At 32.7% G+C, this 144,179-nt stretch overlaps 1 protein-coding gene across 1 annotated transcript; it reads left to right on the plus strand.

Annotated features, from left to right (window-relative positions):
• Window positions 1-24,204: 24,204 nt before the first annotated feature.
• LOC145311907 (solute carrier family 23 member 2) lies at window positions 24,205-113,948 on the plus strand. Its single transcript, XM_080150946.1, has 25 exons — window positions 24,205-24,276; window positions 42,371-42,407; window positions 49,377-49,440; window positions 50,126-50,221; window positions 50,666-50,771; window positions 58,518-58,595; window positions 58,902-58,945; window positions 59,596-59,632; window positions 81,420-81,490; window positions 84,025-84,083; window positions 84,985-85,030; window positions 87,193-87,265; window positions 87,818-87,926; window positions 88,824-88,901; window positions 97,593-97,740; window positions 97,993-98,045; window positions 103,332-103,384; window positions 104,034-104,103; window positions 104,256-104,373; window positions 104,680-104,719; window positions 108,165-108,242; window positions 112,004-112,070; window positions 112,357-112,438; window positions 112,986-113,067; window positions 113,468-113,948. The coding sequence occupies exons 1-25, from the start codon at window positions 24,244-24,246 to the stop codon at window positions 113,528-113,530; spliced, it is 1,785 nt and encodes a 594-aa protein (XP_080007072.1). The 5' UTR covers window positions 24,205-24,243; the 3' UTR covers window positions 113,531-113,948.
• The last annotated feature ends 30,231 nt before the right edge of the window (window positions 113,949-144,179 follow it).

Raw genomic sequence — 144,179 nt, forward strand, 5'->3', positions numbered from 1 at the left:
TTCTGATGCTATTTAATATGTTTCGTGCCAATTTAAAGTTTTTTTAGAAATTTTATATTTTTAATTAAATTGAAATCACGCAACCTCGATATACAAAAATAATAAACCATTAATATTATGTTATTAATTTTTATATTTTTGTCTTAGATGCACCGTTTTCATGGTAATAAATACACATTTGTAAACATTCACATGTTGGTCATTCGGAGGGCTTGGAGATTAAGATTTCGTGTACGGCAAGGCATGCGTACCGAAACAATGAAAACGAGACAGAACAGATGCGGCTAAGAAAATATCTGTGAAGTTTTGTGAATGTGTTGGTTGTGATACCTTACCACACACTATTATAATCGTAATCAGTACAGTTAATTATTGTGACAATCATGGGTCCTAAAAAGAATAAAGGCGCTCAACTGGGGCTACGGCTGCGCCCAGCCGTCGAGGCCCTAACCAGTGAACTAAATAAAGTGATGAAGTTGGTCAGTGAATCTTCAGAGCTTGATGTTAGACATTTCACTAAGGAGTCAATCCTTGTCCATGACAAGTTCGAGACATTCGATAGCATTATGGTCGGTTTTAGCAAGCTTGGAGTGAGAATCCAAGAGCTTGAGGAGTTTAGTGACATTTATTCTAATATAATTACTGTGCAAAAAGATTATAACGCTCTAAAAGATGCTCTAGATGCTATGGAGGAGCTCAGTGACATTCAAAGTGTTGTTGATTTAGTTGGTGATAATTTGCCTGACCATAAGGCTGAACTATATGATCGTTGCATAAAGATTGTGAAAGTTATTAAAGGGTCATATTTTCCCTTACCAGAACCAATTATAAACACTTTGTCTGCTTTGATGAAACGGCTGGCCGAGGTTAAGCTTGAACCTGTGAAGCCGCCTACAACGACGGCGGGTGCTTCGACAGCATCGCCATTTGTGTCGCCGTTTGGCACACCACAGTTCGGCACCGGTTCTATATTCACGCCAGGATATATGAATCGTGTCGACGAACGTCTTCTTCCAAGCTTTGACGGCTCAGAGTCAGCCTACGTAAGTTTCAAGGACAATTTTAAAAAGCTTACCGTAGGACAGGACCCGTCATATTTGCAGTTATTGTTGAGCAGTGAAAAGGTCTGCAGAAATAAAGAGTTGAGACTTCAGTTAATTCAGATTCAATCACATGAATCTCAATGGGCTTATCTCGACGCACGTTTTAAGTCCAAAACACGTCAGATGCTCTGCCTTTTCAACCAATGGGAGAAGAAGCCTAAACCGTCGGACTCCAACCAGATTGTCACAGTCTTAGCAGAGTTTGGTGGTGCAGTTAGCCAGCTCGAGCAGCTGACTAAAGATGATGATGATGAGGAAGTCACCACAAGCCAGTGGTTGACCATTATTCTTTTGGAAATGTTATCCAAAAAGTTGCCACGTGATTTCCAGGACAAGCTCAACCTGGCGTTGGGCTCAATGGATACCCCAAATATTCCTAAGCTGTTGAAGATTATAGAGGAACAGCGTGGCGCCATTTTGATGAGGTGTTCATTCGATGTAGACACCCCCTCCAAGAAGAAAGGTAATCCTGCGGCCGCAGCTACAGCCGTTGGTAAACCTGGGTCTCCAGCTAAGACCAAGAAGAAACAGCCTTGCCCGTCGGAAGGTTGTAACTCTGATCACCTGTTGTTCAAGTGCTCCAAGTTTAGGGATATGTCTGTTCCTGAACGCAAGGTCTTCATCAAGAAGATAGGCGCCTGTTTGCTCTGCTTACAAAAAGGGCATCGGGTGGCCGATTGTCCCAGAGCCGATAAGCTTGGCAGCTGCACCATTGACAGTTGCAACCAGCCTCATAATTCATTATTACATGAATCGGTTGCTAGTGGACAAGTTGCGGCAGTGTATGAGTCACAATTGTTTAGCAAGAACAATTTTATGCTGATGTTGCAGCAGGTCCCGGCGTTGGCGGCTGACAAACGTCAAGTCACCGTCAATGCCATGTGGGACAGTGGAGCAAATTTGACGTTGATTTCTAGAAGTATTGCCAAGAAGTTAGAGTTGCCATCTACTGGTCGCACAGCTACTATTTCTCTGGCAGATGGAAAGAGCCAAGCGTGTCCTACAGTCAAGATTTGTTTGGTTGACCGCAACCGGAATTCACATATTCTGGAGGCGGCGGTAGTGCCCAGCATTGGTACTGAAGAAGGATTGCGTTCTATTGATCCTACAGCCGCCGCCGATATTTTCAACATGAAGCCTGATAATTTTTCTATGGTCGACGGCAAGATTGATGTTTTAATCGGCCATTTAACACCAGCTATGTTTCCGTGTGCAGATAAAATGGTTGGTGATTCTAGACTGTACAGAAGCTTATTTGGTACAGGCTATTTAGTTGTGTCTGCAGATGGCAGGACTGTTGCTAATCCTGTCGCCTGTAAAGCTGTGAAGTTGGAGGTCAGCAAGATGGAGTTCCTGAGTACTGAGAGTTTGGGAATACAGCCGCCATCAATGTGCAGCGGTTGTAAGAACTGCCGTCATTGCGCCGCCATAGCCGCCGGGCAGTCCGCCTTGGACGTGCGTAAGCGGCAGCTGATTGAAGAAGGTCTGACATTAGATCTTGAGAACCATATTTGGACGGCCTCATATCCCTACAAGCAGCCGCCAAGTGTGTTATTTGATAATTCAGAGCAGGCCTATAAGATCTGCTTACGTGACCGGCAGAGAATGATTAAAAAAGGTGAATACAGCACCTTCTGCCAAGTGTTTCAAGAAGCTGTATCTCGTGGAGTGTATCAGAAAGCTTCGCCAGAAGACCTAGCTTATACTAAGCCCGTGTATTACTCGAGCCTAGTCTGCGCATATAAAGAGTCTATTTCCACACCGTTGAGGATATGCGCTAATTCTAGCCTCTGCTGCAAGGGGCTAAGCCTCAATAGTATTATGATGGACGGCCCAGTTCCATTATATACTCTGATGCACAATCTTATCCGGTTCAGAAGTTTTAAGTGTGCATTCGTGGCTGATATTCAGAAGTTCTATAATTCATTATTAGCTACCTATGAAGATTCTCAGCTGAAACGTGTTTTTTTCGCTGATACAGTTGATGGAGAGCCAGAGGTCTACCTTACCAAAACCATCAACTTTGGTGAGGCCTTGGCTGGAGATATGGCCGTGACCGCCCTCAGACTCACTGGTCGTATTTTTGGTGGACGTTCCCAGCAGGATGTTCAAGATGTTTATGGATCTGAGAAGATTAGAGGTTGTGACGTTGTAGCCCAGCAGGATGTGTGGAGAGATGTTCAGCAACCACTCAGTTCTGAATTTGTTTTGTATCAAGATCCTCCATCGGTCAAATTGGAGACTTGTACTTACGTGGATGACTGTTTGAGCGGTCATAACAGTAAACCTGAAGCTGTCCAGCTGGTCCAAGAGCTGGAGGATATGATTGCACCTGGCAATTTCAAGTTTAAATCTGTTGTTTATTCTGGAGATGATGTTGACAGTGTAAAAGTTCTGGGCCTCGTTTGGGACCCTAAACAGGATAAGTTGTTCCTACCTGTCAGAGCCAACCACGGCGAGAAGATTAAGGGTAGAAAGTTACTAGAGGATCTGGACCTGGAGGATCTCTGGAGAAGTCTACCTGAGTTGATAACTAAACGTGAAGTTTGGAGAATTGTGCAACAACTTTATGACCCAATGGGTCTAGCAGCGCCATTGCTGCTTAAGTCCAAGCTTTGTCTGCGCTCAGTTTGCATACATGGATGTAACTGGGATGATGTTATACCTGGAGAGTTGAGGTCGGAGCTCGTGTCCAGCCTCCAGGACCGTTCGGCACTTGGAAATGTGTCGTTCAGACGTTCGATGGTCCCTGATAAGCCGTTGGGGCTTCCAATGCTTGTTGGTTTCTGCGATGCATCTAACCAGGCCTATGCAGCCATCACCTACCTGAGATGGCCAGTTCCTGGAGGATATGATGTAGTTTTGTGTTGCGCCAAGTCACGTGTCGCACCAGTGAAGATTGAGTCTATACCAAGGTTAGAAATGCTTAGTTGTCTAATTTTGGCCAGGCTTGTGGATACTGTAGCCAGAGCTCTACCTTTCAACATTTCTGGCAAAGTATTTTTTAGTGATAGCAGCTGTGCCCTAGCTCAGCTATCCAGTGACAGTGTTATGTTAAATGTTTTTAACAGTCATCGTGTTTCTGAGATACAACAGTTGACGAGCCCTGAAGATTGGAAATGGGTTCCAACCCAGCACAACATTGCCGATCTGGCAACGCGTGGTTTGTGTACGATTGAGGATGTACAACCTGGATCTACATACCAAGAAGGTCCAAGCTGGTTGCGCCTGGAACAGGACCAGTGGCCCGTTAAGACGGCGGGTGAGGTAAATGCATCCATTCCCGAGAGCGAGCTAAATCCCAAGATGGCGAAGCTCAAGGTAATGTTCACACAGGTAGTGGACAATGATTTCTGGAGGTCCCTGGCAAGAAGGACCTACAGGCAGGCAAGGAGGACTGTTGCCGCAGTTCTTAAGGCTGCCAACTGCTTTAAAACGCTGCTTGTCAAGAAACGTGGCGTTGCAACAATTGAGGATGGTGTTAGCAGCAATGATAGTTCTAAGCATTATGAGAACTATACTTTCACAAATACATACATGGATTCTGTTTGTGACCTGTTTTTGACTTCCTTCAACCAAGAGAAGGAGATGACCATGGACGCCGAGGGGAAATTTGACTCCCTTCAACCTTATCATCACAAGGTCCAGGTTTGTTGGCCCATTGTGGGTCATGATGGATGTTATCCTCTTAGGACATTTACAATATTGAAAATGTCCGGGAGAGGAGATGAGGCTCTTGAGGCCGCTGCTGGAGGCTCCAGGAAGATTATGAAGGACAGCCCAGGTGTTGTCTTGCTCAGCCGCCACAACAGGCTGGCGCGGCTCATCCTTCAACAGTCCCACGATGAATTGGGGCATGGAGGCCATCGTAAGACGTTGGCGCAAAGCCGCAGGTATGCATGGATCACACATGGCCGCATGGAGGCTATGAAAGTGGTCAAGAGTTGTGCTGCATGTTCCATTGAATATGCCAAGCGTTCGAGTCCCGCAATTGCTAATATTCTGCCAGATCGTGTCGAGCCCTCTATGCCCTTCAAGGAGGTGCATATGGACCTTGCGGGGCCGATCGAAGTTACGAAGCCTGGCGTTGGTACCAGGAGTTCCAAGACCAAGTACAAAGTTTGGTTGTTGATTGTGGCCTGTAGATTTACACAGGCTGTGTTTGTTGATGTGTTGACTGATTATTCAACTGAAGCCGTGCTGGTCGGCTTGAGAAAACTTCAGGCGTTTTACAATATGCCTAGAAGGGTTACCACAGACAGAGGCACCAATATGGCCGGTGCCAAGCGAATTATGGATGAACTTTTGAAGGATACCCGAATGCATTTTGAATGGCATCTGGTGCCCACAGCAGCACACTCGTTCGTGGGTACTGTGGAGAGGCAGGTTGGGCTGGTCAAGCGTGTGTTGAACAAGAAGTTGGCTGGTGCTACTGTAACCTTCAATGATTTATTGGTGTTGTGTGCTGAGACTGCAAGAGTCCTGAATTCTAAGCCATTGACCTATGCCACCCAAGGAGATGACGTCAATTGCTGGAGAATAATTTCACCTGCTGATCTGTTAGGCGGCAGGACCAACGATGCAATCTGCACCTTTGAAACAGGTTGTAAAGAGCCCATCACCAGGAGGCTGGAGAACTTGGAGGAGTTGACCCGTCAGTTCCATCAGGTGTACAAGGAGCAGCTCATGCCTGAGCTACTCAAATCCGTCAAGTGGCGCAGCAACAAGGTGCTGCTTGAGCCGGGAGACGTGGTGCTGATCGACGATAGCACAAATTTGATGAAGAAGTTCAGATTGGGGCGTGTGGAAGAAGTGCGCCCAGGTGGGAGGACCGTGGTTTGCAAGTTCAAATTATCAGATGACGCAGCCGCCACGAGTAACGAGACTTCCGCAAGACGTCTGCTCAAGATCAATCTACCCAAAGTTTAGTATAAGTATCGTTCTTGTTTAACTTTGAATTTTATTTTACGGTAGATTTATCAGATTTTTTTCGAAAGACAAAAAACGCAAATTTTAACTCAATTTCGTTTAAACTTTCAAATCGACGCAAGATTTTTTTCATTTGAAATGCAAACTTAAGTTATTTATACGTTTACGCAAGTTTTTTCAATGATTTAAGTCTTTCCGGGACCAGGGATTTTTTTCGTGGAAATTTTCCTAGGTACCTACGCAAATACGAACATTTTATACTTGTTTGATTGAAATTCGATATGATAAAAAAGTAACACAATGAGATTTTTTTACATCATATAAATATTTCTTAAGATTTATTATAAGCACATAGATAATTTAATATTACATATATATTAAAATTATTTCTATTTACCTTTTAACCGATGTACCTAAAGAAAAATGCAGATTTTTTCGTCTTGAATTAAGTAGATTCTTTGAGTTCGAAGATTTAAGCTTAATAAGACCGCTCTGTAGTGTATCTTAGCTCTGTTACCTCGGCCAGACATACTACAGAACGGCAAAACTAAAGCATAAGATAATTTTATTTTGATTGCTTTGATTGATGATTCTAAAGTTTCTTGAATTATTCATGATTCTTTTAATTTTTGATTTGATTTAAACATCACTAATTATGTTTATTTTCAGTTGATGGAGCCCTGCGCCAGAAATCCTGTCGGAAATTATGCAGTATCAAAAAAATTGTGATGGAAAGACATAACGTCCGTCAGGATAGCTGGAACATGGCATTATTAATATTTGAAAGATTGGTTAGTTTGTATCTTGAGGGGTACATTCTAACTGAGGCCCCAAATTGCCTTAATTTTGACTGTATGAATATGTACAAGTTGCTTTCTTCTTAAAACAGAGAAAAATTGCAAACTCAGCATTTAGAGAAGTTCTTTTCTTATAATTGAGCTTTTGTTTTATTTTGGTAATTTAATTTGCATATTTCAATTGCAATTTTATTTTACGCAATTTTAATTCACGAAGATTTAAAATTATGAAATTTTAATTTTCCGATGTTTGATGATTTTTACAGTCATATTTTGTTTAGATTTAAGTATCTATTTTATTAAACATGTTAGATTTAAGGATTTACCTATCTTATCTAAGAATGTCTAGATGTAAGCCCGAGTATTTTTCCGCTGGAGAAAATGCTTAATTTTGAGAAGTTTTTTTATGAAAATTCTATTTTTCTTTTCTAGCAAAAAGATTTAGTAGAAAAAATGTCATTATTTAATCTTTCTTTCTTTTGATTAAAAGTTTGAGTTGATTATTTAATTATTGATGCGATTTTTAATATAAAAATCATTTGCCTATTATTATGTAGGTACCTAATCAAAGTTTAGGTACTATTGATTATTAATTCATGTATTCGCAATTACATGGTCTGTAATTCTAACTTTAATTGAGATTATGAGGCCATGATTAATGAGATGTGTGAGTGGTAGATGTGCATTTCATGAATGTTGAATGCTTTTCCCATTCCTTATTCCTATCCTTATGTGGTAGTGGAGTCGGTTTGAGTTATTGTGGTGTTCGTAAGTTACCATAATTAATTTTAGGCCTGATGGCCATGCCATTTTAAACTCTTGTAATTTATGCGTTATGAGATTGTGATTTTGTGGACACTGTCTGCACGCATGATGCTAAGATGAGTTATTGTGTTCGATTCCCAGTGACTAGACGGGTGTGTGTTGGAATGATTTTTCTTGTATTCCCTGGCAAGTTCGAACCCATTAATTCCCTTTTCCTTACACCAGAGAATGAGTGTGTTACGCGGCATTCCTAACTATCTCCGCGCTTCGCTTGTAAACAAACAAAGGCGCGCACATTTTTTCCTTGTTGATTCCCATGTGAAGAGCTACGTGAATAAAAATAATGTATTGGATGGATATACATGCGCTCTAATCCGTGGAAGATCTCAAATAAGCCTTCCTGCTTAGTTTGACGTATAATGTGGTAAGAATTTATCTTTAATTCTTAATAATAAGTGTAGTATGGTATATTTTTACAAAGAAATTTAAAACATTAATTTTTCAACAAATAGACCATTTAACTGCTAACTTTTGACATACGAATATTTTCCTTAATTTTATTGATCATTTGAATCTAAAATTATCAATTTCTGATGCTATTTAATATGTTTCGTGCCAATTTAAAGTTTTTTAGAAATTTTATATTTTTAATTAAATTGAAATCACGCAACCTCGATATACAAAAATAATAAACCATTAATATTATGTTATTAATTTTTATATTTTTGTCTTAGATGCACCGTTTTCATGGTAATAAATACACATTTGTAAACATTCACATGTTGGTCATTCGGAGGGCTTGGAGATTAAGATTTCGTGTACGGCAAGGCATGCGTACCGAAACATCTATATTATTTCTATGTGTCTGTATAGTTTTTTATCTATTTCTATCTATCTATCTATCTATCTTACTATCTATCTATCTATCTATCTATCTATCTATCTTACTATCTATCTATCTATGTATCTTTCTATCTATCTATCTATCTATCTATCTATCTATCTATCTATCTATCTATCTATCTATCTATCTATGTATCTATCTATCTATCTATCTATCTATCTATCTATCTATCTATCTATCTATCTATCTATCTATCTATCTATCTATCTATATATCTATCTATCTATCTATCTATCTATCTATCTATCTATCTATCTATCTATCTATCTATCTATCTATCTATCTATCTATCTATCTATCTATCTATCTATCTATCTATCTATCTATCTATCTATCTATCTATCTATCTATCTATCTATCTATCTATCTATCTATCTATCTATCTATCTATCGATCTATCTATCTATCTATCTAACCTTGATAGTTGCATAAATAAATAATGTAGAAAACTTTCTGAATATGTTTTTTCTGGATATTAAATTCATGAATGTTCTGGCATCTATATATCTGTTTATCTATATATCTGTTGATCTATCTATCTGTCTATCTATGTATTTTTATAGTTTTGTTTTTCCTAGAGTACAAGTTACCAAATAAAGAAGTTTGTATTTAAAACCTAAATGAAGCTTCTCTAAACGTTTTTTTATAATATCTGTTGACATTATACTCTATTTGTTTAAATTAAACGAGCTTCGCTTTTTACTTGAATTGCTTATGGACGACAAACAAACTCTTTTTTGGTTACATTAGCTTCTTTAGGGACAATCCCAGGCAAGAATGGCTTATATCATCGCTTACTCAAATTTCGTGGGAATTTACCCCTGATTAATAAAACTGTTAAGATTGATATACATTGCTACTTTTTGTGATAGACTTCTGAAATGTGTTTGTGAAGATTCTCATGTCGTTTTATAAATTTCATTTATTTGCTTCGCTACTTCTTGATGTTTTGTTCTATTTTAATGAATACAATTCTAATAGTTTTTAGTAGCGATGCTACTCTATAATTCACTTTGTCTGTCCGTCAGTCAGTCAGTCCGTCAGTAAGTCCGTAACGCTATAGGGGAAACGTGATTTTCTCGGCTCCTATTAAAGATAGACAGCTGAAAATTTATTCCCATTATTAAGGAGCACAATTAACTATAAAGCATCAATGGCGGTCGGACCGCTTTTTAGCAGGTTTTAGGCTATTTTTGTAATTTTCACTTTTTTCTTCAAATCTTAGGTGTTTATGGTCCAATTTCCAAATTTTTTTCAGTTATAGATATCAAAATTAAATTTCCTGTCGTTTAAAGAAAACAACCATGACAGTCAGGCTGCCTTTAAGCAGATTTTAGGCTATTTTTTTGTATTTTTTACATTATTCTCCATATCTTTGGTGTTTATGGTCCGATTTCTAAAAATTTTTTCAGATATAAGTATCAAAATTAAATTTCCTGTCGTTTAAAAAATTAACTATGACGGTCAGACTGCCTTTAAGCAGGTTTCAGGCTATTTTGTACTTTTCACATTTTTCTCTATATCTTTAGTGTTAATGGTCCGATTTCCAAATTTTTTCGGTTATATATATCAAAATTTAATTTCCTGTAGTTTTAAGAAAACAACCATGGCGGTCAGACTGCCTTTTAGCAGGTTTTTGGCTATTTTTATATGTTTTACATATTTTTCCCCATATCTTTGGTGTTTTTGGTCAAATTTTAAAACTTTCAGTATCAAAATAAATTTGTTTTTGTTATGAGCATCTTTTATGTAATTTACTTTGACCGTCCTCATTATACAAAATAAAACAAGGTTTCGTGTTTATTATTCCTCAAATAAATCTATTGTTGATTTTAATAAATATACTTTAAATCTACTTGTATGTATTCCCATCCATGATTTTTGTGCTTCGCTACTTATGGATGTTGTCATCCTTGTTGGTATTAAGAATATCTAAAATGTTTATTTAGCATGGCTTCGAAACCGATTATTATCCGCTTGATTATAACCGATTCTCAGCCACACCGAAAAGCCAGGTATAGCATCGTGTTACGGACAATTTTCTCAATTATCAAAATCAAAAAAAATTTTAATAACCGCGGAAAACTAGCTATAATACGATAAGATAATTAACAAATATTATCAAGAAGTATTCTTATTAAATTTTTGATAAATATTTTCTAATAAAAAATGAAGGAAAGGAAACGTAATAATAAAAGAAAAATATTTCTGTCTAATTAAAGAGCTATTCAGACTGCGTAGACATAATTTTAACGAATGCACTACATATGTACAGAAAAATAGCCATCCTTCAATTTTGTAATTCCCGAGTGCAATTATATGTCATTTAGCAAAAAATTCGGTGTGTGGTATGCTACCTAATCGTCCAAGGAATCATGCTTTCAAAAATTACGTTAGAAAAATCATATATAGTAACAGGACTTATGTCTTTCTGTACCGAAGGATCTCGCTTACCGCTGACCCGATATGGTTCTCCTTTACCATGTAGCTTCTCATAGGTCCTGGGCAGGTTTGTTTAGGAAATGGAAATCTAGCCCTCGAAAAATTGGAGTTAGATTTCTTTACCTTTTCTTTTTCAAACTAAAATAAAAAATGGAGGGGAGGGCGAATTCAACCCACTCTAGGGGCGTAACTGAAAGTATAGATGATTAGAATATAAGATCGCTATAGTTAACGTTATACGAAAAACATTGTATTTGTGTAAATCTATTTTTTGACCGTTGTAAGATTATCTAAATTACAGACTAATATTTTGATTTCATGACTTTTAAAAGTCGTTAAAATTTGGTTGGAAGGTTTGGAAATAGTTTAACAGATCTTCTGTGTAAAAATAAAAAAAGAGCGAATTGAATAAAATATTAAAACTTGTATTAATATTTATTGTTAAATTTAATTTAACAGGGACATGGTTCACAATAAGTAAATTTATCCCTTTTAAAATTGAAATTTTATGTTCAACAGTAGCGAAGCTGTTTGAACTTGGAATTATATACTTAAAAAATGAAACTAAAGCAATGCAATGACATTCAAGACAAGAGTTACATGTTTTTGCAAATGTATTTGGCTCGTTATATCCAATTTAACACACATTCGACAAGAATTCTTTTAGCATTCTAGTTTGTGTATACACCGCTTAACATATTTTTGTTGACGGGTTAGTAACAAGAAAAAACTACAGACACTTAAATTTAAAGAGAATTTTTGCTTCTAGATATCTTTCATAGGTAAATACAACAAATGTGTTACGTACTATAAGTGTTTTAAGGATGTAGTAATACTTTTAAAGTAAATATTTGATATGTTTATTGTTTTATCTCTTGACTCCTTATGTGGGAGTCACAAGGATTACAACATACATAAGAGCGAAGATCAAGAAACAAGGGTGTATTAACGATATGCATCTGAAAGAATAAGACAATGAACAATAAATTGAAATAAACCCCTATCAATGCTGACTAAAACAATACGTTGAAAAGTTTGAACACTACTCTTATGAAACCAAACATACAAAATTCAACAAAGTACCCAAAGTCATTCAGCCAAACTTGAAGTAAAATTTTTCTCACTCGTCTCATAAACGTACAATCAAAATAAAATTGTCCTAAAATACATTATATGTTGGATACCTAATTTGTGTATATGTACATAATTTTAAAACGAAATTATAAAGATGTTAAGCTTTTAGAAAGTGCAATGCCTTAAATGATGTACTTAGATTTTTTTATTAAAAAATACAGAGCTTATGTAAGTGTATTCTAAAAGATGTTTGCTTTGATTTGCAAGACTTTTTAGATTCTATTCCATTGAATGCTTTGTCCGTTGGTCTTTAGACATATGGTTTGAATATACCTCTGACCACTGACCATCTCCTCTATAACTTGATTTGTCTGACCGTCGGTCCTTAGTATATGAAACAATGATTAAATAGGATTACCATGAAATTATTATTAAATCAATTTTTAATTGAGTTCTTTAGAAGCACTTGAAGAGGAGAGGGATAATTCAACTTTCCACTTTTGATTTGGGGTTTAAAGAAAAAAGTTCTAGGGTCGATTTCCCGAAAAATAGTTATAAACCTTCCATGGACTTACAAGAAGCTTCAACATATCTTGTCTGCGGTTAGCGAGATCCTTCGCTAAACATAGAGAAACATACATATATCCTGTTACTTTTATAAGTGGAATGATATACTTTTTTTATGGATGTTCTCATCCTTGGTATTTCTTTATAAGAATGTATTATTTATGATTGAAAAGACACTAAATGCAAGTAATGGTAAATTAAGGAGTGGAAAAATAACTTTTAGATAGCGCGACTACTCTATAATCTGCTATTAATCTTAAATGCAGTGCGTGCTTCGTTGACAAAATATAATTAATATTGATTTCAAAGCGTTTAATATTAATGGTTTTTATGGCAGACCAATGACATCATTGTAAAAAATAAAGCTTTTTTTAAAAATTTGTATTGTTATTAAATTGGTACCTGCTAAGCTGTATTATGATTTTAAATATGGCAGGAAGAGAGAGAACATTTGACTGCAAATTATACTTACTTGATTAGTTGGCTTAAACTGATAGTGACAATATCTTTCAACCAACATTTTAGACAACTTTGTTTATCGTAATTGGTAGTGTAAATCAAATTATCAACCATTTTCTTATCCCTTAGGATCCCTGAAGAATATTTTTTTTTCTTTTAGTATATTTTTCAATGGTGCCTTTCCTATGAAAAATATTTATCCTTGTTGAAAAATACATAAATGTTTTCCTTGTTGTGTTTGACCAAATATTAAAATGTTGTACTTTTTAGTGTTGACAACGTCTTTGCCCATAGCTACTCGGGAAAAAAGGAGGGGGGGGGGTTACAGGGATGATTAACCACCAATAACAATACTATTGGAGGTATATTAGATTTTACCCCCAGTAACAATTGAAGAAAAATTCTGATTGAATCAATCCCCTGTCCTTTGAGATTTTATACTCCCTTGATTCCCTCCTCAAAATAAAGAGCTTGGACGTCCTTGCTAACTGTTCAAAGAGTAGCTAAAAAAACCTCAAAGAATATCCTTTGAAAAACACATCTCCATAAGCCCACCCGTGATATAATGTTACTAACAGTTGCTAACATTAATGAGGTTCTCAGCAGTATTGAACTGGGCTTCCTGCCAACCTTTCTTCGCCAAATAAGTAGTTGATCTACTAATCATGACTATATACGACGACTTATTACTCTTTTTTCATAAATAAAATCTTCATTATAGCATTTTATAGATAAGTTTTGTTAAATAATGTACAGCATATTTAGATCAAAATTCACATTAATTTAAAAAAAAAGAGAAACCTAATCTAAAATATTGTTATGTCAAATTTTAATTTTATACAATTCTATTTAACAGGTATAACTAAGTGTTGATTTAAACGAGTAAAATAAACAAATTTCAAACTTGTAAATTTTAATGCTAGGGACAATTATATCAATAATTAGTAAAGAAAAGGCAACATTACTTATCTGGTAAGCCGAGCGTACTCGGCCCACGGGGTAACGAGTTCGGATTCAACGAGCCCTAGCCTTTAAGTATTCTACCAAACAAACAAGCAGGATTCAATCATACAGAAATTATATATTTAAACTGAATAATATTTACAAGTTATGTTTACTATATATATACAACAAAATATAACAATGGTTAGGTTTGAAGGGGGTGTGGGGCGCTAGGGCTTAGCGCCCGACGGTAGACAGGCTGTGGGGGCAACGGTGGTAAAAGGGGAGGCAGTGCCTCCCGATTATATAAGCGCATGAGGGACTCGTGATAGTTGCATGTTCAAGTCCCCTCCCCACATTTAGGCAGGCTAGTTTGACCGCTGGGTGCGGGGTTAACAGCGGTCATGAGATGGATAGTGATATAATAGGATTAGTGCGGGGGGTTTGTTATCATAAGTCACAGCGAAGCAACTCTGTAAACGGCCTGTCCGTATGGGTGTCGTATTACCACAACCTCCCCTTCAAGGGTTGCGTGGCTCCTGAGCCACCAGGCCTTGAACCTGGGGATACGACAGCCGGCTCATGCGCCGGACAGGCAGCTCTTGGGGCACAGCTCGATGGAGGACAGCTCGGGCTACACAGGCTCCCTGGGACACTCGTTGCTCGGTCTGACTGTGGTTGGTGATCAGCATTGTCAGCTCCTGGTTGGCTTCTAGGCATGGGTTGGCAACGGCCAGGCCTCGCCGCTGGAAATTTTGCCTCGTCTGCAGGATCAGTTCTGTCGCGGCTGGTAGCTGGACACGGAGGCCTAGGCAGGCTCTGATGGTTCCTAAGGGTGGAATGGTGATGGCAAAGGGCGCATAGAATTCCATGGGGGCGCCTGCTTGATTCAGGTTGCTTGGCCTCCTAGCTCCTACCCGGATGGGGATGGCTGTCATCAGCAGGGGGCACATGGCTTCTTCTTCTTCTGGGGCGGCTTCTTCCATCGCAGTGGCTGGCTCTTCTCCTACAGGCTCGCTGCTGGCTGGCAGGTTCTCCATGTCTGCGTCAGGGTTCCAGATGGCATCTCTGAGTGGCTCTGAAGCGGGCGGCGGCGGCGGTGGTTCGTTGGGCTGCTCCTGCAGGTTTTCCTCCACTGGGTCACGATCTTGGCCGCTAGGCTGTGGGGCGGCTGCGGCTGGCTGGTGCACTGGGAACTCTCCTGGGTTGCTAGCTGCGGGCGCCGTCGCTCCAACTGGCAGCTCGGTGGCATCCTCGTCGCCGTCCACGTCAACTTGGATGTCTTCTGGGATCTGGTGGGCAGTCACATCTCCAGTGTATTTGCGCAGTCGGCCTACATGCGCGGTAACTTCTGAGATCCTGGCTACTGGAGAGGCAGGTTTAATGACATAATGGACTTCTGTAGCTTTCCTCACTACTTTCCAGGGGCCAGTCCATCTCTTGGTAATCTTGGCTGCCTTCCCTGGCACCAGGCGGGGGGCCAGGTACCAGACCAAGTCTCCAACCTCATACTTGGCCGTGCCTTCGTAAGCTGCCGCGCTCCTCCTGATGGCTCCCTCCTCCTTCTGCTGGATGGCATCATAAACTGCATAGTAGCGCTGCAACAGAGCTTGGACGTTGGCTGGAACTGAAGCATATTCAGTCTCTGGCAGCCGTAGCACCATGTCCACCGGAAGTTTGGCCTCTCTCCCAAAGAAGGCCAGGAACGGGGTCACACCAGTGGATCTGCAGGCCTTGGTGTTGTAGGCAAAGGCGATGGCAGGCAGGTGTGGCTCCCAGTTGTTATCGTCTCTGTCTAGGAACAGGCGCATGCCTGTGTTGAGCGTCCTATGAAACCTCTCCACTCGGTTGGACTGCGGGTTGTAGGGTGGTGGATGTGTCAGGCCAATCTCGAGCCGGGAGGCCAGTTCCTGGAATACCTGGCCGGTAAATTCCATTCCATTGTCGGAATGGATCTTCAGGGGGCATCCGAACGTGGCCAGGTGGCGGTGCAACAGGGCTTCAGCCACCGTGAGGGTGCGCTTGTTGGGGATGGCGTAGAGGCTGACAAATCGGCTGAATCCATCTTGGCAGGTGAGGATGTAGCGGTTTCCAGCTGGGGTCTCTGGCAGTGGCCCCACCAGGTCGATGAATAGGACTTGCTGTGGGTACCCCTGGCGGGAGGGCACGTGGATCCCCTGCTTCAGCCTCTCCTTGGTAACTTTCTGGACACACTCAGGGCAGGTTTGTACCATCAGGCGGACGTCACGGGCCAGGTTGGGCCACCAGAAGTGCATGGCAACGCGGGCGATAGTTGCGTCCATCCCAAAGTGCCCAGCCATGGGGGTCCCATGGGCTAGAAAGAACGCGTCCTGCTGGAGGGCCGAAGGCAGCAGGTATCTTGTCCTCTCTCCTGTCAGAGTCTGGTCAGTGGTGGTGAGGCAGCCGTGCTCGTCAAGCCCCAGGGCTGGGAAGCGGCTGGCGTACTGCTGCTCGTCTCATTCATTGCCACGCAGCTCAGCCTTGGTTGGGGCCTTGCCATCAGCCACCCATTGGCGGACACGGAGCAGGAGGGGGTCCTGTGTCTGGGCTTCCAATACTCTAGTTGAATCCAGTCGGGCGGCAGGAGGTCGGCTAGCTGCGGCCTCCCCTAGCTGGCCAAGGTTGTGGATATACTCAGCCTGCTCTGCTAATTCTTCGGCGCTAGCCGTTGGCATGTTGGCATCTTCCCGGCGGCTGAGGGCGTCGGCGTTGGTATTCTGGGTGCCAGGCCTGTGGCAGACGGTAAAGTCTAGGGCCGCTAGCTCCTCCTGCCAGCGGGCCACCATCCCTGTGGATGTGTTCAGTGATTTCATCTGTAGCAGGGCAGAGGAATCAGTGTTGATCTGGAAGCTGCGGTAGGACAAGATGCCGTGGAATTTTCGGATCCCATAGATAATGGCGGCCATCTCTCCCTTCCAGGACGGGTAGCGCGTCTCAGGGTCGGTTGTCTTGCGCCCCACGGCGGCAATCAGCCTCTCCTTGCCCTCCTGGCATTGACTCAGTATGGCAGAGATGGCGCGGCTGCTGAAATCTGTGGTGAGCTGGAACACTGCTGGTAAATCAAACCTGGGCGGCGCTCGGATGGGGGCCTGGCGGAACTTGTCCTTGAGTTGCAGCAGCTGGGCTTCCATCTCAGGCGTCCAGGTTAGGGCCTTGGCCGTCTTCTGCCGATTCATCTCGTAGGTGAGGTCTGCATACTCTGGGATGAACAGGCGGTAGTACCCAAAGAAGCCCAGCAACGCCAGCAAATCCTTGGGGGTGCTAGGGGCTGGCCAGTCCAAGATGCGGTCAATATAGTCCTCTTGCATGGCTATCCCCTCACGGCTGAGGGTGGTACCCAGATAATCCACCTTGGACCGGAACAACTTGGTCTTGGCTGGCTTGAGGCGGATCCCTCCCCTGCGGTGGGCTTCCAAGACCTCTCGGAGCCTGGCCAGGTGGGCCCAGGTATCCTGATGGAAGGTCAGGACGTCGTCAAGGTATGACTGGAGGTTGGCTGTGCCTAGTGGGTTTAGGACCCCTGCAATAAACCTGGAATAGACAGACGGTGCCGTAGCCAGGCCAAAGGGCATCCTTTTCCATTGATACAAGCCCCTGGGGGTGGTGAAGGCGGTGCAGGGCCGGCTATCCTCAGACACACGGATGGTGTAGTATGCGGCCACCGCGTCTAAAGCACTGTAGACACGGTGCCCGCCAGCTCGTTCCACCAATTGCTGGATCCTAGGCAGGGGGTAGCTGTCCAGCTCCAGACACTTGTTGAGGGCTCTGTAGTCGACGGCCCAGCGGGTGCTCCCGTCCTTCTTCTTGATGGGCACCAGGGGGCTGCTCCAGGCGGAGTCCGACGGCTCTATGACTCCTTCCTGTAGCCAGGTGTCCAGTTGTTTCTCCAGTTCAGCCTCTTGCCGCGGGTTCAGATCCCTAAATCTCTGGCGGATCGGCTGGGTCCCTGGCTTGAGGCGCAGCTGCAACTCAACCACATCTGTGCAGCCGGGGGTAGAATTGGAGAAGACGTCCCTGTACTCTGACAACGTAGTCCAGACCTCCTTCTTGAGCAAGGGGTCCTTGCGTAGGAACTCATTGTCTTCCATCTCCAGGGCCTCCCACAACTCTTGCATGTCTATAGGCTCAGCAGGTTCTTGGAACGAGTGGAGACGCGGGGGAGGCGTATCAGAGACCTCTAAAATGTCAGGTTTGACCAGCTCCCCTGCCACTGGGAGGCCAGCATCCAGCAAGAGGGGCACCTCCCCCTCATTGACCACCAGTACTCTAAACACAGTGGCAGAGCCAGGCCTGTGGGCATACAGGCCCTCTGGAATAACAAGGTCCTCCCCAAACCTCTGTTCTGGGGCAGCTAGTTGAATGGCATCCTTGGTGCGATGGCCTACTAGCTCAACAGGGACCGCCATAACCCCGCGGCCAGGCAGGACCACCCGCTTGGCTGTGCGGAGCTGGGGTGGTTGACCGTCAGTTGGAGTGACAGCGCTTAGCCTATACGTGGCTGGTGAGGGGTCAGCCTTGGCTCCGGGACCCACCGGCCGCGACTTGACGGGCTCGGCTTCTGGAGGGGCTGACGTGTCGGAGCCAGGCGTGGCTCCGGGGGCGTCCGGCCACGATTTGACGGGCTCGGCGCTGGGAGAGGCCAAAGTGCTGGGTCCAGCTTTGGCTCCGTGGGCGTCCGGCCGCGACTTGACGGGCACGGCGCCGGGAGAGGCTGGGGCCTGAGAGTTGAGTGTGGCTCCGGGTACATCAGACCGCGACTTGACGGGTCTGGACTCGGGCTTGGCTGGTGGACTGGCTGGAGGTCCCAGGTAGAGGGGGCCAGGTGGACACGGCTGGCCGTTGATAAAAATGTCGGCGGAGAAGATTGGTTCTGGAGGGCTGGCAATCTCAGGAAACGTTGTTGGCAGGCTCTCCCTTGGCACCTTGGGCACTGGGGGCAACCCCATGGCTAGCAGGTTAGCTCCCTTGTGTGCGTTGAGCTCAGCGTCCACCCAGTGTGTGCCTTTCTCAACCACACGCGGCTGCTCAGGCAGGGGGCCTGGCAGAGGCCCCTCATAGCTTAGCTCTCTCTCGGCTGTCTCCCGGTCAATGGGGACGCCACGGAGTGGGATAAACTCCCCACGCACCCACAAGCAAGGTGGTTGCATGTCGAAACAGAGCCTAGTTCCGAACTCCTTGAGAAAATACCCTCCTAGGTTCAGAGGGTGTGAGAGATTCCGGACCACAGTCACGTGGTATAGATGGAGTATAAGAGTGTGTGAAACTGCCATATATAACTCTTTTAATTTTCCGATTACCTGGAGGGGCTGGCCTTCCTCATTAGCAGTCAGGATCTGGGTGTTGTCCGGAATCAACATGCGTTGCACGCCCATCGCGTGCATGAGGTGCTCAGAAATTACAGCAGACCCTGGTACACGGTTGCCAGAATCAATCATGGCATCAACCTGTACATGCTGGGCAGGGTCAGGAGTAGGAAACCTCACCCTGACATGGCAGGGGAAGTGGAGGTCCTGCCCTTGAGACAAGGGGGCCTCTCGTTCGGCTGGGGTTGGCAGAAACTTTGGTGGTGGCCGCACCGCAGCTATGGTGGTATCGCTTACCATGGTGGCTTAGACTGTAGCTTCGAATCACTAGAGCTTATTAATTATCACTTGGTCAACAATTTTATATTTATTTTTATCACTTGGTTGACATTTATACACAATGATGTGTTGTTATCACTAGGAGCTCTAGGTGTGATTCTGGAAGCACTGGCAGCAGGGAATGTCCGTCCTGCAAGGTTCAGAGGGGTGACGGCGGTAGGGAATGACCCGTCCTACAGCGCCGCTGGTTCGAATCCCGAAAAATGGCGGCAGGGAATGGCCCGTCCTGCAGCGCCTCGGGTTCGAATCCTGGGAGGCAGCGGCAGGGAATGTCCCGTCCTGCCGTGCCTGTGGCTCAAAATCTGCTATCCGTCGCAGTGGTAGGGCTTACTTGTGTGCTGAAGCTTCGCAGCCACACATTGCCTTCTTAGGGAGACCAGCACACAGCTGTCTGTCTCGTAGGTTTGGCCTGGGTGTCCTGGGGCTTGTCCCAGCTACACTTGCCAATTTAGACTCAGTTTTGTAGCCGTCTGAGCTAAATTATCCGATTGCCGTGGCTGCGCACCTAGCGCTACTCCTACACGACACGGAAAAAGCGTCTTAACTGGCGCTTTTAGCAGGCTAAATCTGCTTGCCGTAGGCCAGAGGCCCACATATTGCGTTCAAAATGATGGAAATTCGACCTAAAAAGGCCGTCTCACGGGTCAGTTGGCGGCTGATTGTCCCCTTACTTGCCAAAGGGTCCAATCAGAGGTAGAATAGGCTAGTTTCTGTAAGGCTCGATTGAAACACGCTGACACCAAGTTCTGGTAAGCCCACGGGGTAACGAGTTCGGATTCAACGAGCCCTAGCCTTTAAGTATTCTACCAAACAAACAAGCAGGATTCAATCATACAGAAATTATATATTTAAACTGAATAATATTTACAAGTTATGTTTACTATATATATACAACAAAATATAACAATGGTTAGGTTTGAAGGGGGTGTGGGGCGCTAGGGCTTAGCGCCCGACGGTAGACAGGCTGTGGGGGCAACGGTGGTAAAAGGGGAGGCAGTGCCTCCCGATTATATAAGCGCATGAGGGACTCGTGATAGTTGCATGTTCAAGTCCCCTCCCCACATTTAGGCAGGCTAGTTTGACCGCTGGGTGCGGGGTTAACAGCGGTCATGAGATGGATAGTGATATAATAGGATTAGTGCGGGGGGTTTGTTATCATAAGTCACAGCGAAGCAACTCTGTAAACGGCCTGTCCGTATGGGTGTCGTATTACCACACTTAGTCATCCCACAAAACAGTAGAAAATATAATGCAGTAACAATTTTGTTGTTTGTTTTTGTAAACTAAACTTGATTATATACCAAGCTAAACACTTGTTTTCCGTGCAATTTTTTATGATAACCCTTCAATGTGAGCTAGAGGATCAATCAATCCTTATACTAAAGTAACTGGATGTTTGTGTATCTGTGTCTGTACCAAAGGATCTCGCTAACCGCTGAACCGATCGGGTTCTCCTTAACAGGGTAGCTTCTCATAGGTCCCGGGAAGGTTTATAACTATTTTCTTGGGGGGTGGGACACCCCCAACCCCCCCAAAAAGGAAAAATAACCCCCCCCAAAAAAAAAAATATTTGAATTTTTAACTAAAATTAAAAGTGATGGGGGGGGGGGGGGGCAGCCCCCTCCAAAAAAAATAAAATTTCCACCCTCCAAAATATTTTTTTTACTTTTCCTTTTAAAATCTAAAATAAGAAATTGGGTTATCAAATCTACTCCCCCCTCCTCAAGTGCCCCTAGAGGCCTCAAGGGGCGTAGCCGCTAGTTCAGTAATATAAAGTAATGATTATTATTTAGCAAAGTACAAACTTGATCCAGGGGGGTGAATGAACTTAAATAATTATTTTTTATTTTGAGTGAGTTAAAATGAGGAATTTCAAAATTTTCGGGGAAGGGGGGGTGATCATCCCTTTACCCCCACACTTGGACGTCTATGACCTTGCCACTCCAAAAAAAAACCCATTAAGTAGATTCAAAATTACAATCAATATTGAAAATTTAAGTCAAGAAATATGTAATTATTCATAATTTTTTTCCTTCTGTGTCTGGTACGAACTCGTAGACCGTTAACCATTATATCCAAAACATTTTTTAGGTGAACGCAATTTATCCTGGTTAGGTTTTATGCTATTGATAATTTATTTTATATCTGCTAATGCGGGTGATAACCATGAAGTGAGGTAGCCTAAAGGCATTAATTCAATGTCCGTCGCGTTTATACCCATAGCGTAGTTACTAATTTTTTGTCTAAATTTATTGCTTGACCAGAAGCTAGCTCCGATTAAAGATTGAATTATTTACATCAAAAAGCAAACTGTTTAATGATAATTTTACCATTAATATAGTATTTTTACAAAAATGGTATTCTTTTTTTTACGATTATAAAAGCTAGCTTTATTTAATCTTATTCAATAAAAGGCAAAAAATCCACCTGTTTTCTATAAATACATTAGAATTTAATAAACAGAGTGCTTAAATTAGTTAACTTTAATGTCAATGTTTGTCTATATTTTCAAATGATTTGGAGTAACAATAACCAGAAAAACTTTAACTTAAGTGTTCTAAGAATCAAATTTTTAAATGTTGATTTAATGTACACAGGTTTTTATCCCTTTTTATCTACCCTTGCCCTTGATAGAAATTCTACTTTTTTTTCAATTTGAAACGAAACATTGTTGTTAGGTAGATAGATACTAGTAGTAGTGTTAAACCAGTGGTGTAATAGTTAACTTGTTTCGAATATCGTGCTGGAATTTATTAATCTAAAATTAATCTACAACCATTTCTTCCCCCAAATATTTATCAACTACTTAATGGTAGCTTTTAAATCTGGGGGTAAGATAAGTTTTTGTTGATAATTAGATAGATCAGTTGTAAACCAGTGCAGCCTCTAGAGTAAACTTGTTTTTGTATTTAGTGAACTTACCAATACAAATTATGTAATATAGTGAAGTTAATATAGACACGTATATAAGTGATATTATCATATATTTTATCTATAAAATCAAAGCATGAAAAACTAAAAATAGGTTAGAATGACAAATAACAATATATTTTTTTTTATTAAACAAAATGATGGTCGACCCTACCCGCGTTTTCTTTTATTTCAAAAAAGGAAAAACTATTTTTTTGGGAATTAATATTTTAGGGGACCCTGGTCGAACCCTCCCCCCAAATATAAAGCAACTTTTAAAAAAATAAGAAAATTTAAGGGGGTGGTTTAACCATCCCCAATACCACCCCGTCTCAATAAACAAGTTAATCGTTTCTAGATAAATAATATTCGTTTTTTTTCAGTCGTTTTCCCACCAATTAAATTGATTAAAGAAATTTATGGAAAATATTAGTAGCAAAGCTATTCTTTAGTTCACAATGACCATCTGTTTGTCCGCCTTTACGTCTATCTATCCATCTATCTGTAATGCAATGGAGAAAACGTAATTTTCTGAGCTTCTATAAAAGAGAAAGAGCTGAATTTTTGCCGTAAACTTTGGAATTTATAGTGAAGATTCCTGTGACTAATGAGCTTTTAATCCAAACAAAGTGCTGTTGTATCTGCATCTGCTAATTACAGAAAACTAATCTTCTGCAAGAAGGGTCTGTCAGCAAATATAGTAATATTGTCACGAATTTTCATTTTCTATACAGGGTATTAAATTTACCTATATTTCAATCAAAATTTAAAACAAGCAATATTTATCATTGCATGTAAATCATTTTCTAACACATATTTTCAATTTCAAAATTATATGGCATGGTTGTTAAATGTGATATGTAAATATTCGTGTCTTTTTATGTATGTGATTAGAAAACTCTACACTAACTGTGCAGCCTAGACTCTATAGCAACTACATAGTCTAGACTACACAGTATATACACAGCCTAGACTATGATGTATATTAACAATATAGACTTTTCAGTATTTACACAGTCTAGATTCTACAGCAACTACACAGTCTAGACTCTACAGTATATACACAGCCTAATCTATGATGTATATCAACAATTTAGACTTTTCAGTATGTACACAGTCTAGACTCTACAGTAACCACACAGTCTAGACTCGACAGTATCTACAAAGTCTAGACTATACAGTATCTACATAATCTATGCTCTACATTATCTACAATCTACATAATTTATACTCTACAGTAACTACATAGTCTATACTATACGGTATCTACATAGTCTAGACTCTACAGTGTCTACATAGTCTAGACTCTACAGTATCTACACAGTCTAGACTTTATAGCAACTACACATTATCTCTCTAGCAATTCTACATTATCTACACAGTCTAGACTCTACATTATCTACACAGTCTAGACTATACAGTATCTACACAGTACATACTCTACAGTATCTACACAGTCTAGACTCAATAGTATCTATACATTCTAGACTCAATAGTATCTATACATTCTAGACTCTACATTATCTACACAGTCTAGACTCTACATTATCTACACAGTCTAGACTATACAGTATCTACAGAGTCTAGACTCTACAGTATCTACAGAGTCTAGACTCTTCTTGTTGTTACGACACCTATTTATTGCAAAATTACAATTTAAAAAAAAATATTCCTAAAGATTCATAAAAATGCCAGCAAACGAGGGATATGATTTGGATCAGGTATGATTTACTTCTTTTTGTACAGCAAAGATTTTCTGCATTAATATATCTCATTGTTAGAAGAATCCTCATGCAAAGTATTGATATTAAAATGTCTAAATTTGCGCAAGACGTATGCACAATCAAAAGTTTTAAGCAATCTAACGTTAGAAGTGTTTATTTAGAAGTTTAATTTACATTCCAATGACCCCTCCCTTCCTGATAATACAAATAATATCAGGATATCATAATCGAATATTATTAAAATTTTAATAAATAATTCTTGTACTATTTATGCTTATTGCGGCTGAGCCCCTATTATCTAGTTATAACTTTTAAAAGTAAAATATTGTTCAGCATCAATATACTAGCTATGTTTTGAGAAAAAAAGAAATATGATTTATTGTATGTTAGAGAATTTCTTAGGTTAGCATAAGGGTTAGGATTCGGGAATTGGATTTGGCCTGATATAAAAAAAATCCTCCCTTTTCCCTGGGTATATGTAATAATGATGGTAAACTATCAATTCCGTTCGTTGTATTATTCATAGATTTTACTTCATCGGCGAGAACGAGGTAATAACAAGGGGCTCTCATGAGACAGCCGGTCAAGCAATTATTTACTTGATAGTGGAGCTTGAGCTGGCCCTGATGGCTATACAAAAGTGTCTAGTCATACTCCAGGAGACTTAGGTCCAAACTCTAAGAATCTATAGCTAATCAATCAATAAATCAAATTCATCTCAAAAAGACACATACGAATGCTAGAATCGTCAATGATAAAAGTTTGCATGTGTTGTTATAACATTTGATATATTTTTGTGGGAGTGATAGGACACCAATAATGAATTAATGACTCCCAGATGATGATACGAACATGCATCTATTATTATGATTAGAGAAGCTTCTCTTTAAATCATTTTCAGAAATGTTTCATATGTGCCCTAGCAAGGTTTAGGGAATGGTAACTTCACTTTAAATAAATAAGCAAGCACCCCTGGAAACATGTTAAACCTCCAACAAAATCTATTGTTTAAAAGGCTTCATTATAATAGGAGGGGAAAATTCCTCCTCCTTTAAGAAGCCCTTCTAGGGTCGCAACCGCAAGTATGTATAATAAAAGTCCATACCAACCCCGAATTGATTAATGCCTGTACTTTATAAATGTTTTTTGATTGTAGTTTAAAAATTCTGAAGGCAACCTCCCATAAAAAAGTATTTGATTGTACTCCATATATTTGTACTTTGATTTGTACTTTTTTAATTTTGAAAAATATGTTAATTGTTATGAATTCTTAGGAGGAAATAATATAAGAAATGTCAAGATCTAAGTTTAGTCATTGAAAATGCAAATGGAGACATATAAAGTGAGTTTCTGTTAGAATTAACGGTGTCACATATGAATGGACTATTTAGTATTGGATTTTTTGTATCTATAATGTGTAATAAAAAGTAAAACGATGTCCGTCTTTCCATCTGAAGCTTAAAATCTCGGTAACCGTTGAACTGATTGAGTTCTACTCTTTAGAGAATATAGTGACTGGTTCTGCGGTGGTTTTAAGCTATATTCTTTTTAGAAAGGGGGACACCTCCATCTCTTAAAAAAATCAGGCAACAAAATTTTAATTTCATTGTTTGGAGGATTTACGTACCTTGATTTTGGATGGCACCTTTCGCCGCCAGCCTTACATATGGGATACATTTTAATTTATTAGAGTATTTCCATTTAGAAAAAAAATTATATTAGTATTTTTTTATGTTAATTATAAAATATCTCTACTAATCCAAAGTACTTTATTTGTGTATTTAACTAAATTAAGTGAAATGTTTCAAGTGACAAGAAACATTTTATTTTATTGTTTTAAATCAAATGGCATTTCTAAAAGCGAATCTTTTCTATTTTTAGGATATTTATGTCCGTACGCCCATAAACGTCAACTTATATTTTTAATATTAAAGCTAACTTTTACCCTGCGGAACTACCCTTTACCTGATATAACCTAACCTAACATGATCTAAGGTAACATCACCCTCCCCTTATTTAAATTTATTTGTTAATAAGAGGTGAGGGGGGGGGGGGACTTTATATTGTATTCATTTGATATTTTAATATTTGAACTGCGCTAATATGTGTGAAACAGTCGTGCTTGTATGCAAAGTACAAAAAATGCCATTTGATTTAAAACAATAAAATAAAATGTTTCTTGTCACTTGAAACATTTCACTTAATTTAGTTAAATACACAAATAAAGTACTTTGGATTAGTAGAGATATTTTATAATTAACATAAAAAAACAAGGATGACAACATCCATAAGTAGCGAAGCACAAAAAATCGTAGATGGGAATACGTACAGGTAGATTTAAAAGGTTTTTACTAAAATCAAGAATAGATTTATTGGATACAATAAATATGAAACCTTGTTTTATTTTGTATGATGACGATGGTCAAAGTAAATTATATTAAAGATGCTCATAACAATGGGAAAAATTATTTTGATACTGATATCCCATAAAAGTTTGAAAATTAGATCAAATAAAACAAAGATCTTGGGAAATATGTAAAACATATAAAAATAGCCAAAAACCTGATAAAAGGCAGTCTGGCCGCCATGGTTGTTTTCTTAAAACGACAAAAAATTTAATTTTTAAATCCTTAAAAACTTGGAAAATCGGACCATATACACTGAAGATATGGAAAAAAGTGTTAAATATATTTATAAATAGCCTAAAACCTGCCAAAAAGGCAGTCTGGCCGTCATGGTTATTTCCTTTAAAGGCGGGAAATTTAATTTTGATATCTACAACTGAAAAAATTTTGAAAATCGGACTATAAACACTGAAGATATGGAGAAAAATGTTAAAAATATAAAAAAAAACAGCCTAAAACCTGCTGAAAAGGCAGTCTGGCCGTCATGGTTGTCTTCTTTAAAAGACGGGAAATTTAATTTTGATATCTATAACTAAAAAAATTTTGAAAATCGGACCATACACTGAAGATATGGAGAAAAATGTGAAAAATATAAAAATAGCCTAAAACCTGCTAAAAAGGCAGTCTGGCCTTCATGATTGTTTCTTTAAACGACAGGAAATTTAATTTTGATATCTGTAACTGAAAAAATTTTGAAAATCGGACCATAAACACTGAAGATATGGAGAAAAATGTGAAAAATATAAAAATAGCCTAAAACCTGCTAAAAATCGGTCCGACCGCAAATGATGTTTTATAGTCAATTGTGCTCCTTAATAATGGGAATGTTGATAAAAAATTTCAGCATTCTATCTTATATAGGAGCTGAGTAAATCCCATTTCCCCCATAGCGTTACGGACTGACGGACTGACTGACTGACGGACTGACTGACGGACGGACAAAGTGAATTATAGAGTAGCTTCGCTACTAAAAATAAGAATTAAATATTAAGAAAAATTTCAATTGTTTCTTATCATAATCTTAAATCAGTTGCATAATCATAATGTTTTCTATTTAATTATTTGCATAACTTTAAAGAGTGTTTTAATATTTTTAATAAACAACGAGGAAAACATATTTATAGAGTAGCTTTCAAACTAATATTGTCCTTTTTAGAATCGGAGCTACCCTATTATTTTTTTTGTCCGTATGCTAGTTAGTTATCATCTCGGCTGCCATTATAAATAGACTCTTATAAGCACACAGTTAAAATTTGCTAAATTAAGTACACATTTAAATCTGTCTGGAGGGGATATATGTATATAGGTAAGATTAATGAAAATAGGATAGGATATCCATTTTTAATTGGTATTTTCTTGGTTGCTTTACAAGATAGACGGTTTATATATGTAAACATTAAATGAAGACATTAAGCATTAAATTTTATCTGTGATTGCTTGTACATTTTGGGGAGAAGAATGGGATTTAGATTAAATTATCCATAAAATAACCGTACAAAAGCCTAAAACCTAATACGCTACATTTAATTTTGTAGTTCTTTTGTCAAGCTGTTCCAGTAGTCTTACTGCACAATATTGTGTAGTATTTTTAAGACATAAAAATTCAAGATACTTTCAAGTATTCGTAGTGAATTGCAATATTTTGGTGCGTTCCCTAAAAGTATCTGTAGAGCACTGAATTCCCTCCTTTATTTTTGAGAAAAAACTAGAATATTTGATGGAGCGAAAGGTAATTTTTCCAGTGCCTAACCCATTAACACCCAATATAAAATTACCCAACCTGACCTAAAGTAATAAAAAAATAAATGAAGAATTGCATATTCTACCTTATAATAAATTTATTTTAAGAATAAGTGTGAGGAGGGTTTTCTGCTCGACAAATTACTCTGAGGGAAAACTCAAATTTTTAAAATTGCAACTTCTTAATAATACTGGTACATCTGTATGTCTCTAAGAACATTAGATATGTTCTGCCGCCATTCAAGAAAGGCTGCAAATAATCTATATATCCCACATTGTTTGTCAGTAAAAAAATAAAATTATGTGAAGTAGGGCGGGGACATAAACCCTTAAACTTATGCAATAATAAGTACGGTATTTACACACATATACATAAAATAAACTTCTTTATAAAAATGATTTAGACAAAGATTTTTGTAACGAATATCAAGAAAAAAATTCAATAGAATATTAAAGAAGTTGTATCAACTTTTTTGCTTTTTATTTAAGATAGCTAGCCGGTTCTTTCAGTAAGTAGTAGATGTAAAATTTTTCATAGAATTCAGATATGCAATTTGTTTTTTTTGTAGACCTCTTATTTTTTAAGTAATTTAAGTTTTTTTAAAAAATAATCAAGTCGGTTTTAAGGTACTAAAACGCAACAAAATAAAAGAAGAAAATGGCCAGTATGAACAAAAATAGTAAGATCTTTAATTTGACACCTTACTTTTAAAATTCTGTTGAGTAATTATTGAAAAAATCTATTTTTTTAACCTCGGTTTAATAAAAACTTTAGACCTAAATATTTTCTCAAACAGACATAAAAAACATGGGTTCATATATACCTTTATAATCAGAAAAATATTACGAATCTATTCTAAGCAAAATTGAAAAAGTTTTATAAAACTATAATAAAAAAAATAAGTTTATTTTAAGAATCATAATTTTCGGCTTTAAAGGGTTAGCTTGAACCAAACCTGAACAAAACCTAAACAAAAGACAATACAATGTAGCAGATATTTTTTAAACACAAGAAACAATAATGTATTTTTAACTGCATTGTTTTGAAGTTTATAAACAGACTGATGCATATTTGTTCATAATTTTTCATTCTTTACATGTTCTTTAATATCACTATATTTATTGTAGTATCTATTGTATATATTGTATGAACGTTCTCCTTTTTTTCTGGCAATTCTATAGGTTAATTTTATAGGTTAAGCTTCCCGATTTGTCAATTTTTGCGATTTGTGATTGGCTAGTTTAGTAGTTACAATTCTTAAAATAAACTTTTTATTTTTTCTATTTTTTATTACAATTTTTAAAAACTTTTTCAATTTTGCTTAGAATGGATTCATATTATTTTTCTCATTCTAATGGTATATATGAACCCATATTTTTATGTCTGTATGAGAAAATATTTAGGTTTAATGTTTTGATTAAACGGAGGTTAAAAAAATAGATTTTTTCAACAATTACTCAACAGAATTTTAAAAGTAAGGTGTCAAATTAAAGATCTTACTATTTTTGTTCATACTGGCTATTTTCTTCTTTTATTTTGTTGCGTTTTAGTACCTTAAAACCGACTTAATTATTTTTTTTAAAAACTTAAATTACTTAAAAAATAAGAGGTCTACAAAAAAAACGATTGCATATCTGAATTCTATGAAAAATTTTACATCTACTACTTACTGAAAGAACCGGCTAGCTATCTTAAATAAAAAGCAAAAAAGTTGATACACCTTCTTTCGAGTTTACATTAAATTCAAATATTAATGTGTACATAATATTATGATGTAAAATTTTAAATAATTTAAAATTACTCAATATTGTAAAGAGTATGATTTCAGGATTTCTTGTAAGATAAATTTGTTAAATTTCAAATCTTTATTATTATTATTTTTTAGTTATATTACTATGTAAACTATAAACACTGCATCCCTCTTCCAAATCAATACCCCGACCAATACTTTGTTTTAGCCATGTACACAATCATAGTAGGCATATATGTATAATACATACCGACAGACACACACCTTTTTAAAAAAATACATAAATAGTATTGTCTAATTACTAACCTCAAGTATAAACTTTGAATGAATATAGAATGTGCGTGGTTATTTTGAAAAAAAATTGTCTTCACTATACTATATGTTTCAATATGAACATCACTTATTGGTCAGTTCATTTATCCAGTAGAAGGGGAGGGGATGGGATAAAGAGCGGGTGGTGTGGGGAGGGATCGTTATTTTAGCCAGCTAGAAGTTTCCCTTTATGTACATGATAATCTACTGTAAGATCTAAGCAATGATAAATCCATTAAACTTTGTATAATTCATCCTTGTTTTAAGGTTGATAAAATTCTATTGAAAAATATTGAATAAAATTTTGATATCTTCCTGTCTTTACAAAAAAGAAATTTGAATAAAACTGTTGTGAGGAGTTCTTACAGAAAAAAACAAATAATTATAAAAAATCTGTGTTTTTGTTAAAAATATGATAGCAAAGCATTTTATAATAAACTTTATGTGATTTTGAGTCCGGAATCAATTGGGAATAGATTTTTTTAAAAATTCATTTGCCTTATCGCTTATATTTAACTTTACCTTTAATTTTTTTTATAAATGCTTTCTTCTTATCCTATCTTTATTTTAAATTATTAATTTGGCGGTTCAACCCCTTTTTTCTGATAATTGGTTCTTTTCTAATGTTTATTTAGTGTTAACTTATATACAATTAAAATACTTTGAATTGAATTTCACACACCTTTGCTAATTTCGGTTTGCAATGTTTAGCTGAATCAAATACACATATCCATTTTCTGTCTCCCTCAAAGTAATATATTAATTTTCCCTATTTCTTTTTCCTGCACAATGGAAAATATTAAGATATTACATTTACATTTTCTAAAAAAGCTATGATTTTTTTAATGTTGTAACAAGAACTAAATACTAACGGACTAAATACGTTGTATACTGTTGTTCGTTAGACGGACTAACAAAGTAAATTATAGATTTGCATTTCTGCTAAATATATTAAATTATTAAAATAAATATTCTATGGTGTGCTACGTGTTAGAAATTCAAAAAAAAAGTTCACTGTACTGCTCTGTTATTCAAATCTCTTCTACTTTCATAAGAAAAACAGACACATATTCAACAATTTTAATCAATTTGAATAATTTAATTTGTGTTTGAACAAACTTTACCATCATATAGTCATAGAAGAGGAAGGGTTTGAAATAAAATAACCTCCTCAAATGATTACCTAAGCGCTTTTCCTTAGTTCAAAACCTCTTTTTAAGTTAAATTTCAAAAACAAAAATTTAAGTTTAATCACATTTCTCCCCCAAAACAAATTTACAAATTTAAGTTTACTACCAGTGAGTGTAAATATATTCATGGTAAGCTTTGGACTCCTTCATCCCCCCCCCCCCCCACCACCAAAAATAAAAAGTTTTGAAGTCATTGTATCAAAATAAAAAATTGCTGAAAAAACTGTCCCACTCTTCTGTTTGTGTGTGAGTGTTAAAATCCTTCTTATTCAACTAAGATTAACTAAAATGTTTGTCATTCTCGGTGTGTATATTCACTTCCGCGCATCGCATTATCAATTCATAAAAACCACATTGTATAACAACAGCAAACTTTTTAAAAGCGAAGCTTTTCTTTAATTAGGTACGGTCCGTTCGCCCGTACATCTGTCCGTAACTAATAGCTTTTTTCGTTAATTTAGGCATGTTAGAATTGTCCTATCGATTTCAAAATTTGCATGGTGATTCCTTTAATAGTTAGGTACGATTTAGAAAGCGTAGCAACTCTATAATCATCACCTAAATGTCCGTACGTCCATTTTAAACATGTTGATTTTTACTTTATTAACAACAAATTTTTATGTGATCTAATCATCCGCTTGATCTGGTTTTAGGTATAATGATTCTTTGGACAACAATGTAATAAGCGAAGCAACTCTATAATCAAGTCCTAAAAATGTAAGTATGTCCATAAACATTATTCTGAATCAAGCAGTTTTTAACAAATCGACTTACAATTTTGCTTTGACTCTTATACATTTATGATTATTTAGTTCTGACACCATACAAGTGTTAATGTCCATTTGTCCTACCGTTACAACTTACAGTGCTTCGCTTTTATGGATGTTGTTCTCCTTGTTTTCTTTGTAAATACGTATATCGAGGAAGAAAGGGAAAATTAAATTGTCATTGAAATCTTTATTGGTTAGTTTGAACTAGCAGCAGAGCCCAAACTTTTGAAACAATAATGTTAATCTAAAAAAGAGATATTTTTGTTTATCATGCTTTGATAAGGGATCTACATCACTTTGTCGTCCATTGTCATATCCCTTAAATTATTTAGCATGGTTTATTAAAAAGTGATTTCTATCTGTAAATCCAATGGAAAGGATAACCTTTATCTTATTTTATCTTTAATTAATATTAAAACAACTTACATTTAATGATATAAAGATTTATAAAATTAGATAGACTTTAAAAAGTTTTGCGTGTATGATTTATATTTTGTTTTTCCTATCAATTGAAGTTCTTTCAAGCATATTATGGTTTATTGAAAACTTAACCGAACTTTTTTATTGACAATTGTGTAGAAAAAAGGTTTGAAGCTTCTTTACATTTACGTTTGTTTCACTTGTCAACTCATTCAATTTTCAACAATATTATATATGTTTGGTCAATCCATACTGAAGGGGGATGTACTGAATTTTAGTTTCCGAAAGTGTACCTAGCATCCGCGTCATTTCTCAATATTTACTACTAGCTAACAAAATTTTGAAAAATTAAAATTTTGAATGTATAATGTATAAATCCATTTGACCTGAGTAGCTGAAAATAGCGTTTGCAATAATTGGGTTATCTGCTGTACACATTTGGAAATTATTGAAGAAATAGGCAATCCATTTTCAACCCATCTGAAGGGGGTTCTACCTATTTTGTTTTAAATCTTATGAGAATTGACAAATGGCCTAGTTTAGACTTCAAACTTTTGAAAAAGAGTTTCTTCAAAAACATTCAATATTTCAACAATCTACTTTTAAGGGTAAGACAATGGACGATAAATTAACTCAACTATTGAATATATTTAAAAGTTTGGACACTACACGTCAGGAACCAACCAATCACAATTTTATAGTACTCATAGTTTTTGAGCCATAGAATGTAACTTGGTTATAAAACTTTGGGTACCAGTGTAATTTACAGTACGTATAATACTATCTCCCTTCCTCGGTTTTATGATATTGGCTGTATACACATCAGTCATGCAAAACTTAAAATTATGAACTGTATTTTATCAATGCAGATTTAATAATGGTTTTAATTTGATATGGCTACGCTGTTTTATTTTACTTATTTTAGTAGTTTTATCTAACACCTATGAAGAGTTAAAAAGTATAAGACAAAGATACAAAACTAAGCTCTACCCTAGTTCTTCAGTTTCAGCTCATTCATTAATCCATTTTTCATTCATTTTAAAAGAAATGTATTCTATTTAAATACTGTACAGACAAATGTTTTGATTCATAGTGATCTTAAAGTAGATTTAATATTTCTTTAAAAACAAACACTTTTAGTTATTATCTCATATCCTGATATATTAAGTAGTAAGATATTTTGTTTGAAGCTTATGATTTCAATAACTACTGCACTGATTAAGTTATCCTTTGTAGGGAAGCTTCACATAGGTCCCGAGCTGGCTTTTGCCTTGTTTTTAGATTTAAGTATTGGAATGGTTTAAGGCTATTTTATACTCATATTCTTACCTTTTTGAATACAGAGCCCCTAGATGCTAGGGGTGCAGCCGCTCGTATAAATACAAATAAAATAATTGTAATTGTAGGTTATTATAGAGTTATTATACATGGCTAGCCAGATAACTAGATAGGTAGATAGATATATAGGTATCAAAGATAGAAACTGTAAAATAATTTATAATATGTATGTCACTAGGGTGACTTTTATTTCAACATTCCACACCTCTGCATTAAATCAATACTCTCAAACTTAAAAATATCAAAACGTACAAAAACAATGATCAACACATCAATAAAGCCAAACCATTTAATTTACATCCCCTTAATTTTGAAATACACTAGGAAAAAAATGGGGGGGGGGGGTTAGTTTACAAGGCTTAAAGGCGCATGTTGTTTTTAATATGAGTAAAACTACCTTTGTTTTAATATATACAATTCTCCAGTTTACTAAAGTTTCACATAGGTTCTGGAATGGTTTTAACCTTCTAACTCAGAGCTCCTAGATGCCAGGGGTTCAGCCACTAGTTTCATATACAGAATTTTGTGTGTGTGTGTGTCGTAAGGTTTCAATAACTGCTAAACCGATGGGGTTCTTCACTTTGGGAATTTTCATATCCTAAGTCCTGGAATGATTTTATTTTATTTTCAAATTAAATATTTGGGCGTTATGATGATATTTTTCTAATTACCTTTACCTTTTATGTGCAAAGCTCCCAGATGCAAGTATCCGCTAGTATGTTATAATTTATGATTTTAAAATAAAGGACTATCTCTTTATACCCCTAACTAAACCCCATGGCTAATAACAATTACTATAACATAAGCCATTTGTAAAAGTATGTAATACTTTCCAGCAAGGCTTGGCAGTCGCCTGTCAGTCAACTGTGATCCGATAGAAAAACTTAAGCTTAAACCTGTTTTCAGCATGGCGCTATGAATCTGATATTTTTCCGCTGAATGAAAACTGGTTCAGGGTTATTCTACAAAATCATGTTCTTTATATTTTCTACGAAAAATAAAATAAAATTTACAGGATAAATCCCTTTAATGTTGGCCAGGGCATTCAGCTCCTCGGCGCCATTATATCAGGAATTAATTTTCTCGTATTCATTCGAATCCGGTGGATAGGAACCGGTTCTCATCCATACGAAAAAACTATGTCTAGCATCGTATTATATCCAGCTTTCTACGAATATAAAAATGTACAATCATAAGATTAAAACCAGTTTTTTTTGCCCGTGCCTTCTATATGCGCGGAAAGCCGTTTATAATACTATCAATTTTCAATTGGCACATAGCTATTCTACAATTTTAGGCACGGCAAAAATTTCTCATTTGGTATTAAATGTATCATTACTTTAGCTATATTGTTTAATGAAAATCAAACTGTATAAAGAAAAAAAAGTTAGTTAGTGTATTAAAAAATATGTACATTATTATGAACAGTTTGATCAACATTATACAGTTGTTATCAACTTTTAAAGTGGCAATGGGCTATTTGCTGAAATATGTATGCAGTCACCCTTGTATGAAAGACTTTCATACAATAATATATTCTATTTAAAGTATCATAGAATTAAATTTGAATTAAAGATTAATTCTAAATATCCTCTTTACTGCTTTGTCTGGTTCGAGATGTCTAAAGTATTTCCCTTTATTTAAGTATGTAGAGCTGCATGCAATAAAAACACATAAGATAAAAAACGAATAGTAGATAAATTACAAAAATATTTTTTAAAATTAGATTTCATATTTAAAAATATTGGTCTCTAAGTAAGAAAGATATAGTGGACTTTCTTAACTCACTCTGACAAAGGTATATTTATCAAATTTTAATACGTCAGGATTTCACTTTGAGCTCAATGCATCTGTAATTAATTGACAGTGTCTTACAGTTCCTAATTACAGCTAAAATTATAGAGTAGCTGCGGTACTAACTTAGTGACCTGACCTGAAAAAAAAACTATCCAATTTTTATAAGTTAAAATTTCACATTTTGCTTAATGCATTTTTCCATAATATAAGAAAACATAATACTTTCTGGTAAGGAGCCATAACGATTACTTAATGTACAGATATTAATGGAGCGTAATTCATAATTTGTGAATGAACACACTTTAATAAAAACTTTATCTCATTCGCTGGCTAACAAACCATAAGGCCCTATGTTAAATTTGGTTGGTTGGTATACAATATCAAAAATGATATATATATTTAGGTGCATCAAGGCAGAACCTTTGGCACTTTTATCTCAACCAACCATTGTGTCCCGAGTCTTTTTTTCAGAAATTTGTTTCTGAGTCAGGCATGTTTTACAAAAAAAAAATTAATAATCCTGCATTGACATGATAGCCAAAAATATTTCTAGGTATAGATGTAAAATGTAAAAAGAATCTTACCTTAATACACAAGTATGTATTTAAAATGATGGTTTATTACTCCCGCAATAATTAGAAAATCTAAATTGTCAAAACATTTATTTTGATTTTTAAATACGTTTGCAATATTAAATCACAAGATTATGATAATATTAATTTAAAATATTGCTATTCTTGGCCTATTTAGTTTGTGCAGAAGTGATTATTCTCCATGTGAAATGTAACATATCAGCAATTTCACTCAAGAGTTCTATTCATGATCTATTCATAGTCAAATTTTATGCCATTTAACATCATTTTCTCTCTTTCTCTAGATTATCTCTCTCTCCCTCTCTCCTTTAATCGTTGTATAACTTTCTGTCTATCTGTAATGGTCACTGGTAACTAGTCACTAGTTATAATTCAGCTAATTCCAACAATGAAATTAATTTGGGAAAAATCCTGAAACCTATACGTGGTTTTCAGCTGTCGTTGGGGGGGCAATACATCGTAAAATGACGACCTCTACATTTGCCCCCCAAATATTATTTTATATTTATTTTGCTTGTTGGTTATACCTTATACCTGGCTTTAATTATCTCCCCTCTTCACTCTTTCTTTTCCCTTTCTCTATCAGTCCAATTTTCTGTCTATCTTTAAAAAGTACATATAGTAGAATTTAATGCCACTTTACAAAATTATATACTTTTCTGTCTCCTTCTCTTGTACTTTTTTACAATCCTTTCTCTTTGTCCCTAAGAGGAATATTTTACTAACATTTTGTCTACTTTTAAAAATCTTATTAACTTTTGTATGTGTAAGATTCTCTCATTTTTGTGCTGAATTAAAGAGAATTAAAGTATATCACTTAACATAATTTTAATGCTCATTGCTAGAACTTATTTTTTACTCCATTAAATTATATTTTAAATATATATCTAATAATTAAGTTTTTGTGAAGATTTTTTTTGAACAATGATATCATCTTAACTTATCGTCCATTATCATTATCATTATCATTATCAAAAGAGGGGAAAATGGAAATATAATCATAGATTATATTTCTAAATCTATATAAATGGATTCAACTTCCTTACTGTACACACATTCTAAACCCAATTATTGGTCATTAATATTTTTGCATTTGTTTAGAACCCTTGAAAAACTAATATTACAACACGTTCCAGCATACATTATACTTTATGTACGTAAAACAAGTATTTTAATGTTCCTAATTAGTGCAACAAGAAAGGTTTGAGCGTTTACTTTTTTTTATATTTTTTTAAAAGTGCCTTATACTTTTATTAGAGAAATTATAGAGCTTACAAGATTGTCCTGATTGCTTCAGGAATTACATCTTCAAAAAATGAAATCATCATTTTTTTTGTGTTTTGCAGTAACAAAAATTTTTAAAGATTAGCTACTTATTTTCTTTTTAATTTTAAGGAGTTGCTATGCTTCTAAAATTGTTGCATATTAATATTTGAATCTCTATGCTAAACTTTTATTTTAAGGGGAGTTTGTAAACTTAGAGGTTCTAACAACATGTGACGTCAGATATAATTTTGATCACAAAATACAGATATTTTGTGGTAGGCGGCATACGGACAAGCCTTTTCCAGAGTATGCGGTGCTCCGTGTTTACCAAATAACACCCAGACGCTAATCCCAGCTTATCACAATTCTACCCAGCCCCTTTCTGGCCATTGTCTACACATCAGAGACGGCGGTCAACTTGTACACCGCTGATAATGGGAGGGGCGCTGCCCCTCTCCACTTCATGCCCCCAGCAACCTACCCTTTTCCGGGAGACGTCTACCTTACCCCCTACGGGAGCCTACCACTCTACTGCTCACCTGGATGGGGCTTCCCCCCATCTCCCCCAAACCCTTCTCTACCTAACCCATTTATAATCTATTTTGTATATAAACTAGTAACTTTGTTGTATGTGCATTCAGTTCAAATATATCTCTTAAACAGTAACTACTTGTAGTTCCTTATTGATAGAATCCTTCAAGGCTAGGGGCTCTTTTGAATCGAACTCGCGTTGTAGGGTTGAAACGCTTCACCCTACCACAATTTCACAAGTAATTTCATAATTATATTTTCTCATGGCTTTTAAAGGCAGGTATCTGACATGGCTGAGAATCGGTTATAATCCTGCGGATATTATTCGATTCCAAAGCTATACTGGAATTTTTCTGTGTTTAACAAAAGTTTTAATATTTTTCTTTTGGTTTCTAATGAAAATACTGTTTTATCAAAATAAAAAGTTATACATTCTTTATTAGAATAAAGGTAGATCCTATTAACGGCTGAATATAGGGCTCTAAACTGTCCCTAAACATGCAACTACGACAAACCCTTTAGATTTATTACCCTATGAAAAAAAATACACCATACAATAGATAAATATAGCTATAATATTTTGCTGATATTTTTTAATTGGGGTTTTTAGATTTTTTAAGAGCTATCCCTTGCATACCTAGCTACTAAGAATGTACATATCCTAATTTAGAAAATCTTCACTTTTACTTTTTGCAACTTCTTTAGCTATATAAGTAGTTTATGATTCCTTGTCTAATAACTCTACAGTTCTAAATAGATTTGAAATGTTATATAAAGTTATCATTTTCCTTCTTTTGAATCTTTTTCAATTCATTATTTTACTTATTTCTTTTCTGATATTAATAAAGATGCACATATTAAGAATTTAAAAAAATTAAACTTCCATTGTTCTTTCCCTTGCTGAAAATGCAGTCATCTAAAGAGATAATACAATTGACGGTAAATTGATATACGCACCCAATTATGATAAACAAAATTAACCTTTTTGTGCATTGAATTTACAAGTGTATACGTTTGGACACTGCTAAGTAGTTTATAGAACTCAATTAATAAAGTCTCCAAAGTATTTATAAATTTTGGGTACCAATTTAAATTCTATTTCTATGTCCCCTTCCCCTACGCTGTATAAATATGTCACTTATCTAATTGTAATTCTGGAGGTGGCACTTTCAATTTTAACATCGTCTATCATCATACCCTCTTAAATAGCGCATCTACTCTATATGGATTCTGTTAAACGTCTGTTGGTCTGCCATTTGCTTTCCCTTAGTGCCTTAGTCATGCCTTAATAAGTTAATACCCTTAACCCCATATTACATAACCTAACCTGACCTAAGTAACCCCCCCCGCTTGTTTATTTCAAAATTTCAGTACTTGTTAGATAAGAAGCTTCACGGTAAAAGAAGAACCATATCAGTGAGCGAAATCTTTCGCTACACACATAGAATACATTCTATTACTTTTAGATAAATAATGTTAGTGTTAATTAGGTTCGATGGATATAAATTTATATAGTTATTAATTAATTTACCTCTAGTCTCTAGAGAAGGGCTGCGGAGGCTAGGAAAATTGCTTACACTTATAAATGTTATCCGAAAAGTACAACCTATTAAACCAGCAATTTCCGAGATCCTTAGCTTTAAACAAAAAGTACCATACCTTTTTATAATATGGAATATGAATAGATCAATTTAAATAGACAATTTTACAAATTTGAAATAGGTCATAGGTAAAATTTGTAAAATTTGAATATATTTGAAATTAACCTGGAAATATGACTATTTCAAAATATCCTAAATCCATAAACACACTGTCCATGTGGTGTTCTTACAGTTCCGCATAAAAAAATCACAAAAACTGAATGGCATAATTGGAAGTGCCTTATTCAAAATACCTCAGGGTGTAAAACCTTTAGAAAAGGAAAAAAAGAGAGATGGTGGGTTGGGGTTGGAACGTCTAATTTCAATTTTAATTTATATAAGAAAAAGTGAAATAGATTTTAAGGGAGGGCTGCATAAATTTTTTTAGGGGTATTTCTTTTTGGAAGGGTTGGGGCACCCTCAATAGAACTAATTATAAAATTTTTCTACATAATACAAACAAACTGACAGAATGTCACATATACAGACAGATAGACATCCTGTTGATTTATATATATAAGCTTGAGTGGCTTTTAATGATAAGAATTTTGCTTTTTTAATGTAAGCTGAAATGGGCCTATAAAACAAATTACTCTTTGTGTGAAAATATAAATGGTGCTGCTTATACATAGGCAGAATTGAAGGTACACTCCACTAGATATCCTAGATAGATAATTCTAGATATCCTTTTCCAATGGTTATTGCTATCCAATCTAGTCTAATTCATTGAGTGTCTATACATTGATATTGATATTTTAAATAGTGTGACTCCATTAATAGGAATCCGTCCGTACGCCTGTCCTTTCATACTCCTCGTGTACTGTCCTATATATAGCTATATGCTTATTATCGGATTTCAAATCTAGAACTTAAATGTTCAATTTTAAATATCTTATTAATAATAACAGGTTCATTTTTACTGCACTGTTTATGGATATACAGTGTGTTTTTTTATGAGAACTTTTTTGAAAGCAATTTTACCCCACTTATAGTTATCAGAATTTAATGATTAATGGCTTATTTTCTTTTTTTTAATGCAATTAATAGAACATTAAAAAAAATATTTTTGTTTTAAAAGTACAGTAAAATGTAAAATTAAAAACTAAGGTGTCAACATCTAAAAATGGTTTTAGCGCATTTTTCTTATGTTCAAATTTTCTACCTTTTGCAAGAATGTCTGCAAAACGCTTCAAAGTTGAGATCTAGAGCTAAAAATTAATACAGATACTATTGGGGACATGTACTAGAATATATCAAAGTTTGCAGGTCATATCTCAATCAGAGAGGGAGTACTGGCCCCCCAAAGTCGACTACAGAAAATCCAATTTTTTTCTTGCAAAGGGTAGAAGATTTAGGCATAAGAAAAATGCGCTAAAACCATTTTGATGTTGTCACCTAAGTTTTGAATTTTAGATTTTACTGTACTTTATGATTAAAAAGCTGAAATATTTTTTTAATGTTCTATTAATTGCATTAAACAACGAAGAAAATAAGCCATTAATCAATAAATTCTGATAACTTTAAGTGGGGTAAAATTGCTTTCAAAAAAGTTCTCATAAAAAAAACACACTGTAATTGTCTTGGTAATTATTGGGTCGAATCCTATAAAATTTCCGAGGCTAGGCTAGGAGTTTATTTTACCTTACAAAGAAATATAGAAATGTGTAAGACATAGGAAACCTCAACTCCTATAGACCTGCCTAATAAATTTTAAATGGTTTTGTCCATTTCATTTATCCAAATGTATGAAATATTTATTTTATTTGTTAGTATAATGATAGGTCAGGATAGTACAATAGACGATAAATTAGGCTTTCCCACAAATTCTTTACAACGTTAGGAGGAAGAAAAATTTGTAGAATTATTCAACAGCCACTGTCATTTCCATGATTCCATGGCAAATATAGTTTTACCAATTTAGGTTGACAACCTGAAAATGTTCATCGACTATACCAGGGCGGAAGGGGACATTGGGATGTAAATTATTTTCAATTCTGGTCTGGTACCTGAAGTTATCTTATTCGTTGGCTAAAAACTTTGGGAACTTTTATTTTTCATAATTGAGAATTGACATCAAATTGTCGTTTAGTGTATTATATTTAAGATCCCTTTATGCAGTGTGTTTTTTATTAAAATAAAAGTGTTGGCTTTTTTAACTCACTTAGCTCTGTCAAAAATAATCATTAATATAGTTTTTTTTTTCCATTAACGTGGAAAGTTTTATATCAGAAAAAAAGTTTTTAACAAAATATGCCTTGAAAACTAAGTTTTCTAAAGTTTTTTTATTTATTTTATCCCTTTAGTGTCTTGACGTCCCTAAATATTGTTTTATTTTTAGGATGTTGAAATTGAGAAAGAATATAGAAAAGAAGAAGGTATTATATTATAGTTATGGTAGTGTAGCTACACTATGGTTGCTATTATTTGTTTCTCTTAAAATCAGTGACGGTTCCATTGGAATTCAGCCCACACGGGATTCAACCCACGGAATTCAGTCCAGCGGGATTCAACCCAAAGGAATTCAGTCCACACGGGATTCAACCCACGGTATTCAGCCCAGCGGGATTCAACCCAAAGACATTCAGTCCACACGGGATTCAACCCACGGAATTCAGCCCACACGGGATTCAACCCAATATATATACAAATTTGTCAATTTTTTTCTGAGATTTTTTCTCTAATTTAAAAAAAATGCTATAGTTATAAAGAAATATTTTAATTAAAATAATATTTAGAAAAAAATTAGATATATATTGGGTTGAATCTCGTGTGGACTAAATACCGTTGGTTGAGTCCCGTGTGGTCTGTATATCGTGGGTTAAATTCCCGTGTGGGCTGAATTCCGTGGGTTGAATCTCATATGGACTGAATACCATGGGTTGAATCCCATGTGGGCTGAATACCGTGGGTTGAATTCCGTGTGTGCTGAATCCTGTGTAGGCTGAATTCCGTTGGGTTGAATCCCGCTGGGCTGAATTCCGTAAGTTGAATCCCGTGTGGGCTGAATTCCAATGGAACCATCAGTGACAGGTCAGGTATAGTGACAGTTATCCAGCTGTCCTAGAATTTACGTAAATTCGAACCAAACGAGGATAAATATCTTTATAAATACTTGAAATTTCCATTAGGGGCATTAAAATTATCCCCTTTTTTTAAATTTTAGTAATTATACCTCATTTCCTGATTTTCATATAAACAGAGAGGACACTGCATTGTAAATTATACTGGCACCCAAAGCTTTAAAACGCGATTTCTCATTTGGATGGCTTAAATAATTGGGGTAATTTTATTGAAATTTGATTGGTTCCAAACTAGTAAAGTACAAATCTTAAAACAAACATTTGTATCTAGAGGGGTAATTTTGTTATTATCATTAGGGACGTATATCAATTCAACTTCCATTGCCTTATTTCTTACGATCCCTAGAAAATCTTATTAATATTTCACATAAAGCAAAGATTGAGCGACCATGACTTTTAATCTTGCATTATTATTAAAAGCGAAGCTTTTCTTTACTAAGGGTAGATCTATCCGTACCTAACAAGTAGCTATTTTCTTTAATTTAGATGTATCAAAACTGTTTTATCGATTTAAAACTTTGCATGCTGTAACAGTTGGGTAAAATTTTAAATATAATTGTTACCATAAAGTCAATTCAAAACATCCTGGTTTTTGTAGAATAAAATTATCCTCTTCATTAAGTTTCTGGAATAAGGACTCCTTGGACAACAAAGTATAGTATTATGAGAAAAGCATCTACACTCTGCAAGTGTCAATGATATTTTGTCTAATGATTTTGAGCTTAGCTTTTATAGATATTTTCATTCTTGTTCCAATACATTGAAAAGAAAGTTGTTTAAATACAAAATATGTTTAATTATATAGAAAAGGAATGTGATGTATTTAATTCTGTAAGGACTTTCATTTAAATCCCCGAAAAGCTGGGGACAAATCTCAAAAGTAAAATAATTAATCCTGATTTAGAAAGGAGTAGAATACACAAGGTCAAATTTAGGATTTGATATTCAGGAAAGCTTAATATTTGTTATCATTTTTAATGTTTTTTTCTTTGGAAAAGGTGATTTAAAAATTTACAGAAATTTTACCCATTTTGCTACAATTTTTAGTAGCGCAGCTACTCTATAATTAAGACATATATGTACGTTTGACTGACAACATTTGCTAAATTGACTGTGGGAACCTTAGATAAGTGATTTCTATAGATAAAGCGATTGTCGATAAAATGATTAAAAACAAAATGACTATTTCTTCTGTAAATTTAAATAATCAAGCTTTGACATTGTCCCCAAAGTTTTTGAGCTAATTAATGAGTAAATGCGTTTATGAAACATTGAGGACTAATGCAATTTACAGTTTTTTCGTAGATATATTAATTAATTACTCCTCTAATTAGGAAATGAATTATCTTTTTTAATGACGAAGCTACTCTATAATTCCCTCTGTCAGTTATACGATGGGAAAAACACAAATTTATCGACTGCTTTACAAAATATACGTCCTTTTGTTAGCCTGAGATACCCCTAACGAATGCGCATTCAATATACAACTTACTCTGTCCGTTAGTTTGTTAATACAAAGTAGAATGATGTCTGTACGTCTGTCCGTCTGTCCGTCCGTCTGAAGCTTAAGATCTCGGTAACCACTGAACCGATTGGATTCTACTCTTCATGGTATAATATATCTACTGGTCCTGTGGTGGTTGTGTGCTATTTTCTTGGGGGGTGGGACACCCCCAACCCCCCCAAAAACAAAAAAAAATCCCCCAATTTTTTTTTGCAGAAGATTTCCTTGGTCCTTTTACAAATTTCACCTTAATTTTTTTTTATCACCTCTTGGGGCAAAGCCCCTAGAGGCTAGGGGCGAAGCCGCTAGTTATATATAAATAAGTAAAGTTTTCGTGATTATTTTAGTATCTTTCTCTCTTTTTTTCCCTCTGCATTACCTCTTTATGGCCACTAAACATTTCGTATATAACTCACTTTGTCCCCTCCATGATTTTGTACTTTACTAATGATGGATGTTGTCATCCTTGTTATATTGTATTGAATGATTTTACAAGAGTATGTTGAATAATATATTATATAGAGTGCACATCTATTTTTATCTAAAAATGATGACGGTAGGTATAAAAGGGTATAAAACGCATTTGTTTTAAATTTAAAATTTTGAATAGCCTGAAACTATTCCGGGACCTATGTGAAGTTTCTATAGCATGTTGAGATTAAAAAGCTCAGTAGTTTTTAAAATCTTAAGCTACAGTTATAAATCCCTACTACAAATCACTATTACGTTAGGATGTAAAATAATCATTGCATTCCATACAATATATATATATATACTAGTCTTACAATGTTGAATTTGTAAGTAGCTGCATTACTTACATAATTATGTTTATTTTACATTATTGTTATATACATTAGAAAATTCTACATAAGTCATGTTCTAATGCAGAAACTAAACTGCAAACATAAAATAATTTTCTAGAAATAAAGTAGTATGCCTTCATCAAAGATTTTTAAGCTAAAAATCAACTCTAGTATTTTCAGAGATAGAGGGAACACTGAACTGTAAATTACACTGATACCCAAAATTATCATATTTGATAGTTCAATAACATTGGTTACCCTTATTAAATTTTAATTGTTTGGTTTAACCTAGGCTTTGGTCGGATATTGAAGTAGCAAAAAAAAATTCTTCATAAAAATAGGCTGCCGTTTAGCTGCCGACTGCCGGCTGGCAGCTTGCAAGTACAGCTGCCCCCTCTAAAAATCATGTTTTGAGATTTCTAATATAAAATTTTCAAGAAAATTTTATATTTAAAAAGTAGGGATTTTCGTAGTATGATTTAAAAGATCATATTGCCGGATATCCCGCCGGATAGTTTCAATATCCGGTATCCGGCCCAACCCTAGTTCAAATTATAAGTTTCCAAACTTTAAAAATGTTCATAGGGAATAAGGAGGATTTTTAGAATACAATTTTTTTATTACAGTTAATAGACGCAAATAAATTGAAATGTTAGTGATAGCTTGAAAATAAGCCAACATAAAACATGAAATAATGATTTGCTATCCAAGTATTTATAAAACAAAGATGACAACATCCATCAGAAGTTAAGCACTAAACTGTATATTTTCCACATAGTTCAATGAAAGAACGTAAGATTTAGATTAATGTAAATAAAAAGTGCGTATGGACAGACGATCAAAGTGTGTTTTACAGTAAATACTTTTTGGACAGGTAAATCTTCACGAAAAAAAGTTAGCTGATAAAATCTCATTTCCTTTTTGATTGATGGATAGACAGAAAGGAAAATTAAGATATTGAGTTGCTTTGATACTAAAAAGGTAGCTAGATATAAATTGAAAGGTTAGTGATAGGTTGACAGAGGTCTACAGAATAAAAACAAAATTTGAACAAAAAACATAAAAATATTTTCTGCCTTGAAACATGAAATATATTAGAAAGGTATAAGATCTAAGGGTATGTTTTGTTATTTCATTTTCTTAAATCAGGACATATACAACCAGAATAGTTTTAAATCACTGCATATGATATTTTTTGTGAACCTAATAATTTTTAACCTTACTTGATACGAGGGTGGTGGTAAATAAACTGTCATTCAACGCTATGATTTTCGGCGATTTTTCGCTTAATTTCAAAAAGTTGGGTGTTGGATTGTAGTCAAATGCTCTTATTAAGTCAAACTGTTCTTAATCATTGACCATTTCATTTATACTTATTTGGTTATAATTAAGAACAATTTGATTTAATATTGACTACAACCCAACACCTAACTTTGGGTCATCTCAAAAATTTAAAAAAAATGGATAGCAATGCATATTTGTTTCCTCTATTAATAGTATCTCTGTTAGGTAAATAAATAGGTTTGAAACTATGGATTTAAATTTCATAAATATTTCTTCCTTATATTAACAAGAACGTAGTATAGCAAAGTTTTAGCAGATGTCGGCAGCTGCGCTTCTTGCGGCTGCTGATTTGCTTCTACTTACTATTGCTTGATTCTGACTGATGCTTACGGAGTGCTGTTGCTACGGGTTTAAAAAATATTCCAACTACTGAAAAATCATATGTGCATCACTTATCATATATGGTGGTTGCAATGGTACAAAACAGATTCATCTCTTAATCATGCAAACTTAGGGCTTGGAGATAAAGATCTTTCAATCAAGTGATACGAATTCATCTGGATGTTTTGTCGCGTATAAATTACTCACTTGCTCATTTGTAAGACTTTATTGTATCCCTCTTCAATAACGATATGAGTGATTATTTTGAAACATGTCATGTAGCAAATGTACTCTATAATTGTAAACAACATTTATACCAAAAGTTCTAAAACACGTTCTCTGATTCATTTTGGGTATTTAGATAAATCTTAACTGGTTGATTTTAAGTAATATAAATAAATTTTGTCAACCCAATAATTTTAATGTCAAGGATATATAATCAATGATGACTTAATCAATTTACCGTTCAAATACATATCCTTTAGGATTTCTTATTTTCTGTGTTACCAATAATGAGTTACCAATGAATTAACTAAAACACCAACTATGAACATAGAAATCTATGTTATAGAGTAACTACTCTACTAAAACTATACCTGTTATACCTGTTAAAAACAGACATCTTTTGTTTCAAAATATTTCAAAATTGTTTATTCAGAATAACATAAATAATATGTTCAGTATAACAAGGAAAAATATATATAAAAATAGCCTAAAACCAATCCGGGAAGTAAAAGAGACTTATCATTCAATCACCAAATCGGTTATTTGGTTAATAAGATATCAATAGCGTACACAAAGCCTTACTACTTTGATTTGAAACTTTTACAGAAGGACATACGGCCAATGCATACTTATATATTTACTATGCAACTACAAAATTTTAAAATCACAAGATATTTTTTTTGCAGTATTGCAAAAACAGTTTTGAATATTTTTGTGGTTCGAAGAGAAAATATATTTCTAAATTTGCATTTTACCTCTTTTCATAGCAAATTCGATTCTTTGCAGTGTGACTTGGCTTCCGCAAAAGTGGTATAACAACAAAGTGATTCATATTTGCTAAATGACACAGTTGCAACCGAATTGGGGAGGCGATAATTTATAAATCGATAGGGCCAGTTTGAGACATAATTTTATGAACTAATTTATGATTTATGGAAATTAAAGACAAAAAATGAGGCGGTTTTTATATTTCACTATTCCTTTCATATACAAAATACTACCTTAAATGGTGTCATAACAAAGATACACATGAATTCAAATTTTTTCGGTAAGAGCGCAGCTACTATATATAAATATTAATACATGGCAGTATGTCCGTATGATGTTCTGACTTTTATTCATTCACCATTCTTTAAGGATTTTAACTTTTAAGAGTTAGGATATTCATAGATTAATTATTGTACCAACCAATCATATTCTCTGATATCACTGCTTTAATCAGTTCTGAAGATTTCCTTAAAAGCATAGCAATAAATATATTTTATGCTGCTTTACATATAGTCCATGCAAAAAAAAAAGAAACCAGGTTAAAGATTGCGATACAACAGGAAAAGAGGGAACATTTAATTGGAAATAAAAATTATAAACACATTCTGTCATTCAAAGAATTCAAAACTGTTAGTGCCTTGGTTAATTCATAATAATAAAAATAGTGTCCAATCTTTTCTACTAATAATTTAAATAGAAGATAATTTAGAATAAGATAATACATGAATTTATCACTCATTGACCCATCCCTTAAGATCCCTGAGAGACAGATTTACTTTTAAGTTTTTATATGCTGTACCGAGAACATTTTAATCAAAGGCGTGGAAAGGGGAGGTGTATCCACCCCCCCCCCCCGTAAAATTTAACGGATGTGGATATAACCATCTAGGTGTCCGACACCTAAACCACTCTACACTCCCTTTATAAGGATATAGTCTGTCGGAAATGCTCCAAAATATAAAATACATGTGAAAATTTTTGTAATTCTTTTACAGAAAATTATTCCTAATTTAAACATCTGCTCTTTATTTCAACATGTCCGTATTCATATCCAAGATTTTTTTGGTGGCTTTGCTATTTTTGGATGTTGTATCATTGTTTGTTTTTAAGTTAAGAAAGCTAATTGCCAATATTCCAACAAAATAAGTTTTAGAGTAACTGTATGAATTTTTAAGCATAAATCAAATAGGATTACTTGTGGAATTATAAATTGGCTTCGCTACTTAAACATGTATTAATGAAAAAATACATTGAAGATTGCCTTTTAATAATTTATTAATTTCATTTATTTTCTTGTAGAATGTAAAGAGACTAAAGAGAAGCCAAGCGACATGATGTATACTATTGAAGAAGTACCACCATGGTAAGGGAAGTTTCCCTGAAAATCAGTTCGAACTTCGATCCTTATAATTAAGCAACAGGATCTATGTCTGTGTCTTGATAACCGCTGCACCAATATGATTCTCATTCTACAATGTAGCATTTAAGTCCTGAGAAGGTTTATAATTAATTTTTTTGGGGGGGAGGGTACCCCAACCATCCCAAGATAAATCGCCAACAAATACCAAAAAACTATTTTAAAATTCCGCTAGACGGCGCTAATGTATGACCTATATTGGTTTTCCCTTCATTCAAGGGTTTCTAAAATTTTCCTTTATAAAATTACAATTCCTCCCCCCTCCCCATAAGTGTCCCTTAAGGGGCGTAGCCGGTAGTATTATACTTACTAATATAAAAAAACAGTCCATTGAATAGTAAAAATAATTTTACAAGTAATTCTTTTTAGGATTTTTAATGTTTAATAAACCACTAAACATGTAATCTTTTTACGATTTATGTTTTGAAATCCGTCTATAAACAACAAGAATAAAGCACTTCATTTTAATAAAAAAAATGGGGTTATTTTTCACAGACTTATTATCTTTTTGATGGACTAAAATGAAGCTTTCTTAAGAACTATAGACCCATTGAAGTAGATTAATTATATAACACTGTCAGACAAACATATACGAACTTTTCATTATTTTAAGTTAAACATGTTATTTTAGGTATTTGAGTTGTTTTTTGGGGTTACAGCATTACTTAACCATGTTTGGGGCTACTGTGGCAATTCCATTTCTTATAGCACCTAAAATGTGCATTGGGTAAGTATAGATAGATAGACGGATACATAGATAGATAGATCGATAAATATTAATAGATAGATTGGTAACTATGTTTTAAGATACTTTGGAACTTTTTTTTCTCTTTGAGCATAAACATGATAAAATATAAGTATATATAATTAAACAGGAAGATACAAAGCGACAAAGTTAGGCTAAACAGCCACGACAAAGCCTCAAATTTAAACCGTTGTTAGGCTTGAATTTTTTAGTTATAAAAGGGATTGTTATATTTGGATCAGGTTTAGACTTCCAGCTGATTTTTAAAATTGTAAAAAAGTTGTTTTCCCCTGAGGCTTACAGGCCGGCCCCAATAAAAAGGCAAAGAGATAAATATTAACAGATATATAGACAGACAGATATACATAACATAGAAAGTAGATAGAAGTTGACGCAGTTCTAATAATGACTCATTATTCATTTTAGTGAAGATGACCCTGCCCGAGGCTATATTATATCAACTATTTTCTTTGTTTCTGGGATAGTAACATTGATTCAATCCACCTTTGGCTGTAGACTTCCTATTGTACAGGTGCGTTATAGTTGCAAGGGATAAGATAATGGACGATAATTTGATGTACACCACCATTTACGATAAAAATAGGTACGACCAATTAAGATTTGATAAAAGTTTCCCAAAGTCCTAGTAGTGAGAGAATGTGTTTATCAAACTTTTGGTACAATTTGATATACAGTCCCCGATAGACTTTAAGATATGTCTGTCCTTATAATAGTCTAGGATAGTAACTTTGATTCAATCCAAATATGGTTGTAGACTTCCAATTTTCCAGCTAGGTTTTTTAAAGTGAAACTTTTCTATATTAAAAGTTGGTCCGATCCGGTTCATTACGATCTCTATAGTACAGCGATTTTGAAACAAAACGTTTCTATCAGAAATTGCTACGCAGAAATATTTTCATTAATGTTTTTTTAGTATATTGTAGCATGTATAATTAGCCAGAATTATCGGAATAATCTAAGTTTTCCACAGCGAAAAACAATAACACAGCCCTCTCATGTCATTTTACATAAGTTTATTTCTTATTGTTCAGTTATCAAACTAGAGATTAAAACTAAAATTCAGGAGTACATATAGAAATGGATCTATAATTCATTATGTTGGTTGTCTTAAACGTTGGATGCTAGAATAAACCAAACCATTCTTGATGTGGAATTTTTAATAAATAAACTTTTCTTGGTTTGACCATTTTTAAAGACTCAGGTTACTAGCCCAAAATGCCGTTAAAAATCAGACTTCCAGCAAATGATGATGACTAAAATAATCCATTTAAACTCGTGTCATTATTGTTCTACTAATAATGCTTTACAAAAGTAAGGTTTATGTAGGGGTTGAGAAATGAAAAACTTGTGAAATAAATGATTTTACCTAATTATCTATTATTTAATTAGGTTAATATACAGACATTACAACATTACATTATATAAGCTAAGAATCATATATTCAGACATACTTACAGGAAGGTTAGATCAAATTTATGTAATTAGTCATGTATATTTATAACCTTTTTAAAACCCTTTCAAACATCTAAAAGGATGAACAATTGCCGGTAAATTGATGTTCATCCCCAATGATGATACACAAATACACCCCTTCTGTAGATTAAAATCAGTGGTTGAAACATTTTGACACTCAACTAAATGAACCAACGAATCAAATTCAATAAAATTCCCAAAGGTTGTTAAGTCAACGAATAAGAAAACGTAATTGTAAGACTTTGGTTACTTGTGAAATAAACAGCCCAATATCCCCTCCCTTCCTACCTTCCAATGCTACAAGTTCAAGATTGTAATGGTATAACACAAAATAGTAAAAATTTGCGTCTTAACATTAAGCAGTCGCAAGCGATTAAATATATTGATTTGTCCATCACAGAGAATTTTTATAAAGCCCTGGGTGGGTTTTTATTTATTCACATTTTTCTTTAAAATGCATAATTTATGGGTGTATACTTTGCATTTTTAAGGAACCCAAAAACATATTTTCTTTATTTAGATTTTATAAAAATGTATTATATAGAAAAACATATGAATGGGTTACTTACACAACCAAATATACCCTTCCCCCCCCCCTCCAAAAAAAAAGTTTTAGAATCTAGAATTTTAAGAGAGCGGCTGTAAGATATTTTCATTACAAATCTTTATAAATTATTTTTTTAATATAGATCAAACTCTTGATACATTGTGATTTATTGAAAATACATTCTTTGATCTTAATCATTGTTATAATATGTCTTTTGTAGCCAAGAACAATGAAAATATTGCGATTTAAGGAATCTAACCAAAAAGTTTAAGTAAACACTTTAAAACATTTTTTCCCTTGTACACTTGGGTAAAACATTTAATATAACTGGGCAGATAAAAAAAGCATTAGCAACATAGATGTCAAACTGCTTATGTTGTTTTTTTCTTTCATGCAGAAAACTGTAGGGATAAGACACTGGAGGTTAAATTGATAAACAGGCTCAATAATGATAAAAAACCTCTTTAGAATAAATTTCTAATTGTTTAGAACCAAACATTAATCGAAGTCCATTATTATGGCAAACTAAAAAATAACGTTGTTATAAAACTTTGGGTGCCAGTGTAATTTACCAATTTAGATGAATAGTTTAAGAGGGAAGGGGATGAGAATAACATATCGTTCATCGTCAGTCATAATATCCGTGAATCTAATAGTAAAGAAAGTTGTCCATCTACCCAACTTTAGTGCGTTATATACTTCATGAATTTGTGTTTACTTTACTTTACAAAACAAAAACATTTTTTACATCTTTTCTATATTTACAATATGTATAAATGTAAACTTTGGAGGTAAAACGTGTGAAAAGTGGCCTTGACAGATCAATATAATGCAATTTTGGACAATTTGTCGGGGGTGTAACTGATTTAGGGATGAAAGGGGACTGGAAAAAATATTTCAGTTAAAATTATTTGCTTGCCCCTACTTATAAATAAATATGTCATACTGCTCTAAATAAAACAATAACGTGTAGATTCACTGCATCAACCAATATTTATGTTAGAATGCTTTCTTTTTGTCTTATAAAAGGAATTGACTAAACAAACATACTCTTGTTATAGAGTAGCTATGCTACCAAAATTACTTTTACATAAAGTTCTTATTTCAACCAAAAGGCAGGAAAATGTAAATTTATGTTTCAAAATAAACATAAATGTATAAATTGACCCAAGGAAATTAGTCATATTGGAATACAAAAACCAATCCTTACAAGTTGTGCCAATTTTGAAAGGAATTTAGAAAAGGCATAGTGCAGATGAAAAGGTACCTGGTTAGGTTTTTTAAATAGGGGCCCTTGCCTTAAAGTTTTTGGAAAGATTAAATAAATTTACTTTAAAAACTAGAATATGTATTATTTTAGTATTGTGATTTGTATCAATGCTCTATATTTAGCTTTATGCTTCCACTTTCTGAACTTAAATATAACAAAATTCGTGGTGTATCTAATTTATATGAATTTGCATGGTTTGTAGTAAAGCAGGGATCTTAGGGGATAAGACAACGTAGAGTAATTGATTTACATCATCAATCATGATAAACATGATTTTTATTAATAATGGAACGGCTCCATCCCGCAGTGGCTAACCAACCAACCAACCAAATAAACAAAATTACCCATTGTTTAGATTGAAATTATTGGTTGAAAAGTTTGAACGCTGCTAGTTTGGAACTAACTGATGACAATTAAATAAAAGTACCTAATAGTTTTAAGCCTGAAAATAACATGACGTGGTTATAAAGCTCAATTGGATACCACTGTGTCCCTTCCCTCCCTAAGCATAAGGTATAAATCTCTGTTTCTTCATTTATTTGAGTTTGTAATTATAATTTTAGTTTTGTTTATGCATGTCTGAACAGTCTAGCTCACATTTAGAAGAAACAAAAAGATGTTCATTCATTGTTAACGAATATTAGGGAATTTAAAAGATAATACAATTATTAATAAATTGATGCCCAACCCACCCCCACCCCTCTCAATTAAAATACAAAATAACCTTTTCTTTGACAGTTAAAGTTTGGACAAACAAATTGAGATTTAATAAAAATAACCAAATTAACGAGAGAACATTTTCTATAAAACTTTCGAGTGCTTATTTTTAAAGTAGAATGATAATATGTGTTTTTACCATGTTTGTAAAAACATCTACGATTATGTCTAAATGTAAGGAAATAAACTAAATAAAGCTTATATGTATAATTTCAACATAGATAACTTTCAACAAATCTTAACTTAAATGAAACATGATTCTTATCACAATTTTCCTCTTTTAAAATTCTATACTAGATATTATATTAAGAAGTAAGCTTTTTTGGCCTGAAGTGAAGGATTTCCCTAACTGCTGAACCAATTTGGTTCTCCTTTTTAAGTCCAGGGAAGGTTTTTAACTGTTTTTAGGGAGGGTATCTTCACCTTCCCAACAAAAGATGACCTATTGGTTCTAGGGGCGTAACCGCTAGTATACATAAATTATAGTTGGTCTGTTTGTGGGATATAGTAGAAAAAAAGCCAAAAACCATCCTAGGACTGAAACTAAATCATCCCCGGGTCTGAACTGATTCGCTTTTGTGATCTTAACAAACAGAAGTACCTCATTATAATAAAATGATAATTTAAAAAAAGTATTCCAATTATAAATAAGTCAAGTAGTTTGTAATTGAGAACGGATAGTTTTAGTTGGATAGTAGCGCTCTATTGAAAATAAGGAAAAAAAGAAGCTATAATACTTTACGACCTTTTAAGTAAATTTCATTTACAGAAAAAAAGTACATTAAGCAAAAGTTTGACATGAGTGGATAGATTTGTTGGGTGTATAGTATGTTTAAACCTATCTAACTTTACATCACTTCTTATACAGAGCACGCCATGCTAGTGGTCAAAATAAGTTAATACATGGATAGCTAGTTAGAATTATGGCATCTCAAAACCTATCTATCTTTACATTACTTCTTACACAGTGCACGATATGCCAGTAGACAAAATAAGTTAATGAATGGATATATAGCTGGGAGTATGTTTAAACCATGTTTAAACACGCCATGCTAGTGCTCAAAATAAGTCAATGGATGGATATGTACCTGGAAGTATGGTATGTTTAAACCTATCTAACTTTACATCACTTCTTACGCAGTTCACGCTATGCCAGTAGACAAAATAAGTTAATAATTGGATAGATAACTGTAAGTATGTTATTATTAAACCTATCTAACTTATATATCTTCTTACACAGTGCACGCTATGCCCGTGGACAAATAAGTTGATGAATGGATAGATAGTTGAGTGTATGGTATATTTAAACCTAATCTTAACATCACTTCTTATATAGTGAACGCTATACTAGTGGAAAAAGTTTGTTAATGAAATGATAGAAAGCTGTAAGTATGGTATGTTTAAACCTATCTAACCTATCACTTCTTATACAGTGCATGCTATGTTTCTGAGAAAAAAAATTAATTGACAGATAGCTAGGTGTAAAATGTGCTTTTTTTACAAACAAATTTAAATATAAAACTTTCAGAAACGGACTTAATAAAAGTTCCTTAAGCTTAAAATGGATTGAATTATGATTCTAAAATAAAAATTACTTTTGTATTTATTTTGTTTAGAATTCACCTCCAACTTTCTGGCTTATGAACACAGTGTGTGTATAATTACATTTTCCTAATATTAAGGTGAGAGTAAAGAGAGAGGATCATGAGAAAAAAAGGGAAAGAGAAAAAAAAGGCATGTGGTGGTTAATCTCAGTTTTTGTAATGAGTTTGATATGTTGCAATGTCTATACAGCAATTTTTGAGATCTACACATAGTTCAAAATTAGATAAAAAGTTATTACCTTAATCTTATTGCTGTAATTTCACTATGTCTTTATTTTAAATGAGCATTTTTCTAGACACTTTCCTCTGATTTTGTTGAAGTTTTTGCAGTAAAATAATAAAAAAATATGAGAATTTATTGCCATATTGTTGATGTTATTTCGCTTATGTCCCTATCTAAAAAAACATTTCTTGAGATAACTCATATATATTGTTTAGGGTTGTAGTTTAGATAGTCTAAAATATAAATAGATATTTTTTTAGAAATCCATACTATAAAAATAGATATAAAGAAATTGATATTTTGAAGTAGCATATTTTGAGATACTTTTCATAATTCGAGTAAGCATTTACAGAAAGTCTAAATAATCAATTGACATTTTTTAAGATGATTCAAATGAAATATATTTTTATTATGTTTTGCCATGTCTTTATGTCAGTCAGAGAGCATTTTTTGAGATATGTACCTACCATATATTGTGTGGGCTGTATGTAGTTTAGAAAGTCTCAATAAGTAATTGACATTTTTTGAGATGCACCGTATGAAAACAGATGAGAAGTAATTGTCTCTTATTTGTTGATGTTTTGCCATGTCTTTATGTCAAAGAAGCATTTTTTCTGAAATTTTCTGGGCTGTATATATTCAGAAAGTCTCAAAAAGTAAGGGACATTTTTTGAGATGCACCGTATGAAAACAGATGAGAAGTAATTGCCTTAATGTCTGGAAAAAAGGTTAATTGAGTTTCTACAAATGACTCTCTCATGATTCTACTTTTTCTGTATGGTAGCACAGCTACTTTACATTTGGTTTTCTTTTCTTTTGTCTGTACGTCATTTTATGTAGAGTAATTGTAATTGAATATGTTTACAATGCATTAAATAAACAGCAACTTTTGAAATAAGATAAAAATCAACTGTAAAATTGTTAAATAAAAAGTACTATACTCTGTTATTAGATAAAAAAAAGAATATTAAATCCTATGACATATTTTGTAAATAGAATAACCAATTGTTATCATTTCTTTAGCTACTGTAAGCGTGTATGTGTGTGGTTTAGTGGTCTGTATATTCATTACTGTTATTCTAAGCTCTTATGCATATTTTCATACTTGCTGGACTTGTTTTATTGAAATAATCAAATGACCCGTCTTAGGTTTTGTGACAAAGCTAATTTAGAATAACTTGCATTTTAAAATTTGTAGTGCAGCTACTCTATAATTTAATAGGATATGTCTGTTCATTAAGTTGTACAACAATAGGCAAACTAGCAGTGTCCAATCTTTTCCATCAATAATCCTAATCTGTATAAGGGATAATTATATAATTATTTTTATTTTTAAAGAAATAATTTTCATAATTTTTTTATATTTTACTCCAAATTATTTGTGTATTTTTTTATGTGTGTTTTTCTAAAGAAATCATATTTACTTTTACATGCACTAATACATGAGTTAATGTACATGAATATATATCCACGGATTTTTAAGCATGAGATTCTCAAATCAGAACAAAAAATAGTCGGAAACTATCAAAACTTAAGTTTGGAAATGAAATAGCTGAAACCACAACGGAACAGTTATGTAGTAATCTATCGTATAAGTGGTTAGAGTGATCTTAATGAATAGACAAGAATAGATTTTAAGAATAAACCAACAAAAGATTTAAAATAAAAAAATTATCACGTTTTCTCATTTATTGGCTTAAAAACGTTGGGTAAGTTTCGATTAGATTGTTTATTAACGTTTCAGCCACTATTTTTTGCCATTCAAAAAGTGTAATTTGTTAATCATCATTAGGTATGTAAATCAATTTATCGTCCATTATCCTATTCCTTAGGATTACAGATAAAATTGTAATTTTAGGGCCAAAACCAAACTCCGTAGGTCCTCTTTCTGGATATTTATGTATTATGTACATGCACCATAAATATATTATGAGCTTTTACATACAGATTTTTTATATACAGATTAGTTATTCACAATAGTCAGGAGCCTTAAGGGATAAGACAATGGGTGAAATAATGTGTTATAAAATAAATTTAATCATAGTCCCATAACGTTTTCAGCAAATGAATCAAAGTCCTACAAATTTTGGATGCCAGTATATATAATTAAAAGTCCAGTGTCCACTTCCTCCCTCTTATAAGTGCATAAATAAACAAATATGTTTTATGTGTTTTTTTACCTTGATAAAAAATAATAGGTAAATTATAATCGAAAATATTATTATTACTATTAACATTTCCAAATAAAATCTAAAAAGTAGTAAGGCTGTCACATTTGATAGAGTTCTACAGTTAAAGGAAGCTTCAAAGAGGTCCCAGAATGGTTTTAGGCTATATGCCAGGAGCGCAGCAGTATTATATAAGTATTTATATTCAATAACTGCTAGAGAATAAAATTTTATTTTTAATTTTTCTACTTCAAGGGCGGAACCTTTTCCTTCTTGGTGCCTACCTTTGCCATCCTGGCACTTCCAGAGTGGTCTTGTCCCTCAGATTTCCAGGTAAAACATTTCTATTAATTCTCAAATCCTTATATAAAAGCAACAGAAACTGTGTCTGGTTGTCTGTACCAAAGGATCTAAATAACCGCTGAATTTATAAGGTTCTCCTTTACAATATAGCTTCTTATAGGTCCTTGAAAGGTTTTTAACTATTTTGGGTGAGGTTACCACCACCCTCCCATTACATTTATTAAAAATAACACTTTTTTCATATTTCTGTTCTTAAATGGATATTCTTAAATACAGATTAACATTAAACGATTCACATATTTATTCTTAAAATTCAAAGACATAATATTTTTAAAGAATGGAGTTTGGTCAAATACAACAACTTTTACTGAGGATGAAAAGTAAGTTTTTTTTATTGTTTGACAGCTCTTCTACTCTATGACTAGGTAATGTCTGACCACATGTTTGTAAATGATAGCAATGATAATAAATTATAGAAAGTTAGAAACGTTGTATGGAAATTCTTTTTTGTTATATCGAAGTTATAAACAGTATTTATCTTTAAATGTGTATTATAAATTAAATCTTTGGAACTCTTAAGATATAATTTTTCTCCGACCTACCATGTATTTCTTGCGGGGGCCATTATAATGCTGGGTCCAATCACGACGGGACACTACCACTTTGGGACTCTTTTGACCCCTAATTGACCTAACCTAGCATTCTATAAAATTTAATATTAAATTTCAAAACTTTTGTTTATCTAACCGCTTTTATTTTTTTTTTACTACAAAAACACAAAAATTATTTTTAGTTTAGATATTGTTATCCTTTTGTTATGTAACCAAATCTATGTTTATTTATTCATTGGGATTCTATAAGGTTTAGGAAAATACTAAATATTCAATAGTGAAAGACAAAAATAACCAAGAAAGAATTGTAGACAAAACTTTTTTGTGTAATTTTCCATGATTTTCTAAACTTAAAAGTCTGCTAGTTTATCAAATGTGTTGTTATAGTCCAACTAACATTAAATATGTCTTTTTTACAGAGCTGAGATTTGGATGTCTAGAATGAGAGAAATTCAGGTTAGGTTTAGTAGAAGCATAGTTACTCTAAAGCTCTTTAAACACGTTACATATCGTTCGTTATTTCTTCCTTGTTTAGTAGCGGATTTTGTAAATTTTTAAATATATTTATCTTGAGATATATCATTTATAGATTTTTATCCTTTATATTTAAAGTGTTTTTTTTTTATTTATAGGAATTTCATAAAATACTATATATAAAAGAAAATAAGAACAATAAAACGCAATACAGTATTTATTTACAGCTTTTACGATACCCTAGTAGTTTTTACCCCTTTTCGGTCAGATTAGAAATCAACAGTCACTAGATTTCAGATTTAAATCTGTCTCAATATGACTCTTTGTTACCAAAGTTCAGATATGACAAAATTTGACCAAAGTTCAGATTTCAATCTGAAATTTAGTGACATTATGTCAGGTTATTTTCTCATTTTTGGCAATGCAAACAAATCTGACACAATATCACCAAAAGTCATATATGACATTTAGAGACATAGAGTCAGAGTTGGGGAAATTACCTAATCTGACATATTATTGCCAAAAGTCATATATGACATTTAGTGAAATAGAGTCAGAGTTGAGAAAATTACCTAATCTGACACAATATCACTAAAAGTCATATATGACATTTAGTGACATAGAGTCAGAGTTGGGGAAATTACCTAATCTGACACAATATCACTAAAAGTCATATATGACATTTAGTGGCATAGAGTCAGAGTTGGGGAAATTACCTAATCTGACACATTATTGCCAAAAGTCATATATGACATTTAGTGAAATAGAGTCAGAGTTGAGAAAATTACCTAATCTGACACAATATCACTAAAAGTCATATATAACATTTAGTGACATAGAGTCAGAGTTGGGGAAATTACCTAATCTGACACAATATCACTAAAAGTCATATATGACATTTAGTGACATAGAGTCAGAGTTTGGGAAATTACCTAATCTGACACATTGTTATTAGAATTCATATCACAGTGAGATCTTTTGAAAAAAATCGGGACATCCAAAAAATCTAAAATCGACTTTTGTCTATCCTAGGACCTAATAATGACTGTAAGTAGACAGCTAGAAAAGAAATTTTTAAAAAATATTAATTTTTGGCGGGTTTATGCCATTTTCAAAAAAGGTAGTGAAAAATTTCTTTTCAGTTTTGATGATTTTCCAGATTTTTTTACACAATTTTTTCAAAGCAACAAAATACATTATGTTCATGTTATGAAAAAAAAAATTTATTGAGGTACTTTTCAGATACCTGTACCAATGTCTTATTAAAGAAAAAATTTAAAAAAATATTTTTTTGGTGGTGTAAATTGACATTTTGTGAGAAAATTTCACCAAAAATATTAAGATTTTTAACCCCAAAAACGGACAGAAGGCCCCGGGTTTTGCAATAATAATTTCAATATACAACATGTATTGTGTATCAAACAGTTTTCACAACCTGGGGCCTCTTGTCCGTTTTTGAGTAATTGAGCATTTTACATTGCATGGTTTGAACAATTTTGTTCTTGTTAATTTCAAATTTTCCTTCGATAGAGGGGGAAGGAGTCATTTTAGAGCCCAAAGTCATCTTTGCAATATTTTCAAACTTTTTAAGGCGGATCTTTCTTGACTTATGCATCATTTGCCTCTGGCGAACCGTTTCGCCGTTATTTGCCGACGTTGGCGTGATTTTTAACGATTTTGCCGTTCTCGCGGTTTTAATGGACATTTAAGGGATAAAGGAGTCGTTCAATAAAGATTACTTATAAATACTTTTATTTTAGCAATTAAATTTGCTAAATTTCATGTGTTCTAAAAAAATTTGTAGTTCTAACTGGTTTTGGTCCAGCAGAAATTCAAATCTGGGGATTAATTATAATATTGCAAAAACATTATATACGCATCAGAGAGAGAGAGAGAAATATACGTTTGAGAGAGAATATAATTTAAGTAATTATGTTAATATTCTTATACAAACTTTAAATGAAGATAGCTAGACTTAGAATAAAGGTATTAACACAAAATCAAAAGTGTTTTGAAAATTATGTTATTGTTGTTTATATCTGTAAAAAAAAATTTGAAAACATGCCTTATAAGTGTCCTATTTTACTTATACTGGACCTACCTAAAAATGCCAGGACTCAAAATGGGTGCACCTGACGCTATATTCTTGTTTACAAACATTGTTTGCATTGAAGAAACATTTACATAGACGTTGATTTTGTTAAAATATTCCTATCCTAACTAAAGTTATGAAGGTTTATAGATTTTTTAAAAATAGAGTAGCTTCGCTCCTCCAAAACCGCCAGACGTACTTACCAAATGCACATTAGAAGTTAACAGGAGCAAAATTTATGTTATTTTTGAGTTAAAGCAAAAGAAATTACATCATTTCGTCAAATACAAGCTTTTTTATTGATGTTTACTTTTGTCTACCCTTAATGTCCCGTTTTTTGGCAAAAGATCCCACTGTGCATATATGACATTTAGTGACATAGAGTTAGAGTTGGTGAAATTACAATCCTACCCCATACTACTAGTGACATTATGTCAGGTTATTTTCTCATTTTTGGCAATGCAAACAAATCTGACACAATATCACCAAAAGTCATATATGACATTTAGAGACATAGAGTCAGAGTTGGGGAAATTACCTTATCTGACACATTATTGCCAAAAGTCATATATGACATTTAGTGAAATAGAGTCAGAGTTGAGAAAATTACCTAATCTGACACAATATCACTAAAAGTCATATATGACATTTAGTGACATAGAGTCAGAGTTGGGGAAATTACCTAATCTGACACAATATCACTAAAAGTCATATATGACATTTAGTGATATAAAGTCAGAGTTGGGGAAATTACCTAATCTGACCCATTGTTGCCAAAAGTCATATATGACATTTAGTGAAATAGAGTCAGAGTTGAGAAAATTACCTAATCCGACACAATATCATTAAAAGTCATGTATGATATTTAGTGACATAGAGTCAGAGTTGGGGAAATTACCTAATCTGACACATTGTTGCCAAAAGTCAGATATGATATTTAGGGACAGAGAGTCAGAGTTGAGGAAATCGCCTAATCTGACACATTGTTGCCAAAAGTCAGATATGACATTTAGTGATAGAGAGTCAGAGTTGAGGAAATCGCCTAATCTGACACATTTTTACCAGAATTCATATATGACATTTAGTGACATAGAGTCAGAGTTGGGGAAATTACCTAATCTGACACAATATCACTAAAAGTCATATATGACATTTAGTGACATAGAGTCAGAGTTGGGGAAATTACCAAATCTGACACAATATCACCAAAAGTCATATATGATATTTAGTGACATAGAGTCAGAGTTGAGGAAATCGCCTAATCTGACACATTGTTACCAGAATTCATATATGACATTTAGTGACATAGAGTCAGAGTTGGGGCAATTACCATATCTGACACATTGTTACCAAAAGTCATATATGACATTTAGTGAAATAGAGTCAGAGTTGAGCAAATTACCTAATCTGACACAATATCACCAAAAGTCATATATGACATTTAGAGACATAGAGTCAGAGTTGGGGAAATTACCTAATCTGACACAATATCACCAAAAGTCATATATGACATTTAGTGAAATAGAGTCAGAGTTGAGCAAATTACCTAATCTGACACAATATCACCAAAAGTCATGTATGATATTTAGTGACATAGAGTCAGAGTTGGGGCAATTACCATATCTGACACATTGTTACCAAAAGTCATATATGACATTTAGTGAGATAGAGTCAGAGTTGGGGAAATTACCTAATCTGACACATTGGTACCAGAATTCATATATGACATTTAGTGACATAGAGTCAGAGTTGGGGCAATTACCTATTCTGACACATTGTTACCAGAATTCATACTAAAGATGTAAAATTAGTACCTACTGCTGCTCTTTCAGGCGTTAGAGATTGGAGTAAGAGTAGGGGGGAAGCCTTAGCCCTAAATCAGGTATGCATGGGAGGTCCTTGGCATGGTGCACTAGTGATCGAAAAACGCTGTAAGGTCATAGGTTGATTAAAAAGTCATTCTGGACTAGCATTGTGTAGAAGCTCAATAGTGTATTAGTGGCGTTTGTTAGTTCAATGACTAGGAGTCATGTTAGATCCTAGGTTGCATTGAAAAGTCCCTAGGATTTGATGTGGCTTCAGTCATTGCTGATACAGCGTCATGTTCATGCTTTGGTTGCATTAAATGTTGCAATAACACCATGACCAAAAAATCACAAAACCTTAACTCTCCACCTTTAAGTTTGATGTGTAAATGACCCACAGGTTCTAATTAAAGTGTCAAGGAAACTGTTGGGAAGGATGCAACTCGAATCCACGTCATACCAAAGACGGTAGTAATGGTACCTACCTGCATTGTTTGTCACAGGACATAAAAAAAATGCAGAGTAGGGGGAATGCCTTGGCCCAAAACAGGCGCAATTCATTGCCATGCACAGTTAGGATCTCCAGACAAAGATCGTGCAATCAAAGGGTTGGTTGTCTGTAATGTACTATACTACAGGTATGAGGTGAAGGACCAAGAGTCTGGCCTTGAGTTGACAAGTTGACTGTTCAGTCCAGGTGCAACTCACCCACACAACATTAACCCTTACAGATTGGGGGGGGGGGTCATATTGACCCCCACCTCTAGTTTTTTCAATGTCATTTTTTTTGTAGGTAAGATAGAGATTTTGTTAGTTGTGACTTTATGACTTTTTAAGTTTAGTAATTATACGTTGGCAAGAGTTGATCTTATAAGGATATCTGGTCTGTGTCGGTCGTGGCGTCTTGTCAAAGTCGGTTAGGTGGCACCAAATTTAGAAAAAAAATCTAAATAAATCTTCATTTCTACATTATGTCTTTTGTGTATAAGGTAGAAACCTAAAATTTTTTTGGTGAATACTTAGATATCAATGATCTTCTGAGAAAAGTGGTGATATGACCGTTTGACTGCTAACTGACCAACTTTATGACCGATTTTTGTTCGGCTTTTACTACAGACATATATCATGATTATCGTGGCTTCTATTACAGCTAGAGACTATAAATTTGTTTGGTACATCCTTGAGCAACAATAAACAGATAAAAATAATAATTGGCGCCGCCAACCGCCGTTTTACCGCCGTAACCGCCAAAAATAATGGTTCTCGTTATTTGCCGTTTTTCGGCGATGATCAAAAAAAGTAATTTTTTGTTATGAAAAATAAAAGTTCGTCCTAAAATTTGGTCATCCTAGCTGCAAAATTGGACGCTCTACAGCTGTTTTAATATTTAGCGGCTGGCCGCTAAAAAGCGGCTAAGGAGCGGTCTGACCGCTATGACTCTAAAAATACACATGAACCACCAGAAAAAAAATTTATCTGTAACAGGAGCCGAGATAGAGGGGGGGGGGGGGTCAATATGAAATAATTAATTAATTTGATAAACTTTAGCCCTCAAGTTTTTTCTATCTCATTTCTGTGTGTTAAAGATGGAGTGACTTTTTAAATATGGGTATGACACATAACAGAGAGTTTGAATTTTTTGAATATCTCCATCCTGGCAGGCACAGGATGCCAGCAAACCGGGTAGGGTCATCCAGGTAAAGAGCAAAAATATTTTTTGACTTAATCAAAGCATTTTATCTAATCAAAATACTAAATTATCCTCTAGTAGTAAATCATTATTAGAAATATAGGTGTTCAAGTCAATTTCAGGTTCCAGGTATGATCCTGTAGGTCCTGATCCCTTAGGTCTCCAGAAATCTTTTAAAGCCTCCCATGACCCCCAACTTTAGCTAGTAGTAGCTGCCAAGTACAGCTGCAGCTGCTTTGTTTTTGTTTTGAGACTTCTAATATAAAATTTACATAAAGATAAATACTTTTTTTAATGTATTTCTAGCTTCAAAAATAAAAATTACAGCCATTAAAAATTTTTAAGTAAAAAAGAACCTAAAAGCAAACATTATTAGATAAAAGGTTGAAGGAAGCAAAATTTGACTTTGATTCACTTATAGTCAGAAACTTATTATCAAACAAGGGACATGGAAGTAAAAGTGGCTGACTCAGATTATGACGTCAAAAAAAAATTAACCAATAAGAGGCCAATATAAATTTTACCATTGGTCAATTACAGTGTATACTGGCCTTTCATTGGTTAATTTTTTTATGTCTTAATCTGAGTCAGCCACTTTTACTAGCTTTGGGACATGCACAAAAAAATTTTAGCTTCTAGCTCTAATAAGCGCTGAGATAATTGAGGGGGGGGGGCAAATTGATAAGGGTGCGGCTAGGGGCTCAACTGTTAAGGGATAACTGGCAAAAAGAGTTATTTTTGCATCATTTATAGACAGCTTGCTGTAGATAGTAATAAGATAATTTGTAAGAATTATTCCAGTTTTGTTATCTATGAGGCTCCAAAGGCACGGGCGAACAGTGCTGGTATCAATTGTATTAAGAATAATCAATTTACTATTTGCAGAAAATTTTCTATAATACGATGTTATACATGATTTTCAGTATGGCTGTGAACAGTTTTTAATCCAGCGGATTTTAATCGGTTTTGAAGCTATACTGGAAAAGTATTAACACTTTTTAAAGTTATTTGACTTTCTCTGATGCTATGAATGATAGACTGCTGAAATTAATAGATATCTATGACATATGCACATCTAGTCTATACATTGTTTTATCAGTCATTTTCTTTTAAAAATATCAAAACTTTTTTTTATAAATCATGATATTTAAAAACATATTTTCTCATTCATTCATTTGTGTATTATTAAAGTGCAAAGTTATTCTATGTTGACGTTCATCCGTTCAAGTCTGTAAATATAACAGATGAAAGTTTTGAGTAAATTTTACAAGCCTTGGTATGACCAGCGGGTATATTCCCAAAAAGCTGAGTCCAATCTTTCAATTTTCGAGATCTAATTCTTTATACTGCATACACTGTTCTTTAAAGATATACATCTGAACCTAAATTGGTAGATACGTCAATCTAATAACCGTACAGGGATCTAAAGGGAAAAGACATTACCAATGGGGATGGACAAAATTACCCCTTCTGTAGATTGCAATTAGTGGTTGAAACGTTTGAACAGGGAACTTAACCCTTAACGGTCGGGGGAGGGGGGACGTTGAACGCCCCCCCCCTCTAGTATTTTCTATCTCATTTTCTGTGTGTGTGAAAGATAAAGAGCCCAAACTGCCTGACTTTTTAAGTATGGGTATGACACATAACTGAGAGTTAGATTTTTTTGGTTGCACTAAAAACCTGTAAAGGTTGTAAGTTTTAAGTTAAAAATAGTAGTAGAACGCTAAAAATTTATACTAACTTTAAAAAAATATTTAGTGAATATTATCATGCTACTACTATATTTAAGCCTTAAAACTCACACCTTTACAGATTTTTTAGCAAAACCTTACTAATAATCATCATTTCAAATTAATGTTTTTTTGACGTATTTATCAAATCATATTGTGTATAGGTATATTACTTACAGGTAATCCTTATATATTATTGCTTGTTTGGCTTTTAAACCAAATGATACTGTTTCTTCAATTCTTCTGAAATGAGCAACTTTTACTATAAATGTGTGAGGATTAATATTATCTTCCCATTGTTAACTCACATGTCAGACAATATTGTTGTAGAATGCTGAAAAAAGTAAGCATTTTATTATTTAATAGCAGCTATGCCCCCTAGAGGCCTCTAGGGGCACTTAAGAGGGGGAAGTCGAATTTGATAACCCAATTTCTTATTTTAGATTTTAAAAGAAAAAGTAAAAAATTTTGGGGGAGGGGGGAGTTGGAATAATTTTTTCTTGGGCCAATTTTTCTTTAGAGGGTGGTGGTACCCTCCCCCAAAATAGTTATAAACCTTCTTGGGACCTATGAGAAGCTACCCTGTTAAGGAGAACCGATCGGCTCAGCGGTTAGCAAGATCCTTTGGTACAGACAAACACACAGCCTGTTACTTTATTATAAGGACTAGCGGCTATGCCCCTAGAGGCCTCTAGAGACACTTGAGGCGGGAGGAGTTGAATTTTTAAAATTTTTTTTGGAGGTGGGGGCTGACGCTCCTTATTTTTATTTTTAGTTTAAAAAAATAGATTAATTTTTCTGGGGGGGAATTTTTTTTCTATGGGCGATTTCTCTTAGGAGGGTAGTGTTACCCTCCCCCAAAATAGTTAAAACCCTCCCAGGACCTATGAGAAGCTACCCTGTAAAGGAGAGTAAGCGAGATCCTTCGGTACAGACAAACTGATAGACACATCCTTACTTTATTATTTTAAGGATATAGCTAATCAGTAATTTACCTCCAAAATGGCACAATTTATTAAGCATTTTTCTTTTCATGTGTCAGATTGTGAGAAGAGAAAACTAGAGGTAAATTTGTGAGATTAATAGGGGATGGTTAGTTTGATGGCTGGTTTGTGTGTGTGTGTGTGTGCGTGCCCGTGTGTACATGCGTGCGTGTGTGTCCGAGCGTGTGTGTGTGTTTTGTAAGTGCGCGCCGGTCAATACAATGAGTGTCGGGTCGCGTCAGTTATCCAAAGGCAACCATAGGAGAACCACGCAATTGTTATAATTATGTGCAATGTATTTTTAGTTATATATAGAGTTATTTGATAATTAATGAAACATTTCTATCGAGTAAATTCTAACTGTATTTTTAACGGTGCCTCTAAATAATTTTATATTCTATAAGTAATACTTTTAAGGATATCTAAATTATTTAAAGCCGTAACGTTAAAATAAAACTACGCATTATTAAAGCCAAACTCTATTGAAAAGAAAACTGGCAATTCTATATGATTAAGGTAAGAACATTTTTAATCAAAAGTTTATAAAGTTTTATTATTATTGCGGCTTTCTACGGATATTAAAATGAAAAAAAATATATATAGAAAGAATAATTATGTTTATTTTAATATTCATTGAAATCTGTAATACAATGCTATATATTACATAAATCAGTATGGCTTAGAACCGATTCTAATCCTGCGGATATTAATCGGTTTTGAAGCTCTACTGAAAAATGTATAATACATTTTTACAAGTGAAGCTTTTTTATAACTGGAGCTGGTCCGTGCGTTCATAAGTCCATATTGGGGGGGGGGGGTTAAGCAAGGACGTCAAAGCTTCGATTTTATTAATTTTGTCATCTTTGTTTCTCTGTTGTTTATCAGGGATCTAAAGGGATAAGACAATGGCCGATAAATTGATGTACATCTCCTTAGATAATACACAAAACTACGACTTCTGTAAAATGTCCATAGTGGTTGAAACCTTTGGACACTCAAATTAATAAACCAACCAATTAGAATTCAATGAAAGTGCCTAAAGTTGTTAAGCCAACGAATATTAAAACTTCATCTTAAAACTTTGGGGACTAGTGTAATAAACAGCCTAATGTCCCCTCCCTCTCTGGATAATTCTATTGTCATTTTCTTATCTCTACCATTTTAGTATTGGCATAACATTGTTCCATCGCTGTAGATATTTACCAAGGGAGAAGGAACATCGGACATTGTAAATTACAATTATAGGAAAGGAGTGAGGAAAAAGATACCCAAAGTTTTATAACCACGCATATTTTATAAAAGATCTTTTAGGGATTTTTATTAGTTGGTTTCCAACTTGTTTTGCCCAATCTTTAATCAATTCATTAAATAATTTAATTCCACAACAGGGGTAATTTTAATGATCATTGTCTTATCCCTTAAGATCCCTGAATTATCCCTATATATATACAAAGTTTAATAACCATGTTTTCTTGTTTGTTGGCCCAAAAGCTTTAGGTACTTATATTAAAGTTTTATTATCGCAGGTATCTAAAGGGATAAGACAATGGCCGTTAAATTAATATACATCCATATTGATAGTAAACATAATTACCCCTTCTGTAGATTTCAATTAGGGTTGGAAACGTTTGAACACTTAAGAAAATAATGATAGATTATTAATTTTTGATTAGTTGAGTCCTCAAAGTTGTTTGTAAATAGGGAATTTTCATCAATTTATTGTCCATTGTCTTATTCTTTAAGATTCCTTGTAAAAACGAAAATTTAGTTTAAAGTAAAAACAAGAAAAATTAATCCATAAATGCGATGCTATAAAATAAAATATTTACGCTTTCACTCGAAGTACCTTGATGAGCACTGAAACCATTAATTTTGGGTCAGGTTGTCAGGATAGGTTGTATAAGGAGAAGGGGGGTGGCATTTTACTTAAAACGTTTTTTATTTGAGGCATATCTTTGAGCAAATAAAATGAAGTTTTTTACGCATTATTTTTAAAATATTTTTACTCTTACAATTGTATATTTTAAAATCCACGGAAAGCTGTTTAGTGTTTATAATACGATACTATAAATAACTATTTTAGTAACTATTTTAGTGTGGGTACGAATCTAAGCTTTCCCTCTTGATAGGTTATGAGTCATACTGAAAAAAAAACATTATTATATTGTAGAAAACATTGCTTGCGCGATAACTGTTTACAATATGCACAATTACAATTATAAAAATGGGACCCCTTTGTAGATTAAAATAATCGGTGGAAAAGTTTGGACACTGCCTTTTGTAGACACACCATACCCAGGGATATAGGGATCATTGAGCAGTAAATTACATTTTTACCCAAGGAGGGAGAGTACACTGGACTGTATTTACACAGGTATCCAAAGTTTCATTACTATCCTTGCTCTATGGTTAGCTTAAAAACTTTGGGTACTTTTGTCTATTTTTGATTGGTTGGTTCCAAACAAGTAGTGCCCAATCAATAATTTTAATCTACAACAGGGGTAATTTTATTTTCAGTATGGCTTTGAAACCGATTAATATACGCGGAATTAATACCGGTTCAAAGCCATACTGGAAAAATGTTAGACAATTTTATATGAATATTAAAATGAAAAAGGAATTGTGTTTGGTTGGTAGCAGATAAACTTTATTTAAATATGGGTAATTGTTTATCATCATTGGGTATGTACATCAATTTATTGTCCATTGTATTATCGTCTTATCCCTTAACATCCCTGATTTATTACCCTCCCTAAACAAATAAAATATAAGATAGGGTTAAGATTCCCCACATACCTTTATCGAAAGTTAGGTCCCCAAAATTTTATTAAAAAGTTTCTGATTCGTTGGCTTAACAACTTTGGGGACTTTATTAGATTTTGATTGGTTTGTGTAATATTTAGTTGAGTGTCCAAACGTTTCAACCACTAATTGTAATCTACAGAAGGAGTTCTTTTGTAAATCATCATTAGGGATGTACATCAATAAATCGGCCATTGGATATAGTTGAAATTGGGTTGCTGTTTGTTAGGCATAATTATTTCAAACTTTTTTATATTTTTGAGGGAGGGGCCGTTTGACCGTAAATTACATTGGTACCCAAAGTTTTATAACTGCATTATCTTGTTTTATTTCCATGAATTTTAATCTACAGAAGGGGAAACTTTGTCAGGGATCTTAAAGGATAAGACAAACATAATTAATTACCATTTCTGTAAATTAAAATTATTAGTTGAAAGCTTTTAAAAAAACTACCAAATAAAAATTTAATTTAAGTACCCAAAGTTTTTAATCCAACGTTTAAAAACTTGATTTTAAAACTTTGGGTTCTAGTGTAATTCCCCCTTCCTCAACTTTGTTCATTTATTATCATTGCAGTCAATTGACGTATCCCCTATTATCCCTGGATAAAAACAAAGTAATAATTATAAGTTGTGTAGAACTCTACAATTCTCTCAATAAACCTCTTTGTCCATCAGTCCGTCCGTAACTCTATGGAGGGCGATGCAATGTTGTAAACTAACAGACTGCTTAATTTTTTGGGGTATAGTCCCTTTCATGGCAATGCCTCTTAAGGGGTGTTTCGTCGTATTTTAACAGTAGCTTTTCCCCTATTTCTAGCCCATGCGGGGGGCTCTAACCATGCGGGAAAATCAACTAAACCTAAACTAACCTAACCTAAAATAAATTATAAAAACTAATGTGAAAATAAGAAGAAATGCCCCTTAAGAGGCGTTTTCACGAAAGGGACTATACCCAATATTTAGTACTAAAATTTATTTCATATTTTCTTCTTTTTTTATCAGCCGACACAATCCTCTCTATAATAATAAGTTTTGTGCTTTGTTTCTTATGGATGTTGTCTTTCTTGTTAAAGGCGAAGCTTTTCTATAATCAGGGTCGGTCCGTACGTCCGTACGTCAGTCACAGAGAGTTATCTCTTTTCGTTAATTTAAACAGGTTAGAATTGTCCTATTGATTCCAAACTTTGCATGATGATTCCTGTAGTAGTTCGGTTCAATTTTGAAAGCGTAGCAACTCTATAACCAATACCAGAATGTCTGTACGTGCATTTGAAACATGTCGATTTTTAACTTTTTTGACAACAAATTTTGGTATGTTAAAATTATCCGATTCTTCTGATTTTTTGAAAACTGATTCCTGATAGATAGCTTTTATTCGTTAATTTAGGCATGTTAGAATTGTCCTATTGATTTCAAACTTTGCATGGTGATTCCTGTAGTAGTTAGGTACGATTTAGAAAGCGTAGCAACTCTATAATCATTACCAGAATGTCCGTACGTCCATTTAAACATGTTGATTTTTTTACTTTTTTAAAAACAAATTTTTATGTGATCTAAATATCCGTTTTATCTGATTTTTGGTATATTGATTCCTGGGACAACAAAGAACAATATTTAAGCGAAGCAGCTCTACCGTTTGTCCTACCGTTTCAGTGCTTCGCTTTTATGGATGTTGTCATCCTTGTTTGATATAAAAAGAATAGCGTCGCTTTTAACAAGAATGATAAACATGCATTTTTAGGAAGTGACAAGGATGACAAAATCCATAAAAGCGAAGCCTTGAAACGGTATGACAGACGAACATTAACTCTTATAAAGTATCAGAACTGAATTTACAAAATATAAATATAAAAGTTTTGACAAAATTATATGTATATTTTTAAAAGCGAAGCTTTTCTATAATTAGGGTTGGTCCGTACGTCCGTCCGAGATAGATAGTTTTTTTTCTCGTTAATTTAGGCATGTTAGAATTGTCCTATCGATTTCAAATTTTGCATGGTGATTCCTGTAGTAGTTAGGTACAATTTAGAAAGAGTAGCAACTCTATAAGCATTTCTAGAATTTCAGTACGTCCATTTTAAACATTGATTTTTCTAAGACAACAAAGAACAATATTCAAGCGAAGCAACTCTATAATCAAGTCCTAAAAATGTAAGAATGTCCATAAACATTATCCTGTATCAAGCAGTTTTTCAACAAATTTATTTACAATTTTGCTTCGCCTCTTATACATTTATATTCTGATTATTCAGTTCAGACACTATACAAGTGTTAATGTCCGTTTGACCTACCGTTTCAATGCTTCGCTTTTATGGATGTTGTAACAAAACTTCTTAAATACAGAATTCTGTTTAAGGACATACGTACATTTTTAGGACTTGATTATATAGATGCTTCGTTTATAATATTGTACCTTTTTGTATTAGGAGTCAGTATTTCAGGTCAATCGGATATAAAATAAAATTATATTGTTAAAAAAGATAAGAATCTGCATGTTTAAAATGAACTTACGGACATTCTGGTAACGATTATAGAGTTGCTACGCTTTCTAAATCGTACCTAACTACTACAGAAATAATCATGCAAAGTTTGAAATCGATAGGACAATTCTAACTTGCCTAAATTAACGGAAAAGCTATCAGTTACGTACGGACGAACTGACACTAATAATAGAAAAGCTTTGCTTTTAAAAATTAAGTCAAGTAGCGCAGATATAATTAAATCTATGTATACATTATTACCATGAACAATTTATCTGTAAGTAGTGAAGCTTTTCTTTTGTTTATAAGATGTGCAGCTACATATAACTATTATATACCCTCCCCAAACAAATTTTGAAAGTACATTAGATCCTCAATTTCCTCCCATCTGGGAAGTACATCAATTTATCAGCCATTGTCTTATCCCTTTAGATCCCTGGTTTTTTTTAAAGCGACTTATAATTGGGGTCGGTCCGGTTAGCTAGAATTATCCTATTGATAATCAACAAATATTCATTTTTTTTGATAATTTTTTTGTTGTCGTAGAGTTGGCGTAAAACTTGTTTCTTGATGTATATGAAGGGAAGTGGGTAAGAACAGCAGAAAAAGGGGAAGGAGATTGTGGGGTAATTTTCACTTAGAATTGTTTGTCAGAATCCAATCCCTTTTCCCTGGTTTAATACTTTGGAGCTTCGCTTTTTTATGTTTCCTCGTCAAAAGAGAGGTTTTTTTAAGTACGAAACTTAAAAAAGTGATAATACATCAAAATACCCCTTCTGAACTCTATAATTATTGGTTAACACATTTGGACACTGCTGGTATATTAATTGACTAATCAAATTTGATAAAAGTACCTAAAGTGTTGAGCAAATGAATTAAAACTTTGTTATCATTGTAATATACAGTTCAATGTCTCCTCCCTCTCTTTTTGACCAGGGAGGGAGGGGACATTGGGCTTTAAATTATGCTGGCACCCAAAATTATCTTCGGTTGACAACACTTACAGGTTTTTCTTATTAAATTTTGAATGTTTTTTACTACATTAGAAGAGTGCAAATTTTTCAACCAATAATTTTATTCTACAGTAGGATTCTCTTGTTTATCATCATTTGGGATATGAATAAATGTTTTGTCCATTGGTTTATCCCTTGAATTCCTGTTAAATCTTTAACGTTTTTTCATTCATTGGCATAACAACTTTAGGGACTTTTTTACTCATTTTGAGTCTCCAAACGTTTTAACTACAAATTATAATTTACAGAAGGGGTAATTTTGTGCATCATCATTGGAGATGTATGTTAAGGCGGGTTGATTTTCCACTTTTTTGTTTACACAATTGTTTTAAGTAAAAGTCCCCAAAGATGTTAAATCAGCGAATGAGAAAACGTTATTAAAAAACTTTGGGGACCAGTGTAATAAATAGCTCATTGTTCACTCTCTCTCTGGACAATGTGGTGATTAAACTTTGGGTACTTTCTTATTCCCTACTTTGACATTGGGCTGTTTATAACACTGGTACCCAAAGTTTTATGATAATGTTTTCTCATTCGTTGGTTTAACAACTTTTACTAAATCATGATTGGTTGCGTTATTAAATTGAGTGTTCAAACGTTTCAACCACTAATTTTAATCTTCAGAAGGTGTAATTTTGTGTGCCATTGATATGTACATCCATTTATCTGCCATTGTCTTATCCCTTTGGATCCCTGAGTATCATTAGATATTGCTATTTTGTTCAGGGATCTAAAGGGATAAGACAAGGGCCAATAAATTGTTGTTGTATATCCCCAATGATAATACACAAAATTAACCCATCTGTAGATTGTAATAAGTGATTGAAACGTTTGAACACTCAAAATTATGAACCAATCAATAAAAATATAATAAATATCCCCAGAGCTGGCGAGCCAAAGAACAAGGAAAGGTTATTATAAAACTTTGGGAAATAATGTATTAAAATGCCCATGGTTTTTCCCTCTCTGTATTTTGTTCCTAACGAGCGGCTACACTCCTAAAAGCCTCTAATAGTTGGAGGGGGGGGGGGGGTGAATCAACTCCCCTTAATTTTCAATTTTAGTTTTATAAAGAAAAGGTAAAAAACATCTTCTCAGGACCTATGAGAAGCTACATTGTTAATTAGAACCATACTGGTTCAGCAGTTAGAGAGATCCCATTGTATTAACAGACAAAGTGACACTCCCATATGGACATCCTGTTACTTTTATATAAGGAGAAACGAATATATGAATTGTTACTTTCAATAGATAGATAGTGAAGTTTAAGTTTTAAAAAGAAAACTAAAAATTTATATAGTTGGAGAAAATATTTTGTGTTGTATCTTTTTAGATATCCTTTCCGGTAAAATTTTTTTTTGAGATAATTGTTTTTGTGGTTAAATTTTTGTGTTATATAACAATCAAGATATTTGCTTAAACCACAGAGGGAGTGGACATTGGACTTGAAATTATACTGGTTCTATAATCTCTAATTTGTTGGCTTAAAATCTTTGAATATTATTTAAAAATATTGATTGGATGTTACATGCTTAACATACAGACTGAAAGCTTTAAAAATTTTCATTAAAAATTGTGTAAAATTAAAGTTAGAAGAACACTTTAGATTATAAGTACTAAGGCATTCAAAAAAGGTTTTAGTAGGATTAAAATCAATGTTACAATGTGTTTTGTGCAAAAAAATTGGTGGCAGCTAGGAGTAAAAAAAATTACAGTAAAGGTTGCATAGTTGTGTAATTTAAAAAGAAATTTTGTATAGCTAACATTCAAAATAAGCGGCAAAAAAACTTTTTGGGGGGTGGGGGAGTATTTAAAGAAATATAGAAACTACTTCAAAATATATCACAATATAAATCTTGATCTTAGCTACATTAACAAAAACAAAAAATATTGTTGCATATTCTGTGTTTTTTAGTTTTCTTTTTTTCTGATATAATATTATTATTATTTAGCTTAATAAATTATTTAATTTGTTTAATTAAATGTTCAAATCAAATATTCATAGATTTCTAATTAATAGTATTAAATTTTTCCTTATTTTTTTGCATCAAAGGGGTAGTTGCAAGAATTGCATTTAAACTTGAATTTAGTGAGCTGCATATTTTTTATGTTCAATAGTTTATCTAGAGGACATACATTTGAAATAATTTCAATTTTCTACCAGGTAGTTTTAAAAATATCAAGACTTGAAAATCATATCATGACTAGTTCAGTGGTGCCTATTGATTGTTTTTCATTTTATTACAAAATTATATATGTTAGATAGTATTTTGTAACTTATGCTTGCCATCAAACTTTAATTATGCACTTTATGCAATTATCCCTTTAGATATTATTTTTTGATTTGTAATCATTTCCAATTAGTTTACCTATTGTCAAAAATTGATTTAACTCAAAATTTTAGAATTACTTCAATGTCAGGTTGTTAATTTTTTTTAGTCTGGTGTTGAAGTGGTTTTGAAAATCTTAAAACTACATCATAATTTATTTTTAAATTGTTGATGAACATTTTTTGATGCAGTTACCACACAAACAAAGAAATGAGAAACCAAGAAAGAGACAACTTTCAATAGAATAACTTAATTAAAAGATTGTTACATAAGTACAAAATCTTTTATGATAGTTACTTCTGTTGACCAATTTGCACAACTAGAACAACCAGAATCTTTGGAAGAGTACCATCACTTAATTTTATAGTTTTATATTTTTTTGTGTAAAAATTATTCAATTTTGTAAAATTTATTGCTTTTAAAATCAAAATATCAAAATTATTATTTGTCTGAATAAAGAGTATGACTAATTGTCATTAAGAGTCAGATTAGAGTATGACTATTTTTCACTTGAATTCAGATTAGAGTATGACTGTTTGTCATCAAATATCAGATTAGAGTATGACTGTTTGTCATCAAATGTCAGATTAGAGTATGACTGTTTGTCAATGAAAGTCAGATTAGAGTATGACTGTTTGTCATCAAATGTCAGATTAGAGTATGACTGTTTTTCATCAAAAGTCAGGTTAGAGTATGACTGTTTGTCATCAAATGTCAGATTAGAGTATGACTGTTTGTCATCAAATGTCAGATTAGAGTATGTCTGTTTGTCACTAAAAGTCAGTTAAGAGTATGACTGTTTGTCATCAAATGTCAGATTAGAGTATGACTGTTTGTCATCAAATGTCAGATTAGAGTATGACTGTTTGTCATCAAATGTCAGATTAGAGTATGACTGTTTGTCATCAAATGTCAGATTAGAGTATGACTGTTTGTCATCAAATGTCAGATTAGAGTATGACTGTTTGTCATCAAATGTCAGATTAGAGTATGACTGTTTGTCAATGAAAGTCAGATTAGAGTATGACTGTTTGTCATCAAAAGTCAGGTTAGAGTATGACTGTTTGTCATGAAATGTCAGATTAGAGTATGACTGTTTGTCTTTAAATGTCAGATTAGAGTATGACTGTTTGTCATCAAATCTCAGATTACAGTATGACTGTTTGTCATCAAATGTCAGATTAGAGTATGACTGTTTGTCATCAAATGTCAGATTACAGTATGACTGTTTGTCATCAAATGTCAGGTTAGAGTATGACTGTTTGTCATCAATTGTCAGATTAGAGTATGACTGTTTGTCATCAAATTTCAGATTAGTGTATGACTGTTTGTCATCAAATGTCAGATTACAGTATGACTGTTTGTCATCAAATGTCAAATTACAGTATGACTGTTTGTCATCAAATGTCAGATTACAGTATGACTGTTTGTCATCAAATGTCAGATTAGAGTATGACTGTTTGTCATCAATTGTCAGATTAGAGTATGACTGTTTGTCATCAAATGTCAGATAAGGGATTAACTGGGCAAATTTGGAGGGTCAATTTAATCACAGATTACGATCTTAATCACCTGAACTTTGCTCACATTGAGTCAGATTCGTCAGATTATAATCTGAAATCCCCCCTGACAGATTAAAAATTTGGCGGCAAATCCTGAGTAATCTGAGTTTTAGTACCTTTTTGCGCAAAAACACAGGTTTCGTCAGATTACAATCTGACGAAATGTAATCAAATGTCAGAGTTGATTGATGAGGGGCGGGCAGATTAAAACCTGAGGAAAACCTGTCAAAACTCAGATTAGACCAGGTTTTGTCACTACTTGTCAGATTTAAAAACTACTAGGGATAATAAGTGAATTAGTTGTTATATTTAAGCATCTTTTAGTTAGTGTATTAGCTTCCTTGTCTCTAGACTGCTTAGGAATTGGGAATAGTCCCTTTCGTAACACCGCCCTATAAGTGGCGATTCGTCGTATTTTTAAAATGGCTTTTTATAGGTTATTTTAAGTTAGGTTAGGTTATATTGGGTTAGGTGATTGTCCCACAGGGTTAGGTAATTGGTCCCACAGGATTAGAGCCCTTGCAGGGGCTAGAAATAGGAGAAAAGCTACTTTGAAAAACACGAAGAATCGCCCCATAAGGTGCGATGTTACGAAAAGGACTATAACCCTGTTCTTTATAATAATCTTAAAACACAATCTTATGGTTTATCTAAAAGTAAACAATATGAAGTAAAGATTAATTTTTATACAATTGTAATTGTTATTCTTTCTTCTTAAAAGCAAAATTATCTAAAGAGCACAAAGCATTTAAGAAGTACAGTTGTTAATCCTAATATTAAAGTAACATGGTGTTTGTCTGTTTGTGTTTTTTTTTTACAAAAGTAGGTACCCCTTTCTTTATATAAAAATTGTGGAAGACAAAATTTGGACAATGAATATCTAAAAAAAAATATAAATTCCCCAAAGTTTTAATTCCACGAATAAAAGAGCGTGTATATTTACTTTGGGGAAGAGTATAATTTGAATTTCAATATCACCTCCCTCAATATATATTTTCGAAATAATCTTTTTTCCCCGTCCCGCTACTTGTAGACTTAATTGTCCATGATTTTTTAAAGCCTGGTCCAACATAGCCATATAGACCAGAGATATTAATCAAAGTCAACTTTTTACTCCCTCTCACCAAACCTCCTGGGAGAAGAGGGTTTGGGGGTGAGGTGTGGAATTGATGGTTTAATTAATTTACATTTTTTTCCTCAAAAACATTATCAAAATTTCATATATAAAAAGACTATAAAAGAAAAGATTCTTTATCGACCATATTCCTATGCCTAAATCCCTGTAAAACATTTCATGCAGATATGTTCTTTTAGGTTGATTTTTTATCCATCCTGTTTAACTATTATGCTGTTACTATATCAACAAATACCAAAGTTATTGTTTCATTATTATGATAGAACAAAATGTGAATTCTTTATTACTAAAAGATTAGTCCTTAAGATCCCCTAAGGTGACTTGTTGAGCATAAATACCTTACTAAAAAAAATATATTACGATACGCTAGAGTTGGGGAAGGGATGGTAGTTATTTGTTTCTTTCTTTCTATTTTTGAAAATTATCAAGTAGATAGGTGACATTTGGGTATAAATTATAATGACTCCCAAACTTTACAAATTCGTGCCGTAAATAACAATGTGCTGTTAAAACATATACGTTCATCCGTTTCGCAGATTTTTTGATATAATCAATCCATTAAACATATTACCGTGTACTGCAACAAATCCTTTTATTTAATACATTGACCCCCCCTCCCCCCTCTACGCAATTAATTTGTTTTGGGTAAGGGGTTCACTTGCAAGCCATGGGATATTATCCATTTTTCCCTAACAATAAGCCTAATTTATAAGGTTCAGTTAATTAATGTTAATAGAATATTAAGTAAATATGTTTTTTTTTGTTGTAGTTAAGCTAATCTATGTTTCTCTTTTTGTTCGCCTATCCGTCCATTACATTCTGTGGCAAATGTGATTTGTGTATCTGCTATTAAGATAGACTGTAAATATTTTTTTGAAGAAGATATCTCTTAGAAAAGAGCATCAAATAAAGTTTAACAATATATTAAGTGCGTCGATTTGTCGATCATGGTACCAAGTTGAATATTTTTAGTTGCGCAATAATCAAGGTCGCGCCAATTCCATGGCTTAAATCTAAAACTGAAATAGCCTAAAAACAAAAAAAGGATAAATCGATTAGTCCAGTAGTTATTGAATTTTTAAGCTACAGACAAAAAACTTAATACTTTATATTATAGGATTAGCTCCATATTTAAGTACAGAGCATTCGCTTGTTATCAATAGTTCAAACAGTTACTATTCAGTTGATTTTAATTAGAATAGAATCATATTGAGAAAAAAATAAACAAATACAATGAAAATTTTAAAAAGAAGCTTCGCTGCTAAAAAAAAATTTAAATAATTTTTAGCTGTGTTCAAAATATACTATTCACGTACTTTTTTCTTGATTATTTTAATAATAGGTGTTTGTGTGGAGAAATAGGTAATTAATCATATTTAAATTAATAGATACACATATATACTTCCAGGCAGGGAGGGGAAATTTGACTGTAAATCATACTTGTACCCAAAGCTTATAACAATGATCGCTCATGTGCTGGCCTAAAATCTCTGGGCACTCATTGTTAAATCCTGATGGGACAGTTCTAACAAAAAAAAACTTTTTATTCAATTATTTTTATCTACAGAAGTAGTCATCTTTTCTATTGTCTTAGGCGATATATGTACACAAACTTGTCATCTATTGTCTTATCCTTTAAGCTCCATGCATATTTTATAATTAATCAGTGGGAATTATAAATAGTAGTTGTAAAAAGCAAAGTTTTTTTTAAGTCAACTGTTTTATTAGTTTATTTATTTGTAATCTAAAATTTTTAGAAATTAAGTATAGCAGGAGCGATATTTTTTTTTCATTGTTTTAAATGATCCAGCATCCATAAAAGCGGGGCTCAACAATCAATACAATAGGAAAAACTAATTCTAACACTTAAAGAAAGAGAACATTTTTTAAAAGTAAGAAATAAAATTGCTAAAATATAGGATGCTCAATATATATTGACTATTAAATGCATTACATTGTGTCTGATTGTCTCGGGTATAAACATTTAAAACGAAAAGTCTACCTTAGTGTTAAAAGAAATATAATGGAAAGTTTGTATTCCAAGGGACGTTTCTAACATGCATAAATAACTGAGCAGGCGGACATTCCTTAGTTATAAGATTATTAACGGAAATACGAAAAAAATGTGATTTTTTATAATTTTAGGGTGCAATTGCAGTATCTGCTATTCTACAAATGTTCCTCGGATTTTCTGGTCTTATTGGTAGTATTCTAAGGTAAAGAAAATAGATCTACCACCCTAGATAGTTAATCACACACAATTAGCTGTCTAACTAAGAAAATTTCTAGCCTACGAAGATTTGTGTTTATTTTACGTCGTATATGATCAGTTGCGTGACACTGGTTGTCGGGAAAATTTTGTCGCCCCTCTTTTTTTTATTCTTAAACCAAAATTGAGAGGGGTGTAATACAGACAACAAGGGGTTGTTTTCTTGATGTCAGGGGGATGACAATCCTTCTACATACTTAACATACACAAAAATCATTTTAGTAAATAAACCCAATTAAATATTTGATTAACTTAAGAAAACATCCATGTGGTCAAAATATGTATCACACATAATCGGACATATGTAGAATTGCCTGTTATAACTTATGAACATGCATGTACTTGTCAACATGTAAAGTACGGTACATAGGTTGTGGTTTTTAAACATAAGTTCATCTTGTTTAGTGTCTATACAAAAAAATATAGTAACATAGGTTTTAGCTTATTACAACAATTCTTTGCCCTCTGCTTTCAGTTTTGGGGTTATTTCTAGGCTGAGTGAAGATATCATCCATTGATTGATGAGAGCTCTTGACTTTTTTTTCATATGTTACAAATTGTACTATAAAGATTTTTTCTTATTTGTTTTGCTAATGTGAAGGAATACTTTTTGGTTGCACTACATAACCAAAATGCATAAAGGAAAATTATCATTTACACAGATTTAATATTTAAGCACATCAATGACTTCGCCCCTAAAACCCATCATTAATTGAAAAAACATATAGAGGGAGGGAATCGACCGTTTACTAGATCTTAGCATACAAACATAAAACACAGCCACAACTTTTTCTTTGGATACCAAGATATCTGTTTGCTTTTTTCCTAAAGATTATCAAATTATGAATTTGAACTAGTCGTGTTTTAGTTATTAAATATGCTTATATCAATTGATTGGAGTGGTCATATACCTAATGGTAATTTAAATAATTATAATTTGAGGAAATTTATCATTAATATACAGGGTGCGCCACATATCTAGGGACTTTTTCTAAATTGTAAACAAATAAACATAAAATCGTCAATTTTAAAGATTTTATTAAATTTTAAAAACTGGGAAGCAAATTAGGTATATGACTATTAGATCATTGAAAAAAATCACCGCCAGCATCAATCACCGCCTTTACCCGCCTCCTCAACCGCCGGCAGGCCAAGGTCAGAATGTAACTGTCCAAGCTGGCGAAGTTCTCCTTGATAATGGCAATGAGGGAGGTCTTTATGGTATAGGTACGTCTATTGGTGCATGGATAAAGTAGCCCAAGGTCCAAAAGTCCATTGAAATAAGATCGGGCTGCTGGGAGGCCCCATTTCCTTAGGAATGTGAGTAACCGCAGGATCCAAATTCACCCAACTTTCAAGCTACCCTTTGACACGGAGGCTCTTATTTGGACCACAGATGAGCTAGAACGACGTTCTATACCTTTTTGAAAATGGCAGGAAGATTCATCTAGGGTTGTCAGCGCAATTTATAGTCTAAAATGAGTTTTAAGTTCCATATAGGTCTCTGACGTCGAGAAACGAGAAATTTTCACGATTTTACACGATTTTTGACGTTTTTGACATCTCTAAATCTGCCACGTTTTAACTTTGCCGGAGTACTAAAGCCAAGCCATTTTTAGATAAAGAGCTGTAGTCTTTTCTAGTGTCTTACTTTGTATCTAACAGTATCCCCAGCAAGTTGCATAACTCTAGCTCATCTACAGATGGGCTGAGGTCCAATTTATTAGGCTTTAGTTGAGAATCCAGATTATACCACCGGCGCACTTCGAATCTGCCTTGTTGAACATAAGCGCGGCCAGCTCGGAGTACGAGCCCATCTTCGCCCAAAGATTTTTTTGTGCTAAAAGGTCATTACCTAAGCTTTTTATAGTGGGGTCAAACATCCTGATAGGTCAAGTAGTTTTGACGCTATGGCCGTATTAAAAAAGTCCCTAGATATGTGGCGCACCCTGTAGTTCCTCCACCTCTATAGATAGAATAAAATGCACAGTATATTTCTCTTTTATTTCGCACTATTTCATGAATATCATAGCTACGATATATGAATACTATGAATTGAAAATAATAAAATAATAGACTAATTATGTGAAGATTTAGTATTAGTTCTGCATATTCTCTTTACTGTGGTTTAGTATTTCAATACACACCCTTTCCTAGTTGCATTTTACCTGATTTTTGTACTTATATCTGAAGTTTGTCACATATGAGACAAAAATTTCTGCTTTGAGGAAAGCTGCTTTTATAACAATTTTCTTGATTTAAGACAGGTTATCTAGTAAGAAATAATTTATATTTTATGCATATAACATCACAGACGATTACACTTATGTTTTCTATAATCGGAATATTTAATCTAGAAACTTACTATTGTTGCGCTACATATTGACAAAATAAAAAAAAAACATTTACCATAATCTGGTTATTAATGCTCAACAGGAGCTTTAAGTAAATGCACAGTTTATTTATTATACAATATTTTAGGTTCATAACCCCGCTGACAATTACCCCTGCAGTTTCTATGGTTGGAATATCACTATTCGAGGAACATCTATTCATATATTGTAAGCTAAGCTAATACTAGCTTTAGTTTTTTAAAAGCGAAGTTTTTCTATAATTAGGGTCGGTCCGTCCGTCCGTCCGTCACAGTTAGCTCTTTTCGTTAATTTAAACAGGTTAGAATTGTCTTATCGATTCCAAACTTTGCATGATGATTCCTGTAGAAGTTAGGTACAATTTAGAAAGCATAACAACTCTATAATCAATACCAGAATGTCCGTATGTCTATTTTAAACATGTCGATTTTTAACTTTTTTGACAAAAAATTTTTGTATGTTAAAAATTTTCAGATTCTTCTGAATTTTTGAAAAATGATTCCTATTACAACAAGGTACAATGTTATAAGCGAGGCATCTCTATAAACAAGTCGCAATAATGTAAGTATGTCCTTAAACAGTATCATCTATATGCAGTTTTGCAACAAATTTACGTACAATATTGTTAGTACTGATGCATTAATATTCTGCTAATTCAGTTCTGACAATCTACAAGTGTTAATGTTTGTTTGTCCTTCCATTTCAGAGCTTCGCTTTTATGGATGTTGTCATCCTTGTTTTTGTACATTTATCTGTAAATTTATCCTGTTCATAACATCCGGGTAGGGAGGTAAAATTAGACTGTAAAATACACTGGTAACTAATGTTTTAAAACAAAATTATTTCATTCCTTTGCTTAACAAATTTGAGTACTTTAATTGAATTTTGATTTGTTGGTTTCAAAGTAGCAGGGCTAATTATGAGTATCTCATGATATTTGAGTACAGCCATTAGTTGAAGACACTGACTTCAACTTTAGTATTTCTTGGTGGATTTAAAAGACCTAATTTCTTAAATTACCAAAAATGATTTTGATTATATGAAACATTATAATAGATGTGGTAAAATTAGGCAGCTTCCTTCAACTCTCAAGGCAATTGGGGTATAGCTCTATTGTAAGTATATGTATATAATTAGTAGCGAAGCTACTCTAAAACTAGTTTGTCTATATGTCCAATAGTTATAATATTAAAGCAACTGGGATAAAGCTCAATTGCAAGTATATATTTCAAGTAGCCCAGCAATTTTGTATCTAAATTTCTTAAGCATCATCATGTTAAGTTTGAGTTTGATAAATTGACGATCAACGCTCTCCGTTTTTGACGGAAAGACCCTAATAGTACGAAAACCTTTTCTTTCACAAAATATCCATAAGGCCAAATATTTGCTGAATAAAAAACATATAAAGATGAATAATCTTTTTTCTACATCTAAGGATGACCAGGGATGGGACATTGAACGAAAACTTGATTGCAGAATCCAGCATATGATCAACATAATTACCCATTTTTTTAGTTTAAATTATTGGTAGAAAAGTTTGCACCCTGTTGCTTGTACTACAACCATATGAAGAACCAATATTACCCTATTTTATTTTGGGAATGGGGACAGTATAATTCTAAATCCATACCCCCCCCCCCTTCCTGACTTTTTTGTATACATCTGAAGATGAGAGAAAAATTAATTTTTCATCCTTCTAATATCGAACATGTGAATGCAATTTTTTGTCAAACAAGAAACAGTTGGTTTAAAACAGCATGGCAACTATACTTTTTATGTAAATGGAGAAACTCACATAAATGAGGGAGATGAGAGGAGAATTAAAAAGAAACCCCCTAAAAAAGAGATGGATAATCACTCATTTTTATGACGTCACATGTCTGATTTTTGAGTGACATTTACCTTTCTATACTTAACTTCCAGCGATCTGTACAGCCGTTAACGGGATCTTACTAGACAAACATACACCATACTATAAAATAAAAAAACTAACGTTTGTGCCTCCTGCAGCATGGAGCCCTGGAGACCTGGAAAAGGCACAAAATAGCCAAAAATCATCTCAATGCCTTAAAAATTGTAAACTTAATTGAAATGGTGGCAACGAACAAACTAAAATGAACCTTATTAATATAAATACAAGGATAGCTAGATGGATCATATTTAGAACAAAAGAAAAAAATCCTATTCATAGAGTTGTAGCGCTAGAAAAATGTATTCTCTAGGGAAAAGGAATTATCATTTTTTGCTTAACATTTTTTCATTGAGTTTGAATGAAAAAAAAAGTTATGTTTAAATGACAGCATGCGTATTCTATTAAAAATCTAGCGGCTACGCCCCTAGAGGCTTTTAGGGACCTTCAGCTCGGGGAGAGGGGGGGGGGTAGTGCTTCCCCCCCTTCAATTTCAATTGAAGTTTTTTTTTTAAAAAATAGGGAGGCATTTGTTCTAGGTGCGATTTCTATTGGAAGGGTGGTGGTGCCCTCCCCAAAATAGATAAAAATCTTCCCAGGTCCTAATAGAAACTACCCTGTAAATAAGAAATCATATTGGTTCAGTGTTTATTGAGATTCTTCGGTATACACACACAGAAAAAAGTCCTTTTACATTATTATAAGAATAGTAAGGTTTTGCTTGTATGTCTTTTAAGATCTTTTTAACCGCTGAACTGATTAATTGAGTTCTAAATTTACACATATCCTGGGACGGTTAGGCTTCTGCTTCTATATGCTATACACGCAACCACTAGTTTTTAAATTATAAATTGAGATTACTTTAAAGAGAACTGAGTTTGAATGTATTTCATACCAAAGTATAAATACATAATACAAAGAATTTATATTTGTATTTTCATAAGATTTCGTAAACGACTGGAACCATCATTTTTATAAAGTTTAGAATTAGTCAAGGTTAGGTTTTATGTTGAATTGGTTGAGCTTTATCACAGAAATTGAAATTGATCGAAAATTAATTTCTTTGTGCCATACATGTACGAGGACCTAACACTGCAGGGCATATACTGCAGGTCCCCAACACTGCGAGGCTACGCTTTACCAAATATAACGTAATCTATCTAACTAGACTTAAAGTAACAATGTAGTAACATAATAAGAGAAAAGAATGCAGATCGATTGCGCTCTCTAGACTGCAGGTAATCTACACAAAATCAGACATCTACCTTTCATAGCAGCTGAGAAGATCCAATTTCTGGTAATATGCATAATCAGTTTTTTTAACGAACTGACGGGAATATCTTTAGTTGATTTCTTTTTATTTATCAGGACTATGTTGACGATGACAATTTTCAGCCAGTATCTCAAGAATGTTGACGTTCCTGGAATTAAATACAGCAAGGTATCATCTCTCAATCAAATCGAATAAAATTTTTTGGGCTAGAATAGAAGTTAGAACGCCCTTAGCCTAATATAGTTATATGGAATAGGTAAGCCTTAGGCAAAGAAAATTTTGTCGAAAATCTGTATATCTTTCTAATCTTTGTTAAATCATGCATATTTTCTCTACTTTGCCTTTATTCTATCGGTCTAACCATTTAAAACAATGTCATGGTGGCATTTTATTTCATTTTCTTTGTAGTTTATCATTATATATCTCGTATTCTTTCTGAGAAAGCACGTATTGGGAGGGGGGGATTGGAAGGGCTATGCCCCAATTAAAATAATTTTTAAGATAAACCCTCTAAATAGGTTTTTAAAAATTCTTTTACTCAATATAAACAGTTAACAGAAAATCCTACCTTTTTTAAAAGAACTTTTCCATCTTTTGGAGCTCTAATCCTTCATGACCTTGTCCCTAAGGTATACTTCTCTGCGATTCTCTTAAAAATTTCTTCTTGTTGTCCTACCCCTATAACCATGGTTATTTAACTAATCTAGTTAATTTTTTTAGGGCAAATGGAAGCGAGTGAATTTACCAATTTTGAAATTATTTCCAATTCTCCTGACCATTTTACTGATATGGGGTCTGTGTGCTATTCTAACTGTTACTGAGAGCATAGGTAATCTTTCATTTTTATTCTTATACTAAAGTAACAAGGTGTATCTTTGTCTTATGCCTGTTTCCAGTTATGTTTCACATTGGTTCACGGAAGGTATCAATACGAAGATTTTACTTGATTTTTTTTTTGCAAATTAATGCTTTATATGTATACTAGCGGCAGTGCTTTAGCATCTAGTTAATGGCAGACATGATCCACATCCAAAGCAGTATTTTTAAATTTTTATATAATATATATCAAATTGTAATTGCCTCTAATAGAATACGACCTATTTTTTTTCTTTAAAAATTCCCTTTAAACACCTCCCCCTTATCATATGAAGATGCAAATCCCCCCAAGCCCATTCAGGATATGAGTTGTAAAAAAAACCTGCAGGGGGTAGAATTATTCAACACATATTTCTTACTTCTTGCTTATTATTTAGTCTCTTTACAGGATTCAAATGCAAGGACATATATTTTTTAACTCTTTTTTTATATATCTTAATTGGAACTGATGATCTATTTAGTAGTAAACAATTGTCTTCCATTAATAAAATGTTAAAAAAAATAACTTGTGTTTATATATATATAATATTTTGGGGTATAGTCCTTTTCACGACATCCCTCCATAAGGAGCGATTCTTCGTATTTTTCACAGTAGCTTTTCTCCTATTTCTAGCCCCTGCGGGGGGCTCTAACCCTGCGGGGCCAATTACCTAACCCTGTGGGGCAATCACCTAACACAATATAACCTAACCTAACCTAAAATAACCTATAAAAAGCCATTTTAAAAATACGAAGAATCGCTCCTTATGGAGGGATGTCGTGAAAAGGACTATACCCATATTTTGTATAATAGGATTTAATCAAGCAGTTTTGGCTCATTATAGCAGCAATAATTATTATATTTTTTTAGGGGAAAAGAATTCTGCACGAACAGATGCTAAAATGAATTTGGTTTATAATTCTGTATGGTTTAGATTCCCTTATCCATGTAAGTATCTTTTCAATCATATATCTATCTATTTAACTATCTATTATATTTACATTAAATATGTTATTTAATTTTCTATCTATCTGTCATTCTATTGTTGTTAATATGAAATTAGTTTAGATTCCATTATCCATATAAGTTATATTTAAAAACGCATGTTGTAAATTTGTTGGTAGGTGGTCTACCTGTCTGTTAGTATAAATATGTGTTTATTAATATCTCGTAAACGGACGGCCAAAATGCAAAATTGTATAAAGTGTACTTTATTGTAGATATTAAAATGTACGTTCATGTATGCATATAGCAAACATTTCACAAATGCCTAAAGATATTTGAAGAGAAGTGATCTTCAATTTTTAGTGTCCATACATTATGATTAACGAGTGGGTTTGCTCCTGGCAAGTTTGTTATTTTCAAATGTGATTTAAAAGGTGATAAAATAACCTAAACCATGCCTTGTACTTCAGTCATCTAATAGATCGAGTTAATATTGATACTTACATAATACACATAATTTCTTTTATTGTGGCTTTTTAGCATTTGTGTGATGTATAAAAAATTTTATCGCATATTTTCCGTAAAGTAAAGTACATATGAAATGGCCATAATTAAGAACAGTTAGACTTGATAAGCTATCACAGAGCTAAATCTTAAATAAATAACACACACCTTAACTGAAAATATGCGAAAAAATTGCCCTCTTTTTTATTTTCTCTATATGTTTCCACACCAACATAATTATAAAATGCCACATGGATTTTTTTTTAAATTGCCCGAACAATTTTTAAAATTTCATGTTAAATGCATATAAGGAAAATGTTGAAATAGCCTAAAACCTGACCATTATCTAAATAATCAAACTATTGCCATTAGTTTGGTATGTAGATCTTAAGAGACACAAACACTCACGAATATATCTATTTTCATTGCTAACTTGGATGTGGCCATCCTTGTTATTTTATATCAACATATTGACTGTATAATATATTGTCTAAAAATTCATATATTCTATTGGGATCAAACATGAAGTGTCCAAGAAATATAGCAAATCAAGCTTTTTACTTTTTCATAATGTTTCCACCAACTTTCTATGTACCTATATTAAGCTTTAATGAAAAATTAAACAGACACATGGATAAGATAATGGATGATAAATTGATACACTTCCACATCATGATAAGATAAATTACCTATTCTGTAGGTAAAAAATAATAGTTGATAAGTGTAGCACCAACTATAAAAATTATATTTCTAAGCCCACGAATAAGATTACATAGTTATTAAACTTTGGGTACCATTCCAATCTCTCCTCATTTTCTAATTGGTTAGCGAGATCCCCCCAAATAAACTGATAGTTTGATTGAACACCAAAATATTTTAGCATAAGATCATCCACCTTGAAAATTAAAAATTTCAATGTTGTCTAAACTTCAAGTATTTTGTCTGCCCTACAAATTTTTAACAAAAATTATATAAGAGCATTGAATAAGGAGAAACAAAATCTGCAAACACTTAGGGATCTTATAAAATATCCCTTAAGTTTTTACGCCGACGATTGTGAGAACGTTTAAATAAAAAATGATAAACATAGCAAGAAAAAGATATGCTCTAAAATTAAAAGGAAACTCTTTATAGTGCCTATAAAAAAAGACATCATTTTATACAAATGACGAATGATAGGCCAATACACAGATTAAAGTTTCACCAATGGCAGGCCAGTATACAATTTAATTAACCAATGGTAAGCCCATATGATGTCATTTTTTATAGGCGCTATAAAAAGCTTCATATAAAAGATTAAGATTAATTTTTGAGGCCATATGTTGCTTCTTGTTTGTATGTGTGTGTGTTTGTGTAGGTGTGTGTGGAAGTCTAGTCTTCTCCAAGATGAAACCTTCTTTGATCTAAGTTATAACATATTATATGAATATATAGGTAAACCAATATATAGGCAAAATTTTTAAATTTTAAATTTTGAAGTCTGAAGCAAAATATGCAAAATATTTCTATATAAAGTAAATAAAACTTTTTATTTTGTCTGTTTGAATAGCATAATAGAATTTGTTAGCAATATAAATAATTATTTTCTTTTTCTAAATGACCAGAGGTGTGCAGAAGGGGATTTATCCACCCCCCTACACCGCACCCACAAAGTAACACCCCTCTTATTGTTTCTAATACACTACACTACCCTTGTCTTTGGTTTAATGGGTGTCAAAAATCGTAAGGTAGCTGTGACTTTTTCGGATGCGCTTAGCCTACCTCTCTGGCAAAACCCTGTGAACGACACTGTATGCATCTATGCCTGTATCGAATGTTATTTTGTTTTTCAGAATACCACTATATTATATATGTGAGACAGTACGAAAACAGTGTTTTCTCTAGATTTCTAATTTAAATAGCTCCCATGACAATTTAGATAACATTTTATATGTGCAATTATTTCCGCATATATATATTACGTTGACATCAATATGTCACCACAACCTAATATTATTGCCCTTAGAGGTCTCTAGAGGGGTCCTTGAGGAACGAGGGGGGAAGAGGAATCTGACCCACATTTTAGATTTCAATGAAAAAAAAATGTAATTGAATTTTTTTGAAGAGAGGGGGTTTTATTTTTTCTAGAGGTACCCTTTAAGAAGATTCAATATAAAGGAGGCCCATATTGGTTAATTGGTTAGCTGAAATCTTTCAAAACGAGTAGACACTCAAACATCCTGTTACTTTTTGATAAGGCTTGTAACATTTTGTGATTATGAAACACAATGCTAGTGTGATAATATACGGAAGTGTAGGCCAGCCAACAATTTATAGGAAATTACATTTTCGCTCTGTTTTTCTATGTTTTATTTTTTTACTTAAAATAACAACTTCTAGTACATAAACATTACAAAGAAGAAGTCTATATTTGTGTCTGTTTACCAAAAATATACCCTTAATCGCTGAACTGCTTTGGCTTTTATTTTATTGGAAGCTTCTTGTAAGTCTGAGGCGTGCTTTCTTAATCGATTTTTAAAAGTTTAGGTGAGGGTTATCTCTCCCCATTTGAAAAAAAATCTTTCGGAGGTCCCTTATTGGTTCTAATTCTTCTATAGTTTGTCTTTATTTTAAATAATTAAAATTATAAAATGATGGAATAAAAAGAGTCAATTAATTTAAGTTGATTTAAGCACGAATTTTCAAATTGCATTTTATGATGTCAAACGTTTTGTAAAGTTCAAAGTGTCTCAAATTGCCTAATATTGCTAAACATTAATACTTTGATAACAATTTAAAGTTTACTTATTTTTAAACAAGGATGACACAATCCATAAAAGCGAAGCTCTGAAATCCGAAGGGAGAACCAACGAATAATATTTGTTGTGGAGTACCAGAACTTAATCAGCATAACATTTATTTGTTTTTAAACAAAATTAAATACAAAGGGAGAGGTAGGTTGTGCTAAAATTCCGTAAAGGTTGTGAGTTTTAAGTTAAAAACAGTTGTAAAACGATAAAAATTTATGTTAACTTTGAAGAAAAAAAAATTGTCTATAGTTCTTTTTAATAAGAAACTCTCACCTTTACGGAATTTTAGCACAACCTACCTCTCCCTTTGTTGCAGAATAATTAAGGACATATTTTCATTTTTAGGATTTGATTATTGCGATGACTTGCTTTAAATATTCGTCCTCGCTGCCGTAGGAATCATTATTCCAAAAATCAGATGAATAGTATAATTATATCATTAAAACACGTTTGGCAATACAAAATATTTGGCGGTTTGTCATTGTTGTGGTTTAAGATTTCTGATGTGCGGCTGACGAGCACTGGTTTTTAGTCCTTGAAAATATAATTAGAAACACAAGTAAGATCTTGCAAGTACTGATACAAAACCAACATAAATATAATCAACATATATATCTATTTTCATCTTAAAACACACACACACATACACTAACACACACCCACACAATGCACCCTTTTATAAAAAGCTAAACACAGTACTGCGGTAGTATTATACCGTTTCTTCAATAAACCTGAAAATTAAAATTTTGTTTTAACACACATAAAAAAGTGCATTCGCTCATTAGCAGGTCAATCCTTCACTCAGCTACCTAAAGAAAGTTTTAGGCGATTTCTATTAGACGGGTGGTGGTACCCTCCCCCAAAATAACTATAAATCTTCCCGGGATCTGATCCAAGTTACTTGTAAAGGAGAACAATATCTGTCTATCGGTTAGCGAGATCATTCGGTAAAACAGACACAAAGACATCCTGTTACTTTATTATGAGGATTAAATAGTCCAACAAAATAAATACCATATTATTTTTTCTCTTATACATCCGATCTTTAAAGTTTCATTGATTTTATGACAGATAATTGATTATATTACTGTACCCCAAAGTTTCTTTCTATGTTTTGTATGAACACTTGTGATTCTAGTTTACTATCTGTGTGTTGTTATCATTTATCCTTATACAAACCTTTCTGTACCAAACCTAAGAAACAAAATTAGAATTAGAGAGTGTTTCTCTAATTTTACAGACTTTTAATTGTATAAATAGCATTTTGACTAATCATAGGCAATTCTGAATAAAACCTTGTTTAAATAAACATTTTTTTTTATGAAAAATATCACTGAAAAGAAAATAAACATCATAAAATCAATCATATTTTGTTGACAAAGGCTCATAAATCTGGAATCAAAACCATATAACATTCCTGTTCTTATTTTATTTAATTACTAAATTAAAGGTTTAAACTAGGGCTCGGCGGCAGCAACAGTGACTCAGCCACAAATTCAAACCTGTTTGGATGATTTGAAAAAAGTTAAAATAGGAGCTGCCATATTTAGGTCAATTTTAAACTGCCAGCCAATTTTTTAAAAAATTGTAGAAGGTTGATTTCCCTGAGGCTTACGGGTGTATGGCTCCGGGCTGCCGAGCCCTGGTGTAAACGTAATAAACTTTAGCTTGGTTTTAACATGAAGTGGGCATTTTCTTGAATTCTCTGGACATAACTAATGTTTAAACCTTATTTTGAGATTCAAGTCTTATACATATATGAATACTTATTATATTATTTTTGCAAATTAATCAAAGTATATTTAAAAATACATATATAATATACAGGGTGTTTCAATAGAAACGTTTTTTTTCAAATCTTAATTATGCATAGAAAATATAACAATTATATAAAATGCTTTATATATTTGGAAAACCTATTTTGGGACATTTATGTTTCAAATATTTGAAAATAATTTTTTCAATAAATCATGCCTTAAAAACCGGTTTTTCCAAGGGCCTTATTTTTGAAGATTTAGGGATTTCAGGTTGTGGAAAAAATGTTCACATTTTTAAAATTCAAATTGCGCGGCTTGTATTAATAGTAGAAAAACGCCATGCATATCGTTAGAATTGTCATAAACTCTATTTTTTGAAAATATAAGTGCCATTTTTGTGCTATTTGTAGTTTAGGAGCTACGTTGAAAATTGTGAGAAAGGTTGAAAAGTTTTAAGTAAGTTGGAACATTTTATCACGTAGCTCCTAAACTACAAATAGCACAAAAATGGCACTTATATTTCCAAAAAATAGAGTTTATGACAATTCCAACGATATGCATAACGTTTTTCTACTATTAATACAAGCCGCGCAATTTGAATTTTAAAAATGTGAACATTTTTTCCACAATCTTTAAATCTGTAAATCTTCAAAAATAAGGACTTTGGAAAAACCGGTTTTTAAGGCATAGTTTGTTGAAAAAATAATTTTTAAATTTTTGAAACATAAATGTCCCAGAATAGGTTTTCCATATATATAAAGCATTTTATATAATGTTTTTACTTTCTATGCATAATTAAGATTTTAAAAAAAACGTTTCTATTGAAACACCCTGTATAATGATATATTGTTGTCCAAACTGTAAAAAGGCAATGACTATTCTTGAAAAAATTGAGAGAAATTAAAAGTTAAAAAAGTAATCTTTTTGTCTTAAAATATTAGAAAAACTAATAGTACATTTATGGGTGATTTAGTGCAGATTACTGCAGAGGCTCTATGCGAGTTGGCTTTAACTTAATTTATCCAGAATTATATTGTGATATTGATTGGTGCAGCTTCAACTTTATTTGTTCAGAACTTCAGTGTGAGGTGGATTAGAACAGCTTTAACTTTATTTGTCCAGGAGCAGTGCAGCTTTAACTTTACTTGTCTAGGGATTTAGTATGAGGTGGATTAGTGCAGTCTAAACTTTTCTGTCCAAAAGCTTAGTGTGAGTTTAGCTTCATCTTTAATTGTCCAGGAGCTTAGTGTGAGATGGATTAGTGCAACTTTATTTTTTTGCCCGGATATAGTTTGAAACTTGAAATTAGTTGGGCACACAGTTTAGCCAAACTGTTTTCACCCGACACAACCATGGGGAGATTTAGCCTTTTAAAAGTTAATTAAAAAAATACTTCAATAAAATCTTTAGAGCAAATTTTATGTTGATTAGCTAATGTATTACTAATCAGGACTTCGATATAATCAAGTCAAAATTCCTATTTTGTTTCAGGGGGAAGTTATGCCCAATTTTTTTTGCAGGCGAACGTTAACAACTTCATCTTCATCAATTTTTCCTTTTTCTCTCTCTTGCTCTCTCTCTCTATCTCTCTCTCTCTCTCTCTCTCTCTCTCTCTCTCTCTCTCTCTCTCTCTCTCTCTCTCTCTCTCTCTCTCTCTCTCTCTCTCTCTCTCTCTCTCTCTCTCTCTCTCTCTCTCTCTCTCTTTCACTCTTTCACATCCTTATTTTCTTTTTCTCAGCTATTTATATTTGCTAAAGTCTAATGCTTATGCCTGCATAAAAACGATGCATATATTGATAATACAAGGGCAATTATGTCCATAACTATTGCAGAAACAATTTGCCCATATTTCCATATAGATATTTGACTATTCAAAGATAATTAAAAATTTTGGAAATCCTTCAAAAAAAGTTAATATTTGTGATTTCGCTAGAAAGATTAACTAACTTACTAAATTATTGAAGAGTAGCTTCATTACTAAAAATATGTTTTAGGATAGAGGAAAGTTTTTGATTAAAGCCTTGTTTTTTCCCCTACACAATTTGTACTTTGTGTGTTTAACTTTAAAGAATATATACTAACAAAATAAAATATTGATGGAATTTTTTTAATCAAAGTTTTTCTATATTTTTGTTCATTTTGAGTACCTACAATATCAGTTTCTAGAGTATGATGACAGGTGTCCTAAATATTTACTTCTATAGTATATGTTTACAGTTCAGTTGAAGGTACCTACTTTATCAGTAGCTAGAGTATGATGTCAGGTGTCCTACATATTTACTTCTATTGTTCTTGTTTATAGTTCAGTGTTGAGTACCTACAGTATTAGTAGCTAGAGTATGATGTTAGGTGTCCTACATATTTACTTCTATAGTATATGTTTACAGTTCAGTTGGAAGTACCTACTTTATCAGTAGCTAGAGTATGATGTCAGGTGTCCTACATATTTACTTCTATTGTTCTTGTTTATAGTTCAGTGTTGAGTACCTACAGTATTAGTAGCTAGAGTATGATGTCAGGTGTCCTACATATTTACTTCTATTGTTCTTGTTTATAGTTCAGTGTTGAGTACCTACAGTATCAGAAGCTAGAGTATGATGTCAGGTGTCCTACATATTTACTTCTATAGTATATGTTTACAGTTCAGTTGGAAGTACCTACTTTATCAGTAGCTAGAGTATGATGTCAGGTGTCCTACATATTTGCTTCTATAGTTCATGTTTATAGTTCAATGGGGTGTACCTCCAGTATCAGTTTCAAAAGTATGATGTCAGGTGTCCTTTTTATTTTCTTTTATAGTTCATGTTTATAGTTCAGTGTTGAGTACTTACAGTATCAGTAGCTAGAGTATAATGTCAGGTGTCCTACATCTTACTATTGTATTACTTGTTTATAGTTCAGTGTTGAGTACCTACAGTATCAGTAGCTAGAATATGATGTCAGGTGTCCTACATCTTTACTAAAATAGTACCTGTTTATAGTTCAGCGGGACAGTTAGAGCATGATGGCATGTGTCCTACATCTTTACTATTATAGTACTTGTTTATATTTCAGTGGGGAGTACCTACAGTATCAGAAGCTAGAGTATGATGTCAGGTGTCCTACATCTTTACTAAAATAGTACTTGTTTATTGTTCAGTGGGGACTACCTACAGTATCAGTAGCAAGAGTATGATGTCAGGTGTCCTACATCTCTACTATTATAGTACATGTTTATAGTTAAATGGAGAGTACCTACAGTATTAGTAGCTAGAGTATGATGTCAGGTGTCCTACATATTTACTATTATAGTACATGTTTATAGTTCAATGGAGAGTACCTACAGTATTAGTAGCTAGAGTATGATGTCAGGTGTCCTACATATTTACTGCTATATTACTTGTTTATAGTTCAATGGGGAGTACCTACAGTATTTGTAGCTAGAATATGATGTCAGGTGTTCTACATATTTACTACTATAGTACTTGTTTATAGTTCAGTGGCGAGTACCTACAGTATTTGTAGCTAGAATATGATGACAGGTGTCCTACATCTCTACTACTATATTATTTGTTTATAGTTCAATGGAGAGTACCTACAGTATTAGTAGCTAGAATATGATGTCAGGTGTCCTACATATTTACTGCTATATTACTTGTTTATAGTTCAATGGGGAGTACCTACAGTATCAGCTGCAGGAGTTTTCGGTATGATGGCAGGTGTCCTAGCTTCAGCTGTGGAGAGTGTAGGGGATTATTATGCTTGTGCAAGGCTGGCTGGTGCACCTAAGCCTCCTGTTCATGCTATCAACAGGTATATAAATCTTTTTGATACTCCTATTGAAATCTACTTAATTATGACTAAATTATTTACAGGTTAATAGGGTATTAAAAAAAGATTATAATAATTATGTATCGCAACGTATTACAGACATCTTTCTACAGCTGTTGAAATAAAAAAATTTAAGATTAAAACCAGTTTTAATTTGAAATATATTCTTTTCATTATTGATAACAAAAACTGAAAAGAGAAATTGTTTCTATAATTTTAATATTTTTTCTGCAGAGGCATTGGTACTGAGGGCTTTGGATGTGTCTTAGCTGGGTTATGGGGAACTGGTAAGTAAAACGTTTCCAATGTTGCGCTGCTACTTTATAAGTAAATCTTGTTGTTTATTATGTTTACATCTTTCTCTCTAAAGCCTAAATGACAGACTCCCGGTGTTTTAGCTTCCTTTTTTAACCAAGGATGTTTAATAAAATTTCCTGAAAATTAAAGACCGATTTGTCAAAAGGTTCCCGAGTAGTAAAAAGTTTATTGTTTGTTTGTTTTTGTTTGTCAATTAATATACATATCTAACCTGTGAACGGATTGCTGTCCTGATGGTATTCAATTTTTAGATTAAAGTTTTTATTTTATGTTAATATCCTACCCCTACTACCTAATGTAGATGTAGCCTAATAAAGCATTAAAATTTTACTTGAAGTAAAATTGTAGTGAAAAATACCTTGTAAAAAAGTTTGAATGCATTTTTTCCTAAGATTCAGAATCAAGAATGGTCGACAAATTGATAATAAAAAAAGTTGAGTGACCGCACATTTTGGATGAACTGTTGAACTTTGAAGCATTCGGCTGACTTATTGCTGCAATGATATATATCGACAAAATTTCTTTTTATTCAAGTTAAAATTGCTTACATATTTTAAACATGTTGATTTAGAATTCAATATAAATAACTTAATATTTTTATGTAAAGATAACTTCTTACCAAAACCAATCTATATCCTATCCAAATCTTTATCTTATAATGTATAATATTATTATATAATTTTACATTGGTACTTGCGGCTACGCCTCTAAAAGCCTTTAGGGGCAAGTGAGGGAAGGTAGAGAGATTGAGTCGAGGGGATTAAAATATCCTGATACTTTTATCTAAGGATATTAATATCATACCAAACATTTAACAGGTTGTCTGATACCAAAGTATCAAGGATTTGATTGTAGACACAAAGTTTCGATCCTTTGCTCAGAGTAAAGCAGGGATCTTAAGGGATAGGACAATTGACGTAAGATATATATACATTCCCATTGCTAATACACAAAATTAACCCTTCTGTAGGAAAAATTTGGTCACTGTTATTTCACTCAACCAACCAATTACGATTTAATAAAAATACCCATAGTTTTTTGGGTAATTAATTAATTAGGGCATGTTTATAAAACTTTGGGTCTCAGTATTATTTACAGTCAATGCCCATTCAATGCTTCAGTGTTTATCGGAAGAGCGAAAATGTAAGAGAATAATTTCATCAAAAAAACAGTAACTCTATCTGATAAAAGGGGGTAGTTTTTTTGATTTAAAGATAACTATGCATGTATCTGACTATATCTGATGAAAGTGAAGAAATGTCATAATTATTATCAATTTAAAAACACAGATATTCATTAAGTAAATATTCATATGTATATTGGATTTAAGTCAATTTATCAGTGCAATTATTACTTCAAATATAAGTGAAGGTAACAAGTAAAGCTTTTAGTTGGCTTAACATACTCAAAACACAATTATCTATTTATGCATTTTGCGAATAAAATAAAAATTGACTATAGTAGTTGCATTAACACTTCTAAAAGACAATAATCTATACCCGCATCTATCTATCTGTATCAGAAATGAAGTGGTTAGTTGCAGTAAGAATTTGCAATAGAAACGCCAATAAATTTAGAGGTATATATTCACTTCCACACAGTATTATGCTATTAAATTATTATATACTCCTATTGCATTCTCCTATGATATAAATAGTAAGTATTATATAAAGTAGTAAGGTTTTTTGTCTGTAGCTTATGATTTCTATAACTACTGAACAAATTGATTTCTTCATTTAGTGGAAGCTTCATATAGGTCACTGGATAGTTTTAGAATATTTATATCTTAGTTTGGTTTTAGGCTATTTTTCTACTTTCCTACTTTCCTTACTCCTTCGAATACATAGTTCCTTGATGCTAGAAGCGAAGCTTTTAGTATAAATAAGAAGCACTATCTTCCTTCCGGATTGCAAATAACATAACTGTGTTTGGATGTGATACTATGCGGCTATGAATGTACACCAATAAATTTAGTTTGTGTTGGTGTCTGGTCTACAAACTTCGAGGATGTGCTACATATATCGCCAAGGAGACTACGATGACGTAACTGCCTTATATTTTACTGACGAATTCGACCCTTGCGGCACCTAAGAGGTACGGAAGGAGAGAAGGTCGACGTTCCATTTTCATTTTTTTGGTTGAAGAAGAAAAAAATGCAATAATTTTTTTTCTCGTATTCATTCGAATCCGGTGGATAAGAACCGGTTCTCATGAATACGAAAAAACTATGTCTAGCATCGTATTATATCCAGTTTTCTACGAATATAGAAATGTACAATCATAAGATTAAAACTAGTTTTTTTAGCCCCGTGGTGCCGAAGGCACCGGCTAAAAAAACTAGTTTTAATCTTATAATTGTACATTCTATATCCGCGGAAAGCCGTTTATAATACGATACGAGAAATAACTATTCTCGTATTCATTCGAATCCGGTGGATAGGAACCGGTTCTCATGAATACGAAAAAACTATGTCTAGCATCGTATTATATCCAGTTTTTTCACGAATATAGAAATGTACAATCATAAGATTAAAACTAGTTTTTTTAGCCGGTGCCTTCGGCACCACGGGGCTAAAAAAACTAGTTTTAATCCTATAATTGTACATTCTATATCCGCGGAAAGCCGTTTATAATACGATACGATAAATAACTATTTCCTTGGGGTGAATTATTTTCACAGGGTGTAACTATTCTTTCCTGTATAAGTTTTAAAGTAACATTTGATGACCTAATAAGCAGCTTCGCTTTAAAGGGTAACCATATCGGTTTAGCGGTTAGCAGTTTCAAAAAAAAATGACCAAAGTCAATTTCAATTTTATATTCTATTTATATTTACATAGTTCTTTTGATAAATATCATTAATTGCTTTATTTACTAAAATATACCACATAAAAATATTTTTAAAACCAATGAGCATGAGCAATCTATCTTTTAAAAGCATTACTTAAGAAATTTTTTGCCCTTGTAGTTTTTACTTGCGTTTTAGATTACTGGGTATAATTGAGGGGGTGGTGGGTGGTTATGAGAACTGCACTGACGATATATGTAACACTTAAAGTTTGTAAAGTAGAAACTTGTAGAACATGGTAGGGGATGCCAACACATTTTATCTTTGATCTTTTATAACCTTCTTATCTTATACTATACACGGTAAAATTAACAACCATGTCAATTCTTGACACTTTTAATGTTCTTATAAAAAGATAATAGAATGTCTAAGTAGGTGTTTGTCTAAAGCGTATGATCTCGCTATCTGCTGAGCCGATATTGTTCTCCTTCATATTGTAGATTCTTGAAGTACCATGAAAGGTTCTTAATTATTTTTGGAAAGGAAACATTATGAAACACGTGTAGGTTTTATATTGGAGAAAAATGATTAAAAAGATTTTATTATTAATAGCAGTGTTCGTTAGCCGCAGCTGTATCAGCTATTCATTGTTTGGAAATCTACTTCCAACGTCGCAATTTTTATATAATTGAAGCCGCAGCAAAACAATTTCATTTGTTCCATTCGAAAAAAGAAGTATGTTGCACTGCCTCTACACAATCTGCAGCCACAGCCGCCATACTATCTACTTAATACTGAACAATGAACTGCAACAATCCACAGCCGCAGCTGTTTGCAACAAAAATGTACATAGACGGTTAATGACCCTGTAGGAAAAGGATAAGAAATTTAGTTAATTAAAAGGATAATTAATATTAATATTGCAGCCCACATCTGACATATTTATATAAAGGTGTCCAATGTCTTCCACCTATGAAAATTAGCAGCATTTCATTAAAATAAAATTGCAATAGTTTATATTGTTGACTTTATGGCTTAATTAATCTTTACTATTATATTTTTTTGACAATTAAATTTGTTTAGCAGATTTTATGTACGGAGGTTGGTAGGTGTTATCCTAGCTATTTCTTATTAGAAATAATTATTTAATCATTTTCTTTTTTAAAACTAATTTTTATTAAGAATATACAATAATTAAAGTCTGAACGTCTGTCTTATATGATTATTTCCTTATGAAACAGGCCCTTTAAAATTTTAAAGAAGTTTTACGTCAATTCGAGGATTCCAAGTTTGGTAAGGATTGTTGGAACTTTTTGTTTTTAGAATATTTTATCTGCCATTTTCATATACATCATATACTTTATTTTATGCCTATCTATTACTGTACATTTTACATTTGAAGCTTTCTATTTCATCTTTTAAATCTTATTCTATTGGGGATCAGCAGCCACTTTTTTGGGTGCTTCTCCTCAAAGTGCATATGGAACCTTAAAGCACTATAAACCCTCTCCCCCTTATTCAAAAAAAAAAAATCAAAGGAGGTATTGTAGTTTTTTTCCCCTAACCCTAACCCTTGCGGAGTGCAGTTGGTTGAAACTACAATTAACGGCTTTGTATAAGGTTCCGTTTTGGTAGTGGATTGATTTTATTTATATTGAAGCAACTGCGAATAAAATAGTGCAGCTGGCGAACTCTATATTTTATTCACAATTTAAATTTTACAAGTGAAGTATTTTCTATTTTGTCAGTAAAATGTAGCTACTTTACTACCAGCGTCTGTCCGTACGTCCATCACAATATAACTTTTATTCAATTAAGTTATGGAATTGGACACATTAATTTAAAAATGGATGGGGGAATGATTCAGTGTCCGATTTTGTAACTTTTTTAACATGTGGATTCTACTAAAATTTTACAACTATTTAAAAAAAAAATTATCTACTAAAAGTAAAAAACAAAAAGTATTTTAGTAATCTAAAGTACTTTTGAAACATGATTAATTCTCGGTCAGGATTGAACGAATGAAAATGTCCTAATTAGTGATTTATTTACCAAATCCATATTGTTATTTAGTTTTAATGTAGGTATTTAAATTATTTGCCTATTTAAATAATTTTAATTCTAAAACATATAACTGTAATTTTCTAATTTTACTTGTTATTGCTGCTTTTCCTATGGACACATATCTCCTTGTTTAGTATTTTGAATTTAAGTGTAAATTTAATCATAAATCACAAGGTCAAATAGAGAATATTTAAAATAATAATTCTATTTACTAAATGAACTTCAAATCTGATTTAATTTAACATGGACGAGATTGTTCAAAGGTATCGCAGCATAACCGAGCAAAATTTGATAGAATATATTGAAAATAAATTTAGGTCTCTGATTATGCCTGTGTAGATGCTACGCTGTAAAAATTATGCCTAACAGTTTCAGTAATTATCAAAAAACTATTTATTTTTAGGAAATGGAACAACAAGTTATAGTGAAAATGTTGGAGCTATTGGAGTCACTAAGGTAAACTAACTTCAAAATAAAAATTAAATATAACTAATTGTATGTACGTTTATCTTTCATCCATAGCTGTAAATAAGGCGGTTTCACTCATATCTCAATCTGCTACAAACTTAAAAGTACAAAACATATTTTAGGTAGCATAGCAACTCTATAATCGTTAACAGAATGTCCATACGTCTCTTTTAAGCATGTTGATTTTTTACTTTTTTGACAACAATTTTGATGACATATAATTATCCTATTCATATGATTTTTGGAATCTTGTTCCTAGGACAACATAGTATAATGTTGTAAGAGAAGCTTCTGAAAACAGTAAAAGTGTCTGACTATGACATCAGAAAAAATTTACAATTAACCAATGAGAAGCCAGTATTCACAATGGTAAAATATATAGCGGCCTCTTATTGGTTAATTGTTAATTTTTTCTGACGTAATAGTCAGACACTTTTACTGTTTTCGAAGCTTCTCCACAATTAAGGCCTAAAAATGTATGTCCTTAAACAGTATGCTGTATCTAGCAAGTTTGCAACAAATTTACTTACAATTTTGTTTAAACGTATACATTATCTTTACAAATGTTTATGTGTGTTTGTCCAACTGTTTCAGAGCTTCGCACTTATGAATATAGTCATCCTTGTTTTTATAACAGGTTGGAAGTAGGCGAGTGATCCAAATGGCTGGTTTGGTCATGATTTTCTTTGGACTCTTCAGCAAATTTGGTAGGCATATTTTTTTAGTAATTTCAAAATACTTTATATATATGGAATACAAATAGCCAAAGTTTTTGTGTCATACAAGTTTGTATTTATAGTTCCCTATGTCCCCGAGCTATTCTACATTTTAATTTCACTATAAAAATTTCTTTTTTGAGGTGCCTTTTTTCTGACGATACCTAACCCTATTGTCGGAGGAATCTTTACAGTTATGTTTGGTATGATTACAGCTGTCGGCCTTTCTAATCTACAATTTGTTGATCTTAACTCATCTAGGTAATTGATAGTGAGATATGTAGTTAGATTATACACAAATATGTCTATTAAATATAATATATTATAAGATAGATAGATAGAAAATAGGAAGGAAATCAGTTTTTTTTATAAAATAAAATTTTAAAAATCTATTTTTAGCATGGTAAAAATATACGGCATTTGTAATGCAAAAATATATTAACGGTCAGATGAACAGACAGACATAGTTTTACAGATAGATCAATAAGTACTGATGCATTTACATATATTTCATTTGTTGTTCATCCTTTTATTGATCTTGGAATAATATTATTATATTACTTTCAGAAATCTGTTTGTATTGGGATTTTCTTTGTTCTTTTCTTTGGTAAGTTCATGAAAGCAGAGCTATTTTATACTTTTGTCCTGTTGTCCTGGTCATTTCAAACTCCAAGCATAATAATTCCTGTAACAATTGGGTAAGATTTAGAAAAAAATGTAAACACGCGTTATTGTTACTTTGATAGTTCTTTTTTTTATATCAACAATGACTTGAGAAAACTAACAGTAGTTGTACTCTTTATTTTCTTATTTTTAGCAAAGAACATTCCGAGCAATAATTCTCGCCCCTACCCCCCCCCCACACACCTTTTTAAAATAAAATGGCGGGTAGAATTTATACGACCCACGGGGGACCATAATCCTACGGGGAAAATACCTGCGTTGCCTTAGCCCTGAGTGGCTACCCAGTACTCTTTATAACCTAAACTGATCTGAAGTTTGAAATCAAAAGGGCAATTTTAACATGCTCAAATTAAGGATAAAAGCTATCCATTACGGACGTAAGGTTATACCAACCGACCCTTATCTTAGAAATCAAAAAGAGCTAACCGTTACGGACGGGTCGATCCTAAATATAGAATAGCTTCACTTTAAACAGCTTCATAAAAGTAACTCCGCCCAAATTATGTATTTATTAATCACGGGAGGGAAGTAAAATGACGTTTTTGCAACCTTACATCCTAAAATGTCTCATTCTTGAAATCCTGATTGATTTGGTTTTCCTTTATTTTAAATTGATTCAAATCTAATCTTTACAAATCAGGAATAAAGTAATAGCTACATGCCATTAAATATGGATCAGGGTGAAATTTTATTATAATATTACTTTCTTTATATCATTGTTTATTTTTTAAAACAAAGTTTTCCTATTTTTAAGGTTTGTTCATATGTCCGTCTGCCCGTAAATTTAGCTTTTATCGGTAATTTAGGCAACTTGACATGCTATTTTCTGTAATTGTTAAATTTAAAAAAGCGTAGCAACTCTATACACACTAACAGAAAGTCTGTTTTTTTAAAACAGGTTAATTTTTCATATTATAAAATTATCCTAGTAAATATTTAAACAAAGATTTCTAGGACAATTGAGCACTATCAAGAACCAAACGTTTTTGAGTCGGCACCTAAGAGAACGTGGTAACAAAACTTTGGGTGCCAGTGAAATTAACATGCAAATGCCCTCTGCTTCCCTGAAAGAAACCGATAATCAGATATTTTGTGGTGTATTTCATCTTCCAATATGGAAATCAGGGATCTTCAGGGATAAGACAAATTACGATATATAAATTACGAATCGTTAGAAACAAAGATTTAGTTTGTATTTTGAATTAGCTTTGGTATTAGAAGTCTAACCAACTATTCAAAATTTAATAAAAGTGCCCAAAGTTTTTAATGTAGTAAATGAGAAAACATGTTAGAACAGACTTTCTAGTATATAAAGACAATGGACTAAAATTTATTTTAAAGTTTCTCTCATTCCAAGGCTAAATTGGAATAAATTGGAATTAAATCTTGATCTTGGATAAAAATAAAAGGCGACAAACGAAGACAGTTCCACTGCAACATATTATATAAAAAAACAAACATTATATAACAACTTTAAAGGACTTGAAAATAGTTGTAAAATTGAAAGAAAGTTTAGAATTGAGACAGTCGGATTTTTATGTGTTATAGCTCTTTTTATACACTTAACTAGAGCGCTTCTGCTGGCTTGCTAACATTTTAAAATAGCAACCTACTATTGTTTTAATTTTCATGTATTTACATTTTAGCTACAATTTTGGTATTTTACTCTCTTATGCTTTTTTTTCGAAAAGCTCATTAACTATTGCAATTATGTCCTTTAATGGCGCAGCAATTACAAATTGGACATAAAGAAAAATAATAATCTGGAAAGTATAAAGAAATAGTTGTGCTCTCTGTTTTATCATGGTTTTATTTTAAATAAGATATTACAAATGTTTGTGTTTTAAAATTGGTCAATAAATAATAAAAAAAAGATACAGTTGATTTGGTATAGATATCCAGCCATCATCATTTATGTAGACCATGTTGCATTTGATGACGGTGTATTATAAAAGATGGGTTTGAATTTTTTTTGCTAAATTTGACCACATCTTAAACATTATTAAGTTAAAAAATATTTTGATAAATATAAATCTATAACTTTATATGAATATCGATAAGTCAATATTATTTCAGCCATGATCAAATCTACTTCCACGACTTTTTTTTAGATGAAATCGTTTTGACTGAACCGTATTAACACCCCATGGTTATGGTTATTGAAAATCATTTCTAAAATCGGATTTAGAGTTGTAAATTCTGACTTATCATTCTGATAGGGAGGGAGAGGACAATGGGCTGGATTTTTGGATTACGATCAAATATTACAATTGTTATAATTTTAAAAGCTTCCTTTAAAAAGCTGTATTACATATATATTCATCTGTTAATATTTTAATATCAAGTCATATATGATACAACTATCAAACTTTTCTCTTTTTAAAAGCGAAGCTTTTCTATAATTAGGGTCGGTCCGTACGTCCGTCCGAGATAGATAGCTTTTATTCGTTAATTTAGGCATGTTAGAATTGTCCTATCGATTTCAAACTTTGCATGATGATTCCTGTAGTAGTTAGGTACGATTTAGAAAGCGTAGCAACGCTATAATCATTACCAGAATGTCCGTATGTCCATTTTAAACATGTTGATTTTTCTACTTTTTTAACAACAAATTTTTATGTGATCTAATTATCCGTTTGATCTGATTTTTGGTATATTGATTCCTGGGACAACAAAAAACAATAGTATAAGCAAAACAACTCTATATTCAAGTCCTAAAAATGTAAGTATGTCCAAAACATTATCCTGTATCAAGCAGTTTTTCAACAAATTTACTTACAATTTTGATTCGACTCTTTCGATACTTTTATATTCTGATTATTCAGTTCAGACACTATACAAGTGTTAATGTCCGTTTGTCCTACCGTTTCAGTGCTTCGCTTTTATGGATGTTGTTATCCTTGTTTTCATTTGTCTACTTGTCTGTAAATTAATCTGTCTTTTTGTCTCTCTATCTGTCTATCTCTCTGTCTATCTATCAGTCTGTCTATTTATCTGTCCGTTAATTTGTCTACCTATATGTCTGTAAATTTATGTAATACTAGCGGCTGCGTCCCTAATATCTAGGGATATTGGAAGGGATATGAAAGGGCAGAAAATAGCTTAAAACCACACAACGACTTTTTTATATAAATGAAATTGCCTGAAACCATTTTAGTACCTATAAGAAGCTTCTTTCTAAATAAGAACCATATCGGTTCAGCTATTAGTGAAATCCTTCGCTACAAACAAATAAGCCTATTACTTTATATAATAGGATATCACTATCTATCCACCTATCTATCTAGGCTATCCCCAATAGGTAATTGTAATTTCATATTTTCTCCATCTATCTATCCATGTATATAACCTTGTATCTATCTATTTAGGTTATTCCCGAATGGGTCAAGAAGAATTTCGATGGTTTAGAATTTACAGGAAGTTCGGAGTTTGACCAAATCTTAAAGGTGTTGTTTTAATCTTACTTTTATATGGAAAATACCAGTAAACTATGCTATAGAATGAATTCAGTCACGCAACTTCCCCTTGGTTGTGTAAGAATGGTGATAATTGGGTAGTTTGGATACTCAAGTACATAATATCAGTGCAACCCTTACCCAAGCTCCTCTGTGGAGAGCGTCATTCATTACGGTGACTTAATTTGGGACACCTGCCATACTCGGCAAGGGTGAGGTAATAAAGAGTAGGTCCCTTGAGACAGCGGGCCAAGTACTTGTACTTGAGCGTGGACCTTGAGCTGGCCCTGGTGCTAGCATACAAAAGTGTCTCGTTCTACTCTATGACTACTTAGGTTCAAACACTAAGAAACTATGGCTACACACACACACACACAGAATGAATGTTTTGTATAGATTCACTAATCGAGGGATTTTTAAGTTAAAAGCATCATTGACAAGCAAAAAGCTCATTTACTGCCTCAAATCCGCAATTCTCTCAAGGGGTATTGTTTATAAATCAATAAAACAAGGATGACAACATACATAATTAGCGAAGAAGAAATATGACATTGAATTGACAAACGGTTAAAGTGAGTTATATAGAAGATGTGCAGTTGTCAAAACAATGTTGTAAAGAAAGAGAGATAATAAAAAAATAAAAAATCAAAAAAAATCACGAGACCTTAGGAAATAAGGTTTATGTGTATTAAAGCATGAACGATAGACAGACGGACGTAACAATTCATACGCATGGCCTAGATGCGCTTATATCCCAGAAACCTTCACAAACATTTTAGCTGTGTTTCTTCGAATGTAGCCAAGAAAATTTCCTACATACCGTTACGGCATGATTGACGGTCAGACAAAGTAAATTAATGAGTATCTTCACTGCTAAAAAGTAATACAACTATGTAACAAATTATATAAATTATTATATGTTGTTATATTAAAAGTGTAAAAAAATATCGTATCAAGTAAAGAAACAGAAAGGGATAATTTATCCAAGAAATTTTTTGTATACATCAAACTGTCAATATATGTAATGTTTAAGTTGAAATAGGGCAATTACCCATTTTTCCGAAAGTTAAAAAAATAACTACTAGAATACCGTTTTTTAAAAGTTGTATTGAATTTCAAATCTGCTTTTAAAATTTAATAAAAAACCTTCCAACAACATTAAAAAAAACAGTATTGACTGTACAAAATCCATGGGAGTAGAAATTGGACTGTCCCCAAAGTTTCACAATAATGTGCTCTTATTCGTTGGCTTCACAATTTTGATTGCTTGGTTCATTAAATTAAGTGTCTAAATGTTTCAACCTGTAATTAGAAGGGGTAATTTACTGTTTTATCAATGGGATGTAACATCATATCGGCCTTTGTCTTATCCCTTTAGATTCCTGACAAATTCAGACCTTAAATATGCCTGTTACCTAAAATATATAATTCTATAGACATTTTTCAAATTTCGTGGTTGGTTGAACAAAGTTAGGCTATAGAGTAGCTGGGCTACTAGCAAACATTACATTTTTAGTAAATTTAAAATTGTTTTAGTTTGCGGAAAAGTTTGAGGCCTAATATTTTTTTCTTCAGATAATTCTTCCTTCTCCTGTATGAAAAAATATTGGATTACGGGATAAACTAAGATTTTCATTCTTTAGCTTTATTTCTACATTTCTCTATCTCTCTCTCTCTCTCTCTCTCTCTCAATTTCTGTATCTTCCTCTACTTCTCTCTCTCTCTTTTCTCTCTCACTTTAATTATCTCTATCCCTATTTTACTCTCTATTTAGTTTTTCTTGTCGATATTGTTTCCTTATTTTAGAAAAAATGATTTATGATAAACCGATGACCGAAAAATGCTCTTAAAATCAGAATGTCCGTATTACCAAAATGCTCAATAAATTTTGTGCTCCGCTACTTATGAATGTTGTCATCCTTGTACAGGCCGACCATATGTATTGAGTAGCTGAGCTACTTGAAAGTTCTAAATTAACGCTATTCTTTCTTGTATTTTTTTCTCGGTCAAAACATTGTTTATTTTCCTTCTTCCTTGGCTAACAAGTTAAGATTTAGGCTTTTTTCCTTTTTATTCTTTTTTTTATGAATTCGTCTTATTTTTTAAAGTTAGGTTTGTACTTTCTCTTAAAGTGTCTAGTGAACACTGAACCTTCCTATGTTCTTTTTAAAAAAAAATCCTAGTAGACCCATATCTAAGCCTTGAGGTTACCTAACAGGGCTGTTGGATCTCGTACATCCAATTTAAATTGATCTAACTGGACCTAAATTAATAAATATATAAATGAAATCCTACCTCTGGCTATATTTTCAATCTTTGATCGAGCTGTAAATCTAAAGGTACCCTCTGTGATAATAATATTTTCACACACACACATACACACACACATACACTCCCTTACATAAATATTGTAAATGGAAAATGTTAAAAATCAATTTATTATCCTGTTGGCTACATACAAAAAATGTGTCCATTCAAACCTATACAAACAAACAACTCTTTATTGCAAAACCATATTTTTAAAGTTTAAACTTTCGAACGTCACAATAAAATAGAGAGATGATGTATGTATGTTTTCCTGGCTGTCTTCAGGGAATTCGCTAACCAATTTGTTATTTCAGGAAAGCTTTATTTAGATCCTGGTCTTGTTATAATTGTATCTCTATACTCCCAAGCAAAATTGCCTCTAAAAATCATTTTACTTTTCAGTATTGTATATTTTCTTGAATGATATATGATTGAATTAAAGAAGGTTGGGTCTATCCTAAATACCCTTTCCCGTATGTTTTTCTTATACTAAACCCCCCCCCCCCCATAAAAAAATATGTGCAAGATTGTACAAACATTGGTTATAACAAGTTTAAATTGAATCTAGATAGATCATGAATGACAAATCATTTTTTTCAGTCATTTTTTAGAAGCGAGGATATTATATAATTAGGGCAGGTCTGTTCGACGTCACGTTATGGACGGAATGGAACGCCGCTTATCTATAATTATAGAATAATACTATGGATAACTACGTACCCAATATATCAAACACATACCTAATTGATTTTATATTTGTCATAGATTTGTAATTTGTGCGTCTAAGAGCATTACGGAGAAAAAGATTTTAAATCTCAAATATGATATACTGGTTCATTCCCCCTACCCCCCAGCCCCTCCAATTCTATTTTTATTTTTATTTTTTTAGATTAATATATTGCATATTATTAATTTCATTGATATTAATAACTTGATACATCATTATTTCATGTTTGAAATGGCTTGTTTTTAACAAGACAAATAAAAAGTTTTACCAAAAAGTTTAGTAACCAATAGTGATTTATCAATTGTAAGGTTTACTTTTATGGATGTTATCATTCTTGTTTTGAGAATAAATCTTGGAACAATTACTTTGGACTGAAAACTTTACTCTCTGAGAATATTTTAGTGGCTAAGGAACAGTACAAAAATAAATTTAGGTTTGATTCTATTATTGAACTATCACTGAATGATTGAATATAAAAATACGTGATAAAAGACACTTTGTAAATAACTATCATTAGATAAGGATAACAAGATAAGAAATAAATGAAATATTTTAAAACAAGTTTTTTGAAAGTTGGCAAAAGACATTTTTTATCCCATTATGTTATACCGTTACAGAACACTTCATCCAAAGTTTGAAATAGATTGGACAGTTCTATAATGTGTAAGTTAAGAATAATCCATTAGGCAGTATAGAATTTTTAATTGTTTACTTTTAGGTTTTGTTATCAACCCATATGTTTATTGGAGGAATACTTGGTTTTATTTTAGATAACACAATCCCAGGTTAGAATTTTTTAAATGGTCAATTATTTCCATTAGTAAAGCAGCAATTTTAAAACCAATGCAATTTTTTGCAAAATTACAATTTGTCCCACCTTCCACAAAAATAGCTAAAAACCATCACAGGAAAGTAAGTATGCGTCCTTAAAAGTATGGCCTAATCAATTAAGCGATAATAAAATCATAATTTTCATCCGGACATAGAGACGGACTGTCAATTTGATTTGTTGCAGTTTGACATAATAATTGTATTTGATATAATTATTGTTTAAATTTATTTGAATTTTAGGTACAGATGAAGAGAGGGGATTAATTGCTTGGAGTTCAAATCATGCAACTGAATCTAAGGAGGACAGAGATAAAACTGATAGGTAGATAGATAGATCAATTGAAAGTTTCAAAGATGGATAGATAGATAAATAAATAGATAAGTAGACAGAAAATTAATTGCTTGGAGTTCAATTTATGCTACTGAATCTAAGGAGGAGAGAGATCAATCTGTTAGGTAGATAGATAGATTGATTAAAAGTTGAAAAGATGGATAAATAATAGATAAGTTAAAATAAATAAATTACTTGGAGTATAAATCATGCTGCTGAATCGAAGGAGGAGAGAGATCAATTTGATAGGTAGATGAATAGATACAAATAATTTAGAGATATTTTTAAAATCATCTGATTGTTTCATAAACATCTTTTGTTATTTTCTTTCTAGAGATTGCAAAGGTTAAAAAAAAATAAAATTCAGTTTAAAAAGCCGTTATTTTACTACAATATAAAGTACATAGATAGATATCGTATGGATAGTTAGCTAGATATATATTAGTTATTTGTTATTGTATTATAAAAAAGAGTTAAGCACGAATGTATCATAAGTTATTTACAAATGCATGAGATGGTGAGTCCCTAATATTTGTAGATGCTATGACCTGCCTATTGGAATGGACTGGTTGAGAAGGCAAAACTGGGCTAAATATGTTCCTTTCCTTCCTACCTTTCAGGTTAGTTTTGACAACATTTTTTGGGTCAAATTTAATCTTAATATAGTAGGTCATTATTATATAATGGATAGATAGATAAGGTTATGTCCGTATGTAATATAAATAAAATATGAACAAAATAAAGTATCCATGAGGGTTGGTTATGAATATTCTTTCAATTGATATATAAGTACTTAAATGTTTCACCAGACTTTCAAGTACTCTAAAAAAGAGATTCATCTGGCTGGCTAAAATAACGATACCCCCCATCCACTCCATTTCCCCCATTTCCTCTTCTTTACTTGAAGAATATGATTACAGTGTAGCAGTTGAATATTATACTAAATAAATTATATTTTGAGCTGTGAGAATACCTTATTTCTGGGAATATTTACTTATTGATGATTATTATTTTATTTAGGAAGGACTGCTTACAGATAATTGTATTCCAAGAATTAGAAAATTGTTCAAGAGACAAAGATAATCATATTGTAATATTCTTTTAAAGATGTAATATATATTCTAAGTATGGATTCGAATACGATTAATATCCACTGGATTAGAACTGGATCTGCGCCATACTGAAACATCATGTATCGCCTCGTATTTTAGGTAATTGTCATACTCCCATATTTTGTATAATTTCAATTATCATAACTATAATTTAAATGTTTTCAACATTTTCCATAATTTTTTAGACATCTAACACTGTAACAGGGTAAAAAATGCATTTACTTCTAAAAATCCACTATTTTTTAAGATTATACATTTCTAGTTTATTTTAAGTTGCTTAGCTCAGGCTTAGCTTATGTGTATATAGTATAAGTGTATACTACAAATGTTAATATTTTCGACTATCATCATAATTAAGTATTTTTAAAATAAAGATTTAATATTAAAAATAACTTTAAATTACACAGATTATTGAGATACTTATGTCTAAACTGTTAATTAATTTTTGTGACCTCAGCTTATAAATAACTATAAAGTTTGTTTTGATTTTTAAAATCTATAAAAAGTGTAGTTCTATTTTCATTTTTCATCATTTTTAGCTTATTGTGAAAACTCTTAAAAACATAATCACAAGTCATAATTTTGGGACGTTTTTTTATTTTTTTTTTGTTTATGTATGAAATGTATAATATTAAATTTTAATATAGACCTCTTTACCTTAATAAGTTAATGTGAGATTTTTTGTATCATAATAATCCAAGTAGTCATAAAATTGATTTTAAAACTTCTGTTTTTTTCTGAAACCATTGCAAGTTACTCTATAATAAGAAACGAAAGTCAATCTAGTTTATGTTAAATAATAACCTTGTGAATCAATAAAAAATAAATTTTTAAAAGACTTTAATTAAAATTGTATTCTATTAATGTTTAACTTAATTTTGTTGTTTATAAGTATATATAAATTGTGCAAGAAAAATGGTTGTTCTAATAGCAAAATAAGCCATTAAATTTGGGCCAGCTCTGTAAACAATAGAAATTAGAGTACTAGATTTAATTAAAAAACTAATTATCGTTGTTCTTCTATCTTTTAAACACAAAAATACAAATAAAAACATATATTCAGGTCTTTTGGTTCAGCAATCAAATGCATTATTTTAAAAATAAAATGGAAGTTCAAAGTTATCTCGTTTTTTTCTAAATTAAAAAATACGCATGTAAACCTCTTTAGTTTGATTATATGATAAGGGGGTCATGAGGTACAGCAAATTCTCTCCCTACTCCTCTATTCTCCAATTTTATTATTCCATTGTCATATTTATTAATTGTAAGAACATAAGTAAATAATCATCTATAACTATTAACTCAATTGTCTGTTTATTACTTTATGTGCAGTGCGCTGAGTCAGGGAGGGGACAATGTACTGTAAATCATATTGCTCCCCTAGAGTTAACACACTTCTTAATAGCCTGAAAACCTTGGGGGGTAAGATTAAAACTTTATTTGGAAATGCAAAGTAACAGTGTTCAAACTTTTCCTCCAATAACTTAGTTTATATGGGATAATAATTCTTTAAAAAATTGGATGGTGCATTAATTCATAATCCATTGCCCCATCCCTGGAGATTCTAGAGTGTGCTGAACAAATTAATTGACCATTAAAGAAAACACCAGAAAACAGCCCAACATTAAAATATATAACAACTTCTCTGCTTTTAATGTGTTTAGATATTTTTTTCCGTTGCAAAGCTACCCTACGAATATGTCTGTAATGATAAGAGTATGTTTGTCTGTATAACAATTTATTAGAAATTTGCAAAATAATCCATAGAAAATATATTTTCCTTAACGCTTAACGGTCGGGGGGGGGGGGGCGTTGAACGCCCCCCCATCCGGTTTTTTCTATCTCATTTTCTGTGTGTGAAAGATAAAAAGCCCAAACTGCTTGACTTTTTAAGTATGGGTATGACACATAACTGAGAGTTGGAATTTTTTGAATATCTCCATCCTGGCGGGCACAGGATGCCAGCAAACCTGGCATGGTCATCCAGGTAAAGAGCAAAAGTATTTTTTTGACTAAAACAAAGCATTTTATCATACCAAAATACTAAAAAACCTCTAGTAGTACATCCTTATATGAAATACAGGTGTTCAAGTCACTTTCAGGTTCCAGGTATGATCCTGCAGGTCCTGATCCTCCAGGTCTCCAGAAATCTTTAAAAGGCTCCTGAAGCCGCAATTTTTGACTTAGAGACTTCAAATTTTAAACTTGAGCTTTTCTTACATGTCTACATAACGTATTAAAATTTCATGAAGATCCGCCGCCGTTTTCCCGCCGACCGCCGACTGCGGCGGCTGGCAGCTGCCAAGTACAGCTGCAGCCGCTGAAATTTATATTTTGATATTTCTAATGTAAAATTTACATAAAAATAAACATTTTCTGGGAAAAAATTTTTCTTCTAGCTTCAAAAATAAGAAAATTACAGCCGTTTGAAATTTTTAAATAAAAAAAGACCTAAAAACAAAGGTTGTTAAATAAAAAGGTGAAGGAAGCGAAAATTGACTTAGACTTATAAAAGGTCGGAAATTCATTATTAAACAGGGGGCTTGCACAAAAAAATTTAGCCCTCTAGCTCTAATAGGAACTGAGATAATTAGGGGGGGCGTTGAACGCCCCCCCCCCCCGACCGATTAAGGTGCGGCAAGGGGCCCGACTGTAAAGGGTTAATGTCCAAGTGATATTAGGGACCAGGGTTACCTTCTAAAAATTTTCTCTGTGTTTGGTGCATAAAACTGCAAATTCTCTGTTTGAAGGGGCTAAAACGGACTAGACGAATAACTTTCAACCATCCCAAATATTATATCTAGAAATAGAATAGCATAAAAACCATCAAAGGACCTATTTGAATCTTCCACAAATTAAACAACTCAATCGGTCTATTTTTTATTGAAATATAAAGCATGTGCTACAAAATTTATTTCTGATAATCCATCAGAATTTTTAGCATTTAATCTGAATGTTACTTAGTTTGTTTTCTAGACATCTTACAATGTTTTTATGCTTCACTACTTATGGATGTTGTAATCCTTGTTGTATTGGTGATACCGTATTTGTACACAAAATCTACTGATTTTAATTCTCAAAGCTAATCTGTCCGCCCTTTAGTACGTCAGTACATTCTTAATTCTTTTAGGGTAAGATTTTTTTATAAACAGACAGCTTTAATTATAGTGAAGATTCCCGGTATCAATAAATCATCTAGCATTAATATAACTCGGTCAGTCGGTGTATCTGTAATGCTTAAAAAAACGAATTTTTTAAAAAGACTGCGTGTTCTTTTTCTGTTCTTTATTGAATAAATCTCTCTTTGTTTTTTTTTATTACCACTGAACTTCTGCTCTTAAACAGCTTACACCAATAACGAAATTAATTCGGAAAAAAATCACAAAGCCTAGACGTGTTTTACAGCTGTCGTTAGGGGCCACACATCGTAAAATTGACGACCTCTCCATTAGCCCCCCAATTATTATTTTATATTTATTTCGCTTGTTGATTATACCTTATTCCTGGCTCTTAATCCGCTCTGTTTATTTATTTATGTTTTTTTGCTTTGCTACTCATGAATGTTGTCATGCTTGCTTTGCGCTTTCCTCTTTTTTTTGTTATAAATATAAAATGGAAAGAATATAAAATTACAGGAAACTGAAATTTTAAGAAAATTACTAAAGATATTATTTTTGTCTACCTTTCGATCTCAACGTTTATTCATTTTGGAATGTTATTTTGTCTTTGAACATGGATGACAACATCAAGTATTAGTTGAGTACAAAAAAAATGATCGGCAATCGAGAACAAAATAAATTATATGCATTGGCCACAAAAAAAGGAAATGAAAAATAATACATGAGAAAAGAAGAATGGAAAAGTTATTTACAAGACTTTTGTTGCATGATCGGCTGACTAAAATCAAAACAGGTTTCAAACACAAAAAGGATATAAAATCATCAATCTAACTTATATAGAAGCCGAGAAAATCACATTGCACTACAGACTGGCGGACAAAAGAAGTTGATTAAAGCTAGCTTCGCCACTTGAAAAAAAGTAAAAAAAATAATTTAAGTCTTTTTTTTTAACTAACACTTTTAATGTTAAATATTGATTTTATCTATAATACAAAGTAGAACGATGTCTGTCTGTCTGTTTGTTTGTAGCGAAGGATCTCGCTAACCGCTGAACCGATCGGGTTCTCCTTTACAGGCTAGTTTCTCATAGGTCCCGAGAAGGTTTATAACTATTTTCTTGGGGGGTGGCACACCCCCAACCCCCCCCCCTAAAAAAAAAAAAAATACCCCACCCCCCCAAAAAAAAATATTTCTCTTTTGAATTTTCTTTAAAATTTAAAACACGAAATATTGGTTTGATCAAACCTCTTGGGGCAAAGCCCCTAGAGGCTAGGGGCGAAGCCGCTAGTATATATATATATATATCAAGATTCTTTTCCATATTAAACTTTACAACTTATAGTATTATTACCAGGAACTTAATTTTTTAATACATAGAATAAGGAGGAATAGAAAACCATAAAAGTTTCTGGGAAATTAGAAGGAATCTTTGCCATGTGCAGTAAAGACAATAATGCTAAAGTACAAATCACAATGACTAGTTGGACAAAATTAGAAAAATTTAATTTGTATCAAAATCTAATATATACTGTTAATTTTTTTTGATCTTCATGATTTAACATTATGTATCGTAGTGTAACACACTTGACTTTAGAACAATTTAAACTAATTCTCTGTAATCAGAAGGTAATTATTTACCCATAAACATAAGTATCTGGTAGAGACTTGCTTCTCTGATACACACCTATAGTTGAAGTGAACACAGCATCAGCTGCTTGGTCGTTTTAGGCAAAGATGATAGACCCTTAACTAATGTTGTTTTAATTTTGGTAAGTACAATTAACCAAATTTGTAATTTTCAAGGGTCAGTTAAATGGGTACTGCCCCTTCCTACCCCCTCCCCCCCTACCACAAGTTAATGCATGGATGCAGTTGCTATCATGTATAAATCAGCTGTTTAAAAACATACATAAGAGTGCAACCTAGTTTTATAATGTAAATACCAAGACCAATATTTTTTGTAAATTTTCTTACATAATTAAATTTTTTAAGGCTTAAAATGCACATCAAATTCATTTTTAATCCATTGTGAATAGGGAAGAGAAAGCTGGAAGCTTGGCTACAAGGCTTTTAGTAAATTAGTGCAAAAGGAATTTATTTTGAATATTTTTTCTGAATAATTACTGAAATCATGTTATTTACTAACAGCCTTATAGCCGTTTTGGTCTTTCAAATGTTCCAATTTTACTATAGGCTAGCCAGGCAGAATCTTCTACCTGGATTCTATTCTATACTTTATCTTCTTTGTTTTAATATTACGTTGTCATAAATATCTGGCAAATTAACTCTGGATTATGGTTGTATTCATAATATTTTGTACTGATGTAAATTTCACAAAAAAACAAATTATCTTTCTAATATTAATGTTATTTTTTTAAACTTAAATGTTAAACACAATATACTTAGATAATTTTAATCAGCAAATCTATTATTTCTGTCACCCAAACAAACAATTTGACAAAAATACATAAATTATATTTCTGCTGGTCGTAAAAAAATGACATGGAGCCGCGTCGTAGCATTATATTTGTAATTGGTATGACCTTGTATTACATGTCACGGATGAAGGGAAAGTGGACTTGGTCTGTCATTCATTACCTTAAAATATTGTGGGGTATGAATCTTGGTTTCATTATTTAAAGTAACATGGTATAAACTTTTAAACCAATAATATCTACATAATGGGCAATAATCAGAAGCGTGCACCAGGGTGAGGGAGGGCTTGTATACTAGCATTAGATAATTTTGACACAATTTAAAGCACAATCAAGGGGGACGTTTGTCTTCAGCGGGAAGCGATAGATAGACAAAAAGAGGATTTTTTTTGTCATGTTGTCAGGGAGGTTGATACATCTCCCTCTTTCACAATTCTGGTAATAATGTATATCATAATTGAGTGGCACACAAACTTATCATCCTCTGACCCATCCCATAAGATCCCTGTCTTGTATTATATGTCCTGGGTCGTGTCTAGAATGAGAATAGGAGATAAGGAATATAAACAAGAACAATTAGGTCGATCAAAAGCGCAGCAATGCAAAAAAAAACAAGAAAGTTTTATATTTCAACAACCTTGTGCAAGAATTGTTGGCAAAGTTCTTCATATGGCTGTTCATTTTATGGTTTTTAAAGGTATTTGTCACCTGTCAAAGGCTTTTTTTGATCCAAAATAAGCTTTAGTAGGCTTATTTTCATAAATACTTTTAAACAATGAAAGTGTTTCAATATTTTTTTGACATTCTAAAAATGTTCCATTTGATTTTTGAACCATCCAATATCATTTTATCTTTGGTGTGTACTATAAATAAATAAGGGGGATATAGATGGTAATTGATATTTTATTTATGAGTTGTAATAAACAGGGCGGGACGGCACAATGAATGAAAAATCTATCTAATAACTTTTCTTTCCCTTCAATTAGTACCGACGATCAATTGCAGAATTAAAAAAGAAATAGAATTTTTAGGAGAATATCACATGGTGTTTACCCCAAAGTACCTAGCGAGCACAAAGACCCCCCCATTATTTATTTAAAATAATGGTGTTTTTTTGGCATAACCTTTGAAGTGGGCTCTAACCCTGTACCCAATATAACATAACCTAAGGTAAAAACACAAAAACTACTGATTTTTTTAAAATTTATTTCAAAATAAGTTTTGGTGGGGGGGGGGGTTGTCTCTGGGCACTTGAGCGAAACTCTCATTTACCTTATTGACTTATTAATATTTCTTTGAGTAATATATATGTAAATGGTAAATATTGTGTCAATTAATGAGAGATCTTAAGGGATAAGACAATATAGGATAAATCTTATTTCAATATTTCTCCCTTTCACTTAGTTGATACAATTTTCACGTAGCACAGCAGCAGCCATTACATAGTTAAGGTTTGTCCATATGTTAGTACATCTATTTGTCTTTGCGAAGGGCAAATGGTAGCTTAAAAATATATAATTAATAATATGTCCTTGTTCTTTTTTGTGGACGAAATTTAAAAGTTTCAAACTTAAAATGATTTATTAATTGAGATATTTTAACTTAATTTGATGCTGTGAGTATTGGTGCAAAAAATATGACGTACCAAAAAAAATTAGCCAATGAGAGGCCGTTATTGACCAATGGTAAAATTTATAGTGGCCTCTCATTGGCTAATTTTTTTGTTACGTCATATTTTTTGCACCAATACTCACAGCATCCTTAATTTGCAATTTATTTACAATAACTTGTACAAGTTGAAACTATTTGCTAAATCTAAGTCATCTAGGATTGATATTAATTAAACCTCATAGCAATAATCTTGCTTTCTTATTAAACAAGGATGACAACATCCATAAAAAAACAAAGCTCTGAAATGGTATGGCAAACGAACATTAGCACTTGTAAGAGTGTCAGAAATATCATAATATAAATGTATAATAGTCACAACAAAATTTTAAGTAAGTTTGTTGAAAAACTGCTTAAATACAGGATACTTAAGGACTTTAGGACTTACATTTTTTATAGAGATTATTTGCTTGTACTTTGTTATCCTAGGAATCAGTGTTCCAAAAATCAAATCGAATAATTATATCACATAAAAACTGCTGTTAAAAAGTTAATAATCAACATATGGAAATGGACATTATAGTAACGGTTATAGAGTTGCTATACTTTTAAAATCGCACCTACAAAACTACTACAGGAAACACCATGCAAAGTTTGAAATCGACAGGACAATTCTAACAAGCCTTAATAACGAAAAGAGCTTACCGTTACGGTCTAAAGACGGACAAACCGAACCTAATTATAGAAAACTTCGCTTTTGAAAATGAAAATTTTCTATAATTTAGGTCAGTCAATCCGTCTGTACGTCCATAACGGATAATTCTTATCGTTAATTTAGACTAGAGATGTTATAATATTCTCAGAAAACTCAGGTACAATATAGAAAGCGTAGCAATACTAAAATTATTATTTCTAGATATTGTTAATTAGTTAATACGTCGTTAGTTTATATTTGCCAATATTCGTTTGTCTATGTGATTTGTTGCAATTCGCTTTTATTTATGTAATTACCCTTCCTTTAACCCCTTACAGTCGGGCCCCTTGCCGCACCTTTCAGCGGCCGCAGCTGTACTTGGCAGCTGCCAGCCTCCGCAGTCGGCGGTCGGCGGGAAAACGGAAATTTTAATACGTTATGTAGACATGTAAGAAAAGCTTAAGTTTAAAATTTGAAGTCTCTAAGTCAAAAATTGCGGCCACAGGAGCCATTTAAAGATTTCTGGAGACCTGGAGGATCAGGACCTGCAGGATCATACCTAGAACCTGAAATTGACTTGAACACCTGTATTTAATATGAGGATGTACTACTAGAGAATATTTTAGTATTTTGGTAAGATAAAATGCTTTTTTTAAGTCAAAAAAATATTTTTGCTCTTTACCTGGATGACCCTGCCAGGTTTGCTGGCATCCTGTGCCCGCCAGGATGGAGATATTCAAAAAATTTCAACTCTCGGTTATGTGTCATACCCAAACTTAAAAAGTCACGCAGTTTGGGCTCTCTATCTTTCACACACAGAAAATGAGATAGAAAAAACCGGATGGGGGGGGCGCCCCCGACCGTTAAGGGTTAAAGAAAAACTAATGATAAATTTGAGTACGGTTGGTCATATAGGTCATATGGGTACAGAAACTTCGACACAAGTTTTTTCCAAAATCTTATTTATTATCTTTTAAATTAAATATGGTGCACAATGTTATGCTTACTTTATTCTATCTTTTTTTCATTGGGTATTTAATAAAAATTGTTTTAAGCGCAGGTACTCTATGCCATGGCAATATTTGTAGGAAAGCAGAAAGTGTCGTCATAAAAATACGTCTGAAAAGGAAAGATGAGATTAGAAGTGGGAAAGGAAACCCCTAAAAAAGATAGATGATAGACATATTTTTATGACGTCACACATGACACTTTCCGCTGTCCTAATATTTATAAGTTTGTCTGACGGTCCTTTACTCAAACTTATTAAGAATAGCGCATACTAATAGAAACTTTATCTATGTAATCAAGATAGACCCTCCTTATCTTAGTTTTAAAATGATAAACGCTGCGTTAATTGAGGATATAACTGCCCTTAATTTTTTTTGGCAAACACCCTGTTTAGTTTGCATATTTGTGCATAAATAATTTACTAAACAAATTGCAAGAAGTAAACTAAACTTTTTTAACAACATCCTATTTTATCTTACTTGAGCGTTCCAACCCGCATTATTAGTGAATTATGGTATTATGACGATTTTATGTTAGTAAGGTTTCGGGTTCGAATACGGACACAATATTGCGTCATAGTAAGGATTTTATAGATTGTAGTAAGAATAGGAAGAATGCCATAGCACGCAAACAGGTACAATGAGGAGACATTGGACTGTAGTTTGTATTTGTCCCTAAACTTTAACTAACTTGTACTCAAATTTGTTATTTTTAACATACTGGGGCATTAATTAAATCTTGATTTTTTTTTTTACAAATTAGCAGTGTCCAAACTTTGTCCTTAATAATTTCAATCTACAGAGGGTGGGGGGGGGGGGGGGATGAGGTTCCGATGTTTATCTATGATGGAAATTACTAACTTTCTTTTTCTAAGGTTTAATAATGCAGATGTTATTTTTCTTCAGACTTCATTCTTGAGTTACCTAGACGTATCTATCTATCTTACAATTTCATATTTTGATCTCTCTATTTATGATTAATGTAATTTTTTTCAGACTTCATCCTTAGGTACCTAGTATCTAACTATCTTACAAATTTCATATTTTGAACTATCTATTTATAAATGATGTTATTTTCCTTCAGACATTATTCTTGTGGTACCTAGTATCTATCCATCTAGCAAATTTAATACTTTTATCTATCTATTTATCATATTTTTTTCTGTTTTTTTGGACAACATTCTTGAAGTACTTAGCATCTATCCAAAAATATTTCTATCTAACAATTAGTATTATTATTTTTCGTCAGACTAAATTCTGAATACCTATCTATCCACCAAATATCCAACTATGTATTTATCAATCAATTAATAATGTCATAAATTCTACCTATCTAACTATATATTCATCTATCTAAGATTAAAGTTATATTTTCTTCAAACTTCATTTCAGAACCTTGGTATCTATATAAAAACACATGCAGAAGTTTATCTATCTTTGATTTATATTTTAAAATACAATTAATCTAATAGTAATTTTTCTTCATAAAAAAAAGAAATTTATAAAATTTGTCTAAACTAAAAAAGACATATAATTTGAAAGTTGCTATAAGATGCTATATGACTCTTGATGCAGAGTAAGTAGGATATGTCAAATCAACACCTCCTTGATTAACAGGGTCTAAGCTTGTACAGAATTATACAAAAATGCATAACTTGTAAGAAAATGTGATTAATATCATTAATAATAAATGTAATTTTCATGGAATACTGGGATATTACAATACAAGATATATTTTTCCTTCATCATAATTCGTATGAATTTAAACAATGACGACAAAATCCTGAAGTAGTGAAGCAAAAATCTGAATGAAAATACGTAAAATCGATTTATAAGGTCATATATTAAGGCAGCTTCTACCAATAATGAAATAAATTCGGAAAAAAAATCACGAAACCTATACGTGTTTTTCAGTTGTCGTTGGGGGGCAACATATCGAACTCTAGCCGCAGCGCTCGGATCCCTAGCCTGCCTAGCCGCAGCGCTCGGCCCCCTTGCCTGCCTAGCCGCAGCGCTCGGCTCCCTAGCCTAAAACCTAACCTAACCTAAAATAGTTGTTATTATTTATTTATTGTCTTTTCCCTGAAGATCTTTAAAATTAATGCAACTGATAATATCCTCTCATCCCTGGTAAATTTATATAACATAATATTAAATATGTTTCTAACTTTTCTTTACCTTTTTAATAAAATTTGCTTCAGTTAGATTTCATGTACATCCTGAAGAAGCAAGGCTACTTTTTTATTCAATTCCTGTTTTTTCTGTTATTTTCAACATCGTATCTTTCTTCTTTTTAAATATGATATGAAAGCCTTTTCTTAAAAATATGCTGTACAAATGTTTTTGCTTGTTGAGTACTCTACCTAAACTTCTTATATTATGATATAAAATGTTTTTGCTCTAAAAATCTTGTGTATTTCATATGAGGACATTTGTATAGTTTCTTATCAACTTTCTTTAGTGTTGTATCTACATTTTACATTTTGAAGATAAACAGTGATATGACAATGAATGTGGAATATACGTTGATATTATGACATGGGAAAATTGTCGTTTTTTTAGTTTTCTTACATGAAACTTATTTGTTTGTCATTTTGTTTTTCCACTAGGAGGGGAGGGGATGGGGTAAAGGAGGTGGCAGGGGGGGGGGGGTAATTTTAGCGTACTGCGAGTTTCACTTAATTAGAGAACATGAAAATCTGGTGTAAGGTCCTAGTTATAATATATCCAATAATATGTCAAAGGACGAAATATAACTATCTTATCAAATTCTAATTCATTGTCGTTTTTAACTCTTCGTTTTAATTATTTCAATAAATTTATTAACTTTATTGTTTTAACCCGTCTATTTTATAAATATTATCAACCTAATTATAATTTTGTATAACAGTAGAGGTATTTCCGGATTTATAATAATTACTAAAGTAATTTTTGATTATCTGTTATACAAACTTTTTACAAAACAAGAACCGACGCGTTCGTCACATGAAAATATTTTGTGCTTTTTTAACAAACAAAAATTAATGCTGTACATTAAACTGGTCCATTAGGTTCAGAAACATATCATTTTATTAGTGAGAAAACTTTTCGACCCATATTTTTGCATTTGGAGATGTACTCTGTCTTAAGATCACCGACATTACTGATAATAAATTGATATTGAACCTAAACTGTATAGAATACACTTGCAAGTAAAAAAAGCCAGTATTTACCTAACCGTCTGGTTTATTCATTTTTCCCCTCTCCCAACAGGGATAGGATAAATGATGTTAAGTTACACTTTCCCTGGTTTTTTTCTGATTTCTTACTTTATGATTAAAAGGGGGGCTGAAGGGGACGAAGATAATTTTCGACGCCATTGTCCATTCCCTCCTCCCTGTCACTCCCTGACATTGAATTTGGAGCTTTATTTATTCGCTGTTATTTTCTTTTCCTGATGTTTTTACAAACAATACCTAAATAAAGGCAAATTCATTTTAAATTCAGTTTGTTGGTTGTGGTTGACCATTATATTTTAGTTAAAAAAAAAAAATTAGGGGGGGGGGAAGAGGAAATATTTTTTCCATGGGTGAATTATTTGGAAGGAAACAGGTACCAACAAAGAAATTCTTGCCTTGACCTAAGCTTTACTTCGCTTTTTAATATAAGCTTCACATAGGAATTATGATGGTTCTAGGATATTTTATATTCATATTTAAGTCTTGGGAAGGATTTTAACTTTTTCTAACCCGGCCCTATCTGCCACTTCAAATATAGAACTCCTGGAAGCTTGGGGCGTTGCAGCTAATTTTATTAAATGTGTCACAACGTTAAATCTATTAAAATAAAAAACACTTTTTGCTGCGCTATTTTTTCTTGTTAAAATTATTGCTTAAACATTTTCAGTTTCTTCCTCTTTTAACAAAATTCCTGCTTTATTTTATTCTTTATGTTCAGTCCTACACAGTGATAAGTTGATAGAATTTTTAATGAAAAATTGCAAAACATTATGACTTTTTTTCTCAGCTATATAATAAAAACTTAAAGATGTTCTAGAAAAAAAATTTTAAAAGGTTCTTATTCATGAAACTCCAAAAACTCAATAATACAGGAGATTTTCTCTTCATAGTTTTGTCTTGTAAAATCAAAAGTATTTAAATTCTCCAATTAATTGAATTGTACCTAAGAAATATCAAAGGGCAAATATATCATAGCTTTTTATATATTTTAGTCTAATAGAATTTAAGAACATTTTCTATAAAAAGTTTGATTGCATAAAACACTCGAAAAACTTAAATATTTCCTCACAGTTTACCTACTTGATTTTAATAAATACTTTTTATAAAATTCCGAATTGTTGAGTATTTAATCCACCGTGTAGCTGGGTAATATTAATGGTACTCTAGACAAAACAATTTAGAATTCTGTCAACTTTATTGCCGTTTTTATCACTGGTAAAAGTTTAGACATTTGCTTACATTTATTGAGAATTCCCTGTTGAGCTTGATTCATTATGTTGACACATAATCGCACTGTAATGTTTTAAGTTGACTGTATGTCTTAAATAAAATAAGGTTGTAACTAAACATAAATCTAAAAGTAATCTTTCTAACGATATTTACATTAACGTTATGGCTTTAATAAAATAATGAATATTTCAATAATACTATATCTTTAATATATTAGCCACGAACACTTTAAGTTTTATTTGTTGTCATCTAAACTTTATGTTATTGTCTATAACATGTCAGTTATGACCTTCTGGATAACATTCAAAATAGTCGACATAAGTCATTGAAATTTCATAACAGAAAATTTAAATTTCCAATTGATACTGTTGAAGGACATACTTTTTTGCTGATTTGAAGGAGGGGGTGGGGATGGATTGAAATTAGCCATGAATGTGAATGGATTGAGTTAGAGAGTTTATTCTTGGAAAATGCAGTATGTGTTGTGAAAAAAACTTGAGCAAGTGAAATTTACTGGTTTAAAATTCCACAAAAATTTAAAAAATCATAGTATTTTGTGATTGTTTTATATTGTCTTTTCTTTTTTCATCTATTTGTCTGTTTATTTATTTATCTTTTTAACTATCTATATTTTTCATTTTTATTATCTTAAGATCTATGTACCTATCCATATCTTTATCTATATTCGCCATGTATCATGGTTTTTTTAATGGATCATTTAATTTTTAAACATATTTATACATAGTTTATCTATCTATCTAACAATCTATATGTATATGTATATTAGGGTGGGTCGATTTTGGACATTTTTTTATGAAGCCAAAGCGGGGATCTGCAAATGATTTGTATGAGTATAATACACCTCTGGATAATTTAAAATTTATCCTAAGTCTTAAAACTGCTGACGACCAGACATTCAATTGTATAGCTATTTATAAATGGGAGTCAAAAAATTATTGAATCAAAACTATGGCTTCATGGTGCTCCCAGGAAGGGCATTGAGGAGTAGAATCAGGAACTTTTGACCGTTTCAAAAAATCTCGTTCCTATCCTGAGAAAATCTAAAAAACCTCTTCAAATTGGACAATTCTCAATAAACCTTTAAAAAATGTGTTTTTTTAGTGATTTCTAAGGCTAGGAACGAGATGTTTTGAAACGAACAAAAATTCCTGATTCAGCTCCTCAAGGCCTTTCTAGGGAGCACCATGAAGCCATAGTTTTGATTTTAAAAAAAAATTCAATGTCGTCTTTGCATATTAATAAGTAATCAAATATATTTTTTAGTGGTCGCGTTCTAAAACTCAATGTTTTAAAATTCTTTTTTGGCCAGAAATGTTTTAAAGGTTAATTTTATCTGTTGCATATCCCCTCTTTGTCTAATTCCGATATGAACCCGCCCTAATGTATACCCACTATTTTTTATTCTTTTTGAAATTAATTTTTATGGTTGTTTTAATTGGTTATAATTTATTGCATATACCTATCTTTTTATCTATCTATACATTTTCCATCTTTCTATTTATCTTTCTATCTGTTTATCTATATTCTCCATGTTTTATGGTTGTTTTAATGGGTCCTGACGTAATCCACTTTATTCATTCCAGGCTTTTAACAGAGGAAATAGGATAAGTAAATTATTGGACGCTTGCATGCAAAGTACATTGTTTAGCTCTGACCCTTAACTCCCCCCTTTATTTAAATATTAAATTTATATTAAAAATAAGGGAGGAAGTTTAGTTTTTAGTTTCTTTCTTGTTACCTTTGGCCAGGTTAGGTTATGTCGTTATGAATAGACCCACAGGGTTGGAGCTTAGCAGGTAAATCTCTCCCCCCCCCCACAGGGGTTAAGCATTGCATAGTAAGAACAGCTCACTAATGATTCAACTATATGATGTTAGGTAAAATCCAATAGACAACTAATCTTTAGAGTCAACGATATATTCTGGAAATCCTATTGTAATGTTTAAGGGCCAATTTATTCCTTCTACACTAGAATTAGTATTTGACGCCAGGCAGCGCAACAGTAGGTACCGTTTAAAATACTCTAAGTCCAGAGTAACACATTCAGTTTCAGTATTGCCTTTGGTTATATTAGTATAGCTCATGGCTTGATCATAAAAAGAGCATTTTAGAAAGACACAATCAAGTTACAGAGAAGCAGTGCTTCTAAAAACAAGGACAATAGTTTTAAAAGAAGTGCCGCAAATAAGAAAATATACGAGAATTGAATATATTATAAACATAATTCATTTTTTTTACATTCTATTTATGGAATGCAATTTTTTTACTATTAAATAGATCATGAGTTCCAGTTAAAATGTTAAAAAATAAGAGTTAAAAAATATGTCTTTGCATTTCTAATCCTTCAAAAAGAATTAAATATAGTGTAAACAAATATATTTTGAAAATTACAAACTCTACCGGGCTTACATTGCAATATATGGATAAATTGATGGACAGACATACCCTAATAACATTACTAATCATTATATTATCTAAAATTAAATCCATATACTTATCACTTCATGCATGAATTTTAAATAAACAAATTTCTTTTCCCTTGTTTATTATAATGTAAGAACTCCAAAGATATAGGGATAGAATAATGGGTGATAAATTAATGTTATTTTCATTTATCATCAACAACTTTACCCCATCTTTATAATAAAATTATTGGTAAACAACCTAATCAGAATTTAACCAATTCCTCATCCAATCTCCTATCTAAAATTTTTATAAAGTAACAAATGGCAGACCGATTGGGGGAAAGTAATAAAATTATTATTAGTAAGAAAAGGCTTTAAAAAAGGCAGAATATATAAAAACTTTAGTGATGATTAATTTATTTTTTAATGTCATATCTCTATAGTCCTAAAAGAATTATATATTCTAGTTTTTACTTATTTCATCAAATTTCAGTAAATACATCAACATTGCTATAAAATTAAATCTACAATACCATAAAATAATAAAAACAAGAACAATTATCTTATAAATTGCGCAGCATTAACACGTTAAAATATTTAAATCAAGCCAAAAGTACCAAACTGAAATACAGATATTCATATACAATCAAAATTTGGTATTGTAAAGTTTTAGTAACAGTAGACTTTACAATCAAACTAACGGATACGTCCCTAGAGGCCTCTAGGGGTACTTGAGTGGGGAGGGGGAGGAATGCTGACCACCCCCCATTTTCAATTTAACAAGCAAAAATAATAAAGAGGTGATTTATATTGGAGGGTTTAGGTACCCTCCTCAAAAAAAAGTTTAAAACCTTCCTTGGACCCATAAGAAGCTTCACTGTAATGAAGACCTTTATCGGTTCAGCGGTTAGTGAGATCCTTTAAAATAATATTCTATTTCTTTAATAACCTAAAAGTGCAGTCACGTTATGTATGTCAATGTTCATTTGTCCTTCTTAAGTTATGAGCTTCGCTCTTATGGATGTTGTCATCCTTGTTACTTTAAGTAGTATAAGTAGTACACTGCGGTACAATTTAAGAAACTTATTTATTATCAACTTTTTATATGTATACAACAAGAGGATACGGCAGCTGCTAATATTTTGGACTGCTGGCAGCTGTGGCTGATTTTTTTCATAATTAAGGACTTTTAAAGGTAAATCAGATGGATTCATGATGATTACACCTTAATATAAAAACGTAGAGCCAGGCATTTATAGGACGTCCCAATTCCCTTATTAATGCGGACAAACAATACATTGAATTTACCCTTTTGTTAAATGTACGACCTTTTTCCCAGAAAACCTAACCGTGCAAAGTAACGAGTAGCGCCAATTTGAACTTATTTATTTACCCTTTACTTTTGTTATTCACATTATTATAGTAGCAGCTTTATGTATTTTTTACATACTAGATTAGAACCAACGACAACCAGATTTGCTAGTCAAGATACGGTGAAGTGGCGACTAACTCACTATTCACAAACACAGCATTTGCTTCCATCTGCGGTTACCGAAACCTGTATACAACTAAACAATTTTATCTTATACTTTTAAGAAATTTCAAATATATGGGTCAACTATTTTTGTATATGAAAATAAAAAGAAAATGTAAAAGTAACAATTACAAGATTATACAAGATATACATATATATATATATAGATAGATAGATAGATAGAAAGATAGATAGATAGATAGATAAATAGATAGATAGATAGATAGATAGATAGATAGATAGATAGATAGATAGATAGATAGATAGATAGATAGATAGATAGATAGATAGATAGATAGATAGATAGATAGATAGATAGATAGATAGATAGATAGATAGATAGATAGATAGATAGATAGATAGATAGATAGATAGATAGATAGATAGATAGATAGATAGATAGATAGATAGATAGATAGATAGATAGATAGATAGATAGATAGATAGATAGATAGATAGATAGATAGATAGATAGATAGATAGATAGATAGATAGATAGATAGATAGATAGATAGATAGATAGATAGATAGATAGATAGATAGATAGATAGATAGATAGATAGATAGATAGATAGATAGATAGATAGATAGATAGATAGATAGATAGATAGATAGATAGATAGATAGATAGATAGATAGATAGATAGATAGATAGATAGATAGATAGATAGATAGATAGATAGATAGATAGATAGATAGATGGATAGATAGATAGATAGATAGATAGATAACATGAAAATGTTGTTATTATGATGTAAGACTGGGTAATTAAATTTCCTAAACTTAAAAGTTTGGACGGATGCAACTTTAACTTTACAAATACTTCAAATAAATACCATAGTAGTTAGATAGATAGCTAGGCACTGGGATATATAGATAGATAGATAGATGTATAGGGCATACGGAACTAGATATCCTTATAATAAAATAACCGGATGTCTGTCTGTTTGTATGTTTGTACCGAAAGATCTAGCTGAACCGCTGAACTAATCGGGTTCTCCTTAACAGGGTAGCTTCTTATAGGTCCCGGGAAGGCTTATAACTATTTTGGGGGAAGGTACCACTTCCCTCCCAAGAGAAATCTCAAAAAAACAAAAACAAAAATATTTCCGCTTTTACGTAGAGACTTGAACGCAACATAAACTATTTCTCAAATTAAATATTTGTAATAAAGAATTACATTTTAAGCATAGGCGTCCAAGGGGGGGGGGTAATGGGGCGATTACCCCCCCCAAACGATTTTGGGAGTGCCGTAGGCACCCCCAAATTTTTTTTCATTTTACTCCCCCCATTTAAAATTTACCCCTACCCTGGGGGTGCCGTAGGCACCCCCAACCATTTAGGAGGGGGTATTTACCCCCCCCCAAACAATTTTGGGGTGGTAAATACCCCCCCCAAAATAAAAAATCATTAATAAATAAAATTTTTGCGCGCTTCGCGCGCATTTTTAATACTATATATTTAATAAAATTTAAATTACCCCCCCCAAGCAAATTTTACCCCCGGGGTAAAAATTTTGGGGGGGGTAAAAAAAATTTGCGGCGCGCTTCGCGCACCATTTTACCCCCCCCCAAAAACGATTTACCCCCCCCCTTAAAAAAATTTTACCCCCCCCAAAATAAAAAGCTTGCACGCCCCTGATTTTAAGTTCCACTAGATGCCTTTAGAGACGTAGCCGCTAGTATAAGAATAAAGTAATTAAATAATTGTAGTAAGAGAATTGATAACAAATGAATTAATATGTTTCACAAAATTTTGTTGAAGATTGGCAAATTAAAACATGTAATTCTATACTGACAGAATATGATCCTATACTGTAGTTTTCTATTGGATGGACTTTTTTATTCAAGAAACACAGTGTGGGGGTAGTTAGATAGATAGATAAGTAAACTGTAGGTATATTTGCAATTTCAAGTTTTCAAATAGTTTAAATAAATACCAGGGTAGGTAGATAGATAGATAGATGGTTGGAGTATTTTAAGTTCAGAATTAGTTTTCACAGAAAGTAAGATTGAAAAATAGCTTAAAAGTTTATAAAAGTAAAGTATCAAATGCTTTTATTTAGTCAAATTGTATAAAATATACCCAAATAAGATTGGCAGATTTTATTGTTCCAAAACTTATTTTTTTCTAATTTTCAAAAAAAACAAACAATGAAACAGTAAGTAAATTATATGAACAAGGATGAAAACATCCAAAATGTTCCAAACGTTTGAATTATAGTACATGTAACATGTAGATAATTAGAATAATATCTCTTATTAGTTTTTAGACTTTTTCATTGATTTAGTTTCAACATGCTTATAATTAGGAGGCCGGGTATTTTAATATCAAGTAAGGTAAATCAAAACATATCTGTAGGTTCATCTTAAACCACCCTTTTTTAACAGGAAATGAAATAAGGGATATTTTAGATAATTGATCTGAAATTTCTTTATCTTTAGCTGTTCTCCTCTATGGCAATGTGTAAAAATAAGCTTATCTAAAGTATTAACATTTGACTCGAGACAAATATATTTGGACCTGGGTTTAAAGTCCTTTCTATGTAATAAAATCACATTATATTTAAAGTAAAACAAAAGCTATCCTCGAAATGTGATTATTACGTGAATAAATGACTTTAGACAATCCTATTTACACAATTATGCCATTTCATTTGGCTCAATGGTCAAGCTAAACTTAAATTGTTTATAAAACAAGGACAATAACTATACCAAGCAATGACAAACTAGCATTTTTAAAGTAAATAAGGTATTATCAGTAAAAATAACAAATGTTTAGAATGTTTATAATAAAATTATAATTTTTAAGTAATTAAAAAACTCTGTCAATAGTTTTATTGACTTACTGGTTATGAAGATAGGCGAAGATATATTGTCAAAATAAGTTGGTAAAAATGGCTCCTTTCCCAGCAGGACTAGAGGAATCGGTGGAATCAGATATGATATCGACGGCAAAGAATCTAGAAGGCCGGAGAAGCAAGCCATTAGAAAGATCCAACATGGAAAAATTATTAGTGCTTTTTTGGCAACAGAATAAGGTCACTTCGCTGTGGCTCCATAAAATTTGAGTCTCAATTCTTAATGGAATGGGGGGGGGGGGGGAAACTAAAATCTAACTTATTTGAAAAAATTCGTTTTTGGGGAGGGGTGATAAATACCGGTTTATTCCGACCCATGGACGTCCATGCAGGTAACTCATTATTTTTTTGTAAAGAAAAAAAAACATTTGGTCGTTTTATGCTAATTTAAGGGTTTAATTGGTCCAGCAGTTTATGATTTTAATAGACCAATACAAGAAACAACTTACTACTTTACAATTAAGGATACTTAAATAGTAGCTACTCCAGAAAATAGAAATAATTACATTTTTGACCAGAGTACAAAAGAAACAAAATAAATGCGGTTGTTTCCAGGGATAGGGGGTTAATTCACACACCCTTTCTTCCTCCATATATTTACATGTTCCCAAAGTGAGTACTTTGTATAATAACATTGGGGTAAAGTTAATTTATCGTCAATTGTGCTATCCCCTCCTCCCTGTGTTGTTTTGAATTTAAGTTTATGGAAGAAAAATTGTAAATGAATCTGCAAGAAATTATTAAGTCAGGATATTTATTTAAAACCAAAGCCACTCAATAGGTTAGTTTTTAACAAGATATCTTAGGGAATAAGACAACGGACGAAAAATTTACATTTATCTGCAAAGATAATAAACAAACTTTTCAATTTTCTGATTAAAAGCTTAGCTAATAATAGTTTGAAACCTCTGAGGAGTTTTTAAAATGAGCCCATTGTTTTGAGCTAAAGTATGTATAAGATAATGTGGTATAAACAGGCATATTTTCAGAAGTTATTTTAAATACCAAAAGCGAAGCTCTGTATTTAAAAGGAAGAACAAACGAACATGAACCTTTGTAGAGTATCAAAATTTGATAAGCGAATAAGAATTTCAAGGTATGAACAAAATTGTAAATAAACTAGCTGCAACATTGCGTAAATACAGGATTCTGTTTAAGGACATACTTACATTTTAGGACTTGGTTATAGAGATGCTTCGCGTAAAATATTGTACCTTGTTTACCTAGATTTCAATATTACAAAATTAAGATGAATAGGATAATTTTAACATACAAAAAGTCAATTATACAATTTAAAACATTATCATGTTACCTGTCATTAACATCCTAAATATTACAGACAACCTACCAATTAATGGCAAGTCCTAATTGTGCATGTAATGTGGGGACCTTTTGAGTCGGATGATCGTTCACTATGTCAATTTCTATTAGCCGTCTGTAATTGAAATGTCCGTTTTTCAACCCAATCATATCAATCCAAAGATGTAGTCATACAGTTTTTACACATTTATTAAAGTAAAAAAAAGTAACGCAAAAAAACAATGTATATTGTATGCCTTCCCAACTTTTTTTGCCAAAAAAAGGAAATTACAAAATTTAAAACCCCTGGAACGAAACAGGGTATTTTGCATGGTTAAGCAGGCACCTAGTGGATGGATAGAAAGATTGCCAGGGTAGATAGATAGATATCTGGATGGATAGGCATACTGATGAGGGTTGAGTGTGGCTTGAGGCAAACTTTTGTGAACGGTATACGCAAGAGTAACACTCCGAGAGAACACACACACACGCACATTCTCATCGGAGCCGACACACACACACCACAAGAGAAAGAGAGAGGTAAAAGGAAAGGAAGAGAGAGAGAAAGGGAAATTAAAGAAGGGGGGGGGATATGGCTCTGGTTTTAAAATAGTGAGCAACCAGTAAACCAATAATACCAAGAAATGTAGTGTACCGTACTATAATCATTTTCAGTTTTGTGACAAAAATTGTAAAATAAAAAGTGATGTTCTAAGTGACAATTCTTGTGTTTTGAATGATTTTGAAATTAGTCCAAAAAGATGTTATAGAGGTTTATATAGTATTGCTATAAATGTGACTAGCGGCAGCGCCTCTAGTATCTGGAAGCTCTTTATTTAAAAGGGTAGGGAATAATAATCATCCTATAACCATATAAAGACCTAAATCTACAAATAAATAGCCTCAAACCATCACGGTACCTTTAAGAAGCTTCCAAAAAATGGAGAACGCAGTCGGTTCAGTAGTTATTGAAATCTTTAGCTACAGCCAAATAAATCTTTGTATAATAGGATGAAAATAACATCTATGTATATTAGCTATCAAAAAATATATCAAAACTTAAATTCTAGGTCTAAATTAATCAAAATACAACTAAAGTACTTTTATAATAATTTTGATTGATTTATTTTTTTATGATTTTACGAAACCAAAAAAAAACAATTTACAAAATGGATGTTTTGATATATAGTAAAGAAATTGTATCAAAGGAAAATTATGTCTATAGGAAGCAAGAAAATAACAATTTTAAAGTATGGTATTACATTTAATTCATTAAACTTATGGTTTAATTTTCTTTTTAAAGAAGATTTGATTTGAAAGGTATTGTTTATAAATCAATTAATATACAAAAACAATATTATTAAATTAAATTTCGTGTTGGTTTTCTTTATATAGCATATGCATTATTACCATAGACAAACTTTTAAAAAGAATCAGGGTTTTATGTTTGTTTCAGAGTATGTTAGGTTAGTAGAGTTTTCTAAGAGTAGTTTCCCAAAGGCATATGTTTCCAAACTGTTAGAAATCCTAAAAGGGATAGAAACATTTTTTTTAAATATAAAGGTTTTGGTGGTCAAGGAATAGGTTTCAGTAAAAACACCTATTAACATGAAAATCTAAACTTTATACTTTTTGAATTGATAAAATAAACTTTTAGACAGACAAACAGTGTCTTCCCAATTTGATATGAATTGTTTAAAAATTCCAACTTTTATTATCATATAAAATGAAGAATATAAAAAGAAAAAATCTTAAATTTAGTTCGTTTGATGTTTTATGACGAAATGTTTAATCCGAGGATTATAGTGGTTTAATTCTCAGGACTCGGTAGCCACGCGGCTGCAAAGAAACTTAAATTTTGCGGATTTTGCTAATAGTGCATTATACTGAGTTTGGCTGAGAGTGGCTGCGGTTGGCTCATATTATATTTTAAGCAACGGCTAGAGGATGGCTGACGCTTTATTTGGAGTGTCTTATTTTTTATCTAATGCACTGACGATTTCTTTATTATATGGCTTATTTATGACGCTCCGCTCACGGCGAGGCTTCTAAAAGACCACGTTACGAAATACTGATGAGGCTTTAAAAATCATTTTATTATTAGTTTCCTGTTCATTTAGACGTATTAAGCTAAAACTATCTGTTAAATATACACCTTAAAGGTATAACTATCTATTGATTGTATACCTTAAGTAAAGCTTACCATCATGATGTAAGTATGATTTTTAAAAATATTGCAAGTCTATTTTTTATATTAGAAAATGTATATTTTAAACATTTTAGGAAGTTTAAAACGTTAAATAATAAAAAGTATCTTTATGATAACGTCCTAAAGAATAGAACTTGCCTCCGGTATTTTTAACAATAATATATGTTTTTCTTTAATCTGACGAGGTTTTACTTTTGGGAGCTGTCATCCTTGTTAAAACATGAGGGGGGAAATCTTTTATACCATTTGTATTATGAAGTATAAAAAGTTTGATGTTTTATGATGAAAAAGCAATCCAAAGATTACTATCAGGTTTGGATATTTCAATCTTAGATTTAGTATTTTTCTAGATTTTATTCTTTAAATTAACAACTGTTATTTCTCGATTTTTGCCCTTTTTATTTGGAAGTATTTTTAAGGGTAAGTTAAGAGAAGAAAAGAAGAAAAGATAATTCCAAGGGAATGGTAAGTTAAAGGAATTGAAGTAAAGAAACTATAAATCTGGAACCCGTCTACATTACAGAAGTACAGACAAACACAAAGATAGGGACGCCTAAGCTTTTATTTAGAGTTGGTTAAAATAAGGGGTTTCAAAGGTTTTAAGGAGGGTTATCTATTTCTAATGCATTTTTATTAAAATTTTGACGTGGGTAAAATGAGGGATTGCTATGTTTGAGTAAATACTTCTTAACCCCCTCCCGTGGAGTTTATGATTAGACATACATACAGACAGACACAAACACATATTATACGTCAACAATGAGCGACCTTAGTTAAAGAATAGCTATGCTACAAAAAACTTCACTTATTTTTAAGTGTTTATTTTGGTTCCAATAACAGTGTTATAAATTAGTTTTATTAAATATCAATAAATACACTAAGCTGTAATTTATCAATATCGTATATTCAAAAAAGGACACTAAATAATAACAAATAATAATAGGGACAGTTATGTACATAGGCAGTTCAACAATAAAAGCTAATATCTTTCATAAAAAGAACAATTAAATGTTGTACAGAAAGAACAATACATTCCTGTAGTATATGTCTTATTCTATCTATCAAACCCACGACTGTGGCGTATACGCTTTTTCGGGAAGACGATAGGAATTATGGTCGAGCTCCGTAACAAAACTAATTAAAATAATTCCTACTGCTGCTATTTCAGGTTCGCAACATAAATATTTTGCGTATTGGAAATGCTTTAACCCAAAATTGCAATTGCTAATGCAGTAAATCTAGATTAATAGAAATTTAAGATCTGTTTTAAAGTCAATATGTCATTCTATAATTATTTCTTTGTATCTATCTATCTAACTAAATATAAAAAATCTCTCTTGTTTTATGTATACATTCAAAAAGAGCGGGTACAATGGGCTGTTTATTACTCTTGTCCTCAAAGTTCTATAATAAAGTTTTCTTCTTCGTTAGCTTAAAACTTTTGTGGTAATTTTTTTGTATCATCATAATGGATTTACATCAATTTATCGGCCCTTATCTTAACCCTTTGATCCCTGGTATGAATTGCAACTGGTACTGCAGTTGTAACCCAGATTTTTGCCCTGGTGTCAAAAGAATCATCTACTCTACCAAAGCTGAACAATTTTACTCAATCAGGAAAACCATTCAAACAACATCCGGGGATAAAGGGATAGGACAAAGGACGATAAACTTTTATTAACACAACATTTTTGGAGATAGAAAGTGTCATGTGTGATGTCATAAAAATATGCTTAAAAAGATAATATGAGAGTAAAAGTACTAAAAAAGGATTTAGGGGTTGTAGATTCGTTTGACTTTTCCTATCCTAGAACATTTTTTACCACAAAATAACACACAGTAAAAATATTTAACAAATTTACTAAAAATAAGGAAAATATCAGGGTTTGTATGTAAATTTATGGTAGGTTTTTTAGAATATCTCTTGGTTGCTTTAAAAATATTCAGCTGATTTATTTACTTTTTTACCAATTCCTTTATGAATGATTGAACAATACAGTTGGTATGATTTTAGTACAATACCTACAAATATATATATTTCAGTTTTCCTCAACTTAAAAGAGAAATAGGGATGATAAAATCCATATAGCAAAGAACAAATAAATCATGGATGTACAAAAAGACAATGTTAGTTTTAAGTCTTTTGTATCATGACCAGCACACCAATGAACCAATGGATTATTTACTTTATGCTCATTGGTAAAAGGAATATTCACAAAAAAAATTTTATCTTGAAGTGTTACGAAATGCCAGACTGACAAAGTAAAATATAGATAAGCTTCATTATTTGGAAAACGGCCTAGTCGCATTAGTATCGTTGTATTTAACGGTGATATAAATTTTAACAATGTTAATTACGTCTAAAAGTTTTACAGCAATACATGTTAAATAAAAAACTTAATATGGAAAGTATAGTATTAAACACAACGAAAACACTATATAATTTTAAAATAAATGTTAATATGGAAGCTTTTTAAGATAACATATATGACAGTCAGAGAGACATACATTTTTTGTAGCTCTATTAAAAATCATATGTACTAAACGTCATGTTAAAATGCAGTGGTGGAATAACAATTTGACAAAATAATCTAATCATAAGGTAGCATCGCTGCTAAAATAAAATGTATTCAATGTTTTAGCCATTATAATGACAAGCTAACAGTTATAAGCAACAAGAAATTAACTGCCATACATTAGATAATGATAATAGAAAAGGTGCGCTACTCATAAGGAAATGTTTTTAAAGTTTTGTGCTAATGCAATGACAATCTGACAATCACTACATCGTCAAAAACAAACTTCTTAAACTAAAAGTATCTATCTATTCAACTATGTTCTTTTATTTTGTCAAACCATTATATGACCAGTATGTATATTGCAAAAAAAGCAAAGCCTTATGGGTTCAGACAAAAATACGTAAAAGACAAGTATCGAATTATACATGAAGTTATTGTTTAATTTAAGTCAAATTGACCTTAGTAAAGGGTTTGATATGTTATTATTTATCTATTAATGCAAGAATTTCTAATTCTTGGTATCTAAAATCCCAATTGAAATAAACAAAATGAAAGACTTGTTATAGTTTTTATGCCAACTTTATAAATCATAAAATTATTGTACAAAGGTTTATTTCATCATAACTTAATTAACCCTTATACATATTTACTAAGTATATTTGCGATAACTTTTATTTAATGAAATCTTCCAATTTTTAACATGTTCAAAACGGCCTGCTTAATTACTTCCATGTCAGATCTATATAGGAAATAAATGTCTATAAATGAGCTCAAGTTCTCCAAGGAATATTCGTTGAAAACTCATAGTGCTCCAATAATCCATAATAAACTCTCATTGCCCAGAACGATAAGACCCATTATTTTACTTTATTAAAAATAAATTCATTTTTTTCATTCCATGTTGCTATTTACATTATAATGAAGTATTTAATTTCTAATCATAAAAAAGAAAATTTAAATTTATAATATAACTAATTTAAGAAAACTCTGTTTTAAAAGAATTCGATTGTGGCGACACTTTGTGTGTTCAAATATTAAACTAAAATTGTAATCATATAATAAACCCTTTGGTGATGGTAATGTAAAGAAAAAAATATAATTTAAAAAATCTTTTTAAGATCATTTAAATTATTAAATATTGACTTCCGTTTAAATAGTAATGCCGGGTGAGGAAAATAGATTTATTGAGAAATAGATATGCATATAGAAAACTAGCCAATAGGGAGATAGTTATATCGAGCCAACTCTAGTAATGTTATATCGTCAAACTAAAGAGCCTAAATTCTATGCCTTGTAATAGTAATTAAAAACTATATCTGCCTAAACTAACGCGTGCACAGCGATTCACTAGGGGGGCGTGAAAAGGGGATAATGTAGTCCCTCCTAATCAAAATCTTTAATGGGGGTGTCGACACCCACATACATACCGTACGCGACTGTCGTACGGTATGGGGGGTATAATTCAAAATATTTGATTATCTTATTTTACTGTATGATACTCTACTGGTCCACTGAATCTAACATGTCTTTTTTGCACGTCTAATGAACATAATTGTCTATTTTTTCAAATTTAAACTATCTATCTATCTATGCTTACCATTTGAAAATTCAGTGACACTTGATCATCGGTTTCCAGAATGAATTTTATTTTTCCACAAACTTTTTTTTCCAAGTCAATTTTCTAGGAATTAAAATTGTATTACTAGGGGGGCAATAAATATAGATATTATGCAATTTTTTCTGTATAATCATTTTTCAAAGAATTTTAGTAAGCTCATTAGTAGTAAAATAAATGGAAAATAAGAATCAATTTTACAGTTTAAATGCCCTAGCCTCTAGGGGCTTTGGTCTCTAAAAGATGACAGCCAGACGGTTGAACAAGCGATAATAATAAACATTACTAAACAGAACATATTTTCTTTAACCCTTAAAGATCGGGGGAAATTAGAGAAAATTACTTTTTCATAGCGGTCAGATCACTCATTAGCTGATTTTTAGCGGTCAGCCGCTAAATAATAAAACAGCTGTAGAGCGGCCAATTTTAAAGCTAGGATTACCAAGGATTTAGTTGGAACTATTATTTCTCACCACAAAAAAAAATACCTTTTTCTGACCATCTCCGAAAAACGGCAAATAACGGAACCGCCATTAATAAGGTTAAGGCATTAATACGGCGGTTGGCGCGCCAATTAATATTTTTATCTGTTTCTTATCACAATAAAAGACTACATAAAAAAAATGGCTGGTGTTAAAATTCGGCGGCTGGCAGCTTAAAAACGGCAAATTACAGGTAGGAAATAGAAAATCAAACGGTCATGACATTACTATTCACAGACGTTTATTATTGCTTAAGGATTTACCATAAAAAAGTTTTAGGTCTCTAGCTGTAATAGAAGTCACGATATCCATGATATATGTCTACAGTAAAAGCTGGACAAAAAATCGGTCATAAAATTGGTCAGAGAACGGTCAAACGGTCATAACATCACTTTGCTCAGATGTTCATTGATATCTAAGTATTTACAAAAAAAAAAAATAAAGTTAGTTAGTTACCTTATACACAAAACTCATAATGTAGAAATTAAGATTTATTTTGAAAAATTTCTAAATTTGGTGCCACCTAACTGACTTTGACCGGACACCACGACCGACACAGACCAGACATCCTTAAAAAATCAACTCTTGCCGACGTATAATTACTAAACTTAAAAAGTCATGAAGTCACAGCTCTCTACCTTACATACAAAAAAATGACATTGTTCTTTAGGGGTTAAAAAAACCTAAAATTTATATAATATTATTCTTTAAATTTACAATTTTGTGTACTCTATTGAAAATTTGAATAAGAAGAATTTTATATTTTAAATTAAAGTTCAATAAAAATTTTAATTTGCACTCTGACGTTATTAAAACTATTTAGGGAGGTGTTAATTTGTAATCCGTTGTGTGTGGGTGTGGGAGGGGGGATGATACAATATTAAATTTTGAGTTGTTACGTTTTAATTTATTAGTAATCAACATAAAACAAGGAAGACAACATCCATAAAAGCAAAGCACTGAAACGGTAGGACAAACGGACATTAACACTTGTATAGTGTCAGAACTGAATAATCAGAATATAAATATATAAGAGTCGAAGCAAAATTATAAGTAAATTTGTTGAAAAACTGCTAGATATGTTTATGGACATACTTACATTTTTAGGACTTGATTATAGAGATGCTTCTCTTATAATATTGTACTTTGTTGTCCTAGAAACCAGTAATAAAAAAATCAGATCAATCGGATAATTTTATTTGATACAAATTTTGTTGTTAAAAAAGTTAAAAATCAACATGTTTGAAATGGACGTACGGACATTCTAGTAACGATTTTAGAGACGCTTTCTAAATCGTACCTAACTACCACAGGAATCACCATGCAAAGTTTGAAATCGATAGGACAATTCTAACATGCCTAAATTAACGAAAAAATATATCTATTACAGACGGACGGACGGATGGACCGACCCTATTTATAGAAAAGCTTCGCTTTTAAAAATATAGATTTGCTTTGCTTTCCAAATGTATTTAACTTCTTTTGTAATCATCGTACAAAGTTTTAAATCCATAGACAATTATAATATGCTTAAATTGAGGGTCAGAGTTATCCGTGACGGACGAACCAACTAACAAAATTTAGAAAAGCCCTGCTTTAAAAAAACATTCAATAATAATTGACCTTGAATGTTGTAGGTCATGGTGGAAAAAGTAACCCGGAATTATCCATAATTAGAACGGTCAATAAATTACAACACCGCAATACTCATCATCAAAGCTTATTAAATATGTACAGTATTCTACGATGGCGGGTTAGTCCAGGGTCAGAATTTGTACAAATGAGAATTTTTACTGAAATGAATCTAAACAAACAGTAGCAGGACAAAGTGTCTCAAAAATCAGCCATGTGACGTCATAAAAATGAGGGATTTTCCATGTATTTTTAGGGGTTTTCTTTTCCCACTTCTCCTCTCATCTTCCTTATTTTTATGACGTCACATTGCTGATTTGTGAGACACTTTGTCCAGCTACAAAAAAAACAAATATTCAGTGAACTTTTTAAAGAAGTAATATAATATTTACTTGGCCTGATAATTTTTAGACTTGAGTACATTCTCGAACTGCTAGGTGTCTGTCACCATATTCTTTAGATTAAGACTGGAGTAGATACAGACAGACGCACGGGTAGATAATTGCAACAACAAACCCAGAACACAAGGATAACATACCACTAATATACTAATTTAAATAGTAAAATTAATACCTAGTTCGTTTTAAAATAAATTTTTTACTCTAAATTGATAAAATTGGACCCGAAATATTTGCTTGTCGACCTCTTTAATTTCAACTTTTAGATAAATATCAACATTGTTATATGAACCTACCCAGTTAGTTAGAAACTGTTAATGCTAAAATGCTATAGA

This window comes from Acartia tonsa, chromosome 2, assembly GCF_053477335.1.
Source record: "Acartia tonsa isolate MP-2025a chromosome 2, ASM5347733v1, whole genome shotgun sequence".
In the NCBI taxonomy this organism is placed as follows: domain Eukaryota; kingdom Metazoa; phylum Arthropoda; class Copepoda; order Calanoida; family Acartiidae; genus Acartia; species Acartia tonsa.

Bases quoted from the DNA above. Each gene is read 5' to 3' on its own strand.
- LOC145311907 (XM_080150946.1), top strand. From the start codon at position 24,244: ATGCCAGCAAACGAGGGATATGATTTGGATCAG. The intron at 98,046-103,331 runs GTAAGTAAAACG...ATTTATTTTTAG, and splicing joins AGCTGGGTTATGGGGAACTG to GAAATGGAACAACAAGTTAT. The intron at 112,071-112,356 runs GTTAGAATTTTT...TTTGAATTTTAG, and splicing joins TTTAGATAACACAATCCCAG to GTACAGATGAAGAGAGGGGA.